This window comes from Pongo pygmaeus, chromosome 11 (assembly GCF_028885625.2).
Source record: "Pongo pygmaeus isolate AG05252 chromosome 11, NHGRI_mPonPyg2-v2.0_pri, whole genome shotgun sequence".
Taxonomy (NCBI): Eukaryota; Metazoa; Chordata; class Mammalia; order Primates; family Hominidae; genus Pongo; species Pongo pygmaeus.
This window is the reverse complement of record NC_072384.2, coordinates 23,865,484-24,009,343: the sequence shown is the minus strand read 5'-3', so window position 1 is coordinate 24,009,343 and position 143,860 is coordinate 23,865,484. Positions and strand designations below refer to the sequence as shown.

General features: G+C 48.8%; 1 protein-coding gene and 1 long non-coding RNA gene across 3 annotated transcripts; both read right to left on the bottom strand.

Moving 5' to 3' along the window:
• Window positions 1-28,767: 28,767 nt before the first annotated feature.
• On the bottom strand, window positions 28,768-37,568 carry LOC129032084 (uncharacterized). The gene is made up of 4 exons (XR_008501191.1): window positions 37,420-37,568; window positions 34,767-34,930; window positions 33,153-33,244; window positions 28,768-29,436 (listed from the first exon to the last, which is right to left on the bottom strand). It is a non-coding gene; the product is annotated as an uncharacterized LOC129032084 (long non-coding RNA).
• Window positions 37,569-67,807: 30,239 nt separating this feature from the next.
• Window positions 67,808-138,830, bottom strand: TFCP2L1 (transcription factor CP2 like 1). 2 transcript variants are annotated; one of them, XM_054478736.2, is made up of 15 exons: window positions 138,700-138,830; window positions 134,759-134,910; window positions 100,933-101,009; window positions 100,334-100,439; window positions 99,516-99,622; window positions 98,175-98,327; window positions 93,690-93,800; window positions 90,893-90,984; window positions 89,134-89,182; window positions 88,955-89,048; window positions 86,566-86,656; window positions 85,437-85,540; window positions 83,191-83,333; window positions 76,761-76,812; window positions 67,808-75,563 (listed from the first exon to the last, which is right to left on the bottom strand). In XM_054478736.2, the coding sequence occupies exons 1-15, from the start codon at window positions 138,759-138,761 to the stop codon at window positions 75,517-75,519; spliced, it is 1,440 nt and encodes a 479-aa protein (XP_054334711.1). In that variant the 5' UTR covers window positions 138,762-138,830; the 3' UTR covers window positions 67,808-75,516. The 2 variants fall into 2 exon arrangements, with proteins under 2 accessions (XP_054334711.1, XP_054334712.1); XM_054478737.2 differs by lacking the exon at window positions 98,175-98,327.
• Between the last annotated feature and the right edge of the window lie 5,030 nt (window positions 138,831-143,860).

The window sequence follows — 143,860 nt, the reverse complement described above, 5'->3', positions numbered from 1 at the left end:
ATACGTGGTGAGTGCTGGAGTGGTCTCAGGAGGTGTCCTGGAGATGGAACAGGAGGGAATGGATGTCTCTGGGGTGGTCCTCTTGGAGGTTTTCTGGGGGAAGCTCGGCTGTGGGGCAATCCTAAAGTCCCATCTAGGCCTGGTGCAGTGGCTTACACTTGTAATCCCAGCACTTAGGGAGGCCGAGGTGGGAGGATCACTTGAACCCAGGAGTTTGAGTTCAGCATGGGCAGCGTAGTGAGACCCCATCTCCACAAAAAATGAACATTAAAAAAAACCCCATCTCCCTTCATCTCTATGGGGACAGCTGCCCAGGCATTGTCCCTACCCTGGCAATGGAGTCAGGGCTCCCAGGTGAGACTGGCAGTGCTATCTATGAGAAGCATGCTGCCTGGGAGTCAGGGCCCTGCTGTGTAGCTCTGGGTAACTCACCGCCCTCTCTAAGCATAGTGAATGCTCACAGGGAAGTGATCGCCAAGGGCCCCTCACCAGAAAGACTGGGCCAATTCCTTGTGAAGATCAGCTCTGGGGTCATTGGACTGTCCGGTTTGTGTCCACTCAAAGGCACAGGGGCATGGGGGCAAAGGGGCGGTGTTGACACAGGTGGCATTGGAGGAGGTCATTGAGGGGGTCCTGGAGGGAGTGGACCTTGAGCTGACTTTTGAAGAATTAGATTGAAAATGCCATGTGGAGAGGAGAAGGTGGGGCCTTCTTACCATAGGGACAGCTTATGTGAACTTAGAGAGGGGACAGAGAAGCACCTCTGCTGTGTGAAGTGGGGGCAACCAAGGCCTGTGTTCCAGGGAGAGGAGCTTGGGCTTCTTTCTGGGGCCAGTGGGCAGCTCTGGAGGGGCCTGGGCGGGTGACACGGTCTGATTCCCCGGCCACCCTGGTTAAACAGCCGCCTCTCCTCCACCCTCTCTGGGCCTTCCTTTGCTTCATCTCCTTGGATCACATTAAACTCATGTACAGCCATATCTCACTCATTCATCATCTTTATCCCTTGCCATCCTTCTTAGAACGGGAGACCCATGAGGGCAGGACTTTTGTCTGCTTTGTTCTCTGCAATAGCCCCTGTGCTCAGAAGGGTGTGTGGCACATAGTAGGTGCTCAGCAAACACTTGCCGAATGAATGAACGAAACACATCAGAAAGCTCACCCTCAGCCTTGTGAAGCCTCAGTGCAGGGTGGCCTAGGAAGCAGAGGGAATCTGAGGGGCAGAATCATCCCCCTTCTCATGGTTATGGAACACTGAGGAGCCCCGACCTGCAAACGACTTCAGTATGGCCACACAGAACTTTCTTTTTAAGCATCATCTCACTTAATTTCTTTAAATTCCTTTAAGAGGATTTGCTCTCAGCTACAAAAACCTCATGCACAAGTTAATCAAATAATGAAATTTAAATTTCAAAAAGGAAATCCTCAGACCTCTCTCCGTGTCCCCAGCCCTGGGCCAGGACCCTAAACAGAGTCCTAGGAGAGTGTACTAGGATCCCGTCAGATGGGGAAGGTGCGGCTCAGAGAAGGGCAGGGCTTGACAGAGGCCACACAGCAAGGAGGGAGGACACCCAGAGTCACAGGCCTGGCCCTGAGCCCACTCTGCCCCTCTCTCTGGGACCTCAGAGGCCGGGTTCCTCTCTCTATCGCCATTGACCCGCTGGGTGGCCATGGCCAGGGCGCCACCTCACCACACATTCCCCTTTATTGGAAAATGACAAGGTGGCACCAGCTCCTTCCCCAGGTTCCTCAAATTCCAAAGTGAAAGCCATCAGCAGGGCTGCCTCCTAGTGCAGAAAATAGGGGAGCTTGGAGGCTGTTGGACTGGGGCTGCCACCTAAGGGTGGGGTAACTTCTCTGACCCTCAATTTCCTCATTTGCTAAAAGGGACAATGAGACCTATTTTGTAGGACCGTTGCCAGAGCTAAATATGATATTGTAGGTAAAATGGTTGGCATGGCAGTAAATGGCAACCTTTGGAATAACAATAGTAATTATTATGTATTTATTTTTACCATTGCAGGTGATGGGGTGGGCAAGGTCAAAGGACAGGAACTGGAAACTTACGGACATTTTTCTTCCAAGGCCACTTCCAGCACTGGGTCCCCCCACACCCCCAGGCCCCTCCCCAGCTGGCTGGGTCCACAGTTCCTAGGGGACGACCCTCCCCAGTACCTCTTGTTTGTGAGCCAAAATAAGCTGTTTTCCAAAAGAAATATCACCCTTTATTGTTCAAATAAACCTGCCTGGGCTTGGAGAGGAGACAGAGGTCAGGGGTGGGAGGCAGAGAAGCAAACTGAGAGCCAGAGCCAGAGCTTGGCCGAAAAAGGCCCCAGAGGAACAGAAAAGGGGCAGAGAGGAAGAAAGGGGCAACATGGGCAGCAGAGAGGGAAGAGAGAGAAAGAAGGGCAGGGAAAGAGACAGATGGGACAGCCAGAGACAGAAGGAAGGGGAAGACAGGACAGAGAAAGCCCAGGACAGAAACGAACCAAGCCCAAGAGGAGGGAGACAGGGCGGGTGTGGCAAGCAAGCAGGTGCCCTGTGCACACAGGACAGCTGGGTCCAGCCAGGCCCCGTCGGCCCCCCTCCCTCTCAGTCCTGGGAGCCTCTGCAGGTGAGTTGAGCATGTTTTCCTAGTGGGAACAAACACCCCTTTCAGGCAGCCTGTTCTCTGAGGGTGGCATGAAGTGGGGATGGAGGGGCAGGTCTGCCCAAGCCATAGGGCGGGGTTCTGTGGAAGCTCTGCCAACCCAGAATGCTCCCTGTGAGAAGGACTGGGTCCCCAGCCAGGTTCAGGGCCCAGAGCAGCCTCTGTCATCAAAGCTGGAGAGGGGCCAGCCTGGGATGGGGTGAAAGATGTGGGCTGGTCCCTGCTGGGTGTGAGCCTCCACCAGGAGCCGGCATGGCCAGGCAGTCAGAGGGACAAAGCCACAGCACCCACTCACCTGCCCAGCACCCAGTGGTGGCCCAGGCCTTTACCTCATTGCCCTGACTTATGTGCTCACATTGGAAGGGCAGGACCATGTCTGTGTTGAATCACTGAAGAAAACATCCTAGTCTGAAAAGAATGTGGGCACTTCTCTCTTGGACAGCAGAAGATACTTTGACAAACAACCCTAAAAACCCCCATTCTGTGCTAGTGGGTTTCCAAGACCCTCCCCAAGTTTTCTGCAACTTCCCAGAAGGTTTGCCTTCTCCAGGTCACCTGTGGCTCCAAACACCTGCTCCCACCATGTCACTACTGTTTTGGGATCACCTTCGTGCATCATGATCATCATCATGTCTCTATGTAGTGCACGAGGACCTGAGGACCCAAATTCAGGCTTGACCCGGCCCAAACTGAATGGGAAAGGCTTCCTTGTACCAAAGAGCCTGTAGGTGGGGAGAAGGGGTGAGCGATGAGGAAACTGTAGTCATGTCACAGAGAATATTGGACAGTCCTGTTTCCAGGAGTCTTCCGGCCCCCTTCCCCACCAAGAGTATCCCATAGCCACTCCCTCCCACTCTGGCCTCAGGCTCACACCCCAGCCCCTTTCATCTCTTCCCCTCTCCATCTGCCCCTCCTAGCCCCTTTCCTCCTGGACTTTTCTGCCTGTCCCCCCAAAACCCACATTAGTCCTGGTCTCTCAGGGAGGTTTCAGCTCCCCTGAGTTCCTCCCTCACCCCCACCATTCCCTGCTTGGCATGTCCTGCCCACTCAGTCCTTAGCCCAGCAGAAGACACCTCCCTTCATCACCATCCACCACTCTTGGAAAGAAGCTGGGGTTTTAAATAGCAAAAATCTCCTTCTCCAGAATTCTGAACACGGCCAGATCTACAGTCTTCACATCCAACTCCATAATAGGGTGGGTAATTCAGAGGCAAGCCCTTAAGGAAGGAGCCAGTTTGCTCATCCCCAGATTCCCAGCCAGGGTGTGCACATCTGCCTGTAAAATGTGTTAAGAAAATGCCTAGGCCAGGCACGGTGGTTCACATCTGTAATTCCAACACTCTGGGGGGCTGAGGCAGGAGGATCACTTGAGGCCAGGAGTTCAAGACCAGCCTGGGTAACACAGCAAGACTCTGTCTCTATAAAACATTTTTTAAAATAAGCCAGGATTGGTGGCACACCCCAGTTCCAGCTACTTGGAAGGCTGAGGTGGGAGGATTGCTTGAGCCTGGGTGGTCTAAATGTGAGGACGTGATATTTGGGAAAGGCCAGGAGCAGAATTATATGGTTTGGCTTTGTGTCCCCACCCAAATCTCATCTTGAATTGTAATTCCCATGTATTGAGGGAGGGACCTGGTGGGAGGTGATTGGATCATGGGGGCAGTTTCCCACATGCTGTTCTCATGATAGTTACTGAGTTCTCATGAGATCTGATGGCTTTATAAGGGGCTTTTCCCCATTTGTTCACTCTCCCTCTCTTCTGGTGCCTCGTGAAAAAGGTACCTGCTTCCCCTTTGCCTTCTGCCATGATTGTAAGTTTCCTGAGGCCTCCTCAGCCATGCAGAACTGTGAGTCAATTAAACCTCTTTCCTTTCTAAATTACCCAGTCTCTGGTATTTCTTTATAGCAGTGTGAGAATGGATTAATACAGGAAATTGGTACCAGGAGTGGGGTTCAAACCCATGCAGACAGATGTCCATTATGGACATGCTTGTCTTTCCCAGTAAATCATGAGCACTGGGCAGATACAGCAAACCGAGAAAAAAAATAACACCAGCCACAGATGGAGTGAGAAAGAGACCAGAAAATGGGACAGTGGGAGTTGAGCCTGGAGCCAGCACTCCAGTGTTGATTCTCTCTTGCTTCCTTTAAGATTTGTTCTTTGCCTTTAGTTTTCAAGAGTTTTCTCATGATGTGTCTTGGTATGAATGAGTTTCTCCTCTTAGGAGTTAACTCAGCTTCCTGAATATGCAGGTTTATGTCTTTTTGCCAAATTTGGGAGAATTTCAACCACTGCTTCTTTGAATATTTTTTCAGCCCCACATTCTTAGTCCTGTCCTTCTGAGACTCTCATGACATGAATGTTGGGTCTTTTGTTGTGTGCTACAGGCCTCAAGCTTCTGTTCTTTTTTTCAGTCTCTTTCTCTTGCTCAGCTTGGGTGATTTCTGTTGCTCTATCTTCAAGTTTCCTGATTATTTTCTCTGTCCTTTCCATTCTACTGTTGAATTCATTCAATGAGTCTTTCAGTTATTTTTAACTTCTAACATTACTATTTGGCTCTTCTTTATATCACTATTTTTTTTTCTAAGGCTTCGTATATTTTCATTTGTTTTCAGTGTGTTCAGAATTGCTCACTGAAGCATTTTCATGACATCTGCTTTAAAGTCCTTGTGGGATAATTCCAATATCTCTGTCCTCTCAGTGTTGGTGGCTGTTGATTGTTTTTTCTTATTTGAGCTGAGAGTCTCCTGGTTTTTGGAATAAAAAGTGATGTTTCCCTGTACCTTTTTCATTTCAGGCATTATGCTATGAGACCCTACTTCTTATTTACATTTTCTGGCCTCCTTCTTCCATAGAGGAATGAAAGTCCCTGCTCCCCCACTCACCTTATTTGATGACACCCCAGCAGGGGACTGCTTCTAGCCTGGATGAAAGTCTCAGCTCCCACTTGGCCTTTGCTGAAGATGTTGGGGGTGGGGGCCACATTTTTTGTGTGTGTTTGACTGGAGTCAGGTGATTATCTTCTAAAAGTTTTCTCTCCCACTAGGCTGCCTCTCTTCTGGTCCTTTGGCTAGAGAGAACAGGCTTTTGTTGGGGCTCTCTTTGGTCTGTGATTCCTGGCTTCTTGGGTTGCTGGCAATGCCAACATCATTCAGGGTATATTAGGCAAACAAACAATCCTGGGACATTCGCCTCTGAGGTCCCTAGCCAGGCTGCTTTCTTCTTCCCACTCCAGGGTCTTCTCAGGTTGTTTTGTGTATAATGCCCAGAATTTCTAGCTGTGCTTGGTGGGAGCACTAGGAAGAAGCAGCTAGCTGGGAATATATTCCATGTGCCACACAACATCTTGCTTGCTGAGTCCCAGCCTTTCTGCATCATTAAATACTTTCCATGCTCCTTTGTCACTCTCCACCTTGACACATTCCCTTGCCTCATCATTCCTTGGAGGAGTTGGCGTTGGGAGGCAGGGAGAGGAAGATATGACTACAGTTTGTTTTTAAGAAGAAAAAATGGTACCAGCCCCCAAACACCTCAGTCTTTCAGAACCTCCAAGTTTCCTGGGAGAAGATGAATCCCAGAACCACATAGGTGGGAGCACCATGACATGCATTTGTTTTTGCTTCAGAATTCACTGGCCAAGGCACTGTGAAAATCCAAAAGTCATTGTCCTGCTCTAAGCCATAGGGTGTGCAGAAACGTCTGATGGTTTCATTAAGTCTTGAAGAAAATAGGCCAATAGAAAGGCCTGTGTTAGCATCCTCAGACGAACCCTTGGCCTAGCCGGCTTTTCACAGGCAGGAGCCTTCGGACCAGCCAGTGCGGAGAAGCGGACGTGGCCATGGACAAGTGTCTCCCAGCTTAGCTTCTGGCCTCTGGCTGGCCCAGCTGGACAGTCCACAGAGCAGGTCCTCAAGGTCTGCCTGAACCCCTCAGTGCCCTAATTCTTGTCTCAGCATGGCTCAGGGTAGGGAGGAGAGGGTTCGGTTTGATTTCAATCTGTCTTGGGTGTAAACCCCTTTGAGGCACTCAATAGCTAATGTGACTTTGGCCACATTCCCTAAACTCTCTAAATATCTGTTACTTCCTCTATAAAATGGGAATGACAGAAACTAATTCATGGGATTGTTGTAAGGAACAGAAACAAGTATGTGAAGTTTCTGGCACGTAATTTCCATTCATTCTGTCAGGCATTATCATCATAGTTAAAGAATTCCAGGGTAAATAAAAGGTCTCCAGTGTAAATATTGCAGACATCATGAGAAGTGTGCATATGTGTGTATGAATGGTTATATTTCTTTAGTTGGGGGCGCTGGAGTTCACTTTGCATGTTAACTCCATGGAGGTCCTACTTACTCTACCCCAGCTACTTATTTCACCCCCAGCTCCTGCCACGAAACCTTGAGCCAGTTTATTGACAAGGTTATCTTGTCCTTATTTTTTCCACATTACATATTTAAGGTGCTTAAAATTTCCTATGCCAAAGGAACATTCTAATCTCACAGCTCATAGCCAACCGCTGAGACATAGGAATGTGTTAAAAGGACTTCTTCAAGCTAGGGGTAAGTTTGTGTAGTGCAGTTCTTAGCTAATCATGGAAGAAAGTGTGAGGTGAGGATTAGCACATAAATAAAAGACTTCTTTGTCTTTATGCTCACTCTAATATCGCACTTTCCATTCACTTTTCTTAGGGGAGCTGTAGGGCTCCTGGACACGACCATTCAGACTACACGGTTAATCTGAGTTTAATTGTTCATAGCTCTTGGATTCCACGTCATTTGGCCCTAAGAGAATTGAAGAATTCAGGCATACCCACAAGTCTAGGGGTGGTAAATAGTCTCATCCCACACGCTCATTCCAATTGATTGGAATGGCTGCCTTGAGTTCACTGAGACAGATTCTGTGGCCCAGTCGAAGCCCAGCTCAGAAAGACAGTTGTGATGGATTAGCCATGTCTGCAAGGAACTAAAATATGGGAGACTGCTATGTGTGCTGGGTATTTGCCTGCTTACCCTGGAGCAGGAGTTGAAAAACTTTTCTATGAAAGGTAAAAATAGTAAAGTGAACATTTTAGGCTTTATGAGCTAAATCCTTTCCCTATCACATCACTTTCTTCCTTCTCCTCCGCCTCTTCTTCCTCTTTTTATAACATAAATATTAGGGAATCAATGTCAGCAAGAAACAGATAAAATCATGGAGCAAGACTAAAAGAAATGTTGCCCTCACACACCAATACCATCCCATTCATGTAAGCCCATTTCTCTGTGTATGTATGTCGTATCTCTCTTCCTTTGATGCAAAAAACAAGCACACACACAAAAAACAACTGCATACTCTTTCAGTCTTCTGGCTTTGGGCCTCCACAGCCGACCCTGGCTGATTTCTGGCTGCAGCTTGACAACTCCTTTGACATCTAACTTGCTTAAAATTTCCTGTGCCAAAGGAACTGCCATGAATGTTTGTGTGCAACAATTTGCTACATAAGACATCATTTGAAAAGCTCCATTTGACTCAAAGATCAAGTTCTTCCAAAGAGAGGCTTGTCTTTCTGTTTTCTTTCCCCACATAATTAACACAGCAAAAAAGACTCTATGGTTTGGGGATAGCTCACAATTTATAATTCTCCATGGCTCTCATTTTTGAATAGCCATAATAAAAATTATATAACTGTGTAATTTATATCTTATGTAAATAATTTCTCAGCTGAGCAAATTACTGAATAGAAAGCAAACCCACTGTTTCCTCTCTGAGCTGCTCCCTATTCACCCTTAACCTTATTTGTGCTCAAACTCTGAGCTACAGAGAGAGATGTCTGGGTGAGTTACGTCCAAGCAGTATGATTTACCCCCCCACCCCCAAAATTTCTGCCACAAGCTGTAGGTGAAACTTTTTTTGCATTTTCATGTTGAAGTATAAATAAGCCTTTCCAGTTTTTTAAAGTGAATTCTGGAAAGTAGAACTGAGCCGTGGAGGTCCTTGTATACTCAGTGAGGAGACTGAACTGTATCTAAGGGCAGTGGGAGCCCACAAGGATTTTTTTAAAAATAGCTTTCTTGAGATGTAATCAATATACAATAATCTTCACATATTTAAAGTGATAATTGTGATAATTAATTCAAGATATAATTATAATTATGTTTTTACTTGTACGTCCTCAGAAAGCATCACCAATCAAGGCACAAACACATCCATCACCCGCAGATGTTGACTTCTGTCCCTTGGTAACCCTTTCTTTTTGCCCCTCCCCTCCCACGGCAACCACCGATCTGCTCCCCATCAATACAAATTAGCTTGCATTTTCTAAAGTTTTTCATGGATGGAATTATACAGTATGTATCCATTTTTTTCTGGCTCCTTTCATTCAGCATAATTACTTTGAGATTTATCTGTGTTGTAGCATGCTATCAGTATTTCATTTTTTATTGCTGGGTAGTATTTCATTATACGAATACATCACAATTTATCTGTCTATTCACCTTTTGCTGGGCTTTTGTTTGCAGTTTTTGGCTTTTACAAATAGGCTGAGCATGGTGGCTCATGCCTGTAATCCCAGTACTTTGGGAGGCTGAGGTGGGTGGATCACTTGAGGTCAGGAGTTCGAGACCAGCCTGTCCAACATGGTGAAATCCCATCTCTACTAAAAATACAAAAATTAGCCAGGAGTGGTGGTGGGCGCTTGCAATCCCAGCTACTCAGGAGGCTGAGGCACAAGAATCACTTGAACCCAGGAGATGGAGGTTGCAGTAAGCTAAGATCACGCCACTGCATTCCAGCATGGGTGATAGAGCAAGACTCAGTCTCCAAAAAAATAAAAAAATAAAAGAACAAAGTAAATCGCCATGAATGTTTGTGTACAAATCTTTGTATGGATATGTTCCCTCTTTTTTTTTTTTTTTTGAGACAGGGTCTCACTCTGTCACCTAGGCTGGAGTACATGGCACAATCTCAGCTCACTGCAGCCTCAACCTCCCAGGTGTAACCAATCCTCCTGCCTCAGCCTCCCAAGTAGCTGAGACTACAGGTGTGCACCACCACACCCAGTTAATTTTTTTGTATTTTTGGTAGAGTAGGAGTTTTGCCATGTTGCCCAGGCTAGTCTTGAACTCCTGAGCTCAAGCTATCCTCCCACCTCGGCCTCCCAAAGTGCTGGGATTACAGGCATGAGCCACTGGGCCCTGCCAGACAAGATCCCTTTCTTTCCTTGGTAAGCACCTAAGGAGTTGAATGGCTGGATCATATGGTAGGTATATGTTTAAGTTTTTAGGCAACTGTCAAACTGTTTTCAAAAGTGGATCTGTGATTTGTTGTTCACCCCCAGATACGTATAAGAATTGCCTTTCCTCCACATCCTCACCAACACTTGGTATGATCAGTCTTTCTAAAGTTCAGTCATTCTAATAGGTGTGAAGTGGTATCTCATTATGGTTTTAATCTCCATTTCCCTAATGACTAATGAGAATCTTTTCATGTGATTTTTCTGCCCTGATATATTTTTTGGAATGAAGTCTCTGTTCAAATCTTTTGCTCATCTTTTAAAATTGGGCTGTTTTCTTATTACTGAGTTTCAACAGTTCTTTATATATTCTGGGTACAAGTTCTTCACAGATATATGTTTTTGCAAAGATTTTCTCCTACTCTGTGTCTTATCTTTTCATGCTCTGAACAGTGTCTTATGAAGAGCAGAACTTCCAGCTGTCAGGGCCCATCTCACCACAGCTTTCAATTTGGGCTGAGTCCAATATATTAATTCGTTTTTTTTTTCAATGAATTATACTTCTGGTGTGATATCAAAAAATATTGTTTAACCCAATGTCACAAAGATTTTTCTCTTGTGGCTTCTTCTAGAACTTCTATAGTTTTAATAGTTTCATGTTTTTGTCTATAATCCATCATGAGTTCCTTTTAAATATGGTTTAGGAATATAACTTATCTTGAGTTAATTTCTTATATAGTGTAAGGTATGGGTCAAAGCTTATTTCTTGACATAAAACTATCTAGTGCCATTTGATGAAAAACTATCCTTCCTGCACTGAATTGCCTTTACATAATTGTCAAAAATCCATTTTCCATATGTAGGTACATTTATGTACCTTCTTTGCTGTTCCATTCATCTATTTGTCTGTCCTGATAGCAGTACCACATTGTCTTGATCAGGGGACTGCAAATGACAGCCCATACACTTGCTGCCAGTTGTGTAAATAAAGTTTTATTGAGCCAGGCATGGTGGCTCATACCTGTAGTCCCAGCACTTTGGGATGCTGAGGTGAAAGGATCGCTTGAGCTCAGGAGTTCAAGACCAGCCTTGGCAACATGGGGAAATCCTGTCTCTACAAAAAATACAAAACTTAGGCATGATGATGCACGCCTGAGGTGGGAGGGTCATTTGAGCTCGGGAAGTTGTGGCTGTGGTGAGTAGTGATTGCACCAGGCTTCACTCTAGCCTGGGCAACAGAGTGAGACCCCATCTCAAAAAAAAAAAGTTTTACTGAACAGAGACACACCTATTCAGTTATATACTGTCTGTGGCTGCTTGTGCACTACAATGGCAGAATCGAGTGGTTGTGACAGAAACCACAGGGCCTGCAATCCTAAGATATTTACTATTTGGCCCTTTCAGAAAATGTGTGCTGATCCCTGGTCTTGATTACTATGGCTTTATAAGTCTTGAAATCTGATAGTGTTAGTACTCTAAATTTATTCTTATTTTCCAAAGTTATTTTGGCTATTCTGGGTCCTTAGCATTTCCATATGAATTTTAGAACCAGTCTGCCAATTTCTACAAAAACAGTCTGCTGGGTTTTTTGTTTTTGTTTTTTACATTAAAAAAGTTTTTTTAGAGGCAAGGTCTCACTCTCATTCAGACTGGAGTGCAGGGTATCATCATAGGTCACTGTAACCTCAATATCCTGGGCTCAAGTGATCCTCCTGCCTCAGCCTCTCAAATAGCTGGGACTACAGGCACATACCTCCTCACCCAGTTAATTTTTTTTTAATAGGTGGGGTCTCACTATGTTGCCCAGGCTGGTCTTTAACTCCTAGCCTCAAGCAATCATCCCACCTCAACCTCCCAAACTATTGAGTTTACAGGTATGAGCTATGGTGCTTGGCCTCTGCTGAGGTTTTGATTGGGACTGCATTGAATTCATAAATCAATTTGCAGGAGGATTGGCATCATAACAATATAGAGCTTTACAATCAATGAATGAGTTATGACGTCATTTATTAAGGTCTTTAATTTCTCTTGGCAATATTTTGTAGTTTTCAGTGCAGAGATTTTTACATATCTTTTCATTTCAGTTTCTGGTTGTTTGTTGCTGACATATAGAAATGCAGTTGATTTGTGTATATTGATCTCGCACTTTTCATAGATTTCATCAGATTTTCTACATAAACAATCATTTCAAGGGCAAATAAAGAAATAGACACTTTTACTTCTTCCTTTCCAAGAGGGATGGCTTTGCTTTGTTTTTGCCTTATTGCACTGGTTAGAACCTGCAGTTGAATAGACATGATGAGAGTAGGTATCACTTTCTTGTTCCTGATTTTAGGGTGAAAGCATCAGCCTTTCATGATGAAGTATGGTGTTAGCTATGAGATTTTTGTAGATGCCTTTTATCAGTTTGAAGAAGTTTTTTGTATTCCTAATTGGCTGAAAAATTTTTATCAGAAAAAAATGGTAGTTTTTTTCAAATACTTTCACTGCATCTGTTTAAATGACCATGTTTTTCTTTTTAAATTTGTTAATATGATGGATTACACTGGTTGATTCTGAATGTTAAATCAACCTTGAATTCCTAGGACAAACCCTACTTGCATTATCTGTTTTATATATTGTTGGATTCACTTTGCTAATATTTTGTTTAAAATTTTTGTATATATACTTATGAAAGATACTGGTCTGTAACTTTCTTTCATTAGGAAAAATAAAATGGGCCAGGTGCAGTGGCTCATGCCTGTAATCTCAGCACTTTGGGAGGCTGGGGCAGGCAAACCACCTGAGGTCAGGAGTTCGAGACCAGCCTGGCCAACATGGTGAAACCCCAGTCTCTACTAAAAGTACAAAATTAGCCGAGGATGGTGGCACATGCCTGTAATCCCAGGTACTTGGGAGGCTGAGGCAGGAGAATCGCTTGAACCCAGGAGGCAGAGGCTGCAGTGAGCCGAGATCATGCCATTGCACTCCAGCCTGGGCAACGAGAGCAAAATTCAGTCTCAAAAAAAAAAAAAGAAAAAGAAAAAAAAGGAATTAACTTTATTTCATTTATTTGGTTTTTTGTTTTTGTTTTTCTTTTCTTTTCTTTATTTATTTTTTGAGACAGGATCTCACTTTGTCACCCAGGCTGGAGTGCAGTGTGGTGCAATCTCAGCTTCCTGCAGCCTCGATCTCCCAGGTTCAAATCAGCCCCCAAGTAGCCGAGACTACAGGCATGTGCCACCACACCCAGCTAATTGTTTTTTTTTAATCAGGATAATGCTGGCCGTGTAGAAAGCATTGGTAGGTATTCCTTCTTCTTCAGTTTTTTGGAGCAGTTTATGAATTGTTATTATTTCTTCCTTAAATATTTGATGGAACTCACCAGTGAAACCACTTGGACCTAATGGGTATTCTGTGGGTAGATTTTTAACCAAATATTCAAATTCTTTTATAGATATAAGGCTATTCTGGTTATCTGTTTCTTCTTGGGTGAGCTGCGGTCATGTGTGTCTTTGAAGGAATTCATCCAGCTCACCTAACTTGTTTAATTTATTGGCATAAAGTTGCTGATAATAAACCCATTTACCTTTTTAATATCTGTGGACACTGCAATGATGGCACCTCACCTCTGTCATTCCTGATATTGGTAATAGGTATCTTCTTTTATTCCTGATCAGTTCAGCTGGAAGTTTATCAATTTTATTGATTTTCTCAACTAACCATCTTTTGGTTTCCTTCATCTGTTTTTTATTTCATTGATTTCTGTTTTGGTCCTTACTATTACCTTTATTTTTCTTTCTCTGGGTTTAATTTGTTAGTCTTTTTCTAGTTTGTTTGTTTGTTTTTTGTTTTGTTTTGTTTTGTTTTGTTTTGAGACGGAGTCTCGCTCTACCGCCCAGGCTGGAGTGCAGTGACGCGATCTCGGCTCACTGCAAGCTCCGTCTCCCAGGTTCACGCCATTCTCCTGCCTCGGCCTCCCGAGTTTTTCTAGCTTTTTAAGACAAGAGCTGAGGTTATTGATTTGGTACCTTTCTTCTTTTCTAACATGAGTGTTTAGTGCCGTAAATTTCCCTCTCCATACTACTTTAGTAGAATCCCACAAACTTTGATATTTTGTTTTCATTTTCATTCAATTAAGAATACTTCCTAAAATTCCTTTTTATTTTTTCTTTGAGCCATTAATTATATTATTTAGTTTCCAAACATTTGAGGATTGTCTATTTGGTTTCTAATTTAATTCTAACATACTCGTATACTATTAGCTTTCTGGGGTTGCTATGACAAATTACCACAAATGCAGTGACTTAAAACAACACAGATGTTTTACCTTACAGTTCTGTAACAGTTCAGCAGTCTGACATGGACGTCACTGGGCTAAAATTGAAGTGTCAGCGAGGCTGTGCTCCTTCTGGAGGATGAGGAGAATCTACACCCTTGCACTTCCTAGCTTCTAGAGGCTGCCTGCATTTCTTGGCTTATGACCCTTTTCCCTGACCCTCAAAACCAGAAATACCGTGTTGAGTTCTTCTCATGCTACATCTCTCTGCCATCCCCTCCTTCCACTTATGAGTGCCCTCGTAATTACATTTGGCCAGGATAATCTCCCCATCTCAAGGTTAGTCGATTAGCCACCGTAATTCTCCTTTTTTATGTAACCTAATATGTTCAAAGTTTCCAGGGATTCAAACATGACATCTTTGGGAGGCCATTGTTCTGCCTACCACACATGACTTGAATCCTTTTAAATTTATTGAGACCAATGGCAAAAAACATGGTCTGTAAATTATATCAAGTTGGTTGTTAGTGTTCATTAGAATTTCATAACCCTACTGATTTTTTGGTCTACTTTTGCTATACATTATTGAGAGAGCAACATGGTGAAATCCCATCTCTACTAAAAATACAAAAATTAGCCGGGCTTGGTGGTGTACGCCTGTAGTCCCAGCTGCTCAGGAGGCTGAAGCAGGAGAATCGCTTGAACCCAGGAGGTGGAGGTTGCAGTGAGCCGAGATCACGCCACTGCACTCCAGCCTGGTGACAGAGCGAGACTCCATCTCAAAAAAAATAAAAAAATAAAAAATAAAAAAACTCTGACAATAATTATGGATTTGTCTATTTCTCCTTGCAGTTTATCAGTTTTTGCTTCATATGTTTTGTTCTCTTACAAGATGCACAAACATTTGGACTGTAATGTCTTCTTGATGAATTGACACCTTCGTCATTATGAAGTGACCTTCTTTACCCACGGCAATGTTCTTTGCTCTGAAATCTATGATCCCTGATATTATAATATAGCCACTCCAGGTTTCTTTAACCTAGTGTTAGTGTGGCATACATTTTTCCATCCTTGTACTTTTAACCTATTTGTGTTTTTAAGTTTAAAATGTTTTTATATGCAACATACATTTGTCTTCCTTTTTCATACAACCTGATCATGTCTGTCTCTTAATTGGAATGTTTAAACCACTTACATTTAATGCTATTATTAATATGTTTTGCTTACATATAACATTTTATTATTTCTATTTGTCTTATAATGTTTTTGTTCCTTTTGATTATTTTTCTGATTCTTTAATGTTAATTATTAATAAAATGATTTCATTTTCTCTCTTTTGTTGGCTTATTAGCAATAATTATCTGTATTTGTTATTTTTGTGATTGTTTCAGGGCTTATAACATGCATTTTTAACTTAAGAAAATCTAGCTTCAAGGGACGTTATACTACTTCACATATAGCATGAGAATCTTATGATAAAGTTTTTTATTTCTCTCCTCCCAGACTTTATGCTATTATTGGCATGTATTTTACTCCTACATATGTTATAAACTCTACAATACGACTGGGCACGGTGGCTCACACCTGTAATCCCAGCACTTTGGGAGGCCGAGGTGGGCAGATCATGAGGTCAGGAGTTCAAGACCAGCCTGGCCAACATGGTGAAACTCTGTCTCTACTAAAAATACAAAAACTAGCTGGCCATGGTGGCGGGCACCGGTAATCCCAGCTACTCAGGAGGCTGAAGCAGGAGAATCACTTGAAACCGGAAGGCGGAGGTTGCAGTGAGCTGAGATCACGTCACTGCACTCCAGCCTGGGCAACAAGAGCAAAACTCTGTCTCAAAAAAACAAAAAAACCTGCAATACATTATCTATCTTCATGTATTAATATGTGTTCATTATTATTTTGTCAGTTCTCTTTTTAAAATATTTAAATAATAAGAAAAAGTCCCTCTCCCTCTCCCTCTCCCTCTCCCTCTCCCTCTCCCTCTCCCTCTCCCTCTCCCTCTCCCTCTCCCTCTCCCTCTCCCTCTCCCTCTCCCTCTCCCTCTCCCTCTCCCTCTCCCTCTCCCTCTCCCTCTCCCTCTCCCTCTCCCTCTCCCTCTCCCTCTCCCTCTCCCTCTCCCTCTCCCTCTCCCTGTCCCTCTCCCCTTTCTTCGGTCTCCCTGGACTGTACTGCCATGATCCGGCTCGCTGCAACCTCCCTGCCTCGGGCTCCGGTGACTCTCCTGCCTCGGCCTGCCGAGTGCCTGGGATTGCAGGCGCACGCCGCCACGCCTGAATGGTTTTTGTATTTTTGGTGGAGACGGGGTTTCGCCGTGTTGACCGGGCTGGTCTCCAGCTCCTGGCCTCGAGTGATCTGCCTGCCTCGGCCTCCCGAGGTGCTGGGATTGCAGACGGAGTCTCGCTAACTCAATGCTCAATGGTGCTCAGGCTGGAGTGCAGTGGTGTGATCTCGGCTCGCTGCAACCTCCACCTACCAGCCTCCTGCCTTGGCCTCTTAAAGTGCTAAGATTACAGCCTCTGCCCCGCCGCCACCCCGTCTAGAAAGTGAGGAGCGTCTCTGCCTGGCCGCCCATCGTCTGGGATGTGAGGAACCCCTCTGCCCGGCCGCCCTATCTGGGAAGTGAGGAGCGCCTCTGCCCGGCCGCCCATCGTCTGGGATGTGAGGAGCGCCTCTGCCCGGCTGCCACCCCGTCTGGGAGGAAGGGAGGAGCGCCTCTGCCCGGCTGCCCCGTCTGGGAGATGAGGAGCACCTCTGCCCGGCCGCCCCGTCTGGGAGGTGAGGAGCGCCTCTGCCTGGCCACCCCTTCTGGGAGGTGAGGAGCGCCTCTGCCCGGCCGCCACCCCCTCTGGGAGGAAGTGAGGAGCGCCTCTGCCCGGCCGCCCCGTCTGGGAGGTGAGGAGTGCCTCTGCCCGGCCGCCACCCCGTCTGGGAGGAAGTGAGGAGCGCCTCTGCCCGGCTGCCCCGTCTGGGAGATGAGGAGCACCTCTGCCCGGCCGCCCCGTCTGGGAGGTGAGGAGCGCCTCTGCCTGGCCGCCACCCCGTCTGGGAGGAAGTGAGGAGCGCCTCTGCCCGGTTGCCCCATCGGGGAGGTGAGGAGCGCCTCTGCCTGGCCGCCACCCTGTCTGGGAAGTGAGGAGCGCCTCTGCCCGGCTGCCACCCCATATGGGAAGTGAGGAGCGCCTCTGCCCAGCCGCCCCGTCTGGGAGGTGAGGAGCGCCTCTGCCCGGCCGCCCCGTCTGGGAGGTGAGGAGCGCCTCTGCCTGGCCGCCACCCCGTCTGGGAGGAAGTGAGGAGCACCTCTGCCCAGCTGCCCCATCTGGGAAGTGAGGAGCGCCTCTGCCTGGCTGCCACTCCCTATGGGAAGTGAGGAGCGCCTCTGCCCGGCCGCCCACTCTGGGAAGTGAGGAGCGCCTCTGCCTGGCCGCCCACTCTGGGAGGTGAGGAGCGCCTCTGCCTGGCCACTCCGTCTGGGAAGGGAGGAGCGCCTCTGCCCGGCCACCCCGTCTGGGAGGTGAGGAGCGCCTCTGCCCGGCCGCCACCCCGTCTGGGAGGAAGTGAGGAGCACCTCTGCCCGGCCGCCCCGTCTGGGAAGTGAGGAGCGCCTCTGCCCGGCCGCCACCCCATCTGGGAGGAAGTGAGGAGCGCCTCTGCCCGGCTGCCCCATCTGGGAAGTGAGGAGCGCCTCTGCCCGGCTGCCACCCCGTATGGGAAGTGAGGAGCGCCTCTGTCCGGCCGCCCCGTCTGGGAGGTGAGGAGTGCCTCTGCCCGGCTGTCACCCCGTCTGGGGGGAAGTGAGGAGCACCTCTGCCCGGCCGCCCCGTCTGGGAGATGAGGAGCACCTCTGCCCGGCCGCCCCATCTGGGAGGTGAGGAGCGCCTCTGCCCAGCCGCCACCCCGTCTGGGAGGAAGTGAGGAGCACCTCTGCCCGGCCGCCCCCTCTGGGAAGTGAGGAGCGCCTCTGCCTGGCCGCCACCCCGTCTGGGGGGAAGTGAGGAGCGCCTCTGCCCGGCTGCCCCATCTGGGAAGTGAGGAGCGCCTCTGCCCGGCTGCCACCCCGTATGGGAAGTGAGGAGCGCCTCTGCCCGGCTGCCCCATCTGGGAAGTGAGGAGCGCCTCTGCCTGGCTGCCCCATCTGGGAAGGGAGGAGCGCCTCTGCCCAGCCGCCACACCGTCTGGGAAGTGAGGAGCGCCTCTGCCTGGCCACCCCGTCTAGGAGGTGAGGAGCGCCTCTGCCCGGCCGCCCAGTCTGGGAAGTGAGGAGCGCCTCTGCTCGGCCGCCCAGTCTGGGAAGTGAGGAGCGCCTCTACCCGGCCGCCCAGTCTGGGAAGTGAGGAGCGCCTCTGCCTGGCCGCCACCCCGTCTGGGAGGAAGTGAGGAGCACCTCTGCCCAGCTGCCCCATCTGGGAAGTGAGGAGCACCTCTGCCCGGCTGCCACCCTGTATGGGAAGTGAGGAGCGCCTCTGTCCGGCCGCCCCATCTGGGAGGTGAGGAGTGCCTCTGCCCGGCCGTCACCCCGTCTGGGGGGAAGTGAGGAGCACCTCTGCCCGGCCGCCCCGTCTGGGAGATGAGGAGCACCTCTGCCCGGCCGCCCCGTCTGGGAGGTGAGGAGTGCCTCTGCCCAGCCACCACCCCGTCTGGGAGGAAGTGAGGAGCACCTCTGCCCGGCCGCCCCCTCTGGGAAGTGAGGAGCGCCTCTGCCTGGCCGCCACCCCGTCTGGGAGGAAGTGAGGAGCGCCTCTGCCTGGCCACCCCGTCTAGGAGGTGAGGAGCGCCTCTGCCCGGCCGCCCAGTCTGGGAAGTGAGGAGCGCCTCTGCCCGGCCGCCCAGTCTGGGAAGTGAGGAGCGCCTCTGCCCGGCCGCCCAGTCTGGGAAGTGAGGAGCGCCTCTGCCCGGCCGCCCTGTCTGGGAGGTGAGGAGCGCCTCTGCCCGGCCGCCACCCCGTCTGGGAGGAAGTGAGGAGCGTCTCTGCCCGGCCGCCCCATCTGGGAAGTGAGGAGCGCCTCTGCCTGGCCGCCCGGTCTGGGAAGTGAGGAGCGCCTCTGCCCGGTCGCCCCCTCTGGGAAGTGAGGAGCGCCTCTGCCCGGCCGCCCCGTCTGGGAGGTGAGGAGCGCCTCTGCCCGGCTGCCACCCGGTCTGGGAGGAAGTGAGGAGCGCCTCTGCCCGGGCGGCCGGGTCTGGGAAGCGAGGAGCGCCTCTGCCTGGGCGGCCCCGTCTGGGAAGCGAGGAGCGCCTCTGCCCGGGCGGCCCCGTCTGGGAAGTGAGGAGCGCCTCTGCCCGGGCGGCCCCGTCTGGGAAGCGAGGAGCGCCTCTGCCCGGCCGCCCTGTCTGGGAGGTGTACCCAACAGCTCCGAAGAGACAGCGACCATCGGGAGCGGGCCATGAGGACGATGGCGGTTTTGTTGAAAGGAAGAGGGGGGGAAGTGTGGGGAAAGGAAGGAGAGATCAGATTGTTGCTGTGTCTGTGTAGAAAGGGGTGGGCATAGGAGATTCCATTTTGTTCTGACTAGGAGAAATTCTTCTGCCTTGGGATGCTGTTGATCTATGGCCTTTCCCCCAGCCCCATGCTCTCTGAAACATATGCTGTGTCAACTCAGGGTTAAATGGATTAAGGGCGGTGCAAGATGTACTTTGTTAAACAGGTGCTTGAAGGCAGCATGCTCTTTAAGAGTCATCACCACTCCCTAATCTCCAGTACCCAGGGGCACAAACACTGCAGAAGGCCGCAGGGTCCTCTGCCTAGGAAAACCAGAGACCTTTGTTCATGTGTTTATCTCCTGACCTTCTCTCCACTATTATCCTATGACCCTCCCATATCCCCCTCTCCGAGAAACACCCAAGAATCATCAATAAATACTTCATAAATTAAAAAAAAAAAAAAAAAAAGAAAAAGTCTTACATATTCATCCATGTGGTTACTATTTCTGATGCTCTTCATTCTTTTGTGTGGATTCATATTTCCAACTGGCATCATTTTCCTTCTCCTGAAGGAGTTTAATACTTCTTGTGCAGGTCTGCTGTTGATACATTCCTTCAGTTGTTGTGTATCTGGAAAATCCTGTATTTCACCTTTGTTTTAAAAAGATTTTTTTTTGCTGGGTATAGAATTATAAGTTGGCTTTTTAATATTTATTTTTTATTTTTTGCTTTTCAGTATTTTAAATCATGTGCTTAAAATGGCCTTTGGGCCCGGCGCAATGGCTCACGCCTGTAATCCCAACACCTTGGGAGGCCAAGGTGGGCGGATCACCTGAAGTCAGGAGTTCAAGACCAGCCTGACCAACATGGTGAAACCCCATCTCTACTAAAAATACAAAAATTAGCCAGGTGTGATGGTGGATGCCTGTAATCCCAGCTACTCGGGAGGCTGAGGCAGGAGAATTGTTTGAACCCAGGAGATGGAGGTTGCAGTGAGCTGAGATCACACCACTGTATTCCAGCTTAGGTGACAGAGTGAGACTCCATCTCAGAAATAAAGTAAAATAAAAATATCCTTTTGTTGGCTTTCTTCTCTTAAGAAATCCGCTGTAGCACTTACCCTTGTTCATATGTAGCATGACTTATTTCCCTAGTCACTTTTAAGATTTTCTTTTTATTAATGGTTTTGAACAATTTGATTATGATGCACTTTAGTGTGGCCTTATTCATATTTCTTGTGTTTGAGGTTCATTGAGATTCTTAGTTTGATGAGTTTATAGCTTTAATCAAAATTTCAAAATCTCTGGCTATTATGTATTCAAATCTGTTTTTCATTCTCTTCTCCCCTCTCAGAAACTTCAGTTACACTTACATTAGACTACTTGAAGTTGTCCCACGAATCACTGATGCTCTTTTCAAATTTTTTTTTTTTTTTTTTTTTTTTTTTTTTTGAGACAGGGTCTCACTCTGTTATCCAGGCTGGAGTGCAGTGGCATGATCTCAGGTCACTGCAACCTCCACCTCCCACATTCAAGCAAGTCTTCCACCTCAACCACCCAAGTAGCTGGGGAGTACAGGTGCGTGCCACCACGCCCAGCTAATTGTTGTATTTTTAGTAGAGACAGGGTTTCACCATGATGGCCAGGTTGGTCTCAAACTTCTGACCTCAAGTGATCCATTTGCCTCGGTCTCCCAAAGTGCTGGGATTACAGGCATGAGCCACTGCACCTAGCCACTCTTTTCAATTTTTTATTCTTTTTTCTCTGTGTTTCATTTTACGTAATTTCTATTGCTATGTCTTCAAGTTCACTAATCCTTTTTTTCTGCAATGTCTGCTCCGTTGCTAATTCTATCCACTGTATTATTTATCTCAGACATTGCAACTTCATTTCTAGAAGCTCAGTTTAGGTCTCTTTATATCTTCCATGTCTCTACTTAGCTTTTCAAACATATTGAAAACAGTTATAATAACTGTTTTTGGGGAGGTGGTGTGGGTTTTTTTTTCTTTTCTTTTTTTTTTTTTTTTTTTTTGAGATAGGGTCTCACTCTGTTGCCCAGGCTGGAGTGCAGTAGCACAATGAGGGCTCACTGCAGCCTCCACCTCCCAGGTCCAAGTGATCCCCTCACTTCAGCCTCCTGAGTAGCTGGGGACCACAGGTGCACACCACCATGCCTGGCTAATTTTTCTATTTTTTGTAGAGATGGGGTTTCGCCATGTTGTCCAGGCTGGGCTCAAACTCTAGGGCTTAAATTATCTGCCCACCTCGGCCTCCCAAAATGTATAATAACTGTTTCAATGTCTTTGACTGCTAATTCTAACATCTGTGTCAGTTTTAGGTTGATTTCAATTGATTAATATTTCCCTTCATTATGAGTTGTATTTTTGGGCTGCTTTGAATGTCTAATAATCTTTGGTTGACTGCTAGACAATGTTAACTTTGCCTTGTTGGGTGCTGGATTTTTAGTATTCCTGTAAATATTCTTGGGATGTATTCTGAGGTGTAGTTTAGCTACTTGGGAACAGTTTGGATCTTTAAGGTCTTGCTTTCATGAGTTTGAGATGGAGTCCTGTCTAATTTAAAAGCTAATTGTTCCCCACTACTGAGGCAAGTCCCTCCTGAGTGTACCCAAAGAGCTGTGAATTATGTTTTCTGACCTGCCTGATAGGTGCACACATGATTCCTGACTTTGCATGCATGCTGGGCACTGTTAGCTCTAACTCTTTTCTACCCTTGGATAGTTTCCTCACTATCATTCATTTCTCTGGTTCATACTCCAGGAAGGCCCTCTGCAGATCTCTGGGGTTCTGTTTCTGTGCAGCTCTCATCTCTCTGACACTCTGTCCTGTGAACTCTAGGGGTCTTAACCTCCCTGTACCCTCAGCCCCATCTCAACTCAGGGAGTCCCAGGGTCTCTCTAGGTCTCCTCTCTGCATCATGGCCTGGAAACTTGTAAGCTGGGCCAGTTGTAGGACTTTATTTGTTTCTCATTTTTCAGAGATCACTAAACTACATTGCTTGATATTCATTGTCTTTAAAACTGTTATTTCAAATACTGCCTTTTTAGATAATTTGGTAAGTCTGGGCCCTGTTACTTTGACTTGGTCAGAAACAGAAGAAACTCCACATTTTCTTGAGCAGAAGAATGGTGTGATAAATACAATCTTTGAAAAATTTTAGCTGGTGACTCTGTGTAGGATACCCAAAAAAGGAGCATAGAATAGAAAGGGAGAGAGGGGAACCTTCAGGATCATAAATTGTTGATGTTTTAAAGTCATTCTGCTCCCACTGGGGTCCTCCCACCTGTGCTTCTGAGGAGTCATGGCACACTTACTAAAAGCAAGTGGTTTCTGTGGTTTCTGTCTGCTCTGACTCTGGGCCCTTCACTTGGGTAAACTCACCATGTATGACAAGGCCATACCCCAAAGAAGGACCCTATTGGTGAACGAAGCCTTAGTCCCTTCTGCCACCTCCCTACTCAGCATGGTCCTGCACCCACATCTTGGCCATATTCATCCTTCATGGTGAGCTCCACTGTCACCTCCACCAGGGAGCCCTTTGTGACCTACAGCTGCATGAGGAGCCCCTCCTCTCTGCCCCCACAGTTCCTGTGTCTCACTTGATCATGGCACTTATCACATATTATTGTATGATCATTATCTGTGGGCACGTCTGCATCACCAACCAGACACAGAACTCTATGATAATGGTAACAGGGCTTCATGGCCTCCACCCCTAGCATGTAGCCAGCCCAGAAAAGGCAGCAGGAAGGATTTACTGGATGGCTTCGTAAAAGAATGGAAGAAGAAATCAACAAGGGAGCTTGGCCTCTGGGTCTCCTTGAAAACTCTTTTGCTCTACCCTCTGGCTCCATCAACTCCCGTAGCTCAGGGTAACTTACCTGTCTGATCTAACCAAGCCCCTGGGACCTGATCCAGCCCCTAAGGTGGAAGGGAAAACCAAACAGTCCCTAATTTCAGGAAGGTGACTGAGTCCTAGCTGACTTTCTCCCTGATAAGATCCTCCTGGAAAAGTTGAGGCAGAAACATCCTGGCTGTCAATTCTCTTCTTTCCCTTCCCCTTCCAAGCCTGAAGTTTCAATAATTACAGAAAAAAGGACATATGATTTGTTCCCATCTGAAACAACAAAAGAGGAATAACTTCTGTGGCCACAGGCTTGTGTCTTCCCAGCCATGTGTTTTGTGGCCAGTGTCTCATTCTGTCCCAGCACTCCAATAAGCAGGTAAGAATAAGAAAACCACAGCTCACAGCAGTCAAGTCACTTGCCAAGGGGCACATGGAAGCTCAGGAAGGGATGTCACTAGAACCCTCCAATCTGCAGCTCCAGGCTCCCGGCCTATGGGCCATGGACCTGGGGATGTAGCAGTGTAGGGTACATACCCAGGCTCTCCTTGTGGCAGGGGAACTGCGACTAATTGCAATTGGCCTATGAATCTGTATTTGCTCCAGCAATTGTCTCTACTCTGAATAAATACCATCACACACATCTACTTGTTGCCATCTTTTTCCAACCAAAGTAGTCGAATGCTACTTAAGTGAAGTACAAATAAATTTAAAAGTATAATTACATACATGCTTTTTAAATTTCATTATAGATTCTATCAAATCACGTGTACAAAGAGCCCAACTGCTGTCATGGCTCTTGACATTTTGTTGATGTTCTTAATGGGGATTTACCTACTTAAATTTGGAATCTTCTGAGCTCCAGACCTGAGTGGTGCTCTGGGATTCGAGGTCTGGTTTTATTTAATCATGTCTGCAGCAGGAGTACAGGAAGTAAGAGGGAGTGCAGTCACTCCTGGGTTTGCCCTCTAGGATGGGGGCAGAGTGAGACACAAGGGCATGGGGTGGGTAAGAAGTGGGGAGCTGCCATCCCTTCCCTGGGGCTCAGACTGACTCTATCCAGGCACCCCCAGGTTGTTCAGCTGCATCCTCAGCCTTGTCCATTCATGCATCAGGAAAACCACAGACTTGAGTCTGTTCCATTTTCTGGTGGTTTGGGTGCCTTGGCTAAGGGCCTGTTCTCCCAGCTCTCTCCGTCTCACCAGGCTGTCATCGAACACCTGGGAAGCTGTCAGGATGCATCACACTTGATACTCTGACTCTTCCTGCAGAAATTCCTGACCCTGTGTCCAGGAGGTGAAGGGTTAAGAATGGATCAAGTCCAGGCCTGAAGAGACCATTCATAGACTGTCCCAGGAACCACATGGAGTCCTGTTGCCACTCCCTTCCTGATCTGGACCCTCTGGGGCACCAGAATCTACACTTAGGCCATAGGATATAGCAGTGGGGGAAGGGTTTGGGGGTCTGATAGAATCCTCACTGTGCTGAGGGGGATGTATCCCTTAACCTCGCTGAACCTGTTTTTGTCATCTGTAAAATGGGGATAACAACATATCTACTTTAATGGGTCACGGTAAGGACTGAAGAAAAGCATGTCAAGTGCCTGGCTCTGCGTCTGCCATGTGACTGCCTCTTATCTGATGTCTGTTCGCTGTGTCTTCCTTTGCAGAATGTATCCTGAACATGTGTTGATGTACTGGGTCCACTCAGCCAATTGTCTGCTAGTGAAGGGAGGGGCATGAAAGGGGAGCAGGGAGATAGCGGTGGCTGCAGAGTGGGAAATGAGGATGACCATGATTGTGTATGCAAGTGTGCATGCATGCACATTGTATGTGTGCACAGAGGAACCAGGCCCACAGGATATGAATCAAAGGGCTCAAGAGACTTTTTGCTTCATTTAATGCCTCAGATTCCACGTTGCTACATAAGCCTCCTAGAACCTAAACACAGCCCTAGAAAAAAAAAATTATCCTAAACTAACTGTGATCCATTACGCCTTTGGTCTCCCAGTGAATCGAGTCTCAAAGTAGAAATCAATGTGAATTATAGAAAATTCAAGTTCTTTTTTTTTTTTTTTTTTTGAGACTGAGTCTCGCTCTGTCACCCAGGCTGGAGTGCAGTGGCGCAATCTCGGCTCACTGCAACCTCCGCCTCCCGGGTTTAAGCGATTCTGCCACCTCAGCCTCCTGAGTAGCTGGGATTACAGGCACGCACCACCATGACTGGCTAATTTTTGTATTTTTAGTAGAGATGAGGTTTTGCCATGTTGGCCGGGCTGGTCACGAACTCCTGACCTCAGGTGATTCACCCGCCTCGGCTTCCCAAAGTGTTGGGATTACAGGCATAAGCCACCACGCCTGGCCAACCTGAAGCTCTATTTTTTACAAATCTGGGATTGAGGATATGAACTCCATGCCTGTCCCATTTTCTTACTCAGCTATGGGCTGTATCTTGCACTTGACCCTAAGTTCTCTAAGTGTGGCAAAGTTGTTCCCTTTATAAGCACTGTATTTCCACCACAAGCACCATGTCTGACACATACTATGCACTCAATAAATATTTTCGGGGGTGGCTACACAAGATGGACGAGCAGCAGTGAGCTCCCCTGACTCACCCACTATAAGCCCACCACCCCAAAAATGGTCTCCTGTCCCTTGGCACAAGTATTCCTTCCTTCAGCACATGAGACAGACATGCCCTAACCCCCACCCGACCCGCTTTCTGGGAAGCCGACACAAGGGCTTGGCCCCGGCCATGGTGCCTGAGGCCTCTGAGAGGCAGGTAATGGCTTGGGCTAAGCTGGTCTCTTTGTTCCCAGCATCAAGGCAGGCTGAGCAGATGCTTGGCAGTTACCACCGCCAGACTGGGCCTGCCAGAACAGGGGGTGAGGCCCAGCCAGGGAATGTGTCAGGAGAGATTCCAGGGCCGGGGGAGCACAAAGAGGGCACTCTCAGGGCTCCTGGGAGCCTGCCCGGGCTCCGGGTCTGCCAGTGTCAGGCTGTGCTGCCCACTGAGGCAAGAGCTCCCACCAAGGGCAGGGAAGTGACAGGAGGAGGCTAAGTTGGCCCCAGTGCAGCCCCAGAAGTGAGCAAAGAGGTCATAAAAGCAGCCAGCACTCGTACAAGGCTGGGTGGTGGACTGGCGAGTGTGAAACTTGAGGCAAATGTCTTCAGCTCTATGAGACTCCATCTCTTTGATGCCAAAACCATGTTGCAAACCACGTTCCTACATTGCCAGCGGGCTCTATATTAGTCTTAGCCAATAGGGGATGCTAACGGGAAGCTCAGTGCTGGGCCTGGAAGACAGGGTTTGGTCCTGCCAGTCTCCTTTCAGCTCAGGTGATTGTAGCCCCAGCAACACTCCTTCCCCTCGGCGGCAGCAGGTCCCTCCCGTAGCAGTGGCTGAATCTAGTCTGCAGTTTCTCAACCTTCACAGAACCAGCCTCATGGTGCTGCATCTCAGAGACACCAGCCCCAGAGCAGAGGAGCAGGAGTGTCTCCTTCTCCTACCCCTAGAGGTCTGAGTTTTGGCTCGAAGGGGGCTTCTCCTCCAAGCTCTTAAATTCTAACAGTTCTAATCTCTTCCCTAGTCCCCCAGCCTTGGGGGGTGGGAGCTGCTTCTAGCAGTTATTACCTCCACAACAACTCAGTTTTCCTTTTCTTTCTTTCTTTTTTTTTTCTTTTTTTGAGATGAAGTGTCGCTCTTGTTCCCCCAGGCTGGAGTGCAATGGCACAACCTTGGCTCACTGCAACCTCCGCCTCCTGGGTTCAAGTGATTCTCCTGCCTCAGCCTCCCGAGCAGCTGGGATTACAGGCATGTGCCACCACACCCAGCTAATTTTTGTATTTTTAGTAGAGACGGGGTTTCATCACATTGGCCAGGCTGGTCTTGAACTCCTGACCTCAGGTGATCCGCCCGCCTCGGCCTCCCAGAGTGCTGGGATTACAGGTGTGAGCCACTGCACCCCGCCAACAACTCAGTTTTCTTTTTGCCTTTTCAGTTACCTAATTACCAACTTTATGCCTGGCTAATCCTTTTTATATTAATGCTCTTTGTAAAAATAATGGGTGTGTTTTCTGTCTCCTGACTGGGTTCTGTCTGATCTTTCAGGCTAACAACATGTGCTTCTTACTGTTTTCTGAGGATGAAATTGTATGGTACCTGGCATGTCCAAAGCCTACAATTTGTGTTAATCCTTTGCCTTCCCTCTGGAACACCCTTAGACTCCTATGGTACCAGCTTTTCCAAAAATCTCACATTTTCCCTACTGAGATGTTTAAGAGCACAGATTTAGAGACAAAGCTGTGTTTGAATCCCAGTTTGGCTACTTACTAGCTGTACAGCCTTGCACAACTTGCTTCACCTCTTGAAGCCTCATCTATCAAGTGGAAATAATAACAGTACCTACCTCCCAGGGTTGCTGCAAGGATTACACGAGATAATATAGACAGACAGCATCTAGCAGCACTCAGAAAATTATAGCTATTAACTCTTATTTGCTTATTATTTCATGGATACATCAGTGAAATCTTATAAAGTAAATCATGACTTATTTGAGACTAAAGTTGTCACTCTTGCCTCAGAAGAAGGAAAAGGAAAAAAAAAGAAAGTGACTGGGAGCAATGGCTCGCGCCTGTAATCCCAGCACTTTGGGAGGCCTAGGTGGGCGGATCACCTGAGGTCAGGAGTTCGAGACCAGCCTGGCCAATGTAGTGAAACCCCATCTCTACTAAAAAATACAAAAATTAGCCGGGCATGGTAGCACATGCCTGTAGTCCCAACTACTTGAGAGGCTGAGGCAGGATAATCTCTGGAATCCGGGAGGCGGAGGTTGTACTGAGCCAAGATCGTGCCACTACACTCCAGCCTGGGCAATGGAGCGAGACTCTGTCTCAAAACAAAAGAAAAGGAAAGAAAGTAAAGTCTGTCATTTAGTTTTCTATAATCCCACAACCAACTTTAAGCCTCAATACCACCTAGTACAATGCTAGGCATCTCTTTCAAGCTTAATAACATTACTGGCTCCAAGGTGGGGAAAGTCCAAAGCTTGTCTTAGAGCTGCAGAGATTTTAGAGGTGATTAGTCTAACCCCACTGCTGTTGTGTCATCCTTAGGGTGTACCCATCAAGCGTATGTACAGCCTCTAAGTGGAAGAAAAGGTTCTTCTTCAAGTCCAATGAATATGTGTCCCCTGGTGGTGTCCACCCATGGTTGAGGCTCTACTCTTTGGGGCCACACAGGCAAGGCTATTTGCTTTTCTTATTATCAAATATTTGAAGGTGATGGTCATTGTCACACGTGTCCATGTGAAGAGACCACCAAACAGGCTTTGTGTGAGCAACAAGACTGTTTATTTCACCTGGGTGTAGGCGGGCTGAATCAGAAAACGGAGTCACCAAACTGTGGTGGGATTATCATTAGTTCTTATAGGTTTGGGATAGGCGTACAAAATACATTCTTAAGGGCAGGGGAGAATATTACAAAGTACCTTCTTAAGGGTGGGGAAGACTATCGTATCAGTTAGGGTGGGGCGGGAACAAATCACAATGGTGGAATGTCATCAAGTGAGGCTATTTTTACTTCTTTTGTGGATCTTCAGTTGCTTCAGGCCATCTGGATGTATACATGCAGGTCACAGGGGATATGATGGCTTAGCTTGGGATCAGAGGCCTGACAGTCATATTGCCCCCTGAGATGTTCCAGTAGTTCCCTAGTAGTTTCGTACTAAAGCAGCAAGATTTCAAAAGGCCTCGACTTCCTAAACACACTTCACAAATGAGTGTCTGTTAAAATCATGGTGCTCAGAGCAGAATGCAGAGCTGTGCAGCACCCAAGTGCTGATGAGAGAAGAGTGGGTAGGATCATCACCTGCCATGGTTTAAATGCGCTGCTGTCTTTGATGTGGGCTGAAATGACAGTCTTGTGACTGCTTTATATGGCAGCCATGACCCCACTCCTTTTGTGATAGTCAATTAAACCTCTGTATCAGTCCAAGTTCTGACTTGTGAGCAGTAGAAAATATCTCTAGCTGAACTATGAAAAAAAAAAAGTAAATGTACATTGGATTTCTGGTAAGATGATGGTGGAGTTTTAAATATTCTCAGATTATCCCATATAAACAAACAGAGTAACTAGGATAGCAAAACTAAAGACCGATGGACAACATCTACCACAAAACTAGGTAATACGGTTTCCCCAAGACTCTCCTAAAAGTGAGTGGGAACAAACCATTGGCAGCTAAAGGACCGCGTGGTCCTACGTCAGTGCAGTCAGAAGGTGCCTGGGCTTCTGACGACTGCAAGTGAAGCGGCTATGGTGTCCGGGGTATATACCCTGGGGTTCTTTGTCTCCTGGCAGGAAAATGTAGGATGCAGACACAAGAGGAGTTTAGGAGTGGAGGTTTAATAGGCAGAAGAGAAGAGAAAGAAAAACAACCCTCTCTCTAGAGAGAGAGGGGTCTTCTGAGCAGAAAAGACCGGCTGATTGTGGATGCCCGGATTTTACAGCCCAGCTTGAGGAGGCAGTGTCTGATTTATGTAGGACTCACAGATTCGTTTGATCAGGTATGACGTTATATAGCGCTGGAAGGCTAGTCACCCACCCTGATCTTATTAGGCAAATGAACTCTTCTTGGCCAGCGCCATGTTGTCTACTTACTGTACACGTGGCTGCCAGAGAAGGGAAGGTGGAGCCGCCATCTTGAACATGTGTAGTCCGGAGTTCCTGCCAGCATTCACCCGTGCAAGCTCCCAGCTTGCTTGTCTATGTCTGCAGCTCGACTTTGCCGGCTGCCCTTTGTTAGAAAATGATTTGGGCTGCTTTTCATTAAAGAGAAAAGCCTTACCGAGGACTCTCATGCCTTTCTATCTGCCTAAGTGATTGCTTCTTAACTCCTACATCACAAGGATAGAACAACCCCACAGTCACCAGTATGAACCAACTGGAATGCACCGTGGGCCAATCTGAGAAGAACAATAAAAACTGGGAAGGTTTTAAAAGATCCAGTACGTGGGTGAATGCAATGGGGCCATGATATGGTGGATCTGATGGTGCTGGAGTGGCGTGGGCCTTATAACCCCATGAAATGAACAAATCAAATCTCTTTCCCCAGACAAAGATCCACATTGAGAAGAAACAGATGGGAACAGAATCCAAACTGAGTAGGACAGGGACAATAGAAGCAATGAGAAAAGAAAGTTTGGATTAAAGTAGAGGAGGGGCGCAAAGTAGGCAGAGCTCAGAAAATATGAGGCCACATTTTAAATTACTTTGTGAAGCCAGGCGCAGTGGCTCACGCCTGTAATCACAGAACTTTGGGAGGCTGAGGCAGATGGATCACCTGAGGTCAGGAGTTGAAGACCAGCCTGATCAACATGGTGAAACCCCGTCCTGAACACTTGAACCCAGAAAGTGGAGGTTGCAGTGAGCCAAAATTGCGCCACTGCACTCCAGCCTGGGCTAGAGAGCGAGACTCAGTCTCAAATAAGTAAGTAAATAAATAAATGTGTTAGAAAAACCTAAGAGGGAGCCTTGGCATGAAGCTTAAAAAGCTATCCTAGCACGCCTTTCCATCCTTAAAACAAAGAAAATTCATTGCACATGCAAAGTGAGCAATAGAAAATAATCACAATCAAATGCCATAGGAAGTTTATCCTGAGGAAATAAAAGAATAGGGAGTACTATAGGAATATATAAGAATAAAACAATAGGCTGGGCACGGTGGCTCACACCTGTAATCCCAGCACTTTAGGAGGCAGAAGTGGGCAGGTCACGTGAGGTCAGGAGTTTGAGGCCAGCCTGGACAACATGGTGAAATCCACTCTCTACTTAAAATACAAAAATTAGCCCAGCGTGATGGCACATGCCTGTAATCCCAGCTACTCGGTAGGCTGAGGCAGGAGAATCACTTGAACCCAGGAGGCAGAGGTTGCAGTGAGCTGAGATTGCACTGCTGCACTGCAGCCTGGGCAACAGAGGGAGACTCCATCTCAAAAAATAAAATAAAATAAGAAGGACAATAAATGTACCCAACATTGAAATACACAAGGCAACGAAACACATAAGAAAGACATGTATGAAAGACATAAAAATTATCTAATTTTAAAAACAAGTAAAAGATATTATGAAAATGACAAAAATTATTAAACAGCAATATAAATTAAAATTTTAAAATCTTATAAATGAGGTGATTGGCAAATAGGAAGACTTGAGATGAACAGAACTCAGGATATAATTAGAAAAAAGAAACTTTTTTAAAAATGAAGATTATATTAGAAGAAAACAAGAAAGAACAAGTACAGTGATGCCTTAAGATAAATAGAACGTAGAGAGGAAAATGTTTTTAAATATTTTAAAAGAGATACAAAGGATTCAAAGAGAGTAATTGATTGGCAATGAAGATTTAACATATGTAATAAGAGGCTTTCAAGAAGAACATAGGGAATGGAAGACAGCAAACACTAAAATCTGTAATTCAAGAAAATGTTTCTGAAATAAAAGATTTTATAACTACAGTGTGAAACAGCGTATCACATACCTAGGAAAAATAAAATATATGGCCAATATCAAGATATATTCTAGTAAAATTATTGGACTTTATGAAAAAATTATTTTAGGCATCTCCACTAAAAGTTCAAATTGCTTAACTTGTCTACAGAGACATAAAGTATAATAGTGGTTACCAGGGACTGGGAGTGGGAAATGGGGAGTGACCACTTAATGGGTACAGAGTTTTTTCTTGTAGTATGATGAAAATGTTCTTGAACATGATGATGGTCGTACATCACTGTGAATGTATTAAATACCACTGAATTGTACACTTTACAGTTAAAATGATGAATTTTGTGTTATGTATATTTTGCCATAAAAAAGCAAGACCCAACTATAGCCTGTTGACCAGAATTGCACTCTAAATATAAAGACACAAATAAGTCAGAAGCAAAAGGATGAAAGAAGATATACCATGCTAACACAATCAAAAGAATACTAGAATGCTCTATGAATATCAGAAAAAAATGGATTTCAAAGCAAATCATATTACTAGGGATGAAGAAGGCCATTATTTAAATGATAAAGGGCCCACTACTTCCAGATTACATTATCATTTTAAATATGCACCTAATAACAGAGCTTGAAAAAAAAACATAAATGAAAAACTGGTAGAACTTAAAGAATAGACAAATTCACAATTATCATTAGATATTTCAATATCTCTCTCTCAATAATTAATAGAACAAGTAGACAGGAAATCTAACTATACAGTGACTTGAACAACACTAGCAACTACACTAATTGAACATTCCACCCAATGACGGCAACAAGAAAATATAATTTTTTCAAGTGCCCAAGAATCATTTACCAAAACAGACAATATTGTAATCATAAAAGAAGTATCAATACATTTAAAAGTTTTCAAATCACACAAGGTATGTTTTCTGATCATAATGATATTAAATTAGGAATCTATAATAGAAAATTTTCTGGAAAATACTCAAACATTTGGAAACCAAACAACACACTTCTAAATAACTCATGGGAAAGGGAGATACCACACATCAAATTAGGAAGTATTTTTAACTGAATGAAAGCATAGAGTATTAAAATTTGTGGGATGCGGCTAAAGTAAATAAAGTATATTCCCTTCACCTTGCCCACAGGGAGACTGAGTGATTTTATCACACATGCTAGTGAAGTTCAGTTATGCTTTGTCTTTTGCGTTTCTTTGCTTGCCAAAATACTTAAAGCCTCACCTGAGAAAGACAAGCTGGCAGAGGAAATTAAGAAGGAATGTCAGAGAATTCCTTCTTAGCTATTTCTCTTTTCTTTTCATCTAGGTATAAACCTGGACATCAGAACAGAAAAATTATCAGAACAAAGACAACGCCATAAATAAGGGGTGAACAAGTAGAACAAATAAATGGATGAATAAGAGAATGAATAAACAATGAGTCTGGGCTGGGCTATAATCCCAACACTTCGGGAGGCCAAGGAGGGAGGATTGCTTGAGGCCAGGAGTTTGAGACTAGGCTGGGCAACACAGCAAAACTGGCTCTACATAAATCTTAACAAATAAAAGAAAAGGAAAAAGGGGGAAAAAATTAGTCTGAACACTGCAAAATTGCCCCTAGGCCAGGTACGTGGTGATGTTGGCTGTATCCTGGCGTAGTGACAATTTCTGTTGCCGTAGACATCCCAGGAAATTTTCTCCTCCTCTGCTCTTCAGGAAGTTTGACCACTCCATGACACATGGGGACATTTCCAATGTCAAAAATTATAACCAACGATAAAAACTTTTTTAATCCAAGCAACAACCATCTCTGTTGTATAAACATGCCAAGAGGGAAAACGACTTTGCCCAGGGACCATGGCTGTAAAACCCAGGGCCACACCCAGCTCTACCCAGTTCTGTTGCCTGCCCCAGCTCCCATGAAGTCCTTCAGCCTCCCCTGCACTAAGGCTTTGCAAGAGTGATTCAGATTCCCATCCTTTGCCTCAAACCATCAGTGCTGAAAGATTGAAGTCCTCACCCTTGAACCCAACTGTGCCAAACTGCAAGAAATTATTTACCTACCCACTGCTAGGGAAATCCAAAAACAGCAGGTTTCCTCACCTGCCATGTGCCACGTGCCGATGCTTTCTTTTTGCCCCAAATAAATGGGTGGAAGTCCAAACATAAGGAACAGCCATATTCTGAATTAAGTAACTCAAGCGCCAAAGGGGTGTCCACCGCTGCAGCTCCATCTGACCCCTACACTGCCTCTGGTCACACCTTACACTCTACAAGGCCTCCTACCTGTCTGTGAGTGCCCCCAAGACGCACAAGGCTTAACAATCCTGGACTCTGGCAGGCACTTATTCCCCAACTCTGCCTTGTTTCTTAAAGATTTATTTCATATCTTCTTTACTTTTGTGGGTGTTTGAACATGTCCATTTAAAAGTGTGGTTTTTTTAAATTTCAGTTTAAGCACCTCCTCTTCCAGGAAGGCTTCCTGGACTTTCCTGGCCAATTCAGGTATTCCCTCCTCTGGGTTTCCTGAACACAGAGTTTGTCTCTATCAAGGTAGCACAAAGCAGTGGTTAGGGCAATGGATTTAGGGGTCAGACGCACCTGGGTTCAAACCTTGGCTCCACTGTTTACTTGCTATTTGAACTTGGGCAGGTCCCTAAGCCTCAAATTCTACTTTTATAAAATCAGGTTGATAATAACACCTACCTTCTAAGAGTGTTGTGACAATTCAATGAGAGAAGACATTTAGAGCACTTGTATGATACCTAGCATGAGGGATAGACTGAACAACAGAGTATATGCATTCCTAAATAATTATTTAAACACAGATGACTCTGTAATGACAGTAAATACCTACCTGTCTCCCCATTGTACCATGGGCTCAATTTTATCCCCAACTCCTGCCAGAGGCTGGGAACATGCAAGGGAACTGAATTTCTACAGAATCTTCCTCCTCTAACAAGCCATCCCGTCAGCAAACATCCTTTTTGGAAAGTCCAGGCAGCATGAAACCTACTGAACCTGCAGAATTAGAATCTAATTAGTAAATATGTATTAAGTAACTGTATTAAGTAACTACAACGTACTAGGTGCTGTGAGGGTACAAAGATGAAAATACAAAGTCTTGTTCCTCAAAGAGCTCATGTTTTGTTTCAGGAGAGGCAATATAAGCCTTTGGAAACTTCCATCAACAACTAAGATTTAAATAGCAAAGATGGCGAAGTGGGAATCTAACAATAAGAAAAATAGAATTAATTACCAGGCACCCTGCCTCTGCCCACCATAGGCCCTCAGACCCCCATCCTGGAGCCTCACCTCTGCCCCCATCCCAGTCCCCATTCCCAGACCAGTCCCAGCATGAGAGCTGGTTTATGAGCAGCCTAAATTCTGTTCTCTCCTCCCCACCAACCCCACCACCATCACAATACTCATGTCTACTTTCTTAAGTCAAGATCCTAGGAAGTAGGTGCCCATTTTACAGATGAGAAAACCAAGGCTCGTGGAGAGTAAATAACTACTCAGAGCCCCAGTTTAGTAAATGATAGAACCTGGATCCTATCGCAGGTGTGTCTGGCAGCTGAGTCCAAGCATCCCTCTCCAGATGGCCTGCACCAGGAGGCACTTACTGGGCGATACACCACAGTGTAAGGCAGCATTTCTGCCTCCAGGGGGTGAAGTCCGATGGGGAAGATTATTTGCTCACCTGGAACAGCTGGTGTTATGCAAAGGCAAATGTGCATGTTGGGTGTGCAAGCAACAGAAAACCAACGCTGGTGACTGAGGCGCTGAGAATTGACGGGAAGGTGGGAGAACGGGCTCAGGAAGTGGGCACAGCCACCAAGGGAGGCCCAAGGGCAAAAGCTTGGCCACGGTCACACCTGGAGGCCTGTGGGGAAGGCCCACCAGAAGCTCATGCTCCCACCACGGACAGACACCAGGGCCACTGCTGCCACCTGTGGATATTGCTGCCACCTGTGGACACTGCCACAGGAAATGGCATCTCATTCTCCCTCCACTTGATGTCACCCACCTAAGTCTGAGTCCCGGATGGAAGTGTCCTTTTAGCCACATCTGGGTCCATTTGCCCAGGAACGAGGTGAGAGAATGCCTGCCCCTTCAGCTTCCACAGTGGGCAGCTTATCTCCTGCCAATACTCACATCATGGGGCCTTATTCTCAAATAAGAAGGGGGCAAACGTGCTGGGCAGCCCCTTCTCCATCCCATAGCAAATGTCCCCTGCCATGATTAAGAGCTAAAAAGAATGGAATAGGTGACATGGGATCTAGAAGCTTGGAGGAGGGGCCACAAGGAGGGCTTGAAGAATTTAAGAGAGGTCCATGGAAGAGGTGGGTGTGCTGACTTTGGCCTTTAAGCACAGAGAGGCTGTGGCCCCGGCTCTGTCCATGATGCTTGGCCTGACCTGGTCAGGCACTTTGCAAGGGGTCTCTGAGCTCGTTCAGTGCCTGGACCATGGCAGCCACATTACAATTCTCATGGCCATGGCACCGTGCTAAGACCCAGGCATGCAGCTGCAACTTTCCCAACAGTCCTGCAGGCTAACTTCTCTGACCCATAGCTGAGGGAGGTGATAGGCCTTGATGGAAAAGGCCAGCGTGTGAGCCCAGGCCTGTCCGACTGGGAAGCCCACACTCCTTGCCCTAAGCTGGATGCCTCCCATTACAATTAGATAAGGAGTTGTAACACTGTGTGTTTTATTCCTGCTGGCTGCTTTTCCCAGGAATCTTTGTATCCTTCAGGCCAACCCTATGAGATAGCGAGAACTGCAGATGTTCACCCCTCTTGAGTAGTTGAGGAACCCAAGGCCAAGGTCACCCAGCTTTCAGGGACTGGAATCCACACAGGCCTGGTGCCTGCTCTTCGCCCAGATCCAGCCAGGCAGCTGTCTTCAACTCATGACCCTGCAGTGGGAGGTTGTGAGGTGGAGCCATTTGAGGAACAGATCCCATTAAGCTGTGTCCATCCACATGATGTAAACCCACACCTAGCCATCCCTTGGAACACAGTGGCCAAAAGTGCAGAGGGAACATTTGTCTAGGAGAACAATGGGTATTGATTCCTCTGGCAGCTGCAGCTGGCAGGCTCTGCAGGCGGTTTGGTCTGGGGTTTGGGGTGGTGTTTATTTAGATGCCGTAGCCTGGTTACTCATCCTTCTTGCTCTCCCTGGGCCCCCTGGGCTGTCTGAGGACTCAGTGGAAACAGCTCAACAGCCCACGGCATGTGCTGTGTCACTGTCCCCTGCTCCTCCTGACAGTGACTGGCACTATGTCCTGGCTTGGGCTGGGCTGTCCTGGGATGGGGGCCTGGACACTCTGGGCTTGGACTGGCAGCCCTGCAGCCAACCTTCTTTATATGGGGCACACATGCTCCTGAGAACTTGCTAGACAGGACCGTGTCCGTGCTCCATTTCCTGGCCACCTGCACATCACTCCAAACACTGTTTCTCCAACACACACACACACACACACATAGGCGGACAGACCGCTGCCTACCTCTCACCACCACAGTCACTTCAGTGGCCTGGGAGGAAGGTGACCTCAAGCAGGTCCTGGTTCAGACAGCAGTGCATGGCCTGTCAGAGCCTCTCAGGCCTCAGTGCCCCCAGCTGCAAGATGCGGCTCCACAGCAAGCCCTCTGTACCTCACCTGCATGCTGCTCCAGGCGCCTCTGTCTGCAGACAGCTCTGTGCGCATGCCTGTGGAGCACGCCCTGCCTGGGCACCACACATCACCACCAGAGAGGCAGGAGGCAGGAGCACGGGGACGAAGTCTCCTCCCACCTCCCCCAGGATGAGTGTGTGCAGCTTCTGGGAACTGGGGCCCAGGGATCTCCACCAGTGCTATCTGCCATCAGTCCTCCTTTCTCCAGCTTCACTCCCCTGTCCATTGCTCCATCCCCCGGGGTCACACGCCCTTAAGTTTCCATACAGAAGCCAAAAGCCTCAGGCTCCCTGAATTTTGGGTGACCCCAGGTGAAGACAATGGATGCGAGAACTTCTCAGGCCTCTATGCTGTAACATACGAAGGTGTGAAGGGCATTTATTTATTTATTTAGAGACAGAGTCTCTGTCACCCAGCCTGGAGTGCAGTGGCGTGATCTCAGCTCACTGCAACCTCCGCCTCCCGGGTTCAAGCAATTCTCCTGCCTCAGCCTCCCAAGTAGCTAGGACTACGGGTGTGTGCCACCACACCAGACTAATTTTTGTATTTTTAGTAGAGAAGTGTTTTCACCATGTTGGCCAGGCTGGTCTCAAACTCCTGGTCTCAAGTGATCTGTCTGCCTCGGCCTCCTAAGGTGCTGGAACCACAAGGGTGAGCCACTGTGCCTGGCAATATGAAGGACATTCTTAAAAAAAAAAAAAAAATTGAAGTCTTGGGCCATATTCATCTCACACCCAGCTGGCATCTCTGCCTCCTTTACTCCTTGGATAACTAACACTTAATTCCCTCCTCTGTAAAATGAGGCTGACCCCTTGAGGAACTTCTCCAAGGATTGAATGGAGTAAATCCATAATGTGCTCTGCACAAGGCCTGGTACCCAGAAGGTGCTCAATAATTTTAACAACCAGCACAGAGGCCTGAATGGGGTGCGGAGGGGCAGTGGCTGGAATCAGAATACCTGGCAGTTTGCAGCTGTCCCTCAGGAGGCGCTGGCATCCTGGCTGGCCATGGCACTGGATGGAGCCACATGCACCCGGAATCTGTCCTCCATGAGCCCCGAGATCCAGCCTTTGCAGGCTGGGTGATGCACACCCTGGGTCCTGAGCCCAGAATTGGGGCCAAGATTCCGGGAGGCGCTCAAGATCAACAAGCTTTGGGTTTCCTGGTTGAGGTCCTGTATGTACAACATGTTCCCTCTTTCCAGAAGGGGCGAGGGTGCAGCCCAGAGGACCACCCTCGAGCTTCTCTGACACCCTGACTGACCCCGACCCCAAGCCCTCTGCCCTCAATTTCCCCCTGAGCTGCCTCATCCCATCCACCTGAACAAACGCATGTGGCTCAGAGGCACTCATCGATGCAGCAGGTTTCACCTTAGCCGGAAGATCTGCGGCGCCTCCGCCCCACGCCCAGGGCTGGCATTTCATTCGGGGTGTCACATGGCCCCCAGGGCCTTTACGACTGCAGGGCCACTTACAGCATCTTCATTCATCTCCAGCTGCTCTGGGGGCCCAGGCAGGGCGGGAATCCATAGTAGGGTGAGAGGCTGGCCACGGCCTGCTCCCCTGCCATGCACTAGCACTGTCCCTGGCCCTCTGGCTGAAGCTGCAGGTTGCCCAACACAACCCTCTAGAGCCATTGACCCATGTGGGTCCCTGAGTCAGCTATAAATTCTGCTCAGCCCACACATGCGGATCCCCAGGATGCCCTCCCCCACCTCCCTCCTTGGCTGCCCAGGACTTCAGAGGCCACACATCTCTGGGGGACTTTGGAGTCAGAGCTGTGTCGATCACGTCCTCAGGGCATGCTTGTCCTGCTGCCTGGCCTCCCACCACAATCCTAGACCCAAGCTCGCCCACCCCTACAAGTTTCCAGGATGATGGGTACGGATCACGACTTGTATCGGGCTGATCCTTTGATCAGATTCCTTCTGTGGTTCCTCAGGCTTTCAGGATGGAGTCCTCCAGCCTCTTGCCTGCCTGGCAGCCCAGTCTCACCAGCCACCTTGCCATCCCCATGCCTGCTCTATCTGTTTCCCAAAGGCTGTCCCACACTCTCGCCATGGGCCTTGGCACATTCTGTTTCTGCTCACTGGGATGCTCTTCTCTTCTTTGATAAATGATCACCTACTCATCTTTCAAGACTCAGCTTCAACCTTAGAAAAACTCGCATGATAAAGATGCCTCCAGGTGAGGCTAGGTGTCTTCCTCTGGGTCCTACAGAACTTGAATGCCTTTCTGTCCTATTATACCCACGATCTGCTTGCTGTTCTGATTCCACCTAGTAATCAAGTTTTTGAAAACAGTCTCATGTCTCTTTCATCCCCTGTGGGTTGGGCAAAGTCTCAGAACATGGTAGATTTCAAAAAATGTTTGAGATGGGTGGAAGGATGGGCAGATGAATGGGTGGATGGATGGATCAATGGGTGGGTGGATGGATCAATGGGTGGGTGGATGGATGGATGGATGGATGAGTGAATGGATAGATGAAGGACAGCTCTCATAAGTAGCAGAAAGGTCCTAAATTTTCTTGCATTCCCCTTAAAATCTTTGAACATAATTAAATTGAATCGAAAAGTCTCGATCAGAGGGAGAGTTTTGTCCTTGGGATGCTGACTTTATTTATGCAGTCAGCACTTATTGTGAGCCTCCCGGAAGCCCAAAGGAGAAAGATAGCCAAGTAAAGGGAAGGCCCTGCCCACAGGAAGTGCTGCAGTCACTCAACAGACTAGACACATCTGGGAGAAACTCACAAGAGCCCACCAGCCCTCCACGGAGCAGTGCAGCAGGTGCTGAGAGAAGGGGATGGGCAGGTCAGAGAGTTGGACAGTGTTGCCCCAGAGCTGCTCTGTGGTGAGCACTCAAGCCCTTTAAAACTGACTCCTTCTCAACCCCATCTTCCTCATCCCACAAGATATACAAGAACATGACCCAAAGCTGGAGCTGACCCTCTAGCACTGACTCTCATGTGGACCTGATTGTAAACCTGAACCAGGCTGCATGCGGTGGCTCACATCTGTAATCCCAGCACTTTGGGAGGCTAAGGCGGGCGGATTGCCTGAGCTCAGGAGTTCGAGACCAGCCTAGGCATCATGGCAAAACCCCATCTCTACTAAAAATCAAAGAATTAGTTGGTGTGGTGGTGCATGCCTGTAGTCCCAGCTACTCAGGAGGCTGAGGCAGGAGAATCACTCAAACTCGGGAGGCAGAGGTTGAAGTGAGCTGAGATCATGTCACTGCACTCCAGCCTGGGTGACAGAACGAGACTCTGTCTCAAAAAAGTAAAAATAAATAAAAATAAAAATAAAAATAAACCTGAACTTTATCTCGAGGGCTAGATCTGATCTTGACCCTAACCTGGACCTAAACCCTAGCTGAGATCAGATCTGAACCCAGACTTTAATCTTTACCTACGAGAGGGCTCCAAAAACAGTTGGATGGCAAGGAGCCAAGCTGAACTCAGAAACTGTCTGACAGGAAGGTTCTGGCAAACACAAAGCAGATTCAAAGAGCGGCTCCATTGTAGAAAACCCACCTATGGCCCCTGCACACAGCCCAAGGTCCTTTGCCCAAGACTCAGATGTCCCAGAGACACGGGCACCTTCAGTGCTTCTGGAAATGGGCTGAGGGTTACCCAGGCCCTGAGGCCAGTCGAGGTGTCTGTGGACAGCAAAGAGGAACAACTGGACTTCTGTTCTCTGGGTGCCCCCCTTACGCCTCACTGCCCAGCCTCCGCCAGTCACTGACCCTCAACCTGCCCTTGAGAGACTTGTGCATGGGCCAGGCCCTGCACCAGGCACTCTGGCTGCAAGGAGTGCAGACATACAGCTCCTACCCTCAAGACCCCAGCTCCAGTTGAGGAGGCAAGGCTGCTCCCTCATTCACTCAGCATTTATTGGCCCACAGGTTTGGGAACCTGATTTGAGACATGCCAGGCAGAACATCATTAGAAAACTAATAACCAGGGCTGGGCACAGTGGCTCATGCCTGTAATCCCAGCACTTTGGGAGGCCGAGGCAGGTAGTTCACTTGAGGTCAGGAGTTCGAGACCAGCCTGGCCGATATGGTGAAATCCCGTCTCTATTCAAAATACAAAAAATTAGCCAGGTGTGGTGGCAGGTGCCTGTTATCCCATCTACTCAGGAGGCTGAGGCAGGAGAATCGCCTGAACCCGGGAGGTGAAGGTTGTAGTGAGCTGAGATCCCGCCATTGCACTCCAGCCTGGGTGACAAGAGTGAGACTCAGTCTCAAAAAATAAAATAAGAAAACTAATAACCATTTGTATAGGTTGCTTAGTGAGCATGGACATGGAGCAAAGAGAGCTGGATCTCAAAATTGCCATGCTGATCAGCAGGGGGATCGCACCTGTGAATAGAATGGCCACTGCACTCCAGCCTGGGTGACATAGTGAGACCATCTCATAAAAAAATTAAAAATAGGCCGGGCACGGTGGCTCATGCCTGTAATCCCAGCACTTTGGGAGGCTAAGGCGGGTGGATCACAAGGTCAGGAGATCGAGACCATCCTGGCTAACACAGTGAAACCCCGTCTCTACTAAAAATACGAAAAATTAGCCAGGCGTGGTGTCAGGCACCTGTAGTCCCAGCTACTCGGGTGGCTGAGGCAGGAGAATGGAGTGAACCCGGGAGGCGGAGCTTGCAGTGAGCCAAGATGGCACCACCACACTCCAGCCTGGGTGACAGAGCAAGACTCCGTCTCAAAAAAAAAAAAAAAAATTAAAAATAAATAAATAAATGAGAGAAAGAAGAGCTGGATAAACCGAGAGCCGTGTTGCCAATGGGTCCAGCGTTCTGACCATGCACTGGCTGGAAAGTCTCTCCCCACGGGCACTGCGGGCGTGGGCACTGCCAGTGTTTGCCTTTGTGACCCTCCCTTTCCGAGTGACAGTAGCAGAGACATTCCTTCATCCAATGTTGCAGCAAGCAGGAAGACATTTGGCTTCAGATACTATGACAGCCTGTTCCCTGATGCTTATTGATGCATGGTAACAAGATGGCTGCTGCCCCTCCAGGACTCACAGACACATTCCAGGCAGGAAATAAGAGGTAAAGGGGCCAAAAAATTTCTTGTCAAAACTTTGCTCTTCCCTGGGGGATTTTGCCTAACTCCTGGTGTCCAGAATTGTGTCAGGTGTCTACTCCTAGCCTCAAGAGAGATTGGGCAATGGAGTCATTTCGTGTTCTGGGTCTGTAGTAGAGAAAGGCAAGGAGAAGTGGCAGTGGGTGGGAGGCTGGGCAAACAACCAGCAGTGTCTGGCACAGATAAGACAAGTGATAACTTTCACCCAGGGTACAGCAGAGCCTTGCTGGGCTGGGAGATGCTGTGTCTTCTCCAAGGGACTTCGTAGTAAGTGGTCAGAAGCTGGGCTGCTTCTGGCATTAAGTCTTTGTTAGGGGTTCCTGTTAGGGAACCTGGAAACTTAAGACCCCTTCTCCATGCAAGTGCCCTGCGTGGTCTGGGAGAGCGTGCTGACCATATGGCAGTCTTCCCTCTCCAAGCCAATCCCAGGGCTCTTCAAGAATGGGTGCTTCTGGGCCGGGCGTGGTGGCTCATGCCTGTATTCCCAGCACCTTAGGAGGCCAAGATGGGTGGATCACGTCAGAAAATCGAGACCAGCCTGGCCAACATGGTGAAACCCTGTCTCTACTAAAAATACAAAAATTAACTGGGCACGTGCCTGTAGTCTCAGCTACTCAAAAGGCTAAGGCAGGAGAATCGCTTAAACCTGGGAGGCGGAGGTTGCAGTGAGCCGAGCGCCACTGCACTCCAACCTGGGTGACAGAGCGAGACTCCATCTCAAAAAAAAAAAAAAAAAGAAAAGAAAAGAAAAAAAAGAATGGGTGCTTCCGGTCCTAGTGCCAGTGTTTGATGTCTCAGCCTGCAGTGCCCTGCTCTCCACTCTGCCTATGCATGGGCCACCCACCCTTCCCACGCACCTAGGCCCACCTTCTCCAGGAAGCCCTCCAGGATGGTTCTACTCTCTAAACTCCCTTCTTGAAACCCCTGAAAACTCTGCCCCTCCTCAAGAGTCAGGCAGCCAGACCTTCCTCTCCCCCACTCCCCTCTGCCCCAAGTCTCACCTTCACAAGCCTTCCTAAATAGAGCATGAGTTGTGAACACAACCCAAGGCCCCACAGCAGAAACTGTCACTGCCCCACATGTCACCTGCCCTGATTAGCTGGTATTTTCTTCAATGCCTACCAAGGCGCAGACTGAACCAGGCCAAGGCTGCCCCTGACCAGCTCCCTGTGCCTGCCCCCATGTAGCCTGTGAGGTCCAAGTCAGCCTGAGTCTTTAGTGCTTTCTCTTCCACTTCCAGTTTGGGGAGGCCCCCTCTAAGATACCCACAGTGCAGGGCCAGCCATCCCTCTGGCCGGATACCCAGAACGAGCCCCTGCTGGGCAGCCCCAGTGGACCAGGAGAAAACCCTGTTTTACAGGCGTGTTAGCCCAGAGCCCACCAGGCAGAGTGGAGAGGCATTCAAAGGGGTCAGAGGGACACCGTGAAGTTGCACGGAGGCCAGAGGTCAGCGTCAGCATGGGGAGCTGGGTCTCAGGAAAGCCGGGGAGGGGTAGCACCCTGTGGTTAACAGGCTTTGTAAAACCTGCTGCAAGTCCCTCTCCTAATGGGTGTTCACACTGCCCTCACGCACCTGCAGAACTCCTGCTGGGCACACCCTGCACACATCATGACATTCTTGATCCAAGGGGCAGCCTCTCCTGCCTCCATGCTCAATCTAATTGCCCCCTGCCTTGCCCCATCCCAAGCAAATCTCTGACATCCCTGATTAAATGACCTGAAACTCAGATTCTCAAATTAAAGCAGCAATTCCCAAAAATGTTTTCCCTGGCACACTGGTGTCCCTGAGTTAATGGAGGGCCAGAGGGAATACATTTGGTAACTGTTGGATAAAATAGGGTGTAATAACCTTTTTCACTGCAGACCTTCTCAGAGCCTTCAATGTGCTCCTGTGTGGAATAACTCTGACAGGAAACTACCATGTACAGCATTTCCAAAACTTATTTGGACGCTGTCTGTGAAATACAAAGAATATCCATAGACCACAGTTTGGGAAACTCTAAAACAGGTAATGCACTTATTCATTCATTCATGTATTCATCCAACAAATATGTGTTTGGCCCTGTGTTGGGCACTGGGGTGGGGCAGTAATCGAAGCAGATGTGGTCCTGCCCTCATGAGCTTACCTTCCAGTGGGGGGACAGACCTAATGCCACTTTCTTTCCTTTTTTGTTGTTTTTTTTGTTTGTTTGTTTTTTCTTTTCTTTTCTTTTTTTTTTGAGACAGAGTCTCACTCTGTTGCCCAGGCTGGACTGCAGTGGCACGATCTTGGCTCACTGCAAGCTCCACCTCCCGGGTTCATGCCATTCTCCTGCCTCAGCCTCCCGAGTGGCTGGGACTACAGGCACCCGCAACCACACCCGGCTAATTTTTTGTTGTTGTTGTATTTTTAGTAGAGATGGGGTTTCACCGTGTTAGCCAGAATGGTCTTGATCTCCTGACCTCGTGATCCACCCATCTCCACCTCCCAAAGTGCTGGGATTATAGCCTGTTTGTTTTTCTTTTTTTCTTTTTTTTTTTTTTTATTATACTTTAAGTTCTAGGGTACATGTACACAACGTGCAGGTTTGTTTCATATGTATACATGTGCCATGTTGGTGTGCTGCACCCATTAACTCGTCATTTACATTAGGTATATCTCCTAATGCTATTCCTCCCCACTCCCCTCACCCCACAACAGGCCCCATGCAGCCATAAAAATTGATGAGTTCATGTCCTTTGTAGGGACGTGGATGAAGCTGGAAACCATCATTCTCAGCAAACTATCGTAAGGACAAAAAAACCAATCACCGCATGTTCTCACTCATAGGTAGGAATTGAACAATGAGAACACTTGGACACAGGAAGGGGAACATCACACATCAGGGCCTGTTTGTTTTTCTTAATGCCACTTTCTTTCATTCATTTACACACTCGATAAACGTTGAGTGTTCCGAAGTTCCCAACCCAGTGCCAGACCCTGGAGACAGAATTGAATCGGCTGTGATTGCTGCCCTCAGGAATTTTTAATTAACTAATCTAAGAGACTGTTTCTCTGGAGTAAAGCATAGGTGGCCTGGTTTTTTGCAAAGGAAGCTCCCTTTGCAAACACAAGCCATCGTTCCCCTTTCATTCCTGGGTTAGCCCATCCCTCACACCATAAACCAGGTTGAACTTGGGGTCAAGTTCAACCCTTTATGTGCTGTGAAGGTATTCCACTGGTCTGGGGACAGTGTGGCGGGGGTCTGGCATCCGGCCCTGGGAGCAGACACAGCAGTGAGGGAGCATTGGCCCGTGTCCTCCCAGAGACCTGATAGCATTTCCTGCTGCACAGCACCCAAGCCTGGCCTACAGGCTCTAGGCATCTCTGTAATCCCTTCCAGCAAGATTCAGATGCCTCCAAGCAAGAACCTGCTGCAGGCTGGGCTCCCTGGAAGCAGACTCTGCTTTAGATTAGCATCCGGGACTGTCATTAGGAAGCACTCTGGGACTCCATGTTGGGGTGGGGGATGAAGGTGGGATTGAGTGGAGGGAGAAGTTGGGTTGTGAAGCAGCCTCAGTGGAGGCCTCAGTTGATTCCACAGGCAGCTCTGGAGCTGGCATTGCCCTGAGTTGTCCCAGGTTGGGGCAAGAGACTGAGCCTTTATATCTGTGCATGAGGCTCTTCCACACAGGCACGGGCATCCTCTGAGGAAGAAGATGGCCCTGGGCAATGAAGCTCCCCTCGACCAAGGCAATTCCTGGAAAAGCTGATGGGCAGCCTCCCAGCAGCTGTGGACTAAGCCCCTCAGTCCTGAAGCAGGACTGGGATGGCTTGTTCCAGCGTCCCCCACAAATGCCGACAGCAAGAGGCAGACTGGCTAGGGGGAAGAGCACCCCTAAAGCTGGTTTTCTCCGGCTTTAGAGCCAAGTCCCAACTCCCCATTCCAGCTTACCCCTGGGCAAGCAGCTCTGCCTCTTAGAGGAGACTCCATTTGCTCAAACCTTGCAGGCTTTAGTGAGGTTAATCATGTCACAGCATTAAGTGGAAGGCTTCCTGGAGGAGGTGACACCTGAGATGACTCGTGAAGGGACGTGAAAGGTAGGTGTTGACCCGACAAAGAGGGGAAAGCTGTCCCAGGCAGAGGAGGGCACCTGTTGGGACCAGAGGCCTGAGCAGGCTCAAAAGAAGCACCAGCGACTCAGTGCAGCTGCTGTGGAGAGGGAGGGGTGGTTAAGAGGCGAGGCAGGATGATGGGCAGGGGCAGACCACAGAGGGCTGGAGGGTCAGGAGAGGGGAGGCTGGCCTCATTCTGCCGTCAGAGGAATCTGCCTTCTATCCTAATGGCTTCCGGCTTCCGTTTGTATGGCGCTCACACAAGTTAGGGATGCTCTCAGTGCCTTACTTGTATAAGCTCATTTAACCTTAACAACACTGTTAGGAGGTATGGACTCTTACCAGTTCTATTTTACAGATGAGAACACTGAGGCACAGAGAGGCTTAGTCAGTTGTCCAAGGTCACACAGCTTGTAAGTGGAGCCCAGGCTGTCTGACACCAGAGCACACACTCCTAACCTCTACATTGTTCATCACAGGGGCACCTTTGGGTGACCCAGGGCTGTGTCCTCTCACCACCCTGATTCTGCTTGACCCAGCCAGGTGGAGCCTTGTGGACGGGACCCGCCAAACCAAAGCCTTCAAACCCTCCAAACCCTCAAACCCTCAAACCCTCAAAGGCAGCTTGTCTTCCAGGGACAATGCCGCTGACGCCAAGCCCCGGGGGCTGGGCTATGGGCCAGGGACATGGTTTGGCTCCAGAACATCATAGAGCAATTTGCAACACCTTCAAAATGCAATTGGAGTAGCCAAGAGAGGCAGGTGAGGTGCAGCCCTTACCTGCACCTCAGGTGTATGGCTGGGTGTCGGGTTACCCCAAGGGCAGAGGAAAAGCCTTGGCAGGAGATGAGGGCTGCAGCCAGACCCCTGTCCCCTGCCCACACACCCACATTCCCTCCCGCCTTACGCATTGCCCAGGCCCCCACACCCAGTGTAGCCCGGCAGTCCTAGCTACGACCTCCTGCAGCCCCAGCTGCAGCTCCTGCCTCTCACCTCAGCCCCAGTAATTCCATGTGCAGGGGTCTCCTTCCCAACTGGTGTACACTCAGGAGGGGAACACCCATCACCTGCGGCACGCTGGGCTCTGGGGCATAACTCTGGATGGCTTAAAGACCTCACATAAGACTACAATGCTTCCCAAGGCTCTGCTGCACGCTAGGTGCTGACTTTTGGGCTTATCTTCCACACAGCCTCGGCAAACATCAACTGAACACACCTGTGTGCCGTTGACCTGGGCAGGAGCATTGAGGTGAATCGGGCCCAGGCCTGCTCTCAAGGCACTCACTGGTAAGCACGGACCTCCTCGCAGCTGGGGGGAAAAGTGCCTGGGAGCCATGGGCCTTACCCACAAAGAGACTTAGGGGCCAGTGAGTGATGGAACCAGGCTTGCATTGGGCCCGCTTTGTGCAAAACACCTGCCATCCCACCTGGAGCTCTTGCTACAACCTACAAGACAGGAGGCAGCCAGACACAGTGGCTCACGCCTATAATCCCAGCACTTTGGGAGGCCGAGGTGGGCGAATCACTTGAGGTCAGGAGTTTCACCATGGCCAACATGCTGAAACCCCGTCTCTACTAAAAATACAAAAATTAGCCAGGCGTGGTGGGGGGCACCTGTGATCCCAGCTATTCGGGAGGCTGCAGGAGGAGAATCGCTTGAACCCTGGAGGCAGAGGTTGCAGTGAGCTGAGATCACGCCACTGCACTCCAGCATGGGTGACAGAGTGAGATTCCATCTCAAAAAAAAAAAGACAGGCGGCTCAGAGAGGATTGCATCTTGCCTGAGCTCACAAGCCAGCCACGGCTGAATTCGAACCGAGCTGTGAATAACTCCGAGTCCACGTGCCCCGGGAACACCAGGCTGAGAAGAGAACGGTGCTGGAACAAGAGACCAGCTCGGGGGTGACACGGAAGGAGCAGGCCTTGGAGAAGAGTGGTGACTCACTGGGACACTTCGTGGTTACAAAATAGGCCAGGCTCCTGCCAGACACTCACACTCGGTTACTTTTGTTTTAATTCCTTCCCTGCCGTTCCACTCCCTGTTCCCTGGGCACAGTAAGTACATTCTGTTCTTCCTGAACTTCTCACTGAACAGGGCAACTCGATTCTTCTCCCATGGACTGAGGGCCCTTGGCCGACTGGAATCACGGGTGCCAGGCCAGAGCATCAGGAAGGACCCAAGAGGGACCAGCCTGTTCTGGCCAGCCTGCTAATCTGCCGGCTCCCCAGTGTTTCGGGGTCAAGTTCAACCCTCAACTAAGTCCCAGGCCTTTGAGATGAGCTTATTCTGCAATCTCGAGTCCCCTACCCTCTCGGGTGCCAGGACGAAGTGCCACCCAACCCTGCATACTCACCGGCCACCCCACACACCCGGCCTGCCCACACCACACCTCACCAGTGTTGACCAGAGGAGTTCCTCAAAATAAAATCCAAATTAGCTAATAGTGTTATAGCAATTTCCTAACATGAATTATGGTACTGAGGTTGTGTTAAAGGGTGTCCACATTTTTAGGAAACACTCACTGAAATATTCAGAGGTAAAAGGGCTTCCTGTCTGCAACTTACTCTAAAATATTTTAGAAAAAAATGTATTAAGAGAATGAGAGAGAGGGCCGGGCACGGTGGCTCATGCCTGTAATCCCAGCACTTTGGGAGGCCAAGGTGGGCGGATCACGAGGTCATGAGATCGAGACCATCCTGGTGAACACAGAGAAACCCTGTCTCTATTAAAAATACTAAAAATTAGTTGGGTGTGGTGGCGGGCGCCTATAGTCCCAGCTACTTGGGAGGCTGAGGCAGGAGAATGGCGTGAACCCGGGAGGTGGAGCTTGCAGTGAGCTGAGATAGCGCCACTGCGCTCTAGCCTGGGCGACAGAGTGAGACTCTGAATAAAAGAAAAAAGAGAGAATGAGAGAGAGATGGGGAGAAAAAGCAACTGTGGTAAAACATGAACATTTTAAGGAGTTCGAGTTGTATCAGAAATAATTTGTGCTATTTTGGTAACTTTTCTGTAAGTTTGAAATTATTTCTAAAATTTACAGCTGGGTGTGGTGGCTCATGCATGTATGCCCCCGCTTTGGAAAGCTGAGGAGGGGGAGATCCCTCGAGCCCAGAAGCTGGAGGTTACAGTGACCTATGACCGCACTCCAGCCTGGGTGACAGAGCGAGACCCTGTCTCTAAAAAATATAAAATTAAAATTAAGTTACAAAAACTTGGGAGGAAAATAAATTTTAAAACCCCACTGACCTCAAGCCTCATCTCCAGGAAGTGCCCCAGACCCCTGAGGCTGGGATGAGGGGTCCTATGGTGTTGTGATAACTATCTTGGTTTTCGCCCACAGTTCCTGGCTCATAACTCCCACAGCCATCGTTACAGGCTTGGGTTATGGTGTTGGGTGTGTAAGGCCTCAGGGGCAGGCCCTTGACCTTCTCCTGCGCTCCCTTCACGCCTGTGTCCCCTGCCTTTCTGACTGTGGGTCTTAAGACCACAGTCTTACCCTGGGGGAAGGAATGCTGATGTCATGAGGCTTCCATAAAAACCCAAGAGGACAGGGTTCAGGGAGCTTCCAGGCAGTTGAACACATAGAGAACGCTGGAGGGTGGTGCCCCAGGGCAGGCATGGAACCCCCCACACCCCTCCCCCATACCCTGCCCTATGCGTCTCTTCACCTGTATCCTTTGCAATATCCTTTATAATAAAACAGTAAACGTGTCTCCCTGAGTTCTGTGAGCCGCTCCAGCAAATTACTCAAACCCAAAGAGGGGGTCATGGGAACCCCAACTTGAAGCCAGTAGGTCAGAAGTTCCAGAGGCCTGGACTTGCGACTGATGGAGGTGGGGGGCGGGGGCAGTCTTGGGGACTGAGCCCTCCACCTGTGGGGTCTCACACTATCTCCAGGTAGGGAGTCAGAATTCGAGGACCCCCAGCTGGAGTCCGCTGCTTGGTGTGTGGAAAACCCTTGCACATCTGATCACAGAAATCTTCTGTGTTGATGATTGTTGAGGAGAGTTTTCGCCACACGGTTCCCTTCCAGACGCGCCCCATCCCCTCGCCACTGCTTGTCCCCATCACACCTTGTCTCCATGTCCTGTTTGCTTGCCACTTTAGGAGTGAGTGCCTGGAGGTTGGGACAGTGTCTCCTTCCGATCTGTGATCTGGGTGATATGACACCTCTAGCTCTGTGCTCAGCGCTCTACAGCAAGACATGGACCCAGGCAGCACTGGGTGCCAGGTGCCACTCTAGGCCTGGAGAATGCAGTGATGGAGATTCACCCAGCCCCCACCTAGTGCAGCTGACCTTCTAGGAGAACTTGGAGCTGCGGACAGGAAGAGGGTCAAAGCTGGGGCTGCAGGACTCCTTCCCATGGTGTCTCTTACACTGCAGTCCAGCCACTTCCCACTCCTTCTGGGACTCCACATAGCTGACGGCTCCACTTGTGGCTTGCTGTCCTCCCCCCCAGCCTCTTGCTTCACACACGCCCTCCGTGACTTCATCCGACACAGACACCCTGACCCGCCTGAGCCCTGGCCTTCCCTCTCAGCATGTTTCCAGCTGCCAGTGGGCCAGGCGACAGGGAAGGGATGGCCTTGAGGCCTCAAGGCTCTGGCCGGTGGGCCTTGGGGTGGGGCAGGGTGTGGCACTCCAGGGAGGCTGGCCAGGATGAGCATTGCGGCTGTGGGCTCCTACAGCTCCTGAGCCGCTGTGTGTTGCTGTAGAGTGCTGAGCTCAGAGCTAGCAGTGCCACCGGGACGCTGCTGTGCAGGCTTATAGTTGCCTTCATTGCTCCAGTGGCTCTGTGTGCGTCTCTGCTCCCTGCCTTTGAAGGACCTTGCAACTTGCCTAAGACAGGGTGCAAAGTGTGAAGAAATGGGGGGCCAGACCGAGTTGTCAAAGAACGCTTCAGCAGAGGAAGACTTCAGCTGAGCTTTGAAGGAGGAGGGAGAGTCAGGCAGACGGCGCAAAAGAGGAGCACATTCCAGGCAGAAGACTTCCCCAATCGATGAAGGATGTCTTGGAGAAATGCTCAGCATGCCCTGGCCACAGTGAGAAGATGATTGACTCGTGGGCTCCAGTATCAACAGAAGATGCTGCTTCAGACCCAAGAGGCTGAGCAGATGGCAGAATGGCAGCCTCCAGCAGGGACACGGGGCCAGGATCTATTCTCAAGTTGCTACCAGAGAGCTGGGGCTGGGGGGCCCTCCCTGCTTCCTTTGAAAGACACCCATGCCCCTGGTCTGGAGGGAAGTTACCTGGGCCCTCTGCCCCCAGTACGATGTGACATTCTAGCTACCCAGTGGCTATGATTAAAGGCCAAGAATGAGCTCAGCCATGGAACTCAGTGGTGGCCCCTGCTACCACCTCCACTCTGCCGGGACTATCTTCCCCCAGTCACACACCTCATCCGCAAAACACAAGATCTCTGGTCTTCCCTGCGGTCATAGCCAAGATCAGCTATAGGCAAGATGCTTTGCTCAGTGCACTTGGGGCCTCCACCCTGCTGGCTGTTGGCAAAAGGCACTTTCAGAGGCTCCTCATGCAAGGATTAGGAGCCAAAGCTGGGAGGAAGGAAGGTGAGTCAGGCAGACCTGTGTTCCAAGTCTGACCCTCCACGATTTTTGACCTTGAGTGAGCCTTAGAATTCAATCACCTCCTTGGCAGAAATGGACATAAAGATATCTGCACTGCAAAGTCATTCGTGAGCATGAGTCCTAACACACCCCAGATGCCCGGCCTGGTGCCTGGCACAGGGAGCCTCCAGACAGATGGCAGCCATTCCTCATTTTCAGAGGATTTGTTGCAGTGTTCCCAGGTTGGTCGTTTTGCATAATTATCTTCACCAGCCAGGAGTCCCTTGAGCCAAGGATGGTGGCTTGCTTGTGCCTGGGCTCCAGGGCTAAGCACTGCTCCTGGTACACGGGAAGTGCTTGGTGTCTGTGCATGAGTGTCCTTACAGGCCGGAGTGTCACCCACCTTCAGATCTGCATTGGGGAAATTTCTAGGGGAGCCTGACTCTGCTGGTCTCTGCCCGATCCTGCCTGGGAACTGGCTGGGAACAGTCTTGGCTTTGCCCTGCCCTGGACCCCTTGCTGGGCCCTGGATCCCTGTGGACGGCCTCGCCAGGCTTCACCCCAGGCTCTGCCTCCCATTCAGCAGGAGCTGAAAAAGAAAAAAGAAAACAATCTATGGGAGTCAGAGCCAGGGTCTCCCTGCTAGATCAGCTTGAACTTTGAGTTCATTTTCTCTTCAATTGGGAAAGAATGAATGAAAGGGACAGACGAAGGAGGAAGGTGGAAGGAAGTGAAGCACAGAACTGGCCTCCCAAGTGCATCCACAATAGAGGGGCAGGGAGAGTCAGCAGAAGGTGCCATCTCTGGAGAGGGGTGAGCACCCCTTCCTGGAAGGTGGCCTGAGTGCTGGGGCAGAGCTGACCAGCCGGGAGGTGTGTATATGGCACCTACATAGACACAGTCTCTGGACAACCTGTAGATCTGCAGCCAGTCCCAAAGCAAGGGAGCAGGGATAGGTGTCGAGGATGGAGTGCGTTCTGCAGGGAGCCCAGCAGCAGGAAGTGGGACCATGCTGGGCGAACCCCTGATAACTTACCTTCCTTCTCCTCTGCTTCCTCATCTGAAAATGAGTGTAATAACACCCACCTTGCAGAGCCATCGTGAGGGTTTTCTGGGAGAATGGATATAAAGCACCTAGCAGGCCAGGCACAGTGGCTCACGTCTGTAATCCCAGCACTTTGGGAGGCCGGGGCAGGTGGATCACCAGAGGTCAGGAGTTTGTGACCAGCCTGGCCAACATGGTGAAACCCCATCTCTACTAAAAATACAAAAAAAAAAAAAAAAAAAATTAGCCAGGTGTGGTGGTGCACGCTTGCAGTCCCAGGGGAGTGTCAAGCACCACTGCTGGGGCAAGCTGGGGGCCATGAGGGACATGAGGGCCAGGGAAGGGTTCATTATCCCACTTGGGCTCGGAGGAGGTCAGCAGCTTACCCTGAGGCAGGAACGAGAGAACTGAAGAATAAAAGCCAGAAGGCAGCACAGTCAAGGTGGCATTGGATGCATCTGGGAGGGATCAAGGAGGGAAGGCAGTCCCAAGCAAGAGAGCCATGTGATCGGGCCTTCCCATGTGAGTGTGGTGCCTTGCGCTGTTTATGAGTCAGTGCACTGAAACCAGGCAACCATCCTGGGGAGGCAGGTATAATTATCCTTACTCAATGGACTCAGAAGTGAGGCCCAAAGAAGTGGTTGTGGTGAGATCCTCCCGAGTCCATCCTTGCACCAGCTGGCCCAGGTGTGAGCTGAAAGGCCTTATGGCTGGGCAGCTGAGTGCTGCCTCCTAAGGCTGGCTCGTAGGGCTGGGCATCAGGTGGCAGGAGGCCAGAAAGGCAAAGGTCCACTTCTGTTCCCACCTATTGTGAGGCCTCCTCATTTTTCTGAGCTCTCAGCCAGAGTGGCTTTGATGGGGAAGGACAATGGAGAGGCCATTCTGACCCCTGCCTGGCGTGACTGCCTGGCTCTGCAGTGGAGTTGGGCTCCCGGGGGAGGACGCTGCATCACCTGCTAATGCTGGCACTAGGAACGGGGACTCACAACTAAGTGTCACCAACACCAGTTTGTTGGTGAACCTGGAAGACAGGCCAGTGGGTAAAGAAAGAAGGCAGAAGGTGCCCTGGATCCACAGGCGCTGCCCGCTCCAGCTGGTGGCACTCCAAGGGCAGGTCCTTCCTCTGAAGGGTGACACACTTCATTTCCTGAGCGTTTCTGCCTCTTTTTTTAAGCCTGTCCTATTGTGAAATGTAATACACATATGGAAAAGGGCACACAACAAGCACACAGCTCAATGACTTATCACAAAGCAAAGCCCCAAGAAGTCACCACCCGGCTCCAGAAATAACACATTTTGGTCTTCCAGAACCACCGCCAGCCTCAACTCCCTCCCATGGCTGGCCTTCCCTCCCCCAGAGCTAACCACTCTGCTGATATTCATGCTAATCGCCTGCTTGCCTTTCCATATGATTACCACCTCGGCATCCTTAGCAGCTGTGGAGGCTGTTCCATCACATTTTGCCTTCTCTCTGGTTCCTTTCCATCACTCTCCTGTCAGATATGCATCCATATTGTGTGGGGCTATCATGCGCTGGTTACTGGAACTTCTTCACTGATGTTTACATCCAGAGTGTTGGTGAGGCTTTTCTGGAGCCCACTGGCTGCCTCTAGTCCCAGCCCTGGCACATCCTCACTGAGGGGCACTGAGCAAGTTCCTGAACCTCCTACCCTTAATGAATGTTGGTCATCAGCTGCTCTCCAGGATCTCCCAGTGTTCCCTGACACAGAGCTCCTAAAACCCTTGCAATTTCCTAAGCACTAGAGGAGCTAGGAGCATCTTTTGTTCCAATAATTGGTCTCTAACCCCATTTCCTGACACAGAGCTCCTAAAGCCCTTGGAATTTCCTGCGTGATGGGAACATCTTTTGTTCCAACAAGGTGACTCTTGGGGGACTTCTGGACGGGGCTGGTCACCAGAAAGACCAAGCCCTCATTAGAAGCTTGGCGTTTTCAGCCCTAGGGCCATCCTCCAGGGAGGAAAGAGGAACTTGAGATTGAGTTAATAATCAACCACACCTACATAATGAAGCCTCCATAAACATCCCTGAGGGCCGGGCATGGTGGCTCACACCTGTAATCCCAGCACTTTGGGAGGCCGAAGTGGGTGCATCACCTGTGGTCAGGAGTTCAAGACCAGCCTGGCCAACATGGTGAAACCCCGTCTCTACTAAAAATACAAAAATTAGCCCAGTGTGGTGGTGCATGCCTGTAATCCCAGCTACTCGGGAGGCTGAGGCAGGAGAATCGCTTGAACCTGGGAGGCAGAGGTTGCCACGAGCTGAGATCGTGCCATTGCACTCCAGCCTGGTGACAGAGTGAGACTCCATCTTGAAAAACAACAAAAACCAAACAAAAAAACACATCCATAAGGCACGAGGGTCGCAGCTTTTGGGTTGGTGAGCACCAACTCCAGGGGGACAGAAGCTCCTGCCCTTGGAACCATTCCGGGCCTTGCTCTGTGTACTTTTTAAGATCTGGCTGTGATCTGTGTCCATTATCATACCCTTTTTATCAGAGGATAAACTAGTAAATCTAAGCTTCTCTGAGTTCTGTGAACCATAATAGCAAATTATTGAACTTGAGGAGGGAATGGTGGGAACCTGCATTTTATGGCCAAGTTACAAAGAACTATGGGTAAGGGCCAGACGCAGTGGCTCGCACCTATAATCCCAGCACTTTGGGAGGCTGAGGTGGGCAGATTACCTTAGTCCAGGAGTTCAAGACCAGCCTGGGCGACATGGTGAAACTCCATCTCTACAAAAAATGCAGAAATGTGCCAGGCATGGTGGTACATGCCTATAGTCCCAGCTACTTGGGCAGCTGAGGCAGAAGAATCACTTGAACCCAGGAGGCAAAGGTTGCAGTGAGCCAAGTCGTGCCATGGCACTGCAGCCTGAGTGACAGAGTGAGACTCTGTCTTCAAATTTTTTTTTTAAAAAAAAGGCTGGGCACGGTAGCTCACGCCTATAATCCCAGCACTTTGGGAGGCCGAGGTGGGGAGATCATGAGGTCAAGAGTTCGAGACCAGCCTGGCCAACATGGTGAAACCCTGTCTCTACTAAAAATACAAAAATTAGCCAGGCATGGTGGCGCGCGCCTATAGTCCCGGCTACTCTGGAGGCTGAGGCAGGAGAATTGCTTGAACCCAGGAGGCAGAGGTTGCAGTGAGCTGAGAGTGTGCCACTGTACTCCAGCCTGGGTGACAGAGTAAGAATCTGTCTTAAAAACAAACAAACAACAAAAAAAAGCGAAGTAAAAGGGTAAGCTGGGACCCACTACTTCCAGATGACATCTGATGGGTTCCTTCTTAGCCTGATGGGCCACCAAGTCACCGGGTGCCCTTAAGCATGTTGGTTCCTTTCTGTGGGCCTCAATTTCCCCAGCAGCTACAGCAGAAGAGGTTACAGCAGTTCTGAGCTTTCCCACTGTGGCCCACGCAGCCCTGGGTCCTCAGCTCCGCCCATGCCAGTCTGGCCCTTCAGAGCAGCTCTTGGTTGTTCTGAATGTGCTGCTACATTCTATTTCCTTCAAAGAAGGTTTGGCATGGCAAGTTTGAAGACCACAGGCCTGGATTTCCAGGGTTCCTTGTGGCCTTGATTCTCCAGGCCTGCGTGACTTGGAGTCTGGTTGGAATTCAGCCAAGATGCCACAGCTATGTCACATAGGAGCCATGCCCTCCCGCCCAATCTCCATCCACTCTGTGCCAGAGACTCAGGACTGAAACTGGAGCCTCAGCCCTGGCTGACAGTGGGCCTCTGTGTGCAGCCCAGCCCCTGGCCACCCCCAGGCCCGGGCTCTGTTTTATATACAAACACCCATGGTGGGTCATAGGAAACCTGCAGGCCAATTTTGTCTTTCCAATAACAATGCACCTTTTTTCTTAAAGGCATCAGTTCACATTCTTAGGTTTGTGAGGCAAATAGAGGCCGTAAGAAGAATCTAGAGGAGGTGGGATACAACAGTCACCCCCTCTTAACTCCTGGGTCACACCCGACAGCTAGGCTTGGGGGAGCCAATCACCCTGCCAATCACCCTGCACCATCGCTCACAGCAGCACCTGGCACACCACAGTGTGAGCTCAGAATGACTACTGGCTTAAAAAAGAAAAAGAGTGAATAAATATGAAGGACCCCTAAAAATCAGCCCACTTTTGACCTTTTCTTTTCCTTCCTTCTTTCCTTCCTCCCTCCCTCCCTCCCTTCCTTCCTTCTCCTAAAAATCAGCCCACTTTGGACCTATTCTTTCTTTAACCTTTCTTTCTTCTCTCTTTTTTTTTTTTTTTTTTTTTTTTTTAAAGAATTGATATGAGGGCTTGCTGTGTTGCCCAGGCTGGTTCGAACTCCTGGCCTTCCAGCAATCCTCTCACCTCAGCCTCCCAAAGTGCTACGATTACAGGAGTGAGCCACAGGGTCTGGCCGGTAGACTCCTTTCTTCAGCAACTTAATGAACCTCTCCTGGTTTAAATTTCCTGCTTCTGAAAGTAGTGCTGATACTGGTGTCTAAACAGGGCTATAGTGAGGATTGGTATCTACAGATAAAGGACAAAGCCTGGCACAGAGGGGACACCATAGGTGTCGGCAATTTCTTTTTTCACTTATTCCACCTGGGTTTTATTTATTTATGTCTTAAATGTCATGGTGGCAGAGAAGGCTGGACCTATAGCTAGACCTCATTTCCCAACCACCCAACCAGGCTGGGTGGGTACCAGGTCTGTTGGGTACAGACCTGTGACTGCGCTGCCCAAGGTCATCTGAGCAGAAGTGAGGGCGCCATTTCCAGGCTGGTCCCCAAAACCTCTCCTCCCAGAGTCCCCCTTGTCCCTTCCTCTGGCAGGAGCAAAGGCTCTAAGGCCCTAGGAAATGGCAGAATGGGCTGGGCGCGGTGGCTCATGCCTTTAATCCCAGCACTTTGGGAGGCCGAGGCAGGCGGATCATGAGGTCAGGAGATCGAGACCGTCCTGGCTAACATGGTGAAACCCCATCTCTACTAAAAACACAAAAAATTAGCCGGGCGTGGTGGCTGGTGCCTGTAGTCCCAGCTACTCGGGAGGCTGAGGCAGGAGAATGGCGTGAACCCGGGAGGCGGAGCTTGTAGTGAGCCGAGATGGCGCCACTGCACTCCAGCCAGGGTGACAGAGCGAGACTCCGTCTCAAAAAAAAAAACAACACGAAAATGGCAGAACCACTAGACGGAAGGAACCTGGGTCCCTGAATGACCATGTGGGAGGCGGCCCTGGGAGCCCTCATGGGCCTGAGATGTGAAGGGGAGATAAACCTTTATTATGTTAAGCCATGGACGTTTGGGGCTTGTTTTTGCAGTGGCCAATATTACTTACCTAATATGGCCAAGATATGAGAATACTGTATTTTAATTCAATCTCCTCAGGATATTTCCAACTTAATATCTGTTTCTAAAAGTGCTTACCTTAGTGGTGTTATTCTATGTTCTTGGGAGTCTTCTTTTTAATGTCATCTTCTTTTGAATACTTTACAGACAGTTTGGTTGGTCTTCAGACCCAGTTCAAACTCTTAAGTCACTAGCAACAAATAAAACAGTACCCAAAACACTACTTAGAACACATGGTCTGCCCAAGGCCCTCATGGCCCCTTCCTAAAGTCAAAGTCAGATTAATTTCAAAACAGAGACACCCCTCCCTTCTGGGGCATGCGGGAGCAGCATGCTTTGAAACAGACAAGTCAGCCAGAGCTGGCGGCTCAAGAGTCAGGCTGAAGCCAAAGGGATGCCGGCAGAACACCTCACAGCAGGGAGGACAGGGTTTGCCTCTACTCCCTCGGTTACTCCTCAGCTGGGAGCTCTTACGGCCCCAAGGAAAAAGCAGAGTTCTCCCTGAAGGTCATTTCCAGGAGTCTAGTCCTGCGGGCAGTGGCTTTCCACAGAATGACAGTAGCCATAAGGGGGACTTGTAGGCCAGAAAAGCTCCAAGCAGCCTGACCAATACACCTTCAATATCTGTTCATTTAGAATATATATATATATTTATTCATCTTCATTCGTCTGAAGTAGGTATGACTAGTCCCCCCTACCTTTTTTTTGTTTTGTTTTGTTTTGAGATGGAGTTCAGCTGTTGTTGCCCAGGCTGGAGTGCAGTGGTGCGATCTTGACTCACCGCAACCTTCGTTTCCCGGGTTCAAGTGATTCTCCTGCCTCAGCCTCCCAAGTAGCTGGGACTACAGGCATGCGCCACCACGCCTGGCTAATTTTGTATTTTTAGTAGAGATGAGGTTTCTCCATGTTGGTCAAGCTGGTCCTAGTCCTCATTTTTTTTAAAAAAGAGACTTTAGGGAGATTAAATGGCAAACAGCCAGCAAGATGCAGTGGCTCACACCTGTAATCCCAGCAACTTGGGAGGCCAAGGCAGGTGGATTGCTTGAGACCAGCCTGGGCAACATGGTGAAACTCTGTCTCTACCAAAAATGCAAAAAAAAAAAAAAAAAAATAGCCAGGTGTGGTGGCACACACCTGTAGTCCCAGCTACTTGAGAGGCTGAGGTAGGAAGATCACCTGAGCCCAGGGAGGTTGAGGCTGCAGTGAGCTGAAATCACATCACTGCATTTTAGCCTGGGTGACAGAGTGAGACCCTGTCTCAAAAAAAAAAAAAGAAAGAAAAAGAAAAAAGAAAACAGCCTATGGGGGTCAGAGCCAGGGTCTCCCTGCTAGATCAGCTGGAACTTTGAGTCCACTTTCTCTTCAAGAGGGAAAGAATGAATGAAAGGGACAGATGAAGGAGGAAGGTGGAAGGAGGTGAAGCACAGAACTGGCCTCCCAAGTCCATCTGCAATAAAGGGGCAGGGACGGTCAGCAGAAGGTGCCATCTCTGGAGAGGGGTGAGCACCTCACCTGAGAGGAGGTGGCCTGAGTGCTGGGGCAGAACCCTGGAGCCCAGCAGCCCACGGCAGCCCAGAGGAAGAGCTGCATCTGCAGGTACCCGGGGACAGGCTTCCTTTCCTGGGGCCCACGTTCCAGAGGGCAGCAGCAGGGCCGGCAGGGGGACAGTTGCAGCTGTGGGGAAGATGCCCATGCAGGGACTGTAAATGAGTTGGGGCTCAGGATCCCCTGGCTGGGGCTGGGCTGTGAGCTGAAGACTTACCAAGCCAGCCTCTGGGCCGCATATCCCACCCCTCCCGGTCCCAGGGAGGCAAGAGGGCACAGCTCTGGGAAGGAGGAGGCGGTTCTAGCTCACCCCTTTCCACAGGCCCCAAGGGCACAGCTGGGTCAGGGCTGAGGTGGAGAGGGGACAAGCATGGTATGTAGCTTGTCTCAAAGGCATGCTTCCCCATGGGCATGAAGAACTGCTGGGAGGGGCATCTCCCAAGCTACCTAGATATCCTGGGATCCTCCTTCCCAGCCAGGAGCAGCACCTTATCCGGATGCATTTGCTCCCCAGCATCAGCCTCCCTGCAGCCACATGGGACGGTGGCACAGTCTTTGGAGCTGAGGGACCCAGGTCAGAAGCCTGGCTTTACCCCCTGACTAGCTGTGTGTCCCTGAGGAAGCTGCCCAGATTCTCTGAGCCTCAGTCTCCTCACAGGCAAAGCAGAGACTTTAACAACTGCCTGAAAATGTGTTGTGAGTGCAGACGAGATAATAGGGAGGAAAAACTTTTCCTTTATCCTCTTATGTTCAGTGACTAGGGGTCTGCGAATTAAACTGACAAAAGATGGATTCACTAGAGAAAACAGATGGATTTTTATTCTCATACCTATGAGGGAGTTTCACAGAAAAATGTGACTCAATTCAAGGCTGCAGCGAGCTATGATCCGCCGCACTACAGCCTGGGTGACAAAGTGAGAAACTGTCTCAAAAAAAAAAAAAAGAAGAAGAAGAAGAAAAAGGAAAAAGAAAAGAGAAAAAAGGAGAAAAGGAAAAAACAAGTATAAATAAAAAGAAAAATGTGGCCAGGCGCAGTGGCTCACACCTGTAATCTCAGCACTTTGGGAGGCCGAGGTGGATGGATCACCTGAGGTCAGGCATTCACAACCATCTTGGCCAATATGACGAAACCCCGTCTCTACTAAAAATACAAAAATTAGCTGGACATGGTGGCAGGCGCCTGTAATCCCAGCTACTTGGGAGGCTGAGGCAGGAGAATTGCTTGAGACGGAGGTTGCAGTGAGCCGAGATGGTGCCACTGCACTCCAGCCTGGGCGACAGAGTGAGACTCTGTCTCAAAAAAGAAAAGAAAAGAAAAATGCGATCAAGGAGGTGGTTATAATTTGGGACTTATATACCATGTTAATAGGGGAAGAGGGAAGAGAAGGACCATTTCACTCTTAGGAAAGATAAATGGCCCCTAGGAGAACAGATGGCAGCTAGGACAGTTTTGCGACTGTGTCTGTTCTGGTGATTTCTTGTCCTGGTGCCAGTGCTGACTTCTTGAATTCTCGTCTTTGGTGATAGGAGTCCATCTCTCTGGTTTTGAAACTTCCAGGGAAAGGATTTCTGGCAGGTGAATTCTTTTGGGAGCCTCTGCTTTTAGGCAGATTAAGAGGAATTAAAAAAAAAAGCAAACAGAAAACCCTCTTCAGTGTGGTACATCCTGGATCCCTTCAGACAAGGCACAGGCAGTACCTGGCTGGGGGAGCCCCTCACAGGCCTCCTCCTGCCGGCCCACTCCACATCCCTGTGCCCATGTTTGTCCTCTCCCCAATCCCTACTGCCCCATCTGAACTCACTGTCCTCTGTCCCCCTTCTCTGTGTGCTAAGGTGACACGTCACCACATGGCAGCTTGCCCCCTGCCGGCACACGCTCCCTTCACCGCTGCTTTCAGGTCCCAGTCCCTCGCTTGCCCAGCACCTCTTGCTATCTCTTACTCATTCAACAAACACTCCTAGCAGGCTTCTCCCCGCCAGGCCCTGGGCTGGATTCCAGAGTGGCAGCGATCAGGCAGACCAAACTCTGTCTCTAGGAGCTCCTCCCAGTGGGAGAGGTGGACAGACAGACGGACAGTTACAGCCTAGGCACAGGAGCCCATGGGAGCTCAGAGGAAGAGCCCAGATGAAGAGTAAGGCCCAGCAAGTTCTGTGACCTGTTGGTGCCAGGAAAGAGCTGGGCCTGCCCCTGATACTCAAAAAGCACATGTGAACAAAGGGAATGGAGGGAGGGGAGGAGAAAGAAGGGATGACAGGAGGAAGGGAGGGAAGTTGGTCGATTTTCCTCCATCCACCTTTCTCCTCTCTGGACTAGTGTTTGGGGCCAGCCCCTCCCCCACTCCAATGTCAACCTCTGGGCTTATCAGATATTTCAATAGCTGCTCTGGCCTGATAAGCCCTCTCCAGATAACCCCTTTCTCTTGTAATTGAGTTTAAATATTGATCCACCCAATCAAGGCAGGTTAATATTCAACCCAACCTAGCTCTGGAAGCCTCCTGGCCACCAGATTCTTCCCTGGGCGAGGCAACCTGGGGCTGAGCAGGGCTGGAGCAAGCAGGGCGTGCAGTCTTCCCCCAAAGCATGTTTATCAGAGGGTTTGGGAATGGGGGGCAGGAGGGGACTGTCTAGACCTGGCTCTGCCCCTGGCGGGTCCAAGGAACACGGTCCAAGCCAAGCCTAAGGGTCTGCGCTTCCTGGCTGGAGGACCAGGGGAAAGCCAGCTTTGTTCCAGCAGAGGCTCAGATGGGAGAACCTGCCCAGACACCCTTCCCTTGAGGATTCTGCTTTGCACCTTAGAGTGTCCTCAGGCTGCCAGGATCCTCCAGAGCCATATGGCTGATTTCCTCCTCTCACCCACAGGAGTGATTCCCTTAGGCTCCTCAGGGTTTGGTCCTCATGAGTCAGCCTCCCAGGGCCTATCCTGTCTGACACACTTCAGGTGGAATCTTCAGCCTGCCCGGTAGAGGCCCAAACAGTGCATGCACCTGCTTCCCACTGGTGACTTTCATGGGTCTTCCATGTGGACAGCCCCAGTCAGCGATGTGGGAGCTGCCACAGACCAGGACTTCCAGAAGCAGGAGAAGTGCTGAGTGCGGGCTACTCCCCTGACCCAGAGCAGAGAGTGGGGTCGAGAGCCAGTGGCATCCACACCTGTACCCAGGAGGCCCCTCTGGTTCCGTGTGTGTGTGTGTGTGTGTGTGTGTGTGTGTGTGTGTGTTGGGGGTTGGGAGGGTCATCAACAGGTTTCACTACTCAAATCATCTTCCCCTACAGGGAGGCGCAGAGGATCCCATAGCTACCAGCCAGCTGTCAGGCTCTGGGTCACCTTTGTGTCAGCGGACCCTAACATTCTGCAGTCCCCCTCTGTCCCACCCCACCCGAGTGAGTCACTATCCCTCTTGGAGGTTCCTCCCCAGAAAGAGAGGGCAGGCGCCTCCAGGCCAGCAGCAACAGCCCCCCGGGGAACCTGTTACGAATGCACATTCTCAGACCCACACCCCACCACTGAATGGCAGACTGGGGGCGGGGAACCCCCGCAGTGCAGTGCAGGTGGCTTTCCCGCCCTCCTGAAGATTCCGATGCACTGGGACACCACCCTGCCACTACAAGCCATGAATAAAAGCCTCCTGCCTCTCACCGCTTTACTACGTGCCGGGGCCATTCCAAGCTCTTGAAGTAAATTCAGCTCATTTACTCGTTATAATCGTCCTGCGAGGCAGGCACGATTATTAGCCCTCGTGGACTAATTTTACGGATGAGGCAAGCAAAACAGAAAAGTTAGGCGCCTTGGGCGAGGTCAAACAGCCAGAGGCTGAATGAGAAGCTAGGCAGTTCTCCGCTACATCAGGGGCTCCCGAAGTGTGGTCCCTGGACAAACGGTGTTAGCATCACCTGGGGACTTCTTAGAAATACAAATTCCCAGGCCCCCGATCAGACCCACTGAGCCCGAAGCTCTTTGCGAGGGCCCAGCCATGTTTAGAACAAGCCCTCCAGTTTGAGAACCACAGTGCTGCACGCCGCTGCCTGAAGAGACATCCCGGGAAATAGCCGGAAAGCCTCACGCCCGCATCATGGCTGGGGAGGTGGTTTGCTGGAAATAGACCACTTTGCAGTGCGGCTGCCGGCTCCTGCCCACCGGGAGGCCGAGGACCGTGACCCGAGCCGCACCTGCGCTAAGGCCTGCCGAGCTCTCGCAGTTTGATGGAAAGGAAGAGGCCTTTGCTGCGGGCCCATGCTGCTCTGGGCCTCGGCTGCTGCGAGGTGCTGCCGAGTTCACACCATCCCGCTCTTGTGTCCTGGCTCACCTCTAGTTTCTCTGCTGGGGCAGAGGCTGTGCAGGCGGATGGGGCAGCCAGCAGCCATACCAGAAGGAAAGGCGGTGGTACAGGGGAACTCTTGGGCCCTGAGCTTGCCAGGCTCCCTAGTTCCACTCTGAGCTCTTGAACCCAATCCCGCTGCTATTGACTGAATGCTTGAATTCCCTCCCCGGCTTCCGATGTTGAAGCCTAACCTCCAAGGTGATGGTACATGCAGGTGGGGCCTTTGGGAGGTATGAGGCCATGAGGGTGGAGCCCGCATGAATGGGGTTAGTGCCCTTGTAAAAGAGGCCCTAGGGAGCTTGTTTGCCCCTTCCTAGGAGGCAGGCCCTCTCCAGCCTCTGGATCTGCCAGCGCCTTGACCTTGGACACCTCACCTTCAGAACGGACAGAAATACCTTTCTGTTGTTTATAAGCCACCTAGTTTACTTATGGCATTCTGTTATAGCAGCTCACATGGCCTAAGACAGCCATCACGTACCCTCTCAGCCTAAGGACCTGCCACGCTGTTTCCTACTGCACTTAGAACACAGACCGAACCCTCCTGCTCTCATATGGTCTGCAAGGCCCTGTGTCAGGAGAGTCAAAGCATAGGGCACAGCCCACCAGGCCAGAAGGTCAGCTCCACAGGTCAAGATCTGCATTCCTCAAGAAAAAATGACATGGAATAGTTCAAGTATTGTTTTGTGAAACTCACTAATATGCACGTGTGTACTGGGAACACTGAAAACTCTGTGGATCATTCCCTTATCTGGCCCGATCCCCTCCTCCTCTGACCTCCCCTGGCATCATCCTCCTTCAGCAACAATGCCCTTCTTCAGGATCCTGGAACACCCAGCCGTTTCCCAGCTCAGAGGCCCTGCCAGTGCTGTTCCACATTTCCCCAGGAGCCTCGTCCTGTGCCCGGCCTTTTGCTCCCTGTCTCGTGTACATGGTCTCATTTCAGCCCCACGAACTTGCAAGGCAGGTGGTATTCCTATTTCACAGATGAGACTAGGAATCAGGGGAGGTTAAGTAGCCTGCTCAAAATCATACGTACCCAGGAATCCAACCTAAGGCCTGAAGGCCCTCCCACTGTGCATACCCTCTGCTCCTCTCACAGGGACGTGCAGGCAACTTGAGAGGAGAGGTGAGCTTTACCAGTGCGGGGTGGGAGGAGCGCCATCCGTGGGGCTTGGAAGCCTGGGGAGAACACGGGCAGCAGGCATGAAGGAGCCACAGCTCTGGGCGCCATGGGCACACATGATCAGAATGGACGCTGGAGACAGAAGAGCTTGGGAAAGTTGTCGTCAGGGTAGCAAGGTTTCAGAGCAGGATAGGGGGCTGAGAGGGAGGGCTGTGGGTGGCTCATGGGCTACAGCCCTGGTCCTGGTAAGAGATAAGAGACTGGGATGGCAGTGCTGCAAACGTGCTGACCAGCATTCAGCCAGCCCACCCACTGATCAAACTTCAAACACCTGAGGCCTCCAGTTACAATGGCTGCTATTAAAAAACAAAGACAAAAAAAAAAAAAAAAAACCCCAGGAAAATAATAGGTGTTGGCAAGGAGTAATTGGAACCTTTGTGCACTGTTGGAGGGAATGTAAAATGGTGCAGCCCCTGTGGAAAATAGGATGGTGGTTCCTCAAAAAATTAAACATGGAATTGACCCAGCAATCCCACTTTTGAGCATTACCCAAAAGAACTGAAAGCAGGGACATGAAGAGCTGTCTGGTCACACTCATGTGCATAGCAGCATCATTCACAATAGCTAAACATGGAAGCAACCAAAATGTCCATTGAAGGATGAGTGGATAAACAAAATGTGGGCTATCCATACAACAGTATTATTCAGCCTTAAAAAGGAAGGAGTCTGGCCGGGGGTGGTGGCTCACGCCTGTAATCCCAACACTTTGACAAGCCGAGGCAGGCAGATAACCTGAGGTCAGGACTTCGAGACCAGCCTGGCCAATATGGCAAAACACAATTTCTACTAAAAATACAAAAGTTAGCCGGGCATGGTGGCAGGCACCTGTAATCCCAGCTACTTGGGAGGCTTGAGGCGGGATAATCGTTTGAATCTGGGAGGTGGAGGTGGCAGTGAGCTGAGATCATGCCATCTCACTCCAGCCTGGGCAACAGAGCAAGACTGTCTCAAAAAAAAAAAAAAAAAAAAAGTAAATTCTGAGACGTGCTACAATATGGATGAACCTTGAGGACACCCCGGTCACAGGCCAAATACTATATGATTCCACTTTTATGATGTCCCTCATAGTCAGAAATGACAAAAGCAGTTGCTAGGGGCTGGGACAAGGGTGATATGGTTTGGATGTGTCCCTTCCAAGTCTCAAGTTGAAATGTGACCTCCAATGTAGTAGGCAGGCCTCGTAGGAGGTGTTTGGGTCACGGGGGCAAATCCCTCATGAATGGCTTAGTGGTGTCCTCATAATGAGTGAGTCCTCTCTGGGTTCACACGAGATCTGATTAAAAGAGCCTAGCGCCTTCTCCCTCTTTCTTGTTCCCTCTCTCACCCTGTGACATGCTGGAGTTTCTCCTTCACCTTCCGCCACGACTGTAAGCTTCCTGAGGCCCTTACCAGAAGCAGATGCTGAGGCCGTGTACAGCCTGCAGAAGCATGAGCCAAATCTCTTTATAAATTACCCAGTATCAGGTATTCCTTGTAGCAATGCAAATGGACTAACACTGGGGGACGGGAAGTTAGTGTTTAATGGATACAAAGGTTCGGTTTTGCAAGATGAAAAGAACTCTGGGCTGGGCGTGGTGGCTCACACCTGTAATCTCAGCATTTATAGGCATCAGCCACCGTGCTTGAGGTGGGCAGACTGCTTGAGGCCAAGAGTTCAATACCAGCCTGGGCAACACGGTGAAACCCCGTCTCTACAAAATACAAACAAATTAGCTGGGTATGGTGGCATGCGCCTGTAGTTCCAGCTACTTGGGAGGTTGAGGTAGGAGAATCACCTGAGCCTGGGGAGGTCGAGGCTGCAGTGAGCAGAGATCATGCCACTGCACTCCAGCCTAGGTGACAGAATAAGACCCTGTCTCAACAAAAAATTAAGAATTCTGGAGATGGATGGTGTGATGGTTGCACAACAATGTGAGTGTACTTAATACCGCTGACATGTACAATTCAAATAGCGAAGATGGTAAATTTTATGTTTTGTATATTTTACCAGAATCTAACAAACAAAAAAGCAAAACAACTCAAGGCCTGAGCCACAGAGGTTTCTTACAAACGTGAGTTTTATTTGCATTCTAACCCAAGCACAGATCCCACATACAGACTTCTCGTCCGCACAATGGTACAGTAACAAGTGCAAAATATGCTTTATTTCAGGTACAAAAACATGGCAGTAGGACAACTTCGAGCTCAACGCCCACCTCCCCAGGACCTCTCACACCCACCTGACCCATCCAAGGGCCATGCCACCCCAACAGATACTCCCACCACCTTTAGAAAAGAGTCACCCAATCTGGAGAAAGGTGCGGAGGTTACATCTTTAGAAAGAAATCACTTTAAATACACGAACATTAGAGGACACAGTAACCGTGCTTCCACCCAGCACGGGGAGGCTGCAGGGAGGCACCCCAAACAGTCCCCTTCTCTTCTGTGGTTAACCAAGCAAGCCCCACAAAGCTTTTCCCAGCAGAGCACACCCAGCCAGCAATGAGGCCTCAAGACAGAGCAAGCACTGTGACAAAAGAACTCGTCCCACCTATCTGAGAGCATGAGATCTGCAAGTGGGATCCGGACTGGACACCAGGAAGCTCAACCTGGCTCGGGCCATCAGTAGCTGTGGGACCCTGGCCCCCATCTAACCTCCCCGTTGACTTCCTGAAAACTGGGCTAGTGGGGGCCTCCCCATCGCTTTAGGGAGGATCAAGTGAGAAGCTGAGCAAACATGCAGAACACAAAGCCTAGCCTGTTAGCCCCAGCTGCTACCACTACTGTTACTCACGGAGAAAGGGACTGCAGTGGCTGCTGTCTGCCCCTGGAGTGAAGACACCAGGGGTGCACAGAGGCTAGACAAGCCACAGGGGGCTGGATGGCCCACAGCTGGACCTCGGACCCATCTCCCGTGGGACTCCTTCCATTTGAGGCTGTCCATCCTCCAATGGCAGATACAGAATTCTCAGGCCCAGGATACCCTTATGGAGGGCCAGGGGCTGCCCCTCAAAACCACCAAGCTGAGGCCACTGTAAGCGGTCCCCTTTGTAGCAAGAAGAGCAGCTGGACACATGGGAAGAGGCATGCAGGCTCCAGAGAAGCCAAGAGGTCCGCAGTCCCCAAGGTACTAGGTGGAGGTGAGATCAGGCTGCCCCTCCCAGGACAAGAGTGTGAGCCGGCCAGGAGGCCACTGCTGCACACCACTGCTCAAAGGCCTCCACGCATCAACCCTGAGGGGCCTGGCCAGGGGATGCAGGCCAAAGGCCCAGCGGGTCTCCAGGAACAGGAAGCGGCAAGAAGGAAAGCAAACGGCTCTGCATTCGCACCACGAGGCGGGGCGGACTCTGCAGGAGCCAGCTGAAGCACCAGAACCTTCCAAGGGGGGCTCGCCAGCCACACAGGACACGAGATGCGTGACAGGCAGGGTTAATGCAGAAACTGCTCATCTGAGTGCTTCCCCTGCTTCCAAGCTCAAACCAAGTCATTTCATTCTTTTAAAAAAGCCCTTACTGTCTGAGACTTTCTTTAAATAATCCAACGGGGATGGAGGTAATGGAGGTCTGGCTCAGTAGTCAGCAGACTTTTTCTGTAACGGGCTAGATGGTAAATATTTTGGGCTTTCAGAGCCAAGAGGCAAAATCAATATTATGTTGGCATAAGAGCAAACAAATTTCCACAATTTTTAAATTGATAAAATCCAAAATACAATAATTGAGTACATATTTTTGGTAAATACATGTCTACTAATAATAAGAATTTTTTTTTTTTTTTGATGGGGGAGAAAACACTTAATTGGGTTCAAAGATAATATTCCCTATCATAAATCCGTGGCATAAACAGCCAGTGGGCCGGGTGGGCCCACTGTGTGCTGGCTGACAACGGCAGTCACACACCGGTAAGTGCTGATACAGGATGATGAGGGGTGCGGAGCTGAGGATATTGTTCTCTTTGATGAAGTCCCGAAAACTTTCCCTGGCCTCTGCTGCCCACCTCAGGGCTCCTCAGGACGAAGGGCATGAGGACAGGTTCCCACTCTGGCCCTTTGCTGGGGGACATGGTTTGGTTGCCCCATCGCCAGGCTGGCCAGCTGGGGCCCAAGCAGTGACCGCCCTTCCCCACCTCATCCCATCAGCTGCCCTGCACAGAGCAGAAAACCCATGCCTCAGAGCTACTTCCTAGGGACACTGCCTCTAGAAGGCCGTAAAGTGGCAGAGCCAGGGATGGCAGGTGCAGCCCTGGCCACTAGCGCAGCAGTTGCCCTCGGATCTGTTAGCTGTGACCCATAGATTGGGGGAGGGAGGAAAGCCAGGAGGAGCTTTTGCAGAAAGGTCTGGAAGCTAAGTGGGGGTTTCAGGAGCTCTCAGGGTGCCCCTGGGCAGGTCCCAAGAAGGAGGCCTGGGGTGCCTGACCAGCACCTCACTGGCCCTCAAGCCCTGTCCCTAAGGGGCAATGGGAAGGAGGTGGCAATCAGAAGAGGGTACAAACATTTCCTACTTGCAACCCTGGACTGGTAACATGACACAGAGCATGCAACCCGAGGACAAGTGCCTGTGTGAAGCCAGTCGTGTGGGAGACCCACTCTAGAGACCTTGCCCTGTTCTTGGGGGCCTCGCCCAGTGCCACTTACACTGTCTAGAAGAGCTAAGGCCACCAGCTTCATCCACTCTCCAGGAGGTCACACAAGATCAAAAGAGAATCATCAAGCTACCGAGGGAGTCTGTTTTCCCCAAATGCGAAGGGAACAGCAGTCATCTCCACACCTTGCCAAGCTGAGGCTGCTTCTGGCTGTGCTCATGGCAAATTCATGAGCGAGGGAAGGAACCCAGGTACACACGTAAACACGCACATGTGCACCAATGATACAGACTGTGCCCACACTGTGTCTGGTCCCTGGCTGGCAAGGAATATCTAGGGGCCCCCATAAGTTTGCGGAGGAAGTAGTCAGCCCAGTTAGGAGCTAGGGCTGATTCCCAAAGACACGATGGACACAGTCTGATCCATGTCAAGAAGCATGCAGCCTTGCACTGCAGGAGCACTGGTGGCACTGTGTACAACCAGGATGGGCACACATAAAGGTCTCCTGCCTGTTGTGCAATTTTCAAAGATTTTTTATTTTCAAAAAGACAGAGATGGAGTCTCACTACGATGCCCAGGCTGGTCTCGAACTCTTGGTGTCAAGTGATTCTCCCACCTCGGCCTCCCAAAATGCTAGGATTAGAGGCATGTGCCACCATGTCCAGCTTTTTGTACGATTTTGATGGAGGGAAAAATGGGAAAACCCCTCAGATTCATTTCATGGCAGGTTGGTGCCATCTGCAGAGATCACCAAGCCTGTATTTGTAAGAGGAGGAGATAGAGACCCAGAGAGGCAAAGAGACTCATACTGAGCAAGGGTCTGGGATCTAGGACCCTGACTCTTGGTTCCCTGTTCCTCCTCCTACACCCCAGGCAGTGCCAACATCTAATCCCCCACCCCCACCCAATCATCCACTGTTTTCCCACTCCCTCTGAGCGCCTAGGGACTTTCTCCCTCTGCTCCACTGACAACAGCCTAAGAGGCTTTTCCGTTTATTTCATCGACTTGTTAATGATTTTCAGATCTTCAGTTACTCAGGCCAGCCCCTGAAGCAACGCTGGACTTGGAAACTTGTGACCCTGGCTGGCTCCAGTCCACTGCTGGTAAAGCCTTCTCTAGGTTAATAGCTCTGTGTAAGGGGCTCTGGGCTGTCTGGGCAAGAGGTCACTAGGGCAACAACTGACCTTTGCTTAGGACCCCAAGTCAAAGCCTTATGTCCCTCCTCCAGCAAACCTATTATTCCTCCATTCAACAGCCTCTGTCCCTTCATCCGGAAGGGACAACCTGGTAAATAGGAAAGGGTTTATCTTAACCTTGCAAACAGATACCCCGCAAAAACCGTGATGACCTAAGAGTAAGGAACTCAGCTTTGGGCTTCCAGTTCAAGATGGTGGCCTGAGCATATGTGTCTGTCTTATTTCCCTCTGGGGTTCACTGTAAAAAGAAGCTGCAGTTCAGAAGCCACAGGTTGGTGGGAGTGCCCTGGGAAGAGCTGTCCTGCTCAACAGGCCAGCACCTCTGGACTCACAGGAAAGACCCTGGACAGATGTGGGAAGGGCTATGGCTTTTCTGTATGTCAATCAAATGAAAAATAAAACCTGGAGCTTTAGCTCATCTGACCCCTGTGGAAGGGATGAGTTGCTAAGTTAGGCAGCTGAGATATTTTGGTACCAAATTACCATGCGTACTTTTTTTGGTATTTATTATTTTCTATTCTTTCATAAGCTATAAGCTTTAACTATAACCACGAGAAGGTAAGAAGAGCAGATGCCAGGGGCATGCCAGAAAAATGGAAGACTCTACTAATAGCACACTTAAGGTAACAGACTTTTATTACATCTTCTTTTGGAACTTAGAAGAAAATATTAGCCTCCCACACTTTTGAGAATTAAAATTTAGCCCACCATCATTTGGCCTTGGTAGTGACATCACTTGGGTACAGTGATGACAGACAGCCTGAGGGGCTGGACCTCAGAAGACTAAAGGTCTAGTCCTGGTCCTTCCACTAATGGGCTGTGTGATCCTGAGCACATTATTCCACTTCTAGGTGATTCAGTTTCCTCATGACTCATAATAGGAAATCATTGGTCTCAACCTTCCTCCAAGGACTAGTGTGTGGAGCCAGAACATGCATCAAGAAAGACTGGGGAACATCGGAGAGAGAAAGGACTCGGTACCGTTGACTCAGGTAAAGAGGGAGACAGCAAGCAACAGAGTAGAAAGGCAGCGTAAAACTGGTGGAACCGAACAGACTAAGTGAAAAAAAAAAAAAAGGTAAGCTTCCTAACAACACCATGTCCCAGGAAAGAAGATCCAGTAAGAAGCAGAGGCCTTTAGCAAGGGTGCCAAAACAATTCCGTGGAGAAAGGATATTATTCTCAATAATCAGCAGTGGGACAAGTGGAGATCCACAAGCAAAAGAATGAAGCTGGACCCCTACTTCACATCATATACAAAAATATACTCGAAATGGATCAAAGACCATTGTGAGAACTAAAACTATACAAGTTCTTAGAAGAAAACACAGGTATTAATCTTCTTGACCTTGGATTAGGCAATGGTTTTCTACATATGGCACCAAAAGCACAAGTGACAATAGAAAAAAAATAGGTATCTTGGAAATCATCAAAATTAAAAAGTTTTGTGCCTCAAAGGACACCATCAAGAAAGTGAAAACAATCCACAGAATGGGAGAACGTTTTTACCAATCATATACCTGATAACAGACTGGCGTCTAGAATATACAAATAGCTCACCCAACTCAATAATAAAAAGAAGGCTCATCCCTGGTAGTCTAGTGGTTAGGAAAATAGAAAACAACAAAAAAAAAGACAACTCAGTTAAAAATAGGCAAAGGATCTGGATAGACCTTTCTCCGAAGAAGAAATATGCATGGCCCGTAAGCACACGAAAAGACACTCAACATCAGTAGCCATCAGGGAAATGCAAATCAAAACCATAAGATAGCACTTCATACTCATTAGGATGCTAAAAGCAAAAAGTCAGATAATAGCAAGTGTTGGCGAGGATGCAGAGAAATTGAAACCTGGATACATTGTTGGTGGGAATGTAAAATGGTACAGCTGCTGTAGAAAACAGTCTGGCAGTTTCTCAAAAAGTTAAAACACGGAGTTACCGTTAAGACCTAGCAATTCCACTCCTATGTATATTCCCAAAAGAAATGAAAACATATGTCCACACAAAATCTTGTAGAAATATGTTCATAGCAGCATCATTCAGAGTAGCCAAAAAGTAAAAACACACAAATGTCCATCAATTGATGAATCAATAAACAAATGTGCTCTAGCTACACAATGAAGTATTATTCAGCAATACAAAGGAATGAAGTACTGATATATCCTCAACTTGGATGGCCCTAGAAAACATTCAGTGGAAGAAGCCAGTCACAAAAGAGGTATCACATGATTCCAGATATATGAAATGTCCAGAGTAGGTCAATCTTACATAGAAAGTAGATTCATGGCTGCCTTGGACTGCAGGAGTTGGGAAAGTAGGGGAGTGACAAAGGGTATGGGGTTTCTACTGGAGGTGATGAAAATGTACCAACGTTGATTGTAATTCTGTGAATTGATGGTGGTCCTGTGAATAGAATTGGACACTAGCAATGGGTAAACTGAATGGCATGTGAAATGACATCTCAATAAAGCTGTTAGTTAACCCACTCCCTGCTTCTCCTCTAAAGAAGGAAGAGGAATCAGGAGCCTGTCCTCACTCTGTTCTGTAGGAATGCCATGTATTACCCAACATAATGACTAACAGAGCCCCTTTTATTCTGAAATGTCCTGGTTTATGTGATAAATTTATATCGCTACCCTATCACTATGTGCTACCACACAGGTGACTTTGCCCCTCTGAGCCTTGGTTTCCTCATCTATAAAACAAGTTCTACCCATTGTAGACCCTGTTTTATTCTGGTAATCCTTCAGTCTAGCACTTCATTCCACAGAAGCTCCATTTAGAAGCTATGACATCCCATTCAGGTGGTCAGAGGGTTCCCCATGAACCTAAATTAACAAAGAGCTGAAGCCCTGGGCCAGTAGAGATCACTGGATCCCAGGAACCAGAGGCAAGACAAAGACGAATTTCTGAGTCTACCACAGTTACCGACACTCAAATTTCCCGATAGTTAGGCCATTAAGAAAGATGATGCACCCATTCTGATGCAGCAAAATACCCTAAACATAGCCTCTACAAACAAACAAAGATAAAACATTTAAGTGAGGGGCACTCAGAGAAAATACACTGTTCCTGTGGCAAGTTTAGCAGCGGTTCACCAAGGTCTTCTCTAACTTTCTGTAAGTCCATCCAAGAGGGCCTGGTATTCTGATGACACCTAGGAATGGAATGCTCATTCCTAATCCTCCTTACCCATGATTGCCAGGAAATAAAATAGTCTTTTTCTATTACCACCCCCCTAACCTCCCCACGAAGGGCCTCAGAACTAATGTCTGTGAGAAAGGCTGTGCACATACATTGTGGCATCTACCACGCCAATGCGCCAGTGCGGAGACAGGAGCACATCTTTGGGTTCCGCAGCAGCAGATCCTTAGAAATAACGTAGAGAAGAAAGAGGTAGAAGGCACAGAATAGCCCCACTCCCATCAATTCATCCAAGAACAGGAAAGGCGGATGCTCACCAGGGTCACTGAGAAGGGAAGCAAACCTGAAACAGGAGAATGAGGGCAAACTGCTCCCATCAAGTCAGCAGTGCTGGCCATGCAGCCAATTCCCAGAGGAGGAGGTAAAGGTACCAGCTTCCAGGGTGAAGCAGAGCTTTCTCTGGAGGCAGGAGTGTGGTCAGAAGGGACCAATACAGGCGGCACCAAGATACCCAATCAGCTTCCAACTAAGGGATGAAGGGTTTCAGAGCAGACGTCTCCACTGTTTGCCCTTTGAGAATGTCGGGGTTGGACCAATAGAAAAGAACAAGGAACCATTCAAAATCTGGAGGCCAAGAGGAAGGGAGAAAGGAGCTACTGGCTTTCTGTACACCGTACTTGGTGTCCACAGGCTTCTGCTGGTTGGTGCTCTGTAGCTTTCACAGACTGGGTAGGGTCCCTCCTGGCCTCAGCTTGCCTGGTGAGGCCACAGCTTACAGTGGGGCAATTTCTACATCCATGGGGATCCACAGGGCTGGGAGCTGGAGATAGGTACGAGGCCCACTGCTGCTCAGAGTCCACATTTCAGGATGATGTGGTAGCCGTCATTGCTCTCAGCTGCAAGAGAGAAACACTGGGTGTATTTCACAGGAAAAAAGGTACAGTGCCACAGTATTGGGGAGTCCCCAAAGGCATGCTGTTAGGGTATCAGCAAAGACCACCAAAATAGGGCTGTATACAGCAAAGCGTGCTGGCAGAAGCAGGGATCTCACATGCCCTGACATCTGCCTCGTTTAGTGTCTTTTTGACAATAGGTCTTTCTACCATAGCCCTAGGCCCAAGGATGAAAACCTATGTTCCAAGGAGGATTTGGACAACTGTGGTTCTCAGGGATATTATGGCCCCCAAGCTCCTAAAGACAGTTGGTGGCAGCTGGGAGCGGTGGCTCACGCTTGTAATCCCAGCACTTTGGGAGGCCAAAGCGGGCGGATCATGAGGTCAGGAGATCAACGACCATCCTGGCTAACACGGTGAAACCCCATCTCTACTAAAAAATACAAACAAATTAGCTGGGCATGGTGGTGGGAGCCTGTAGTCCCAGCTACTCGGGAGGCTGAGGCAGGAGAATGGCGTGAACCCAGGAGGCGGAGCTGCAGTGAGCTGAGATCGCGCCACTGCACTCCAGCCTGGGTGACAGAGCGAGACTCCATCTCAAAAAAAAAAAAAAAAAAAAAAAAAAAAAAAAAGACACTCGGTGGCTAGATCCACGGGACAAGGTGGGAAGTGGCCTCATCATGGTCCAGGGTCTATGAGTCGGTCAGAGGGCTTTTGTTCTGACATATCCTATACATGCACCCCAGCCCTTAGGAAGGCCACAGCAGGTCTTTCTCTACCTTTTATGAGTAAATACATGTTCCTGGCCCACAGGCTCTTCCTCGGCAGAGCACAGGCACACTGTCAGGTGGGCCCCTCGTCCCCCATCCCGACCCACGCTGCCTGCAGACTCAGTGGCCGTATTCCAGGCTTGATCTTCCTGGAGGACCCCAGGAAACCCACAATGCATCTCGCTTCTACTCAACACTGAGTTCATAGAAAACAAGTTGCCTGGTCCAGGATTTCCCTTTCAGAAGTGACCCTGGGGGCCAATCTCACTAGTTCTGCCATTTCTAGGGCTAGCTTTCACAGAGAGTTTGTGCTTTCTTTTTCTCAAAGGCTTTTCCCAGGTCAGCACTCTCTAGAAGGGCCCATCCTGCAGGCAGGCCCCACCCTCTCACCTGCCCCCACAGCTACCCTAGGGGGAGGGGGATGCTTCACCTTTAATTGTGCTGAGGACAAAACAGGATTCATCTTGGAAATTCTGCACCATCTGAGAGACAAAGAGAGAACATGTTCCTTAAACCATGAGTTCATCATTTGGAAAGCCTCGGTGGCAGAGCCTAGCCACGTGCAGCTGCAGAAACACCACTGCCACGGTGCCCACACACACAGGAACACGGTAAACACCATTGCCACGGTGCCTACACACACAGGAACACAGTAAACACCACTGCCACGGTGCCTACACACACAGGAACGCGGTAAACACCACTGCCACGGTGCCTACACACACAGGAACGCGGTAAACACCACTGCCACGGTGCCTACACACACAGGAACGCGGTAAACACCACTGCCACGGTGCCTACACACACAGGAACGCGGTAAACACCACTGCCACGGTGCCTACACACACAGGAACGCGGTAAACACCACTGCCACGGTGCCTACACACACAGGAACGCGGTAAACACCACTGCCACGGTGCCTACACACACAGGAACGCGGTAAACACCACTGCCACGGGGCCTACACACACAGGAACGCGGTAAACACCACTGCCACGGGGCCTACACACACAGGAACGCGGTAAACACCACTGCCACGGGGCCTACACACACAGGAACGCGGTAAACACCACTGCCACGGGGCCTACACACACAGGAACGCGGTAAACACCACTGCCACGGGGCCTACACACACAGGAACGCGGTAAACACCACTGCCACGGTGCCTACACACACAGGAATGTGGTAAACACCACTGCCACGGGGCCTACACACACAGGAACGCAGTAAACACCACTGCCATGGTGCCTACGAATGCAGCAGGAACATGGTTCTGCTACAAAATTCACTGAAAAATAAGGACACAGAATTAAGGTGTGACATGATTGCAATTTAAGTACCAGAAATCTGAACATAACCTCAACCATCTAGTATGAACATGAAGGACGGAAAGAGGCCCAAACGGGAATCAAGATGTTACCATTTAATACTGGACCACTGATTTACGTTTGTCTGCACTATTTTTGCTTTTTCCTAGTTACTGATTCTTCCAGTCTCTATAACGGACACATTATAGGAATGTGTATGTGACTAATGGCAACAGACAAAAACAACTAAATAAAATGTTTTTAAAAATAGAAACCTTGGTACTTGGTAGGATCTGCACATCAGCGTCCTACAAAGACAAAATATAAAGGAGGGTTCCACTACCTGTGTCTATAAATGTGGCAGGAAACTAACGACTCTGCTTGGGAGCCTCCTCTCTGGAGTTCTAATTTTGATGAACTACCCAGTGCCCTTGGACAAGCCAACCTTTTTAACTCCCTGTCTCCGTGACCCTATCTGTAAAATGGGGCTGATTTAATGATAAAAATGTAACCAGAATGTAGAGCACCAGGAACTGGTGTCCACTACTGATGGGAATGTAAATCTCTCTAACGCTGTTCATGGGACCCAGTAAGAATGACCATGCATTTCCAACAAGGACATTTTCCTACATTCTCCTACAAGTCATGAGCCCTGGACAAACTCCTGCATCACAAAGACGGGCATGAGGCTGGTTAGCGCAGCACCGTCTGCAGTAATACAAAACTCCTACCAGCCCCGTCAATCAACAGCAGAAGCATGAACCACATGTGATAGAATCATGCTCCTCAGCAGTGCCAATGAGCACCAGCTGTATACTTCAACATGCATGACCTTCCAAACAAAATGTGAAAGAAATCACAGAAGAACACACTATGATTTCACTCATAGAAAGTTTTTAAATAGTAAAATTAATATATTGAGGAGGAACAAGGGAATGCTTAATAGAAAATTCATACTAGCCAGTTGGCTGTTATGAAATCAGTCCACAAAGGGGCTTCTAATATAACATTCTGGTAACCTGAGTGCAGGTACATGGGTACTTCAATGGTTCTTTAACTGTATAAGTAAGTTTTACAAATTCTTTCCATATTTATACTGCATTTCACAATTTACATTTAAAGAATATTTTAAAAATATATAAACAGGCCGGGCGCAGTGGCTCACGCCTGTAATCCCAGGACTTTGGGAGGCCAAGGCAGGCGATCACCTGAGGTCAGGAGTTCCAGACCAACCTGGCCAACATGGTGAAACCCCATCTCTACTAAAAATACAAAATTAGCCGGGCACGGTGGCAGGTGCCTGTAATCCCAGCTACCCTGGAGGCTAAGGCAGGAGAATCGCTTGAACGCAGGAGGCAGAGGTTGCAGTGAGCTGAGATCACATCACTGCACTTCAGCCTGGGCGACAGAGTGAGACTCTGCCTCCAAATAAAATAAAATAAAATAAAATATATAAACATACAATACACACACACACACACACACACTAGCTAACACAATAGCAAAACCGCTTTTCAAATTGAAAAAATGCCATCCACATTTTATGGCCTGCTCTGGATTACTACCTCGAATCTTGCAAATCCATCCACCTGTCGCCCCCGCCCCTCCCACAGGGCCTAATGATGCGTGAAGTACATTTATTCTATTCTGCTGGCCTGCTCCATCTAGCACTCTTGGCAGCCCAGCCACTTGGGCATGCGAAGCCCTACGCAGAGCCCACATGGGCTTAATCAGTAACTCTCTTGTTTAATGAAGTGCCCTTGCACCCCAGGGGCCGGCTCCGCGGCTGGCCAGGCTGCCTCCAGCACTCTGGGCAATTAAGAACCAAAGGTTTCCAATAGATTTGGGGTTAAGAGGCAAGGAGACTTTGGGGAATGAGAATCGCCTACTTAGGCGAGGTGGCATTTGGGTTCTGCTCTCTGCTTCACTTGCTTCACTGCCTACTCTTGAGCACACAGGGACAAGCTGAGGAAGGAACTGCCTTCAGGGACCCGTGATATTGCAAGCGTTCCCCACATTTTTGGCTTTTGTCTTCACAAAAGGAAATTCATTTTGGAATGCAAAGTGACAAGCCTTCGGTGACACTACAGCTGTCCACTGCTCACAGCACGTCCACCTTCCTGGCTATTCTAAAGTCAGCTCTCAGGTTAGGAACCTCAGGCTTCATTTACCTCCTCTGTAAAATAGGAGTTAAAAAAAAAATAGCTAGGCCGAGCACAGTGGCTCACACCTGTAATCCCAGCACCTTGGGAGGCCAAGGCAGGTGAACTGCTTGAGCCCAGGAGTTCAAGACCAGCCTGGGCAACATGGCAAAATGTTGTCTCTACAAAAAATTAAAAAAAAAAAAAAATTAGCCAGGCATGGTGGAACATGCCTGTGGTCCCAGCTACTCAGAAGGCTGAGGTAGGAGGATCCCCTGAGCCCAGGAGGTCGAGGCTGCAATAAGTCTAGCTGTGACTTGGCCACTGCACTCCAGCCTGAGTTACAGAGTGAAACCGTGTCTCAAAAAAAAAAAAAAAAAAAGCTCGATTAGATTTGAATGTAATAATATAAACGTAATTCTTAACTGGTGAACTGGTGACAAAAATAGCAAGTTGCAGATAAATGTATGGCTGCATGTTTGCTGCATGTTTTAATTTTCTTTATTTTTATTTTTTTGAGATGGAGCCTCACTCTGTTGCCCAGGCTGGAGTGCAGTGGTACAATCTCAGCTCACTGAAACCTCTGCCTCCAGGGTTCAAGCAATTCTCCTGGCTCAGCCTCCCGAATAGCTGGGATTACAGGCACCCACCATGCCTGACTAATTTTTGTGTTTTTAGTAGAGACAGGGTTTCGTCATGTTGGCCAGGCGGGTCTCGAACTCCTGACCTCAGGTGATCCGCCTGCCTCAGCGTCCCAAAGTGCTGGGATTACAGACATGAGCCACCGTGCCCGGCCTGCATGTTTTAAAAACCCACACCTACATACACTAGGGCACACACAGAGACAAGAGCACAAAAAATTGCCTTGCAGAATCACATCAAACTTAACAGAAACTATTCCAGGAGAAAAGAATGGGGGAGGTAAGGGTTTTTCACATTTACCTTCTGCTGTTCTATGTTGCTTAACTTCTTATACTAATTACAAATTACTTTTTAATGTAAAAGACAGGGAAAATCCACCTTGCTGGCCTCCAGGACTGAGAGAAGTGCTCGTGAACATTCAAGGGCTCTGGCAGTTTAATGACAAGTGGCAAGAGGATTATTACTAGTAACGTCAACCTGTGAAATACACAAACCCTGAAAAGCCTGACATTTTTATACATCCCCAAAACTAAAAAGATCTCTCCACCACTAGCTCCCCCAAATAACAAGTGCCCTGCAGAATCACAGTCAATGACACCACCCACCACTTGTTTAGTGTCTCCTGGCACCTGCCACTGTTCTCCCACCTTATCTGTACTACAGTCTGTTTGACAGGTATATGCATCCCTTTTTGCAGATGTGGAAACTGTGGCACAGAGAGGTTCAGTAAATTTCCCCCAAAGTCATTCAGCAACTAGGAGGTAGTTTCGGGTGGGGACACCAGTCCAATTCCAAAGCCTGCCATTTTCTCTACTTTTCCCAGCCACTGTTTCTGTACTCAGTGTCACCAGGTCAGGAACACCTCTTGGCAGCATCACCAGCAAAGGCAAGGACCAGGGATGGGAAGAAACAAATCGGAGTCTTAATCCACAAATACTGGCCTTGTGTCCTACCACTCCTTTGTTGGTCCAGGGTCAGGTGGGGCTCTATAATCCTCTCTACAGAGGCCTTCAGAATTCCCAGAAGTGCTTGGGGTCTGCTGGGGGCTGAACTGGGGACATACGATCCCATCCCGTTCCCACCAGCACAGTCCTATGTTTTTGTTTGTTTGTTTTGTTTTGTTTTTGAGATGGAGTTTCGCTTTTGTTGCCCAGGCTGGAGGGCAATGGCATGATCTCAGCTCACTGCAACCTCCGACTCCCAGGTTCAAGCAATTCTCCTGCCTCAGCCTCCCAAGTAGCTGGGATTACAGGCATGCACCACCATGCCCGGCTAATTTTATATTTTCAGTAGAGACGGGGTTTCTCCATGTTGGCCAGGCTGTCTCAAACTCCTGACCTCAGGTGATCCGCCCACCTCGGCCTCCCAAAGTGCTGGGATTACAGGTGTGAGCCACCGTGCCCAGCCACAGCTCTATGTTTAAAGACCTCACTTCAGCTGGTGCGGGGGCTCATGCCTGTAATCCCAGCACTTTGGAAGGCCAAGGTGGGTGGATCACTTGAGCCCAGGAGTTTGAGACCAGCCTGGGCAACATGGCAAAACCCTGTCTCTACAAAAAATTAGGCAGGCGTGGTGGTGAGTGCCTCTAGTCCCAGCTACTTAGGAGCCTGAGGTGGGAGGATGGCCTGAGCCTGGGAGGTGGAGGTTGCAGTAAGCTGAGATCACACCAGCCTGAGTGATAGAGCAAGACCTTGTCTCACAACAACAACAACAACAGAAACAACAACAACAACAAAAGGCTGGGCATGGTGGCTCACACCTGTAATCTCAGCACTTTGGGAGGCTGAGGCAAGAGGATCGCTTGAGCCCAAGAGTTCAAGACCAGCCTGGGCAATGCAGCGAGACCCTATCTCAATTTTTTTAAATATAAAAATTTTAAAATAAATAAATAAAGGCTTCACTTCAGCAGGGGCTGGGTACCTTGCAGGCTCAGAGCTTGGGCCCTGCAGCTCCAGTCCCTGGGTTCCCACCATAGCTCCACCCCTTACCCACTGTTCAACCTGGGGCAATTACTCAGCCTCTGTGCCTCAGTCCCGCATCTGTGAAATGGGATAATAATAACACCCACATCATATACAGGCAGGCAAGATTAAATAAGTCGCTATGCATACGCTTAAAACAAGTACACACTCCTGTTATTAGGTGGAAGGGGTCCAGGATAGAACAAACTTAAAAGCCTCTGTTCTACATCGTGCAAAGAATGCCTAACCCTTCAGCAGGCATATTCAACACCTCCTTCTTAGCCATGAGGGGGGTCAGATCCCTGGAGACCACAGTACCTGAGCCCTCTGCCAGTAGCTGCTTGTGCTCTACACTGCCCTGTGCCACCCGGGAAGGCTGTGGCACCTTCACCACTTGGCAGAGGCCTCTGTTCTCCTCTCCCACAAGCCACAGCCTCGCCAACACCTGCCCCGGAGTCCATTTCACCTCTCCCTGGGGCCCATCGCCCACCCTGGGGGAACGCCCCTCTCCTGACCTCCACAGCCCTGACTATAAGCACCTTGGGCCAGAGTGGAGTCTGTCCTCCTGGCTCCCACAGGGCACCCAGCCCAGGAGGGGTAAGGAGTGCCTACTTGGCATGGCAGCCATTCGGGCCCAGATGGGGCCTCAGCACTCTCCATCGCAGCCCTAGACAGTCACAGCTGCAGGTGGTGTGCAGATGAACCTGTCTGTCACTCCCAAACCCAAGTGTGTTTCTGGGGCAGGGGTTCTGATGCTCCTCCCGTGCCCCAGAGCCCGTTGTCGGGGCAGGCCGGGCAGCAGCCCTCACCTCGTTGCTCACCACCACATGGATGCCCGTGGGGCCCTGCCGGTAGACTCGGTGGATGTGCTGGGGGGAGATGCTGTACAGGTTGGCGATCTTCTCAATCAGCTCCAAGGTGGTCAGCTCTTCCAGGAAGATGGCGTGGTACACTGGGGGAAGGAGGAGCAAGTGCTGCTTTCCAAGTGGCCATTCTGTCAGCGTGAGACTGCCTATGCCCTCCCACCTGCCCTGAGAAAGCAGTAAGTCCTTTGTCAAAATGCCACGCCTAGGGCGGCAGGGCAGGACCACACTGCCACTCTTTTTGTTTTGTTTTGTTTTGCGATGGAGTCTCGCTCTGTCACCCAAGCTGGAGTGCACTGGCGTGATCTCAGCTCACTGCAACCTCCATCTCCTGGGTTCAAGTGATTCTCCTGCCTCAGCCTTCCCAGTAGCTGGGATTACAGGTGTGCACCACCACACCTGGCTAATTTTTGTATTTTTAGTAGAAATGGGGTTTCACCATGTTGCCCAGGCTGGTCTCGAACTCCTGACCTCAGGTGATCTGCTCGCCTCAGCCTCCCAAAGTGCTGGGATTACAGGGATGAGCCACTGCACCCAGCCAGGCTGCCACTCTTGATTCCTCTCGGTCTCTCTTGGGGTGCTTATGTGAAATGCAGAGATCCCTAGACCCATCCCCAGCCCAGTGACACCCAGCTGGGCTGAAGGGAGTATCAGGCAATTCTGACAGGCAGCCAGATGTGAACCCACGTCAGAAGGAAGGAACAAATTCTGTCCCTTTTCAGCTCTTTTTGCTGTTTAAAAGGTTCTTGGATAGCTGGAGGGCACTGAGTGAAAGTTAAAAGGAACTATTACTTGACAACAGAAAGGAGAAGGCCTGGTCTTTCCCCTCCCCGCAACACAAACCATACTCAGCCTCAACACAGTAACCCTAAGGAGAGAAGAGGGCACCAGGAGGGTACCATGGTGTCAGCAAGTGGGAAGAAAACAGTGACACTGACACAGACACAGCCCGCACCAGCCAGGCAGGAGCAAATGCCACCGGCAACCCAGGGTGGGTTACTCAACTTCAAGGGACCTCAAATTCCTCAAAAGCAAATGCAATTGGATTAAATTCAAGATTCTTAAGCCTTTCCCTCACCTGAGAAACCCTTGGTTCAATAAACCTCATCAGAGGCCCAATATTTTAAAAGCACACACAGGTGGGTGTGGCAGCTCATGCTTATAATCCCAGCACTCTGGGTGGCCAAGGCAGGCAGATTTCTGGAGCCCAGGAGTTTCAGACCAGCCTGGGCAACAGAATGAGACTCCATCTCTACAAAAACATACAAGAATTAGCCAGGTGTTGGGGTGTGCACTTTTCTTTTTTTTTCCTGAGACAGAGTCTCACTTTGTCACCCAGGCTGGAGTGCAGTGGCATGATCTCGGCTCACTGCAACCTCCGCCTCCCTCCGCCTCCCGGGTTCAAATGATTCTCCTGCCTCAGCTGGGATTACAGGCGTGACCGTGCATGGCTAATTTTTCTATGTTTTTTTTAGTAGACATGGGGTTACTCCTGACCTCAAGTGATCTGCCCGCCTCGGCCTCCCAAAGTGCTGGGATTACAGGCATGAGCCACGGCGCCCAACCTACTTTTTCAATATTTAGAGATTGGGTCTTGGTATATTGCCCAGGCTGGCCTTGAACTCCTGGGCACAAGCAATCCTCCCACCTCCCCAGGTGCTGGAATTATAGGTGTGAACCACCACACCCAGCCATAATTTTGCTCCTAAAACAAACCAAGCTGCCAGCAAAAAGAAGTAGCAGGATCCCAGGCTGACGCCTTTCACCATGGCCACTGGGAGTGCTCGGTGGGAGCAGGAAGGCTGACAGCCACGCCTCTGAGGTCCTCGAGAGCCTCCTCTCATCAGGAGCTGCATCGGGAGCAGTTTGAGGAAACAAAAAGCTCCAGGGTGGGCATTCCTGGCTCCAATCCTGACTGCCACTCACTGGAAGCAAGATCTGGGACAATCCCAACACCTTCCCAAGCCTCGGGGTGTGCACTGAGGCGGCACCCACACTGTGGGGCTGCCACAAGGTCAGACCGTGCACCATGCAAGGAGCACGCACTAGGCTGCCCTTTCCACGTGTGGGCATGTGGGAGCCCAGGACTGTCCTGTACATTCACTGGAAGTGAACAGAAGCCAGACTGTGGGCTTGGAAGCCAGGCTGCAGGACCCGATGTGTGGGTCCCAGCTCTGCTCCCCACAACTCACCACACAGGTTGCTGTCACCACTGCCGTCCCGCTTCTGCTGCAGTGGCACTCGATTCTGCTCCAGCTCCTGACAGACATAAATGGTCATCTTTGGCCTCACATTCCTGGCAGGAGAAGAGAAAATAAATAATAGGCGTGGTGGACCAGGCGCAGTTGTTTCAGAATATTCCAGGATGGAAACAATAGTGGGCAGAACTCGGGGAGGAAGAAAGACAGCGGTGGTGACGTGGAGTGCCTGTCATGGGGTGGTGGATGACCCTCCCAGGTCCCGTAGCCTGCCAAGGGGCACTCTGCCCCAGACCATGAAGCTCAACATACAACACGTTTTCAGGCAACAATTAGAGCAAGCACTGTCTGTGGCTTGCTGTGTACCAGGTATTGTTCTCAGAACATGCGTAACTCATTTCATCCTCATACAACTTGCGAGGGAGCTAGGACCATCGCTATCATTCCACAGTTGAGGAAACTGAGGCTCGCAGGGCAAAGGGCTTTCCCTTCACTGCACAGCACCTAAGAGGCAGATGTGGGACTCAAACCAGGCGCTCACTCTAAAACCATGCTGTCCATGTGTAGCTATTAAAACTTAAATTCACTAAAGTTAAATAAAAATTTCGTCCATCACATCAGCCTCAGTCCAAGGGCTCCACAGCCACACGTGGCCAGCACGGCCGCAGAACGTCTCCGCCATGGCAGGAAGGTGTGCAGGACGGTGCTGCTCTGGAGTCTGCCCTGAAACTGCTGCATGACACCATATGACTGTCCCCAGTCCACAGCTCCCCTCAGGGAGGGAGCAGCTCCGAGCCCAGGACCACACAAGCATCTGAGAACATGGGCAAGCGGCTCAGAGGCCGAGATCCAGAGGCCAAGGCTCTCGTCCAACCAAGAAGAGGGAGGGGCCTCCAGGCAGGGTCTGCGGCAGCTGGCCACATCTCCCTCTGCAGTGTCTCACTCCCCTGCTGTGGCCCGTGCCCCTCTTGCCACATTTCCTCCTACACTTGACCCCACACTGCAGGAGTTCTGTCCCCCCGAGCCAGACCACCCGGCATCCAAGAGGCTGAGGTCGGGGTTTCCCACCACATGCCACGGGACATGAGCCTCTGGCTGGCATCACAGAGAAACCAACACCTACCGGCCTTTGATGGCGTTGAAGAGCCGGATCCCATCTGCGGGACCACAGATCTGGACCAAATCATCTCGGGACATCTTCAGCAAGTCAGCACCTAAGCAGAAAAACGGGGATGCCCGTTACATGGAACACAGAGAAAGGGGTCTGTCCCCAAGCACCCGCAGACCCCATAGCATTGGGGGTAGGGGGTGAGGAAGAGCCAGTTGCACCATCTCACAGAGAGAAAATGGCAAAATGCTCAACAACGTCAGAAGATTGCAGCCCAGGAATTGCCAGTGCTCACAACAGTGAGTACAACAGCAGCCAATAGGTCCCCACGGCCTGCCCCGCTTTCTTTCTTTTTTGTTTTTTTTTTTTTAAGAGACGAGGTCTCACTATATTTCCTAGGCTGGATGGTCTTGAACTCCTGGGCTCAAGCAATCCACCTACCTCAGCCTCTCAAAGTACTGGGATTACAGACATGAGTCACTGCATCTGGCCTTTTCTCTTTTTTTGACATATAATCTGTATGCATAGATGTCATCAGCACAGGGCACTGGCCACATGTGCATCTGTCTGTATATGGAAGTATACAGCTCGCTGGATGCTGACAATCTGAATACACCCTGGGACCCAGCACTCAGGGCAAGCAGTGAAACATTACCAGCTTCCTGTAGGCCCCTCGTACCAGCCACCACCCCTACTCCCACCCAGGGGAGCCACTATCCTGACTTGCTACGGCGCAGACATATTTTGCATGTTCTCTGAAGTTTCTGTACATGGAATTGAACGGTAGGCACTCTTCCTGGTCTGGCTTCCCTCCCCCCAAGTCATGTTTCACGGTGCATTTGTGTGGAATGTAGTCATAGAGTGTTCATGCCCGTTATTACCTATTATCATTGTGTGACTACACCACAATTCACATACCCACTTTATGTGGATGGGCGCTGGGGGGGCTTCAGGTCTGGGCTGTTATGAAGGCTCTCTGAACATTCCCATACATGTCTCTGTTCATTACACAGGTGCATGTCTGCCGGGTCTAGCCCCAGAGAGGGCTGCGAGGTCACGGGGTGTGTTTGGCTCTGGCAGATACTGCCAGCAGTTTCCCAGAGTGTTGCATCCATGTATGGTCCCACAAGCAGCATGTGAGGATGGGCCCACAGTTAAAGGAATATAGGAAGGTGACTGTCTCATGGGGACAGAAGTGAGCATAGCGTGAGGGCTGCCCCTTCCTCAAAGCCCAAGGGGTCCCCGAGAGCCGGGTCCCACACACTCTCCAAGGTACTAGTGTATCAGCCTCAGGTGAAAGCCTGCCCGAGGCCACAATTCCCACCCCTCTCCTCTCACCACAGTAAGATACGGTTTTAGGTACAATTCTACAGTCACAATGGCTATACTCGCTATACTCCCTTCCACTGGGAGTAAAAGCCGAAGTCCTTCCACTGTTCTTCCAGGGCCCCCATCCTGTCTGTGTCCCTCGGTGCCTCTCTGACCTCTCCTCCCCGGGCCACTCCACTCCACTCCACCTGGGTCCCCTGCTCTGTGACCACACAAGGGAGGGGCCCACATGGTGGCTGACTGCCCTACTTAAGACACAGCCGGCACTCCTCCCCCACCTCCACCTCCTGCAGCGCAGGGTCCTCTCTGAACCCCCACTCCAATCACAGGTCACACTGCACCGAAATGAGCGGTTTACGCATCTGTACTGACTTACAGCTACAAGCTCCCAAAGACAGGGACCCTCCCCCAACAGGCTCTCAGCAATGCCAAGCTGAGGATGCGCGGGCACCGTTTCTCTTCCACTGCCACAGATGTCTGTGGAATCCGCTCCTCTAGTTGTGGCCAAGCCTTTACTCTGTCACTGTGGATGAACTCTACTTGGTGACAAGGCTCACTGCTCAGTTCACCTTTGCACCCCACAATACCTAGCTTGGGACCTCTGTCTGAGGGCCCATCAGGAAGGGCTCTGAAACTTTTTAAAGAAGGAAGAGCCCCCTTTCTGTCCCAACTGTGACCTCACCTCCAGCTCCCAGGTCGTGGCTCTGGAGCCAATGTGAGGAGCAGTATTTGGGTAGGAAAAGCATAAGGGGCCCTGCATCACCCTGCCAGGCTAAGGGGACTCTTCCTGGGCAGACCAGAGCCCGCCATCTCCCACAGGTGAGGAGATCTTGACCAAGTCACCCAGATGGTCCCCCTAAAGTCGCACTCGCTTGGGACCTTCTGGGGGCAGCATCACCTATGTCCAGCACTTGGCCCAGGGTTGGGGCATGTGAGCGAGTGAACCCACACTATCTCAGGTCTCCCAGCCGAAACGACAGCGCTGCCTGTGTTGAGAGCAAGTCCTGGAAGGTGGCCAGCCTTGAAGTGTTTCCAAGATGCTCGTGGGCTTTAAACACAATTCGGAGATGCTCACCTGAGAAGCTGGCAAAAAGCCGGCAGAACTGCGAGAACCTGTTGCGGTGGAGCCACTGCTGGGCATCCTGGATTGAAGCTGATGGGAGCAGGTGCTGTGGGCAGAGGGGAGAGGCCTTGAGATGGTGGCCCAGGGCCCACGAGGGACCGCCAGCCAGAAAGCCCTGCTCAGACACTTACGTCACTGCCCACGGGCAGGGCCTCCACCGGGTGGGTCGGAGAGGCATTGCTGCAAAGGAAAAGGAACGAGTGATGAGGACGGAGGGGGCTCCCAGGGCCATGGCCAAGGTCCTGGCACCCAGCCTGGCACTTTTACTTCCAGTCAGATGCAGGATTTGTTCTAAGTGAAATGAGTCCTCAAGAATTTCCTGAGTCACAGAAACACAGCAGGAGCCAACGTCCAATCCCTCAAAATCCCTAACTGAGCCTTCGTTGTAGACAGGAAGTTCTGATAGGCTACACTGCCCCAGTCAGTGACACTCCTCTACCCCAAGTCACTGGCAGCACATCCCAGGCCCCTGTTGGCTGACCCCTGCTGGTCTTGAACTTGGAGATTCAAAGCCCCAGCCCCAGGGAAAGGCACGCTGACCAAGGGCACCCAGAGCCTCGGCATCTAGAAGGCTACCGCCAAACTCAAGGGTCCTCCACCAAACCCTTTGCCGGGTGGAGAGGAGAAGGCATAAGAATCCCATGAGGAGTTATTTTTAGTGAACAAGCACCCGCAGCTTGACATCCATCCACGAGGAAAAGCACTGTTCTGTTTTCTCCCGAGAGGGGGTGCACAAGCTTCCTCGGGGGCCAGATTGGGGAGGAGGCACAGACCTGAGCGCTCTCCAGGTGGACGGCAGTGAAGGCTGCACAACAGTGTGAATGTACTTAATGCCACCAGACTGCACACTTAAAAATGGTAAATTTTGTGTTATGTATATTTCTCCATAATGGGAAAAAGAGACCCTCACAGGGCTGATCCCCAGACCGGTCATCAGTGAAGACAGCCGCCACTTCTCACCAAGTCTCTACAGGGTGCAAGCATCATACACTTGTTCCTCCCGACCCTGTGTAGAATTCCTAACCCCCTTTTGTAGTAGAGAAACTGAGGCTCAGGGAGGTTAAGGGAGTTACCCCCAAAAAGGTACAGATTGAAGACTAGGTCTGCCTGAATCTAAACATAACACCGTTTCTGTGTCTAACCCCCACTTCCCCAGGGACTCCCTGGTAAAATCAAGTTCACAGACAATCTCATTTTCTTACTAGAAAAGTTCTGTCTGTCAAGCATGGGCTCTGACGAACCTGCAGGCAGAAAACAGGCAGCTTCCCACCTGGCACTCTCCTGCCTCCACCCCTGCTGCCAGCACAGGGCATGCAGGGCCATCATGGTGACCCGTGGCCCCGTGCCGTGCAGCCCACGACACTCAGGAAACTGACTGTCCCGTCACGGCATCTTCAGGGTCCATGCGGCCTGTGTGTCTGCAGAGCTGTGTGGGATGGCAATGAAGCCAGCTTCTGTGTTGTGAGGCCTGAAACCCAAGGCAGAGAGGACCCTAGCCAGACCCTCTCACCCCCACACTCAGTGACCGTGCTGAATGAAGAACCAGGAAAGGCCCCCCAGACAGCTGCTCCCTAAGGCACCACTGTCAGGAGGGCCATTCTGCCCCAGAGGGCACCAGAGGCTGTCTCGGGTGGCTGACCTCATGCACCCTCAAGCCAGTCCTGGTTTCACCAGGTAAGTTCTGGGCCGCTGCCCCACCCGACAACGTTTACAGGGGTGTTTCTGAGCACTAAAAGTTGTGTAAATGCCGAAGACAGCTGTGACTGCAACACGAGTTAGCTATCCTGAAACCCAAACAGAAAGGAGAGGAGACCCAGAAAGGAAGACTAAGAAAGGAAAGTACACCTGTCTTCATTCCAGGGAACCCAAAGAAAGAAAGGTGGGACGTACCCTTCGCCGAGGCCAAAGCTGTTTGGAGAGCCATTGTAGCTTGGGGACGGGGCGCTGTTCACCTGGTAGGCCACGTCGGGCCACGGAGAGCACTGCAGGAGAGAGCACAGGGCCGAGCTGGGATCTGGAGAGGTGCTGAGCCGTGCTCCCCAGGTCCTCCCAAGCAGGCACGCACTGACACCAATGCATGAGACCCCGACCCGTGAAACGCAGCCTGCGTTTACCCAGTGCCCACAACGAGCCATGGCCAGGCAGGTTATGAGGGCCACATGAAGGAAACCAGCAGAAATGTTCAATAAGTCATCCCTGGAGCAAGTGAAGTACGCAAGGGGTCTCTCTGGGCTTCCTAGCAGTAAAACCAGAGGGGAAACATCACAGTCATGTGATTCTTGGGTCCACGAGAGAGAAAAAACAAAACCAGCCAGTTACTCAGAAACACCTTTTCCTGGGAGAGACAAATTCGTGTAAATGTCTGTTATAGGGAGTACTGGACCACAGGCAACTTCCAAACAAAAAAATAAGCAGTAAGAGTCAGTATTAAAACCTGTGCTATTTGAAAAAAGAACCTGCCGACAGGGGCGGAGGCTCTTGCACAATCACCAAAAGCAGCTCCTCTCAGTGAAATTGGATGGTGTTTATTCCATTTCAGGCATTCTGCTAGGGGCTACGGGAGATCCACAAACATGAAAGATGTGATCCTTGCCCTCAAAAACATTCTACTATGGAAGCCAAAAACAAATGCATGTGGAGTCTCCCAAAGGAAGCAAGGATTTACAGGTTTTGCCTGCTGGAGAAAGTCCATCCAGCTGAAAAAGTTCATCTCTTCCCTTCCCTGCAATGATGCCTCTTCAGAGAGGGCCAATTTAAAGCATTCCTGAAGATTTACTATCACCCACCAAACTATAGTGTTGGTAAATATTTAAGTGTTGTGAGTGTGGACTCGAATTTGTTGGTGCTAAATCCTACAGCCCAAGTAGGAAAGCTGAACAGCTGATAGAAGTGGCAGCCAGTGCCTCCCAGGGTGGGCTTTCAACTACGCTGCACTGTGGCAAGGGCTTGGACAGACCTGGCATGTGGCTCACCAGGACCTCTCTTCCCAGGGGCAGTCAGCAGAGGAGCAGAGAGGTTGAGGCTGTTAGGGAGAGAATGGTATCAGGAGGTGGGGAACACTCTGGGCAGTGGCACCAGCACAGGCATGGACCAGGTATGGGAAGAAACTGGTCTGGCCTCTAATCTATAAATGCAGTGCTTGCATCCTGCCACTCCTTTGCAGGCCGTGGGGGAGGCAGGTGACTGACCTTCAGTCAGATAAAATGCCAGTGCACATCTGTCTGACCACAAAATTAGCTTTTACACTGTCTTCTTGCAAATACCCTTCTGCATGTCCACACACATACAAACATACAGCCGCTCGTCAGCCAAGACCGGGCCACCATTCTCTTAGACGCTCCAAGCCTCACCCCTAACAGCCTTAACCCCACCATGGCCGGCAGGGGCTTACCACATGGAGGGCCTTCTGAGGAAGTCCAATTATTCAATGAACAAACACCACCACCAATTAGTTAGCCTGACTGCAGAACATAGTGGGAAAGAGTTGCACAAAAATTCCCAGTAAAAAAGGAGGCACTAGCTGCAACTCGTAAAGGGAAGAGATTAGGTACAGTGGCTCACGCCTGTAATCCCAGCACTATGGGAGGGCCGAGGTGGGCAGATCACTTGAGGTCAGGAGTTCAAGACCAGCCTGGCCAACATGGTGAAACCCCGTCTCTACTAAAAATACAAAAAAAATGTTCTGGGCATGGTGGCACATGCCTGTAATCCCTGGTACTGGGGGAGGCTGAGGCAGGAGAATCACTTGAACCCAGGAGATGAAGGTTGCAGTGAGCCGAGACTGCACCACTGCACTTCAGCCTAGGCAACAGAGTGGGACTCAGTCTCAAAAAACAAAAAAAAAAAAAAAAGGAAAGAGGAAGAGCGAGTTCCTCAAGAGTTCCCATGGACATATGGAGGGTTGGAGTAGGCTGGCATTGCTGTCAGGGTTAACAGAAAATGCAACCAGACGGCAAAATAACAAGCGCTGACGCCCTCCAACCCCAGAGATCCCACTGAGAATGGAAACCTGCCAATCGCTTCCCATGTGCAGATCCTCACATGCACAGTTATTCACTGCACCACTGTCTGAAACTCCAAGAGCCCAGAAACAACCCCGCATCCACCAACAGGCCATCACACACGATGCCACGCAGCTGGGTAAGGAACTAGAAGGCTGTAGGGATCAGGCACCAAGATAAGCTAATAATGGAAAAAAGCAAGGTGTGTCTATGTACACTGTTGGTGTATAAATGCAGGCCATGGGGCAAACAAGCGTCTACATTGGCGTCACCTGCAGACAAAGTTGGACCAGATACGCAAGGTTTCTGTCCTGGAGGGGAGAAACCATGAGGCTGGGATGGCACTGGGAGGGATATTTTCTGTTGTACACTCTCTTGTACCTTTTGAATTTAAAACCATGTGAATACATTACCTACTCAAAAAAAAAAAAAAAAAAGTAAACTAATTTGGGAAAGCACAAATGCATTCAAAGGGAGTAGAGCTGGAAGTTATTTCTGAAATACCTCCCGGGCCACTGGGTCTTATCAGATGAACACGAGCTCCAGACACTGGAACCCACCACAACAGAATAAGTACTCTCAGAAGTAGTCACCCGAGATGGGCGATTTTCCAAGAATCTAAACCAGCAGCCCTGCTCCTGGTGGAAGGCCCTTGGAGGCTCTGTCCCCGCACCCAGCTGGCTCACCTCTGTGAGGATGGTGGTTTCATAGGACGGCTGGTATTTCTCCTTCTCTTGGGCAGTTCTTTTCTCCATCTTCTCCCGGTCAGTCTTCTGTTTCCGATCGGCTCCCTTCGGCTGCGAGCACAGAGTACAGAGTCCAATTAGCCCAAAACCGACAAAGGCAGCAGCCCCCAAAGCCCTCTCCTGCTTCCCACCTCACCCAGGGCCCCAGGGCGCAGGGAGGAACTCAGGGGCAGGACAGCACCTATCTCCCCTCCCATTCCGCCTGAATGCTTCCCCACCTGAGGAACTCGGAACCTGCCACGGGTCATGCACTCTGCTGTTCAAGGGGAAAAGATTGTTTCCCATGGCCACTCACTTATGAAAAGGAAGCCTGGGGACCCACAAGGAATCCCAGTGCATTCCTTGGGTTACCCAGGAAGAGCAGAGGAAAGTGGAAGAAGTACAGGCTGCTGGTCTGGATTTAGTCTGTGCTTGCAACCTGAGAAATCCTGGCCATAAGCTGAAGGCCTCCTTACCCCCAACTCTCAGGACTCCCGCTAAGCCCCAGCTTACACTCTGTCTGCAGGGGAACGTCTCCATCCAGAGAGAGAGCCTGACAATCGTGGGTGCTTTGCAAACCGGGGCAACTTTCAAAGGGTGTACAGGCCTCATGGTTATTATTATTCCCTTCATTTACAGAGTGGGAAACTGAGGCTCAAGGGGTTCATCAGGATGGGAGAGGATCCAAGTGAGAGCAGCCAGGTGTGCTGCATCGCAGGCTGGCCCCGCAGGTACCACCATGGGGGGACTTCTCCACCTTGCTATGTAGTCTCCTGAGCATTTGCATCTTATGAGCTCATGCCTACTTGGCGAAGTCAGATGTAAAGATTCCAAGCAGCTCTAGAACCGAGCAGTTTTACTACGCACGCAGCAGGCTACATGTGGTGGGCAGGTAATGAAAACAGTAGTTCAAGCTCAATGGCACCTTGAGGGATTTTCATTCCAGGGGGCACCTTTCTCAGGCTACGGCTTTTGGCTGCCAGATCAAGGGTTTTTAGGGTGCATCTCTTACAGCAGTGGTCCTCAACCTCCGGGCCACAGACCGGTACCGGTCCCATGGCCTGTTAGGAACTGGGCCCCAAAACAGAAGGTGAGCAGCAGGTGAGTGAGCTAAGCTTCATCTTACTGTGAAGTAAATACTTCACAGTATTTACAGCTGCTCCCCACTGCTCACATTACCGCCTGAGCTCTGCCTCCCATGTCAGACCGGTGGCGGCATTAGATCCTCATAAGAAGGTAAAACCTTTTGTGAACTGCACATGCAAAGGATCCAGGCTGCGTGAGAATCTAATGCCTGATGATGGGTCACTGTCCCCCCTCACCCCTATATGAGACCATCTAGTTGCAGGAAAACAAGCTCAGGGCTCCCACTGACTCTGCATTATGATGAGTTGTATAATTATTTCATTATATATTACAATATAATAATAACAGAAATAAAGTGCACAGCAAATGTAATGCACCTGAATCTTCCCGAAACCATCCCCCTTCTCTTCTGTGGAAAAACGGTCTTCCACAAAACCAGTCCCTGGTGCCAAAAAGCTTGGGGCCCCGCTGCCTTGGAGTGATGCCTGCCCTGGATGAAGCAGGGTGGGTGATGCCTACCCTGGATGAAACAGGGTGGCAGAGGTCACACAGGGATGTGAGCAACAGATCCAGTGTCCCGGGTGACAGTGCGGCGTGTGGCAGCCATACCCCCACGACCTGGCCTCCCTGCTCCACCTCCAGCTCCTGTATCTCAGGAGACTCCTCCTCCCTGCACAGAGGGTACAGGCAAGGCGGGGTTACAGCCAGACCATGGCCAAGCCTGCATGCGGGGCACGCACTGGGCCTTGATGAGGCCTGGAGGGAGCTGGTTGCTCAGACAGGAGCCCTGCCTTTCCCTTCAGAGACCCTGACACCCCACACAGAGTCCCAGGGAGCGGCTCCAACAAGCCAGGCTCCCCAGTAACTGGGGTGACCGGCAGAGGGAGGGGTGACAGGCAGCTTGGCTCAGCTCAGCCTGGTTTGTGCACATCAGCTGCATCTCTTCTGTGAGTGGGGGCAGGCAGGTGGAAGGACACACCTCAGGCATTCTGAGGAGCCAGTTTTGGGTGACTAGGGGCTCCTGCCACCCCTATTCCCTGCAGGAGACGCCAAGGCCTTCCTCAGGGCACTGAGACCAGGCAGCTTCCGGCCCAACTCCCCAAGCAACGCCTGGCATGGGTTGAGGAGCCTGGTAGACAGAGCCCCCACTCCTAAGCTTCTGACCCAAGGTGTAGAAGGGGTACACAGGGCACCCCATGGGGGTGGAGATGCCTACCTCATTTCTCTCCTACTGCCCAGCACAGCGTCTCCCCCAGGACACACACCTTGAGGGCAGCAGAACTAACCTGACATCCCTGGTAAGGGAGTAAACCGCTGCCTGACGGGGGCCAAGGCTGGCAGAGCAGAGACGCGGTCTATACATGAGGGGAGGTGGTGGCCAGAGCAACAGTGAACTGCAGGCTAGGAAAAGACCACGACACACAGCCATGCAGGTGTCCAGGACCGTCAGATCCCAGAGCAGGCAGAAATACCACAGGGCTGCCACACCCACTGCTTGGTGGACGTGGTCGGCAGAATAATGGTTCCCAAAGACAGCTGTTTGCTAATCCCCAGAACCTGTGAATATGTCACCTAACATGACAAACGGGGAATGGAGGTTTCAGATGGAATTAAGATTGCTATGCAACTGATGCAATAGGAAGACTATCCGGGATTAACTGCTTGGCCCCATGTAATCAAAGTGTCCTTACAAAAGGAAAAGGGAGGTAGACGAGGAGGTTGGGCCCGCCATGTGAGGAGGACTCAGCCTGCTCTTGCTGGCTTTGAAGACAAAGGAAGAACCATGAACCTAGAAATGGCTTTAGAAGCTGGAATAGGCAAGAGCCCCGCCCAGAGCCTCGGGAAAGGAACACAGGCCCGCTGACACCTTTAGCCCAGTGAGGACCATTCCAGACTTCTGACTGCCAGCACTGGAAGATAATAAATGCACAGAGTTTTAAGTCATAAAATTTGTGGTCATTTGTGACAGCAGCAATAGGAAGCAAGCACAGTGGAGGAGCATAGCTCCCCTTGGAGGCCACTGCTCTGTCAGGAAAGACGAACACACATCCCTCCCGCCACTTCTCCCTCCCACTTGGGACCCACATCACTGACTAACCAAGGTGTCCCAAACCACGGAGCTGGGCCAGGGCCTCAGAACCCTGTTCCCACAACTCTCAGGCAGCCCGGCTGTGTGGTCTCCTGAGTGCAGACTCCATCAGCTCATCCTCGGCTTCCTCTACTGCAGCTGTGATGGTACGTCCCCAGATCACTGCCCAGTGCTCACTGTGGGCCAGGCTCTGTGAGAAATGGCACCATCCCTGTCTCCCAGGGTTGCCACCAGGGTTATGGTTCTACCTGTGGGCATTTATTTCCACATCTGTTCCAAGCATGGGTCTTCCACAGGCCCGTGCCTTTGGTCTGGGGGAAGATCAGCACACACCCAGCTTTCTAAAGGGCCCTGTCTAAAGCAACTCCCTCTTGGGTCTCCAGCCCCAGAAGATGGAACTTTCTCAGCAGGCTCCAAATTCACTTGAATGTGAAACAAGAGGAAGATGGAATGAGCACCAAGGCTGGTTACGCAAGGCAATTCCTGCCCAGGAGGTGGGTCCACTCCTTCTCTGCAGACACCTGCTAGAGCGGCCCTGGCAGACAGGGCCTACAGGGGCTGGGGACTGTGGGGCTGAGGACTGCTTGGACATGGATTGCCCTCATGCCCTGACAATGATGGAAGCTCATGCAACCCTCCACATCTCCCTGAGGCCACACAGGACACTGAGCTCTATCGTTGGCTACTATCTTCAGGAAATAATCAGTCCAGATTGAAGAGATGGAAAATAGTGGCAGGCGACTGTAGGGAATGAAGCAAAGGAAGAAAAGGGAGGTGGTCCCCCTGAAAATGTTTCTCTAACAGGAAGCCACTGCAAAGAGAGAAATGGCTTCAAGCCCTAAACAGGACGATCCGAGGCCAGGCCTCCAGCAGGGAGAGACTCTTGCTTTGATTTTTAAGGAGAATCCAGACGTGAGCACCTGTGGGCAACTGTAATGTGCTTGGGAGAAAAAAAAAAGCTAAAATGTGCAAATCCAATCATTCTTATAGAGTAGCGCTGAGGACCGACAGCCAGGACGGACATCCATGCCGATGCTTCTGCCAGAAGCTGAGCGGGTGCCGTAGGTGAAAAGATGCCCCCAGCAGGGCAGCAGCAGCAGCCTGTGGCTTGCAGCTCGTGCGCATTAGGAGTCCAGGTAGAAGCCATGTGCTAAAGGGATGCTGCGTTCCTCGCTGGGCCTCTAAAAGGAATCTCCAGGGTCTCTGTGGGCGCATGTGACCACAGGCCAGGCCAGCAGCAGGGCAGGGCAGAGCCTGCGAAGCCACCCTACCTTGAACACCTTGATCTGGCAGCTGGCTGAGTGCAGGTGCTCCGTGTACTCCCCATTCTCGTTCTGCTTAAACGTGTCAATCTGGACTCGAAAGGGCACTCCCTTCTCGCCCCCATGCTTCCTGGGGGTGAATTCTGTGCTGATGCAGTGTACCTGGGAGGAGAAACGTTGGGCAGGTGGCAAGGTGGCACCAAGCAGAGCCCTGGATCCCCCAAGCGCCCCCTCTATGTGGAGGTGTCCTTCCCCGCTTAGTTAATGCGGGCCTGCCTCGACCGCCCTGCTCTCCCTGACACTCTGTCCACTCCATCAGGCCGGTGGCCTCCCTGCTCCCCTGCCTGCAAAAGACACACACAGCCCCACCTTTGTCTCTTTACTGTGGAGGTCCTGCCTGACCAGCTAAGTCCCCACCACTCCCCAGGCCACTGACCGCAATAACCTCAACCTAACTCCTCACCCAGATTCCTCTCCCTTGGCAAATCCTAGACTGAGGGCAGGGACCACAGCACAGCCCTAACCCCTCTCTAATGTCCTGGTGTCCAGGCTACTCAGGCCAGGCTGGAAGCGTAACCAGAAGGCTGGAACCATTTCTGTACTTCTGGTAGGTTCCTACTACATAAATGGCACTCGATATCAATGTATTGTTATAATACTGCAATAATATTATAAGAATCCATACATAATTGTAATAATAACAATGTAATAATAATTTTTAAATATATTAAGAATATTGTAATTGTAAAAAAAAAAAGAGAGAAAGAAAAGATCGCTTTTATTGAGCGATTCCTAGGGACCAGGCCGTCTAATGGCTCTGTATTCATTATCTGATTTGTAAGATGGGAGGTTAGAAAACTAAGAGGCTCAGAAAGGGGAGGAGACTTGCTTAAGGACACATAGCAAGCAAGAGAGCCGGGACCAAGCCAGAACCACAACCACAACGCCACGGTCACATCCTTCACCACCTTGATCTCACATGGCATATAACACAAGGCTGGATCCACACCAGTGCTTGATAACAAAATAATTCATTCAACAATAGAAACTATAATAGAAAAAATGTTTACTTTCAAATGATTTCTGTTGGGAAATACTCATTTATAAAAAGCTTATATATTCTATGGGTAAAACCCAGATAGAATCCTAAAACCCTCCCCACTCCTTTCCCTAAATAGGGACCAACGAGTTCTGTGACTCTTCGCAACACTCATTCTCCCTCTCCCTGCAGTTTCCTTCCCAGTGACAGGGAGCAGAAGCTCATTCCAGATGGGTTAGTTCTGAGAAACTGCACGCAGGCCACCCCAAAGACTAGGTCTTCCCGTGGAGCGCAAGCTCCCTGTGGCCCACCTGAATGAATGCAGAGGCTCTCTTCGCAGGGTCCCACAAAAACTCGACTGCATTCAGCTGGGTCGGGCTGGCCCTGGGGTCCAAGATACCAACAGACAGTGGAATATCTGCATACACACACACACATACAGAAAGTGCAATCGTCAGCCTCTCCCAAATATTTAGGGAAAGACCCTTGTTACAGGTCCCAATTCCTTCACCCGAATTTGCAACGCCGAAAGCTCTGAAAAAGTTTTGCATAACTTACTGGATGGAAAGCCTGACCTGAACCAGAAGCGCTGTGTCATCTTCACCCCATTTTGTATGAACCGTCATTTTATTTTGCTACAGAAATATGACCATGTTTGGCTGCCTGTTGGAGATGTTCCCCGATGCTCTGGGTACACACACCGTATTGTCATTCTAGCTTCTGAATTCCAAAACCCACCTGACCACAAGGATTATGGGTAAAGGACTGTGGGCCAGTCCCTGAGGCCCCAGAATTCCATTTCCATTGCCGATCTATCTCTGTGATGCTCACAGCTACCTTCAACACTTATCAAAATCCTTTAAAGCACCATCCTTCCGCAAAGCCTTCCCAGAACTCCCTGGGAGCAGGTCTCTCAATTCCACAGACCTTTCTTTTCCACTGAAAAAGGGGACTCCTTGAGGGCAGGACCCAGTGTATGGTCAGCTCTGCAAGCTCCCGCGGGGTTTTACACACAGCAGGAGCGAGCTAAAATGCCTTCTTGGCATAGGTCCCAGTGGCATCCAGGAAGAACCCAATGTGGCCTGGGTGCCTCGAGCCTTGCCTGGCCTCTCCCGGCCAGGAGACTCACCGATGTCCAGGATCCGGTCCCCCGGCCGACTCCACCGCCAGCCCTCCAGCTGCTGGTGCTCCGTGTACTGCAGCCGGCGGTCATGGAAGACCACACGGATGATGCTCTGGGGAGGGAGGCCAGCAGGGGAACAAGTGACCGTGGGGGCCGAGAGGAACCCACCTCTTTTCCCTGAGCCACAGCAAACCCTCCCACCTTTGAGGCCCCTCCCCCTGGAGTTTCCTTTCCCAGTTCTCAAGCTTTGCCCACTACCCCTCCTCAGATCCCAGTAACACTAACAACAGCAACAATAGTGATGACTACCATTCGTCCCAGTATTACTAATTGCTGTACGTTTATGTCTAATTTATTAACCCTTTTGTGCAGATGAGCAAACTGAAGCTCAGAAAAGTTCAACGCTGCCAGCCCATCTAATCCCCACCTGGGCAACAGACTCCAGAGAAACCAAACAGGGGCTGCGTCTCACCGTTGAGGGCTGAGCTGAACCCGGCCTCTCCCTAACCTTCCAGCTACCCGTGCCCAACCCCAGCAAGCCCAGGTGCCCAGACCCTAATCAAGCCCCTCTCCCCGAGGCGATGAGAACAGACTGTGAGGCTTACCTTGACATATTTTGTGTTCAGATCTTGAAAGTCTCCCAGCTTCCGATTCTCCAGTAGTCGGATTTCGTAAGACTGACCTGGATGGAGGTTAATAGGACATTTTCCATTTCTGAGTGTTTCTAAATTTGGGGTTCATCCACCTAGCAGCCTTCTCAACACCCTCAGTGCCCATCCAGGCCTCAAGGCCCTGGGGAGCAAAGCAGAGAAGATAACCCACGACCAGCTCAGCTCACTCTCTGGACTGACATCAGTCTGTCCACCCCGCCTGGTCGGGCCTAGGATACCCCAGACAACACACCGTGTGATGCTACTAGAGATAGCACCTCTACAATGTTCAAATAAACAGAATCCAGGAAAATACAGTTAACATTAAAATCACTGAACACAAACCTATACATCTTTACAAACCCCCCAATACACCAGGATGGAGAACAGAGCTACATCTATAGATGTAGAGCTATATCTATAGATATATATCTATAGATATAGATATAGATATAGACATAGATATAGATATCTATATAGATATATATAGATATCTGTATATATCTCAAATGATGATATCTCAAATGATGCCAATTTTCCCAAAATATATCTCAAATATATATATATATATATACATGTATAACTCAAGTGATGCCAATTTTCCCAAAATTAAATGTTGAACTACAATTTTACAAGACCCTATAGCATATATGGCAATTAATAAAGGGTGTTTTACAAATAATGCAATAAATCATTTAATAATTGGTATTGGTATATCTTTTTTTTTTTTTTTTTTTGAGACTGCCACTCTGTCGCCCGGGCTGGAGTGCAGTGGCATGATCTTAGCCCACTGCAACCTCCACCTCGCGGGTTCAAGCGATTCTCCTGCCTCAGCCTCCTGAGTAGCTGGGATTACAGGCGCCCGCCACCATGCCTGGCTAATTTTTGTATTTTTAGTAGAGACGGGGTTTCACCATGTTGGCCAGGCTGGTCTCAAACTCCTGACCTCGTGATTCGCCCGCCTCGGCCTCCCAAAGTGCTGGGATTACACGCATGAGCCACCGTGCCTGGCCAGTATTGGTATATCTAATTAGCTTTTTAATTTTTTTATTTTTAATAATTATAGACTCTTAAGAAGTTATAAAAATATGGCCAGGTGCAGTGGCTCACACCTGTAATCCCAGCACTCAGCTGAGGCAGGTGGTCACTTGTGGTCAGGAGTTCGAGACGAGCCTGACCAATATGGTGAAACCCCATCTCTACTAAAAATACAAAAATTAGCTGTGGAGGTGTGCAATTGTAGTCCCAGCTACTCAGGAGACTGAGAGGGGAGAATCACTTGAACCCGGGAGGCAGAGGTTGCAGTGAGCCAAGATTGTGAGCCAGACTGCACTCCAGCCTGGGCGAGAGAGTGAGACTTGGTCTCAAAAAAAAAAAAAAAAAAATACATTAAAGTCCTGTGTACCTTGTGCCAGCATCCCCCACGGCGGCATCTGATGGAACCATGGTACATTATCAAAACTACAGACTTTAATTTGATTTCTCTGGGTTTTGCATGTTCCCTCTCTCTTTTTCTGTAGGCTTGTATGTGTATAGATCTATGAAATTTTATCACATTTGGAGACTAGCTATTTCTTTCAGAGTGCAGATCCTCACAGCAAATATCAAAACAAGTTATTGTTGGATTAAAAAGTCAATTTCTTGTGGAGAAATAGGGAAGATGTTGATCAAAGGATACAAATTTCCATTAGACAGGAGGAATAACTTCAAGAGATCTATTGTACAACATGGTAACTATTGTTAATAACAATTCATTGTATTCTAGAAAATTGCTGACAATTTCAAGTGCTCCCACTACAAAAAAATAATAAATGAGGTAATGCCTATGTTACTTAGCTAGATTCAACCAATGTACAACGGATACGTATTTCAAAACATCATGTTGCACATGATAAATACACACAATTCTCATTGGTCAATGTTTTTAAAAGTCAATTTCTTAAGGTTTTATTTTAACATGAATGACTATCAGATACTCAATAAGGAAGAACTTTCTGAACCTAAAACCAATGGAAAGGACATCTGGCTATATAAAATTTAAAATTACTTCTATGTATGAATGTAAAAACATTTAATACAAACTGCAGACTAGGAAGAGCAAACCCAGTGGCTATGGGCATTCTATTCTATTCTATTCTATTCTGTTCTATTCTATTTTTGAGACAGGGTCTTGCTCTGTCACCCAAGCTAGAGTGCAGTGGCACAATCAAGACTCACTGCAGCCTCAACCTCCCAGCTCAAGCTATGTTCCCACCTCAGCCTCCCCAAGTAGCTAAGACTACAGGCACACGCCAGCATGCCTGGCTAATTTTTTATTTTTGTAGAGACCGAGTCTCACTATGTTGCCAAGGCTGGTCTCAAACTCCTGGGCTCAAGTGATCCCCCTGCCTTGGCCTCTCAAAGTACTGAGATTATAGGCACGAGCCACCATGCCCAGACAAGAGCTATTATATAGCTCAAAAAGCAATTGATTAGTACCAAGACACTCCTGTAGTGGGTTGAATGGTGGTCCCCAAAAAGATATGTCACATCCTAATCCCCAGAACCTGGAAATGTGACCTTATATTTGGAATAGTAGTCTTAGCAGATACAATTAAGATTCTGAGATGAGGAAGTCACCCTGTATTATCTGGGTTGGCCCTCAATCCAAGTGTGCTTATGAGAAACACAAGAGACAGAAAAGAGAGGAGGCACCATGTGACCACAGAAGCAGAGACAGCAGTGACGGGGTCACAGGTCAAGGAAGCCTGGGGCCACCAAAGCTCAAAGGTGTGAAGTCTCCCCAAGATCCCCCAGGAGCATAACCCTGCCGAATTTCTGACTGCTAGTCTCCAGAACTGTGAGAGAATCATTTCTTGTTTTAAGTTAATGCATCTATAATTAACACGTTTGTAGCAACTTGTTACAGCAGCCACAGAAAACAAATACACTCCCACCCTCACCAACGAATAATGGGATGGACAAAGAATATGAAATTAAATCATTCATTCCAAATATTTGTTCACGCCTATCATCCCAGTGCTTTGGGAGGCTGAGGAAGGCTGGTCTCCAACTCCAACCTGGGCAACACAGCGAGCCGCCGTCTCTACAAAAATAAAAATAAAAAGTTTGCTGAGCAACAATTTGATGCCAAATGCAGTGGGTGGGAATCCTAGGAACAGGGAGGCCAGCAGAGCCACATGGCGCATGTTCCTGGAGTTTTCACCACAGCTCCCCACTGGCCATGACGCTGGCCGAGCACAGCCGTGCCCACTGGGCCAGACTCCGTCTCAGCCATTACGAAGGTCTCTGGTCACGCGCCAGTGAACACTTCTTGACCGTGCCAAACCCCAGTGCTGCTCATGGTGACATGCTGGGCGCCTTTCCCATCAGAGGGAAGAGGAGCAAACCCCAAACTCTCGTCCTGCCCACTTGCCTGTTCAGGAGATATGACGCCTAAAAAGGTCTTGCTTGCCTATTCAACACGGCTGACTTTCTGAAAAAGCCAGATTGCATACATTTCCAGGCTCCTGAACCAAAACTCCAACACTCCCTTGATATCGACATAAAATATGCCTCACACACCCTAACTGGTTTTTCCAGTGTCCTCTGCCTTCACAGATAAAGAATGCCGACAGCGGCCCTAGCATGAGGCCCAATGTCCAGGTGGTCATTAAGTGACTTTACGGGGCCACAGGGCCCAATTAGCACTGACCCCAGGCTCTGCAGGGCAACCTCAGCTCACGCCAAAGAGCAAGCACCTCCTGTCCTGTAGAGAGCAACTTCCAGGCCTGAACATAAGGGGCAGCCACTTGGAGGGTAAAGCCATTGAGTGAGGCGTTAGGCCCAGGATCACAGCTTCTCCTGGGCCAGGGATCACAGCTGCATGAGCCTTCTCCATCAGCAGCGGGGTTCTGATCCACACACTTCACCACCAAATCCTCCTTTCTAGCCATGCAGATGGACATCCAGCCACCCTCTGCATGCCTACCCCCGTGCCAACACAGTGGGCCCAAGCTGACCTCCCATCCAACTCACACAGCACAACAGCACCATCCCAAAAGCCACGCAGAAGGCCACCACCCACAGTCACACACAGGCTGATGAGCGAGGTCACGCAGGCTGAACTGACCTAGGGCACAAGGGCATTTCTCTGCCTGGCCGACATCACTGCTGGATGTGGGTGGAAGCCAGGACAGTGGGCTATGAGAAAGCGCGGGTCGTGTCTGTTCTGCTCATCACTGCGCTGTTTGCACACAGTAGGTACTCAGCAAATGCATCCATGTGATTTCACCTTCTTTACAGTGCTATAGTGCTGTTCTCTGTTAGAATTACAGGGTTTGCCAAAGTTAAGACACACTTCTGCCCTCAAAGGGTTGACAATCCTCTGGAGTACATCAAACAGTCCTGGAAGAGCCGTACTATAATGTTTAAAATTCTGTAAGAGACAAAGGAGGCCCAAAAGTGAGCAATAGGTATCTAGGACGAGGCGGGCAGTTTGAGACAGGTTCGAACCAGGGGATGAGAAAACATGTGACATGGGCTTTGAAGAGTGGGCAGGATTTCTGTAATTCAGGGGAAGAATGATAAAGAAATCCCAAAGCCAGCCAGGCGTGGTGGCTCACGCCTGTAATCCCAGCAAGGGATTTTTGGCCTTTGGGAGGCCAAGGTAGATGGATTGCCTGAGGTCAGGAGTTCGAGACCAGCATGGCCAACATGGCGAAACCCTACCTCTACTAAAAACACAAAAATTAGCTGGGCGTGGTGGCGCATGCTTGTAATCGCAGCTACTCTACTCAGGAGACTGAGGCAAGAGAGTTGCTTGTATCTGTGAGGCACAGGCTGAAGTGAGCCAAGATCATGCCACCGCACTCCAGCCTGGGTGAGAGAGCGAGACTCTGTCTCAAAAAAAAAAAAAACAAGGAAGAAATCCCCCAAAGCACAGCCAGGCAGAGGGAGGAGGAGTGCCTCTAGGGAATGGCTGCAAACAGCTCCATTCACAGGGTGCTTATCTGTGGCAAAGCCCACTCAAGTAGTCACTCACCTGGCTCTCCAGACAGTGGTAGCGCAGTTAGGATCACCTGCCCTGCTGGATGGGGGAAGCAGAGGCTCAGAGAGGTTACCTGACTGGGGCAAGCTCACACAGCTCCTAAGTGGCAGAGCCCATGGCAGAATCTCAGTCAGTTTCCAGAACTCACCACACTTGCCACATCCCACCCAGTGGGTGTCACCTGCTGGGCACAGGACAGCTGTAGTTGTCCATGATTCTCTCTCAACCCCTCCTTTCTGGAAGGCATCTGCTTCCATTCTGCACACAGATTAAAGTGTGCCGAATGTCGTACAGCGTAACTCCCCAAGTTAAGGTTTTTGTTTGTTTGTTTCCTACGTTCTTAACGATGATCCAGGAGGGAAAACAAATCATTATAGAAGGTGGTGGTAAAGCCTGTTCTAATTTAGGAATTGTAAAATGTGTGTGGGGGGGCGGGGGGGAGCTGGTCTTAGAATCAAGGAAATAGGCTAAAAATAACCAAAACTGAATTGTCACGTAGCCGTGTGCCAGTACACTGCGAGCCCTGTATGTACGTCATTTCACTTAGTCCACTCGATAATCCTATAAGAAAAGTCTATTGTTGCCCTATGTTATAAACGAGGAAATTAAGTTCCAGAGAGGTGAAGTGTCCTGTTAAAGATCAAACCTGGTCTGTCTGATGCGGAAGGTGGAACATGTGGCCGCTGGGTCGCCCCTCCACACCTGCTAGACTACTGCACCCAATGTTTCGTTATTGCAAAGGTCCCATCTGGCTCTAATATTCAAGGAATGTATCCATTACATTTCCCCTGAACTTTTTTTTTTTTGAGATGGAGTCTCGCTCTGTCCCCCAGGCTGGAGTGCAGTGGCGCGATCTTGGCTCACTGCAAGTTCCGCCTCCCGGGTTCACACCATTCTCCTGCCTCAGCCTCCCGAGTAGCTGGGACTGCAGGCGCCCGCCACCTCGCCCGGCTAATTTTTTGTATTTTTAGTAGAGTCCGGGCTAATTTTTTGTATTTTTAGTAGAGATCTCCTGACCTCGTGATTCACCTGCCTCGGCCTCCCAAAGTGCTGGGATTACAGGCGTGAGCCACTGTGCCTGGTCCCCCTGAACTTCTTGATACTCAGTTTATTTCAGGACCTTCTTCTACACATCTAAACCCTCCTGCTTCTCCTAAGGCTCAAATCCCTACTGCCCCATGCCCTCAGCTCTCTGAACCAAGATGGACCTAGAACTCTCATGGATGTGTAACCACGCCATGGCATAAAATTTGATATTTGTTTCCTTGCGATACACTAGTTCCCCTGAAACACATGTTGCCATACTCTGAACATACTGTAAAGTCATGGCAACTAAAGCCATGTTGTTTTGGCACGGGGAGAAACAGAACAATAGGAAAGAACAAGGAGCCTAGATGAGACTTCCTTATTTGGAAACTTGATACACGACACTATAAATGACGATGAGTCCATCTTTTCTCAATAGTGTGGGATAACTGGTTATCCATATGGAAAAATTAATCCTGACCACATAATAGATATAATAAATTCTAGGTGGGCAGGCCGGGTACAGTGGTTCACACCTATAATCCCAGCACTTTGGGAGGCCGAAGTGGGAGGATCAGGAGTTCGAAACCATCCTGGCCAACATGGTGACACCCCGTCTCTACTAAAAATACAAAAATTAGCCGGGCACGGTGGTGGACGCCTGTAGTCTCAGCTACTCAGGAAGCTAAGGCAGGAGAATTGCTTGAACCAGGAGGCGGAGGTTGCAGTGAGGCAAAATGGCGTCATTGCACTCCAGCTGGGGTGACAAGAGCGAAACTCCAACTCAAAAACAAAAACAAACAAAAATACAAAAAATTACCCGGGCGTGGTGGTGGGTGCCTATAATCCCAGCTACTCAGGAGGCCAAGGCAGGAGAATCGCTTGAACCCGGGAGGCAGAGCATAGATTGTTGGAGGGTTGAAGGTGCACCCAGCAGAGACTGGCATACAGGAGGTCCCGCAACGGCCCCAGGAAACCTCTGGGTCCAGTAAGAGCTTCAGCAGGAGGTAGAACCATACCGGGCAGCAGTGCCTGGAAAGGCTTCAAGGCGACTCCCTCCAAAGTCCTGGCCCAACCCTACACTGTCAGGCTGTTAAAGGCCATTTAAAAGCTAGCAGGTAAGGAGCCCCAAGTTACTTTGTGATGAAAACTTGCGAGCAAGTAGCTGCCAGCCCAGCCCAGAGGAGCCAGGGTGACCTTGGGAGTGGCAGGGGCTGGGGAGGCACAGTGACAGGCTCCACCCACCACCCACCCCCACCTCAGGCTGAGCTGAGGCCCCCTCCTACCTCCCCTACAGCTATAGCCTGAGGGTATCCAGGCAGTACCGTCCCTCCTGGGGGAGGGGTGGGGCTCCTCAGCTGGATTTAGGCTGCCACACCCCACCACCCTACAAGAAGGATGGCCTGGTTCCTGCCCAAGGGCCCTGAGCCACACACATGGGTGTGGAAACTTCTTACCCCAATCTTACAGCTGTGCTCAGGCTCCGCCCCCTCGCCCGTCCTGCCCTCCACCCACCTGAAGAGCAGCAGGGAGCAGGGGGGAGGCTAGATAAAATACGTAAGTGCTCAACTCACCTTTGTGCTCTCCCTCTTGCCACCTGCAACCCACATGTCCAACACCTCCAGCCCAAGCATCAGCAAACCTTCCCTGTGAAGGGCTGCGTAGCAAGCATCTTCAGCTTTGTAGGACATAAGACCGCCCACACTACTCAACTCTGCCGCTGCAACCAGGAAGCGGTCACACACCACACAGGAATGAATGGGCAGGGCTGCAATTCAGTCAAACACTGTGATTTTAGACACCGAACTTGGAGTTTTCATATAATTTTTCTTCTTCCTGTTGACTTCCTTCCTTCCTCCCAACTTCTTTTGGTGCTTTGCAACTTTGCCCACCCCTCCTCCTTGAATGAGGGCTAAGTCATAGACCCTCAATGGACAACGGAAAGCTCTGAGAACAGGCCCGCCACCAGTTCACCTGAACCAGGTCACCCCTACCTCCAGCGCCATGGACAATTCTGGTATGTGGTCAGTTTTTAATTAACAGTGGCAGATTTTGGTGTTAAATTCCTTACAGCAAATAACAGAGCTGGAACTTGTCAGCCAAACCCTGAAGAACACGAAAAGATGCTCCACCTCACTCATGTAAAGAAATGCCAAATGAAAACAACGCAGCCAGTGCCTGATCACCTGTCAGATGGCAAAAAACTAACAGACTGCTGGCATCCCACAAGGATAGCGATGTGGGGAAATTGGCCCTCGCCTCACACATGCTGGAGCTGGGAGATAACAAGCCAGAGCCTATGGGGCATTTTGGCAATACCTAACAATATTCATAAGCACCCAGCCTGCGGCCCAGCCATCCCATCACCAGGACTCCAGTCTACAAAACTGCCAGCTTATGTGCTAAAAAAAAAATATGTCCAAGGCTGGCTATTCAAAGCAGCAGTATTGCTACAGCCCCAAACTGGAAATGAACAAAATGCTCAGCAATCACATTACTACTAAACCGTGGAGCCGCCAGAGGAACAGAGGAAGAGGCGCACAGCTTCACCCAGTGGTGCTGTTAGCATGTCCACCTCGTGCATGGACCACTGAGGACACGGCATCACCTACTTCTTGTCCCTGCCCAAAGGGTACCACCTGAATCTCAACATGAGGAAACACAAGCAAACCCAAACAGAGAGACCACCTACAATCTCCTGGCCTGTACCTTCAGAAGCATCAACATCATGAAAGACGAGGGGAGACTGAAGATCTGTCCAGATTCAAGTGGGGTCAGGAGTGGGACAACTAAACACAACGTCCAGTCCTGAACTGGGTCTGGATCAAGGCAAAAACCTGCTATGGGACATCAGAACAATTGGCCCTATTTTAATAGGGATAGATGATAGGTGAGGGTATTATATTGATGTTAAATTCCCCTATTTGATAATGTACTTGTGGTTATATAAAAGAATGTCCTTGTTCTTAGGAAATACATGCTAAAGTATGAATAAAAGATCACATTGTCTGCTCGGGCGCGGTGGCTCACACCTATAATCCCAGCACTTTGGGAGGCCAAGGCAGGTGGATCACTTGAGGTCAGGAGTTTGAGACCAGCCTGACCAAGATGGTGAAACCCTGTCTCCAGTAAAAATACAAAATTAGCCGGACATGGTGGCTAATCCCAGCTATTTGGGAGGCTTGGGAGACTGGGAGTAGGTGGGTAATCCCAGCTACTTGAGAGGCTGAGGCAGGACAATCACTTGAATCCAGGAGGCAGAGGTTGCAGTGAGCTGAGATTGCATCACTGCACTCCAGCCTAGGCAATAAGAGTGAAACTCTGTCTCAAAAAACAACAACAACAAAAAAAAAGATCATGTTGTCTGCAACTAACTCTCAAAATAGGGAGGAAAAAATATATATTATAGAGATATCTGTATCAATAGCTATCCCTATCTATACATCCCTCTATAGAGCTATAGATATATATATACATCTATAGATAGATACACATAAATGCACATAGGTGCACCTATATAGATAAAGCAAGTGTGACAAAACATTAAAAACTGGGGAATCTGGTGGAGGATATACATACTAACCATAATAGCTTTTTAATTCTTCCATAGCTTGAAATTGAAAATTACTTTGAATTAGAAGTTAAAAAATAATTTTAAAATTCAGATTACAAAAAGGCTTAGGCAGACCTAGATCTGTTATAGATTAAAAAGCCATCCACAATACACACACATGAAAAAGCAAGTTGCTGAGTATGTACACAGTGTGACTGCACTTTTGTTTTAAAATAAGTTATACTCAAACCCACATATTTGTAAGTCTAATATATACATCTAACAATGGGCAGAGAAGGACTTTTCCCTGTTAAATTAGATATATCTTCAGTATTGGCTTAAAAAAAAAAAACAACTAGGGATATATTGCATCTGAATTTGAAAAATACAAAACAAAGAAAAGAGGGGAAAGTCCTCCACACTGTTCCAAGTACATAATGGATGCTCACAATACAGCGATTGGTATTTATTTTCCCAGTGTCAGGCTGGTACCCAAAGGCCAATCAGACAGGTGGTATTTGGGGAAGAGAGTCCAGTTCATAGAGCAGGAAACACACGCAGACCATGTAAGACAGGCAGAGGCCCCATCAACCCAGGGTCTCATTGAGAGATCACCCTGAAGAACCCACAATACACTAGGACCGTGCCCATTTCAGAGATGAAAAAACTAAGGCCCAGAAAGGTGCTGACCTACCCAAGGTCACAGTGAAAGTTAATGGCAAAGACTAAGTAGCCTACAGCCTGGCCCAGGAGAAGAGGGGAAAGGGAGCTGGGGTCAGGTCAGATACACCACCGGGGTTGAGTCAGACCCTTGACACTCCAGGACCACAGCTGAGTTCTTAAATCTCTCAGCATTTCACTCTCAACATCTGCAAAATGTTTTTTGCAGAAGTCTTGTGAGGATTAAATGAGATAATGTACTTCCTGCCCACATGTATTAATAGTAAGTACTCAGCAAGGGCCAGCCAAATAACAGGTATTGTATGCGCCCTCCTACAGAGCCCTACCCATGCACAGGTCACTGTATTTTGTGCTGCACACACAAACTGTACTCCAGCCCTCACACAGCTCCACACACCAAGTGACCTACCTGCCAAGGTCACAGAGCCAGGAGAAAGCCCAGCTGGGACACACCCCCAGGCAGGGATAACTCCACCAGGCCATCCACTGTCTTCCAGGGTCTGCTGCTGCCACCACAGCACTGCCCAGAGCAGGCTGCCCCTCTCCCAGTGGGCCTCCCCTGGGTCGTGCCCACCAGGTGCTCCTGCAGAGCAGCATGGAAAGCCAGAGTGGCTGTGCCCCAGTGAGCAGAACCCAGCACGGGGCCTCCTGCCTGGATCACAGTGTTCCCAAGAGCAGGAGGCAATTGCCCGAGCTAGCCAAGATTTACAGGTTGTTTACTTTCCTACAGTTACTGGTTTGGGTAATTAATGCCACATAAAACATAATGGAGGCCATCATTACCACTGAGAAAGGAGGGCTGGATGCCAACAGTCCTGTAATAATGGTAGATGCAGAAAGCGCAATCCTGAACTCATTGTGCCCAGCACACATGGCTTACCTTGTCACTTGCACACGTGCAATATTATGCAAGTGTCTGCTGGCACAGAGCGCTCACACATAAGAAGACAGCATGCTTCAGGGAAAAGGTCTGCCAGCAACAGACCCTAATCCTGAGCCTGATGGACTATCACCTGCATGACCTTGGGCAGGGCATTTGACCTTCTTTTTGCAGCTGCTTATGAATGCCACAGGCTAGGCATCATGTCTGGCATAAGATGCATCCAAGTAAACACTTGCAAGATAGTTACTGGAGGCTCCTTAGAGAAAGGACTGTTTACAGAGCTGGGGCAGGCAGAATACAAGATGAGACTTAAGCATCTGTAGTGCCAAAAGGTGAGGAAATGCTCAAAAAAGAATGAAGCCGTGTCAGAGCAACACCAGCACCAACCCAAAGGAGCTCTCGATGGCCACAGCTGAACAATGTAAACAACACAATAAACAGCAAAATGATTTCATTTTTACCCACAGAATAAAATAACTATCCATGAGTCTATACTGATACAGTAAGTGAATAAATAAGTTAATGGTAGAGAAGGAAAAACCCTTTTATAGTAGCATTCCAATTACAGAAGAAAATCAACAGAAAATCACCATTAGGCAAACATTACAATAATAACTGGTGTGGACACAGTCCGACAACGGATGCTAAAATAAGTGGGCAAAAGATTGAGGGAAAAAGCAAACTGTAAACAGTCTCCAAGTCATATCCTCCACCCCAAGATTATTTATCAATTACAAAGGAGGAAAGATGACTTTACAGTGGAGAAACCTGGCAGACACTAACCTAACTGAATCAGCAAGGTGAATAGCACCAGCAAAGACGTATCAGCACCATGATACTATGTCACTTCAGTAGTAGTCTTGCCAAAAATGTATAAACCCAATCTCATCATTTAAAAAACATCAAGCAGACTCAAATTGAGGAGCATTCTACAAAATCAAGCTTTTGGCCAGGCATGGTGGCTCATGACTGCAATCCCAACACTTTGGAAGGCCACGGCAGGGGGATTGTTTGAGCTCTGGAATTGAGAGCAGCCTGAGCAATACAGAGAGACTTCGTCTCTTATTTATTAAGAATGATAATAATTAAATAATAATAGGCCGGCCACAGTGGCTCTTGCCTGTAATCCCAGCACTTTGGGAGGCCGAAGCAGGTGGATCACGAGGTCAGGAGTTTGAGACCAGCCTAGGCAACATGCTGAAAATCCCATCTCTACTAAAAATACAGAAATTAGCCAGGCGTGGTGGCGGGCACCTGTAATCTCAGCTACTCGGGAGGCTGAGGCAGGAGAATGGCTTGAACCCGGGAGGCGGAGGTTGCAGTGAGCCGAGATCGCGCCACTGCACTCCAGCCTGGGTGACAGCGTGAGAGACTGTCTCAAAAAAATAAAATAAAATAAAATAATAATAAAGCTCTTTAAGTCTGAGGGTCCCAGAAGACAAGGAAAGACAAAAGGACTGTCACAGATTGATGAAGACTCAGGAGACATGACAACTCCCCTGCAGCGTGGGATCCCGGAACAATGGACAGTAGTGGGAGAACTGGTAAAATGCACACAAAGGCTGTAGCAGACAACGGAATTAGAATTATACCAGTGTCGGTTCCTGGTTTCAGTAATTGTACCATTGTTATGTAATAGGTTAACATTATGGGAAACTGAGGACAGGGTACCCAGAAGTCTCACTACTATTTTTGACACCTTTATGTCTAAATTTATTTCCCCCTCCACAAAATACACTGGGTCCCCATATGAACATTGACATGCTCATCAGTACCTGGACACTTAATAACCATTTTTTAAATTGTTTGATTTGCTCTCATACTGGGAATATTATCTCTTTTTTCTATATTTTGTTTGTTTGTTTTGAGACGGAGTTTCACTCTTGTTGCCCAGGCTGGAGTGCAATGGCACAATCTCGGCTCACCGCAACCTCCACCTCCGGGGTTCAAGCAATTCTCCTGCCTCAGCCTCCCCAGTAGCTGGGATTACAGGCATGAGCCACCACGCCCGGCTAATTTTGTATTTTTGGTAGAGACGGGGTTTCTCCATGTTGGTCAGGCTGGTCTCGAACTTCTGACCTCAGGTGATCTGTCTGCCTTGGCCTCCTAAAGTGCTGGGATTACAGGCATAAGCCACCACGCCTGGCCCTTTTGTATTTTATTTTATACTTTGTTATTGCTGGTACATAGGAATTCACCAGTTTTGCTAATTGAATTTGTATCCATAGTAGATGAACAATATGAAACTGTAGATAACTGACTGATTTTGATTTACAAAATGGCAAGTGCATATTGTTTAACCTAATATAACAGTTCTTGAAGACCCATAAGCAAAAAGCCAAAAGAAAATGAGCAATGGATATCAACTGTATGTTTTTGGAAAAAAAAAAAAAAAGGCATACAAACACATGAAGATGCTTCATTTCACTTGTAACAGTTACTAGAAATCAAACAAACGCAAATCAAAATAAGGTGCTGCTATTCTCCATGCATATTAGAAAGGATTCAAAATGTTGACAATGCCAAGTGTGGAGACAGGTGTCCTCCTGCACAAGAGGTAGGGATATAAACAGGTACTACCTCTTTGGAGGGTGATTTGACAAGGCCTACAGAAATCCCAAACACATATATCATTGCCATTTGTGTGTCTGTGTTTACGACAAGGCCAGATAAGCATCTTTGCTTGTTTATGCATGAAAATATACTGGAGCCAGGGATAACATCAGCTGCCTCTGAGGAGGGGCACTGGGTGCCTGAGGCAGAGGTGGGTGACTTACTATAATCCCTTTTACCACTTAAATTTTGAACCAAGTAAATGCATTAACTTGCCAAAAAATAAATTTTGAAAACATGAAGAAAAAAGAAAAAAAACCTGCCCTGTAAGTCAGTAGGATAAAGGACAGTAAAGAGGAGAAAAACCAAATCCCCAAAGATAAGGGCAGAATCATGACTCACTCAGGCACCTCCGCTCCAAGCCCTGCCACCTACATAGGCTTGGGGCTCAGGAGGGGGAACCCGTGTGCCGGGCTGAGAGTTGTAGCATGGCCACATCAATTGACCCCAGGTCTCGAAGGCAGGGCCCAGCCCACCTGGCCACTGGCTTTCCACTTGCTCATATCCAACCCCCACCACCTGCCTGCCCCAGGCAGCCCCATTTTGTGTCCCAGCCTCTGGTGAGAAGGCCTTTCTGGAGCAGTCTCTACTAGGACAACAGAGCCTGCTTCTCTCTCATACCCAGGGTATCTAAGGACCCTCTCTGAGACTGCTCCTCTACTCCCAGCCTCTGGCTGCAGAGTGGAGATGGGGAAGGCAGGCACAGCCAGGGTCAGTTACACCAGGCCCACCTCTTGGGCCACCTTGGTCCAGGTGAGCAGGTGACCAAGCCAGACTCGCAGTCCCCTCCTGGGAGTGTAGAATCAGGAAGGGAATGAGAGCACCTGTCTCTCTAGGCAGCTGAGGCCTTGTGCTCTCAGGAGGCTGAGGCCTTGTGCTCTCTGTCTGCTGTCTGGCCACCAGGGCAGGGATGCTGGTGGGCAGAGCTTGCAGAAGGCAAATGCCCAGAGAGGAACAGACTGAAGAGTCAAAGAATCCTCCCCAACATTTGAGCCCCTGGTTCCCGTGCGCTTCAGGGGCCAAGCTCTGGGACACTCTGCTTTATAAGGCTGGCAGATGGCCACCAGTCTGTTACCCATATCCTCTCCATCATGAAGACAGACACTAAATAATAAATAACAACAAATAACAAGTGCTGGCTGGGGAGAAACTGGATCCCTCCTGTATTGCTGGTAACAATGTAAAATAGTATAGCTGCTTTGGAAAACCATCTGGCAGTTCCAGAGTCACCATTTGACCCAGCAATTCCCCTCCTACAAATATAACCAAGAGAAATGCAAACATAGGTCCACACAAAAATTTTTACACAAAGGCTCACAACAGCATTATTCACAATAGCCAAAAAGTAGAAACAGTCCAAATGTCCATCAACTTTTAATTTAAATAAAATGTGGTACATCCCACAGTGGAATATTATTTAGCAATAAAAAAGGAATGAAATACTGATATATGCTCAGCATGAAGACCCTTAAAAACACGATGGACAGAAAAATGCCGCCACAAAAGACCACCACTTGTGTGATACCATTTATATGAAAAGTCTAGAATAGGCAAGTGTGTAAAGTAGATTACTGGTTGCCTGAGGGCGGGGGAAAGGAGAATGGGGAATGAGTGCTAGGGGTGCAGGATTTCTCTAAGAAGGGACAAAAATGTTCTATAATTAGTTGTGATGGCTAAGTATATTTAGTTGAATAATAAAAAACACTGAATTTTATACAGTAAATGGGTGAATTGTAACAGGGCATGTGAATTATATCACAATAAAGCTTTTTTTTTTTTGGAGACAGGATCTCACTCTGTTACCCAGGCTGGAGTGCAGTGGCATTATCATGGCTCACTGCAGCCTCAACCTTCCAGGCTCAAGTGATCCTCCCACCTCAGCCTCCCGAGTAGCTGGAACTAGAGGCGCATACCACCACAACTGACTAATTTTTGTGTTTTTTGTAGAGATGGGGGCTTGCTATATTGCCCAGGTTGATGTCGAACTACTGGACTCCAGCAATCTGCCTGCCTCAGCCCCCCGAAGTGCTGGAATTACAGGTATGAGCCACCACACCCGGCCGGCTCTTTTTTTTTTTTTTTAAAGAGATGCTGTCTAGCTCTATTGCCCAGGCTGGAATGCAGTGGCTATGCATGGCCCCCTGCAGGCTCAAACTCCTGGGCTCAAGTGATCCTCCTGCCTCAGCCTCCCAAGTAGCTGAGACTACAAGTAAAGCTGTTTTTAAAAAACATGGTAGCTCACACCTGTAATCCTAGCACTTTGGGAGGCCAAGGCAGGAGGATCCCTTGAGCCCAGGAGTTTGAAACCAGCCTTGGCAACATAAGGAGACCCTGTCTTTTCTTTTTTGAAATATATATATTTTTTAAATAAAAATAAAAATGTTTTAAACCAAGCACCACAGCTCTCACCTGTAATCCCAGCTGCTAGGGAAGCTGAGGTAGGAGCCCAGGAGTTCAAGACTAGCAGGCATAGCAAGACCCTGTCTCTACAAAAATTTCTTAAAATTAGCCAGGTATGGGCTGGGCGCAGTGGCTCATGCCTGTAATCCCAGCACTTTGGGAGGCCAAGGTGGGCGGATCACAAGGTCAGGAGATCGAGACCACAGTGAAACCCCGTCTCTACTAAAAATACAAAAAATTAGCTGGGCACAGTGGCGGGTGCCTGTAGTCCCAGCTACTCGGGAGGCTGAGGCAGGAGAATGGCGTGAACCCAAAAGGCGGAGCTTGCAGTGAGCTGATATGGCACCACTGCACTCCAGCCTGGGCGACAGAGCGAGACTCTGTCTCAAAAAAAAAAAAAAAAAAAATTAGCCGGGTATGGTGGCACGCTCCTATAGTCCCAGCAACTCAGGAAGCTGAGGCAGGAGGATCGCTTGAGCCTAGAAATTTGAGGCTACAATGAGCCATGACTGTACCACTGCACTCCAGTCTGGGAGACAGAGCAAGACAACATCTCTTAAAAGAATAATTAAAAAAAAAGTTTCTTTAAAAAAAGAGACCAACTGAAGTACCACCCTATGTTCTTGGACAAGTCACATAGCATCTCTGAGCCTCAATTTATCCACCTATAAAATTGGAGGGTGGTGGGTAGAAAGGCTAGATCAGTGCTTCTCAAACTGTAATATGTTCATAACTGCGGGGCAACCTGCAGATTCTGATTCAGTTGTCCTGCAGCAGGCCTGAGATTCTGCATTTCTAACAAACTTGCAGGCGATGCTGGTCCATGGACATTGGAAGTAGGCTCCCTCCAGCCCTTATACTTTAGGAATCTACTCTTGTCCAGTCTCTGTGAATTCCTAGGACACGTGTGGTTTCTCTGTACCACTCAGGACTCACAAGGTCCTCTAAGCACCCAAATTTAAGTTTCCAGGCAGAGTCACTGGCTGGAGAATGGCAGAGGAAGGTCAAGAATCTCCCAAATCCACCCAAGCACAGAGCACCTGGCTGGGCACAGGAGAGATTCCCAACCTGCAAAGCATAGAGCCAGGGCATTTTCTTTGCACAGTTGTCTTCTTTGCCCATGGTGGCAAGTCACCTGTCACACCCTCAATGCAGTGGCTAACAACCCCTAGTATACCTACAACCCCTAGTATACCTTTGATCACCGTGGTGCTTAGTGAAAACAGACCCCCGCCCCTTCCCAGTTCCAGTGCAGGCTGTATGACCCATAAACATTCCATCTTTACTCTGGGCTTCCTTCCTTCTCTTGTGAAATGATGGGGTTGGAACAATCATGGTAGCTACTTGAGTAGAGTGGCTCCTTTATTTTATTTATTTATTTATTTATTGAGACAGGGTCTCACTCTGTCACCCAGGCTGGAGTGCAGTGGTGCAATCTCGGCTCATCACAACCTCCACCTCCCAGGTTTGAGTGATTCTCCTGCCGCAGCTTCCCAAGTATCTGGGATTACAGGCATGAGCCACCACGCCTGGCTAATTTTTGTATTCTTAGTAGAGTTGGGGTTTCACCATTAGCCAGGCTGGTCTCAAACTCCTGACCTCAGGAGATCCACCCGCCTCGGCCTCCCAAAGTGCTAGGATTACAGGCGTGAGCCACCATGCCTGGCCAAGAGTGGTTCCTTTAAAACAAAACACAAAACACCTTCCTCATTCAGAGAAGACTCTGTACACATTCTTCCAAGTAGTAATCTTTTTTTTTTTCTTTTTGAGACAGGGTCTCACTCTGTGGCCCAGGCTGAAGTGCAGTGATGTAGTCCCGGCTCACTGCAGCCCCGGCCTCCGGGGTTGAAGCGATTTTCCCACCTCAGTCTCCCGAGTAGCGAGGACCACAGATGTGCGCCACCGCACCTGGCTAATTTTTATATTTTTTGTAGAGATGGTGTCTCCTTATGTTGCCCAGGCTGGTCCTGAACTCCTGGGCTCAAGTGATCTGCCCACCTTGGCCTCCCGAAGTGCTGGGATTTAATCTTTTTTTTTTTTTAATAGTTTTTTTTTCCCCCAAGTAGTAATTCTAACCACAGCACAGTGGCCCCTGAAACCCGACTCAGGATCCCATTTCACTAACAGCAAAGTGAGTCTTCCCACCTCTGACCTTCCTTCCCTCTCTCGTCCTCCAAATATCCACAAAAAATTGCCAAAGTTAGTGGCAGAAGGAAAGTAACACTCACCGAGACCCTTTGATGTACCTGGCCTGTTAACGTGATTTTTCCATAAGGTACCATATAAATCATAACTCTATTTCTGCAGTGACCAGAGCAAGGTGAGAGTGTAAAGTTTATTAAACCAGGGTCCTCTCTTCCAGCCCCACTGATGGTCTGTCCTGACTGCCAGGCACCTGCTTGGTTTAGAGGCAGACACCAGCAGGGTTCCAGGCAGGCAGTTGCAGTCTCTTGGGACTAGCAAGGTTTTGATGCTTCAGTGAGTGACTGTGTGTCTGTTTATCCAGATGGGTCATCAAATCATGAAATGAAATTTTAGGGACTTGCTTTAACCCGTTCTCAATCGAGGAAGTCTATCGCATCCCCAGTGAAAGGGTGACCTGCCCTGCTCTGTACTAAGTGCTGCTGAGTGACTCGCCAGGGCTTCCAATGCTTCCATGCTTTATGACACACTTCAACTTGGACAGAAAATCTTTTGGCTGGCTCTTTTTCCTTCAAAGTATTTCCAAAATATAGATGATTTTAATATAATTATTTTTTTCATTATTTATTTATTTTTTAATTTTTTTTGAGATGGAGTCTCACCCTGTTGCCCAGGCTGGAGTGCAGTGGCACGAGCTTGGCTCACTGCAATCTCTGCCTCCCAAGTTCAAGCGATTCTCCTGCCTCAGCCTCCTGAGTAGAGTTTGCTGGGACTACAGGTGCCTGCCATCACGCCCAGCTAATTTTTGTATTTTTAGTAGAGATGGGGTTTCACCATGTTGGCCAGGCTGGTCTCGAACTCCTGGCCTCAATCAATCCACCAGCCTCCACCTCCCAAAGTCCTGGGATTACAGGCATGAGCCACCGCACCCGGCCATATTATTTATTATTTTACAGATATGGTTTTGCAATGTTGCCCAGGCTGCTCTTGAACTCTGAGCTGAAGGGATCCTCCTATCTCAGCCTCCCAAGTAGCTAGTACTATAGGCATGAACCACCACATCCAGCAATGTGATTATTAAGAACATATTATTCTGGAATTAGACTGTCTGGAATTCAATCATGTAAGTATGTTTTAATTAATTGGCCCATTACTACTTAAAACATAATTAAAGTTTGACATGACCATGTAGACACCTATGAAACATTAAAAATCTTTTTTTTTTTTTTTGAGACGGAGTCTCGCTCTGTCACCCAGGCTGGAGTGCAGTGGCGCAATCTCGGCTCACTGCAATCTCCACCTCCCGGGTACAAGCGATTCTCCTGCCTCAGCCTTCCGAGTAGCTGGGACTACAGGCATGTGCCACCATGCCTGGCTGATTTTTTGTATTTTTAGTAGAGATCGTGGATTTTAGTAGAGATCCTGGATTCACCGTGTTAGCCAGGATGGTCTCGAACTCCTGACCTCAAGTGATGCACCTGCCTTGGCCTCCCAAAGTGCTGGGATTACAGACAATGAGCCACCACGCCCAGCCCTAAAAATCATGTCTATGTGCTATAAGCTGTGATAAGCAATCTGTACAGTAACCTCATATTTATTTCAATACATTCTGATTGGTTTTTAAAACAACAAAGAAGTCCAGGCATGGTGGCACACATCTGTAATCCCAGCACTGTGGAAGGCCAAAGCAGGAGTTCAACACCAACCTGGGCAACACAGGGAGACCCCGTCTCTATAAAATATACAAGTTAGCCAGGCTAAAGATTGCTTGAGCCCAGGAATTCAAGACTGCAGTGAGCTGTGATCACAGCACTGTACTCCAGCCTGGGTGACACAGCAAGAGCCTGTCTCTCTAAAACAAACAAACAAAAATAACAAAACACACCCCCTGTTAATTTATTGGTATTTTTATTAGTTTAGCCTGAGATTCACAAATTATGATGAGGTGATATTTTGGAAAGCGTTTGTTCTTTGTTGTTTTTTTCTTTTAAACCTTTGCATGTGGTTTACCACATTCTTTGCTGATTAAACATTTTTATATATATTTATACATTTTTTTAAGTTTTGGCCTATAGTAACTTTCCCATTTATTTCATTATTTATTTAGTAACAGGGTCTCACTGTTACCCAGGCTGGAGTGCAGTGGCATGATCTTGGCTCACTACAGCCTCGACCTCCTGGGCTCAAGCGATCCTCCTGCCTCAGCCTCCAGAGTGGCTGGGACTACAGGCGTGCGCCACCATGCCCAGCTAACATTTCTAAATTTTATATGGCCAAAATAAAGTATCCTTATGTGGCAAAAAAATACAACAAAAAATATCATATCATTCTCCAGGCTATACTGAGGTAAGTGTTATGCCTATTTTATAGAAAATGCAGTTGACGGGTTCAGTAGCTTGGGAAAGAAGAGAAGAACCAGAATTGGGAGCTGGGTACATCCAACTCCAACATTCACCACTTTCAATGTGCCACTCAGTTTCTAGGAAAGGCTAATTAATAGTGTCATTCAGGCTGGCGTTTGAGGGAATGAGGGAAAGGTGTTTACTTTAATAACACATAACAGATACCTTTCATGGCCATACAAAAGGACCTTCTTCATTCTTGTTACGGCTGCATATTATTCCACTATATCAAGGTTCTACATTCAGTCAGTTATTGTGGGACAATGTGATGATGGCCATATGGAAAGTAACAGAGTTGGAGCCCTAATTTATTCCTTATGCACCATAATAAATGTCAAAGTATCAAAGATTAGGGAAAGGCTTTTTTTTAATTAAAAAATGGATATTATTAAAATCTTAAAGTGAAGAAGGCATTTCCTAAATGAGACATGAAATACAAAAATAATTAAGGTGAAGTCCAATAAACCCAATAATAAAAATTTATCTTAAAAACTTTTATGGCTGGGCACGGTGGCTTACACCTGTAATCCTAGCACTTTGGGAGGCTGAGGCGGGGTGGATGGCTTGAGTCCAAGAGTTCGAGACCAGCCTGGGCAACATGGCAGAATCCCAACTCTACAAAAATACAAAAATTAGCCAGGCTTCGTGGCGGCCATTTGTAGTACCAGTTACTAGGGAGGCTAAGGCAGGAGGATCACCTGAGCCGAGGAGGTTGAGGCTGCAGTGAGTTGTAATCGCACCACTGCACTCTAGCCTGGGTGACAGAGGTGACACCCTGTCAAAACAACAACAACAAAAAAACTTTTATTATGGGCCGGGTGCAGTGGCTCATGCCTATAATCCCAGCACTTTGGGAGGCTGGGGCAGGAAGACTGCTTGAGGCCAACAGTTGTCGACCACCCTGGCCAACACAGAGACCCTTTCTCTATAAATTAAAAACAAACAGCAAAAATTACGTAAAAGAAGCTGGCCGTTGTGGCTCATGCCTGTAATCCCAGCACTCTGGGAGGCTGCAGCGGATCACTTGAGTTCAGGAGTTCGAGACCAGCCTGGCCAACATGGCAAAACCCTGACTCTACTAAAAATACAAAAATTAGCCAGGCGTGCTAGTAGACACCTGTAATCCCAGCTACTCAGGAGGTTGAAGCAGGAGAATCACTTGAACCTGAGAGGCAGAGGTTGCAGTGAGCAGAGATGGCACCACTGCACTCCAGCCTGGGCGACAGAGCAAGACTCCATCTCAAAAAATAAAAAAATAAAAAATATATATATATAAAATATATATCTTTTATATATATAATATATATCTTTTATTTATTATATATTTATATATATTTTATATAATATATATCATATAATATATATTATATTATATTTTATATAATATATATCATATAAAATATAATATATAACATGATATATATTATAAATATTTTATATAATATATAATATATTATATATAATATATTTTATATATATTACATATAATGTTATATATTTTATATATAACATATTATATATATTTTATATATTATATATTTTATATATTATATTTTATATATTATATATTTTATATATTATATTTTATATATTATATATTTTATATATTATATTTTATATATTATATATTTTATATATTATATTTTATATATATTATATATTTTATATATATTATAGATAATATATACTTTATATATATTATATATTATATATTATGTATATATATTATATATTTTATATTATATATATTATATAATATATAATATATTATGTATATATATTATATTTTATATAATATATAATATATAAATATATTATATATTTTATATATTATATATTTTATAATATATAATATATATTTTATATATATATGCAAAAGAAATAAACTAATTTAAAAAGGAATGAAATGAATGAAAAAGTGGGAAAATATTTCCAGTGCATATTATAATATCCCAAATATACAAGGAGCTCTTACAAATAAATAAGGATGAAAATCTCACTAGAAAAATGGGTATATCACATGAAAGGCAAAAAGAAAAAAATGAAAAAATATTACACATCACTGAGGAAAGGAGAATTAAAAGAAGACCCTATATTTTCCCCACCAGTTACCAAAGGGTAAACAGTGTTGGCAAAGGCAAAGAAAAACAGACCTTCTTCAGTCATTTAAAGAAGTGATGTATGCTAGACACTGGGCTAGGCCTCGCAGTGAACGAGATGACCAAGTTCTCTGCCCTCAAGTTTGTATTTCATGTGTGGCAGAGACTGGAAAAAGATAAGGGAGGAGAAAATAAACAAGTATTCAGATAGTTATTGTTCACAAAGTACAAACTGGCACAACTTCACTGGAAGGCAATCCGGCAGTATCTACCAAAATGTCGTGCTGGCAATTCTATTTCTAGGTGTGTATCCTACAGCTATTTTCACTCCCGCTTAAACACAAAGATATACATAGATGTTCATGGATTACTAGAGCACCAGGTTATAATTATGAAAACAATGGAAACAAGCCTAATGTTCCTCAACAGAACAAGCTATACAACAGCCATACAATGATCGTAGTGTAACCAGTAAAGATCAGATTTTGCTTATTATATTTTTAATGTACCCATGTGGAAAGACATTGAAGATATTTTGTTTGTGGGGGGGAGAAAAAAAGTAGCAGGACACAGTGGCTCACGCCTATAATTCCAACACTTTAGGAGGCTGAGGAGGGGAAAATTGCTTGAGCCCAAGAGCTCTAGGCTGCAGTGAGCTATGATTGTGTCATTGTACTCCAGCCTGGGCAACAGAGCAAGACTCTATCTCTGAAACACACAATTTTTTTTTTTAAAGCAAGTTGTTGACCGGGCATGGTGGCTCATGCCTGTAATCCCAACAGTTTGGGACGCCAAGACAGGTAGATTACTTGAAGTCAGGAGTTCGAGACCAGCCTGGCCAACGTGGTGAAAGTCCGTCTCTACTAAAAATACAAAAATTGGCTGGGCACAGTTGCAGGTGCCTGTAATCCCAGCTACTCCAGAGGCTGAGGCAGGAGAATCGCTTGAACCCGGGAGGAAAAGACTGCAGTGAGCCGAGATCGCACCATTGCACTCTAGCCTGGGCGACAGGGCAAGATTACATCTCAAAAAAAAAAAAAAAAAAAGCAAGTTGTCAAACAGCAAATATAATTATGATCCCATTTCTCTTAAAAAGCAAAAGGTACACATGGGGAACATAAATAAGGTTATATGCATGTTTGTCTATGGAAGCAGATATATATGGGTTAAGGTATGACTACGAAAAATCTGGAAGGTAGAACTATGGCACATTTTCTAGAGTATATATGGTTTGGCTGTTCTATTTTATAAAAGAATGTACTAATTTATACTCAGGAAAAAATAAGGGGAAAACTTTTTTTAAGTAATACATTTTAAAGTCATTTGGTTTATTCAGTTTATATCCCCAAACTTCAGGCTAAAAATTAATCTGGAAGGAAAACTTCAGCTATGGAAAAAAGATAATAAACAAAATAACTAATCCTTTGCCTCATTCCTTAAATTCAAAGTCACTGATATAATTGGTAAGAAGGAAAAATATAACTGGGTACTTATTGTTTGCCAGACATTTGTTATTCATGTAACCCACAAAGTGAAACCCACAAAGTGAAACTGTCCTGGTTTCATAAATGAGGAAACTCGGGCTCCAAAGGATCAAGTGATTTCCCTGGAGCAGAAGCTGGTCAAAAAGACAGAACTGCAAATCTGTTTGGTTCTAGGAGCAGGGAAGACAGGACTTTCCCCTGAAGCTCTTATCTCCCTCCCTGAGGTTTCTGTGAGTGGAAAACAGGAGGACTGGGGGTAGGGTAGGAGCAACTGATAATGGACGTTTTTTTCCTCTCCAAGGAGGCATTTTCTCCCCACTCCATTCCTTCCCCCCACAAAGCTTCATCCACCCTCCCTCAGAGCTGCATCAGGAGTACCAAGTGGCAGAGCTCCTGCACCGAAGTGCCTAGCCTAGAATCCTGCCTGCAGGAACTCCAAGAAAAGGCAGCCAGAGAAAGAAAGGGTGCTTCCCCTTCCAGAACTCCCTTTATTATTGCAACCCAATTCAATCACTCCCCTGGGTTTCAAACTTATGTGATATAAGAGGGGAGCCTGATTTCACCTCTCAGCTGGTCACCTGTAAGATGGGAACGAAGCATCTTGGGAGAACAACTCAGAAGAGAGTATCAGAAAGTGCTTTCCAAATTCTCAAGTGCTAACAAAGAAGTTACCACCCTAAAGGCTGAGGTTCTCACCTACCAGGTAATACAAACCCTCCTTAACATGACAGTTTACGGCATTTAAGAGTTCAGTGCTTTTTGTGATCTTTATTTCTAAAATGCTATTTCAACACCTTGCATAGGAAATTCTCCTCAGGGTTATGGCCTTCATGTGGTTGTATAGCGAGTGAAGAATGAATGGAAAAGTGAAGCAGGCCTTCCCAAAGCTACCACCGTTTAACTCTAAGAGATGCAGTTCTTAGCTTTAGAGCCAACCCTGTGTTAATCTTTGAATTGGGAAAAGAAAGGATAAAAATCAGCAAAAGTTATCAAAGTCTCAACTCGATGACCTTGTTAACTTCCAAAACAGGATTGGTGAGATGTTTCCTCTTTATTAATAACAATGGCTGACATGTGAGTGCTTGCTATGTGCCTGGCATTTCAGTGTTCTACATGCATTAGCTCATTTTACCCATATGGCAGCACCTACTTTGTAGGGAGTTTACTTCCTCCATCTCACAGGTAAGGAATTGGAGGCAAAGAAAGGTTCAGTGACTTGTCCAGGTGGTTGCCAGATGGTTTAGCCTCAGCAAGGCAGGTGGAGTTCTAGGTCAGATACCTGGTCTACCTCTCCAGCCATATCACTCATATTTCCCCTTGTGTTTGAAACCCTCATCATCCTGAACCGCTTAGGATTCCTGGGATAGACAGTGTGTTCAGCTGCACCCCCACACTTGCCTTTGCATGTGGCTTTTCTTTCTTCTCACCAAGCCACCATCCTCCTCCAACCAATAGGAAATTTTACTCCATGACTGAATGAAAGTAAGCATATTATGAAAATTCATTAATATACTTAAGACTCAAGAGTTGTTTTGTCAGAAAATATCAAAGCATTCCCCACCGCAAGCAAGTCATTCTTGCAATGTTGTTTCTTATCTCAAAGCCAGAAATCCCCACACAGATTGCCTGGGGTTCTCTCTTCTCTGCTCTCCTGGACTCCTCCTCCTCCACATCCCTTCTCATCCCTCCACACCCTCCTCATCCCTTCCCTCAGGCTCCAGCCTTCAGGAAGATATGTCTACAATGACCTTTGGCCACTGACAAAGAGGAAGTTATCTGGAAGTTTGCAAACCTCTATTCAACTCTCTATCCACCCCTTGGAAGGACCTTTTCAGAGGAAGAGAACAGAGTTTGTTTTTCAAATCATTTTCACCATATCTAAAACTAGCCACTGGGCTTGGTGAAAGGACATCCCTATGAAACACACATGTCCAAGCCATATGTCCTCAAGGCATTGGTTTGACACTGCACTGAGAAATGGGCACCCAGTGGTTTAAGTGACTTTTTGATTTATGCCTATAGCATCTTTTCCATGTTTTCAGAGAACTTTAAACACATCATTACAAGGAAGAGGAGAGAACCTGTGATGGCTTCACAACAATAATGCAATAACTACCATAGAGCCTTATAAACACTAAATAGCAGGCTTTTCAATTAACCAAAAATGTCTTGAATGATGTGTCAAAACTACTTTTTAAGAATTGTGGCTGGGCGCGGTGGCTCACGCCTGTAATCCCAGCACTTTGGGAGGCCGAGACGGGCAGATCATGAGGTCAGGAGATCGAGACCATCCTGGCTAACACAGTGAAACCCCGTTTCTACTAAAAATACAAAAAATTAGCCAGGTGTATTGGTGGGCGCCTGTAGTCCCAGCTACTCGGGAGGCTGAGGCAGGAGAATGGTGAGCACCTGGGAGGCGGAGCTTGCAGTGAGCTGAGATCACACCACTGCACTCCAACCTGGGGGACACAGTGAGACTTCATCTCAAAAAAAAAAAAAAAAAAAGAATTGCATCTTGGGAGGCCAAGGCGGGTGGATCACCTGAGGTCAGGAGCTCAAGACCAGCCTGGCCAACATGGCTAAACCCAGTCTCTATTTAAAATACAAAAATTAGCCTGGCGTGGTAGTGGGCACCTGTAATCCCAGCTACGCAGGAGGCTGAGGCAGAAGAATTGCTTGAACCCGGGAGGCGGAAGTTGCAGTGAGCCGAGGTCACACCACTGCACTCCAGCCTGGGTAACAGAGCGAGACTCTGTCTCAAAAAAAAAAAAAAAAAAACCCAATTGTATCAATGCCTTTTGGTCATATGATGAAGAATAGGCTACTTAAATGAGGTACGCTGAAAAAGATATCTAGTGCAGCATTACTGATTGCGGGGGGATAAAATCATGCCTATTTTTAGATTTTCTAAATATTTACAGAGCACCTACTATACTCTCAAGGCACCCAGCTTAATACTGAGGATACAGGTTGAGCATCCCTAATCCAAAAATCCAAAACCTGAAACTTTTTGAGTCCTGATGTGATCCCACATACTGTCCACACGGGTGGCTGAGATCATCTTTTCTGATGACTCAATGTACACAAAGCTTTGTTTTATAAACAAAATTATTTAAAATATTGTATAAAATTACCTTCATCCTATGTGCCTAAGGTGTATATGAAACATAAGTGAATTTCGTGTTTAGATGTGGGTCAGAGCCTCAAAACATCTCATCATGGATATGCAAATATCCGAAAAATTCAAGAAAATCCAAAAACCAAAATACTTCCAATCCCAAGCATTTAGGAAAAGGGGTATTCTTCAGCCTATACTTTAAAATTTTAGGGGCCAGGCGGTGGCTCATGCCTGTAATCCCAACACTTTGGGAGGCCAAGGAGGATTGCTTGAGCTCAGAAGTTTGAGACCAGCCTCGGCAACATAGTGGGATCTTGTCTCTACAAAAAATAGAAAAATTAGCTGGGCGTGGTAGCACATGTTTGTCCCAGCTACTTGAGAGGCTGAGGCAAGAGGACTAATTGTTCTAGAAGGTGGAGGCTGCAGTGAGCCATGATTGTACCACTGCATTCAGCCTGGGTGAAAAAGCAAGACCTCGTTCCCCCAAAAAAAAAAAAAAAAAACTTAATACATGGCTCAGCCCTAGAACTTCCATTCTATTATGGGAGGCAGACACTAAAACAATTACATTGTGTATTTTTTCCAGCAGTTATGACAATATTCTGCCCTAAAGAACAAAAGGAAATAGTGAAATAACATGTAGAGGCCGGGCGCGGTGGCTCACGCCTGTAATCCCAGCACTTTGGGAGGCCAAGGCGGGCAGATCACGAGGTCAGGAAATCGAGACCATCCTGGCTAACATGGTGAAACCCCGTCTCTACTAAAAATACAAACAATTAGCCAGGTGTGGCGGTGGGCGCCTGTAGTCCCAGCTACTCGGGAGGCTGAGGCAGGAGAATGGCGTAAACCCGGGAGGCGAAGCTGGCAGTGAGCCGAGATTGCGCCACTGCACTCCAGCCTGGGCGACAGAGCGAGACTCCGTCTCAAAAAAAAAAAAGAAATATGTAGACATTTTACATGTTTAGGATACTTTTAATAATAACGGAAAATGTTATCACAAGAACAGTATTTAATAAAAGCAAGAAACAACCACATAAAGCATAATCTCATCCATTTGGTATTTGGTTTTTTAAGAAAAAGTATAGAAGGAAGACTTTTCTTTTTTGTTTTGTTTTGTTTTGTTTTTGAGACACAGTCTCGCTGTATCACCCAAGCTAGAGTGCAGTGGCTCAATCTTGGCTCACTGCAGCCTCTGCCTTCTGGGTTCAAGCAATTATCCTGCCTCAGCCTTCCAAGCAGCTGGGATTACAGGTGCCCATCATCACACCCAGCTAATTTTTGTATTTTTAGTAAAGATGAGATTTCACCACATTGGCCAGGCTGGTCTTGAACTCCTGACCTCAGATGATCCACTTGCCTCAGCCTCCCAAAGTACTGGGATTACAGGCATGAGCCACCGCGCCCAGTCGAGAAGGAAGTCTTAATGGTTGTAACCCTCTGTAAGAATAAATTATTGGGAATGGCTAAAAAGAATAATGAAAGGAACCTCTCTGACATAGGAAAACATTTCTAAGCTACAAAAATTAGTTCAATGAGGAATTCAACAAGAACATCAGCAGCACAGGACAAGTCTGTCTGTTGCTTGCAGATAAGGGTCTGTTGCTTGCCTTACAATTTAGGATATGTTTTTTTTTTTAAGTTATACTTAAGTTCTGGGATACCTGTGCAGAACGTGCAGGTATGCAACATAGGTATACATGTGCCATGGTGGTTTGCTGCACCCATCAACCCATAACCTATATTAGGTATTTCTCCTAATGCTATCCCTCCCCTTGACCCCCCCACCCCCCGACAGGCCCCAGTGTGTGATCTCCCCTCCCTGTGCCCATATATTCTCATTGTTCAACTCCCACTTATGAGTGAGAACATGTGGAGTTTAGTTTTCTGTTCCTGTGTTAGTTTGCTGAGAATGATGGGTTTTTAATGTTTCACAAGTGTCCCAGCGCTTTGAGAGGCCGAGGTGGAAGGACTGCTTGAGCCCAGGAGTTCAAGAGCAGCCTGGGAAACATGGCAAAACTCCATCTCTACCAAAATTACAAAAATTAGCCGGGTGTGGTGGCACACAACTGTAGTCCCAGCTACTCAGGAGGCTGAGGCAGGAGGATCCCCTGAGCCCGGGAGGCAGAGGCTGCAGTGAGCTGAGACAGAGCTACTGCACTCCAGTCTGGGTGATGGAGCAAGACCCTGTCTCAAAAAAAAAAAAAAAAAAAAAAAAAGCCACAAAAAATGTTTCAGAATTGACTTTTTAAATTTGTGAGATAAAGGTAGGAAAAGTCAGGCAATAACTAGAAAATAAACAAATTCAGATCTTCATATCACATCATAAATTCCAAATGCATTTCAGTAAGTGTAAAAATTTAGACACCTCTAAATGAAATTCAGAAAACTACTCAGCTAATTGATTTTGGGATGAGCAGCCATTTTCTTTTAAGCATAAAAGAAAAGTTTATTTTCAAAGAATAAAAGATTTGACTATAGACATTTAAAATAGATCTCTACAGAGGAAAAAAATCACAACATATACCTTACACCATAAATATAGTTATCACCCAATGAAAGTTAAATGGCCTGCAACCATCAGAGAAAAATACTTGCAAAAAATGGGAGCTAAAAGGTTGGTATTCTTCATAAATAGTATGCCCTTATCCATAAAACATAAATATCCCAACAAAAATGTGCAAAGGACAGGAATATAATAAACAAATTAAACAGATCAATAAATGTATTTTAAAATATCCAACTGCATTAACAATCACAGAACTGCTCATTTAAGGCCAGGGGTGGTGGTACACACCTATAGTCCCAGCTACTCAGGAAGCTAAGGAGGGAGGATTACTTGAGCTCAGAAATTTGGGTCCAGCCTGGGCAACCCAAGCCAGACCCCAGCTCAAAAAAGAAAAGAAATGTTAGTTTAGGATTAAATTCCATGTTTCACTAATCAGATGACAAAAAACAATAATCAATATTGGAAAAGAGACAATAAAATGTATACTGCTGGCTGGCACGTAAATTGGTACATTCTTCTGAGAAAGCAATTTGGTGATATGCATCAAAAGCCTCAATGTTCAAACCCTTTGATCCAGAAATTCTACTTCTTAGGTATTTATTTTCAACATACATAAATAATCAACATTTCACAGGAAGATTTATATGCAAGGATGCTGTTCATCATAATAGCATTTAATTTCTAACTGGAAACTAAGTGGCCATAATATGAAACAGTTAAAGTCATAGAAATATACAATGTAATACTGCGCAGCCATTACAAAAATGCAAGTCCTCAAATCATTTTCAATGACATGAGACAGCTGACAAATATAGTAAATGAAAAAAAGGATATATGTCTGTAGCATAATCACAGAAATATATATAAACATGTAGAAATAAGGTTAGCAGTGGTTTCTGGTGAAATCGGAGGGGATTTTAATTTTGTTTTAATTGTCTTCCTTTTGCTTTTCTAAATTATTCAAACTTTCTATAAAGTAGATTATTTTAATAACCTACAAAATATAATTTTAAAAATATAAATATACCAAATTAACATGAGATGATGAGACCATAGGGGTAACTCCTTTTTCTCTCTTTTAACTGATCTATGAGAGGATCAACTTTTAAAACTCTTTTTAAAAAAACCTAGTAGGCTGGGCACAGTGGCTCACGCCTGTAATCCCAGCACTTTGGGAGGCTAAGGCAGGTGGATCACCTGAGATCAGGAGTTTGAGACCAGCCTGGCCAACATGGTGAAACCCCGTCTCTACTAAAAATACAAAAATTAGGTGGGCATGGTGGCACATGCCTGTAATCCCAGCTACTTGGGAGGCTGAAGCAGGACAATCGCTTGAACCCAGGAGGCAGAGGTTGCAGTGAGCCAAGGCTGCACCACTGCACTCCAGCCTGGGTGACAGAGCAAGACTCTGTCTCAAAAAGAAGAAAGGAAAAAAAAAACACCTAGAGGGTGGCCAGGCCTGGTGGCTCACACCTGTAATCCCAGCACTTTGGAAACCCAAGCTAGGTGGATCACTTGAGGCCAGGAGTTCAAGACCAGCCTGGCCAACATGGAGAAACCCCGCCTCTACTAAAAATACAAAAATTAGCTGGGTGTGGTAGCACACACCTGAAAAACCAGCTACTTGGGAGGCTGAGGCAGGAGAATTGCTTGAACCCAGGAGGCAGAGGTTGCAGTGAACCGAGATCGTGTCATTGAACTCCAGCCTGGGAGACAAAGCAAGACTCTGCTTCAAAAAAAAAGGAGTTGGAAGGGGTGGAGGAAAGGTAAGGAACTCAGCTAATGGCCTTACCAACTGGAGCAGGGGCCAGGGCAGGGCCAGACACACAATATCTTGGTCTAGGGGCAAGACCTCAGACCTTGGACCCACTCCTCAGCACCACAGGACTTAGCCAACAAGAAGAACCACATCAAAGCTCAATGAATGCTATAAACGTCTCATTTTCCCCTGCTAAATTTAAGCAAAAAAGCAGAGGCCCAAAGAGGAAAGAAAGTGCTCAAAGGCACATAACCAGTTGGTAGCACTTGACCTTCCATGAAAGTGAAAGGCAAATGGCAAAAACCATTCCACACAGCGGCACAGACGCACACGTGGCCACGTCACCCACCAACCATGGCCACCGTCCGCTGCAGATGGTGCACAGGTCTCCGGGCCTGAGCAGGAAGCTTCTAAAGCTGAGGGAGCTCGGCTGAGCAAGAACAACTGAGGCCAGCAGAGCTGCCCTTGGAGATAAAACATCACTTTCCACTGCGGCCCCTCCACAATGAGAGGGGGTTGCTTCTACCCAGAGGGAGGCAGACAGAGCCAGCTACTACTTCTGAGCTAGTTTCTCGGCCCAGAAGCTGGCAAGTTCAGCAGTAAGCAGAGAGCCTGATGACCACATTGGACTTCCACCCTGGCTGGCTCCCCAAATTGAGGAATCAAAGTTCGCGGAGAGGAAGCTACACATGTAAGACAAATTGCTACGACACTGCAGCTCCCCCGCAATTCCCTGTGACCCCACAGAAACCAGCGTTCCTCTGCCTGTCTGCTCTGTCTATTGAAAGTAGAGGGGTATCATACCAGTCGGGGTAGAGCAGACACACAGTCCTTTGCTCATCCTTGCTGGATGCCTGGGTGGGTGGCCAGAACTGTTTCACGTCTGGGGCACACAAACAATAAAAGATAAAGTAGAAGGTGACAAATCCACATGATGCCTGGGTGGTCATGAGATGACCCAGGAATAAAGTGCAAAAAAAGTGCATACTCATAATCATGATAGAACCACAAAAACACCATCCATCAGGACACTTGCCCACGTGTTCTGGAAAAGGGAACCAGCAACTGAACAACCACTATCACACCAGGCACCTCACAGACCTTCATTCTTTTAAACTCCACAAAATTATACTTCTTGTTTTACACATGAAAACACTGAGGCTCAGAGAAAAAAAAAAAAGGCAGCTCCAAGTCACAGAGCTAGGAAGTGCCAGAGTTGGAATTCAAACTCCAAAGCCTGTTTCTCTCAGGACATGGTGAGGGAACTTGTCCCCATCACCACAGAGGGCTTTTGTCTAGCACGGATGGAACCCTGCTCCGGTGCTGCACAGGACACAGGCCAGCCATCCCACCACTGCCAGGTGCAGCTCCAGGACCTGGGATGCTGACGGTACTCAGTGTATGTCTTCAAAGGACACAATCATGGTCACAATAAATAGTCACAATGTGTCCAGGCGCAGTGGCTTAGGCCTATAATCCCAGCACTTTGGGAGGCCCAGGCAGGTGGATCACTTGAGCCCAGGAGTTTGAGACCAGCCTGGGCAACATAGTGAGACCCCCCAGCTCTACAAAAAATTTAAAAATTAGCCGGGCATGGTGGTCTACACCTGTGATCCCAGCTACTCGGGAGGTTAAGGTGGGAGGGTCACTTGGGTTGAGGAGATCAAGGGTGCAGTGAGCCATGATCATGCCACTGCATGCCAGCCTGGGCAACAGAGCAAGACCCCCTCAAAAAAGGAAAAAAAAAGAAAGAAAGAAAGAAGGAAGGGAGGGAGGGAGGGAGGGAGGAAGGGAGGGAGGGAAAAACAGTAATAATGCTAGCATCTGCTCCATGGAGGGGCTATAGGAGGAATGCAGAGTGTTACCCTGTTACCCGCGTAAGGCATCTGATGTTTCCATTTTTCAGATGCAGACATTGAGGCTGGAGGGGGTCACACAGCTGGGAAATGGAATCTGAACCTGCACCTGTTCTTTCCCGAGCCCCATCTCACCCACCGTAACAAAGTCACAAGGCCCAAATGGGCCTTTCATATCAACTCCCCACTGCTTCTGGGTTCTGCCCTGGCCCAGGGCCTCCGGCCACTACCTTGGTTGAGATAGGTCAGCGTCTCTTCATGCAGCTTCACGGCTGGGGACGTGGCAGCACACAACACATATTGCAGGGGTGGCAGGCGGGCCTCGTTCTCGGGGGACAGCTGGGGTTCCTCCTGCTTGAAGATGGGCAGAGCGAGCACATCACTGCAACACACAGGAAGCAGAGGTCAGGAGCAGAGCCCCGGGGGGCTCCTGCACAGAGCCAGGGCGAAGCTGGAGAGACGACGCAGACCACCGGGGCCCAGGGTGACACAGCACACACATTGCAGGATGCTGGCTGCACTCCTGCAACCCTCGCACACTCTAGATGCTTTAAAACAGAGGAAACCGCTCCTTCATGACTCTAGTTTCACTCAATGATGCCCCAAAACACTGATTCAATCAGCCCATCAAGGAGGTAAAAGGGCAAAGTTAGCTAACATCTACAGAAATACTCTCCATGCCAGAGACAGGCTAGCAGCGAAGGGACCTCTAAGACATTTATTTGGTTTCTATCCACAAGCGATCACTCATAAAGTCTCACTTTTAGAATAAAAATCTAAACAAACATTTTTATTTTTTAATCAACAATTCCATTTACCGGCCACATCTCATAGCAATACAACCCTGTCCTCCAGGCTCTGTAAACTATGCAAACGAACAGACCACTTCCTTCCCTCCCTGAGTACCTGGGTTGAGACATTCCTCCATCCCTTCTAAAGAGAGGACAACTGGACACTGTTTTCAGGGTCATTCTAATCTGTCCAAAAGGCAAACAGGAAGGAAGGACCTTGGCTTCAAGTCTGTGTTTGTGTGGTTGTTTTTTTTTTGGGGTGGGGGGGACGGAGTTTCACTCTTGTTGTCCAGGCTGGAGTGCAAGTGGCACGATCTCAGCTCACTGCAACCTCCACCTCCCGAGTTCAAGCAATTCTCATGCCTCAGCCTCCTGAGTAGCTGGGATTACAGGAATAAGCCACCACGCCTGGCTAATTTTTGTATTTTTAGTAGAGACAGGGTTTCACCATGTTGATCAGGCTGGTCACTAACTCCTGACCTCAGGTGATCCACCCACCTCGGCCTCCCAAAGTGCTGGGATTACAGGTGTGAGCCACCACGCCCAGCCCAGTCTATTTTCTTATCCAAGTGGGAAATCTTGAAAAATCCTTGCTCCAAGTTTCTTTTCCTCCACCTCTTAACAAAACTCCCCACATTAAAAAAAAAAAAAAAAAAAAAAAAAAATGAAGTCATCATCCTGCGACTTAGGGAGGAACTTGTTTCTGGACGTATTTTTTAGGCCAGGAACAGTGGCTCATGCCTGAAATCCCAGTACTTTGGGAGGCTGAGGTGAGAAGACTGCTTGAAGCCAGGATTTTGAGACCAGCCTGGGCAACATAGTGAGACCCCACCATCTCTAAAAAAAAAAAAAGGAAAAAGAAAGAAACAAAAAACCCAGCATTTTAAAAATGCCCTTACAAGGGACAAAGAATTCCTTGAGAACATGAATGACCTCCAGGCAGGCAAGGCTTGTGTAAGGCCTCTAAATTATGAGCAGCACATAAACAAGTGCCAAAAAAGTGCCAGTGCCCTTATCTTGATAACCCTCTTCCCTTCGTGGGTCCCTGACTAGGAATCCAATTAGCTGACCCCACTTGTCTGTATAAACAGAGTCACTGGTACAATCTGTTCCTCGCACATCATAAACAAGCGTCTCTACAACACAAACCCGGCACACACCCCATCAACATCTAATCAATTTTCAGAACGAAAAGCCTGGCATTGAGCACACACCTGGAAAACCTGCCCTGTGTGGGCCTCCCCCATCACCATCCACTGCCGAAAAATAAGGGTGCAAGGCCGTCTCAGCTTCCCCCACAGGGCGTCTTCCTTTTGTCAGAGCAGGGCACACTCCCAGCCCGGGTGGTTCTCTAGGAACACTGGGGATTGCATAATTTCATGTTTGCCCAGACCATGTCAAGTTAATAATCCACGGACTGCTGCCTTTAAATTTTTTAAAAAGGGGCGGGTGGGCGGAGGAAGTTAAGAACCATCCCTCAACAGTAACTTGTTTCAAGCCTGGCATCTTTATTTGCCAAGGAATAAAAGTCACGAGAACATCAAACAGAAAGGGGGAAGGGAGTAAAGGCCTCTACCCTGGTGAGGTCAGACAGCTTGCAGAAGTTCTGCCAAGTGAGGAGACGACCAAAAATAAAATACAAAAAACGCAAGGAAAAGGACCAGACCCTCCCTCTAGAGTCAGGTGACCAGGGGCATATGCACAAACCCCCACCTTGGCCCTCACTGAGGGCAAAACTCCCAGCTTCCAAGAAGTGAAATAAAAAAGGGCAAGGACTTCTTCATCCATGGTCCCCCCCGATGACCCCAGAAGCCAATATGGCTTTACAGCACCACCCACTCCCAATGCTCACCCTCCTCCTTTCACCAAATCCTAAAAGGTACCTGAGCTACTCCAGACAAACTTCCATCTCGGTAGCAGATGTCAGAACTGTACCTCCCAGGCAGGGGAGAATTGTTCCCTAACGGGGTGAGGACGTTGTAGGTATCTAGGAAGTTTCAAGTACACTCACCTTCAACTCAGGGTCACCTTCAAACTCATTGTTAAGATATGGCAACATACTTAATGGCAGCAAACTAAAATTTAGGCAAAGCTACAACTAAAACTTCAGTACAGTAAAAATGTATTCAATTGTAGCATTTCTTGCAAGTGAACGGACACTTTATCTGTGGGTGATTAACATCTCCTCCTGGGCTTCCCTCTGGTGACATCACCGTGGTCTGCCGGGTGGCTGTCAGCCTTTAAGGCTCTAGACCTTTGCCATCTCCAACTACTTTGGCCCATGAATAAAAACAGCAGATACATCAGCTAAATTCAATCATTCCCCCGCCTTCAGGAAAAGGGGATGTCTTCAGGGAGGACAAATACCTACCAGCAGCCAGGAATTACAAATAACGTTTTAAGATCTAAGTGGGAACTTCTTGGGGCCAAAACTAGCACTTAAAGGTAGCTCTAGTATGGGGGCTGTCAATGCCTGTGACTCCTTCGGCCTCATAATTCATTTTCCCTGAGCCCATATCAAATGCCCTTTGGGTTAAATTAGGCACATTTCATAAACTGTGACTAGGATGGAAATAAGGACAGGCTAAAGCTGGTTCAGGCGAGTTCACAAACTGAAATAACTGCCCATTAGTCCCGGCCAGCAGCAGAACAGGGAAAAACAATCCTCCGGGAGAGAGCACACGGGGTCCTACTGCTAAGAGGGGCTAGTGGGGAACTGTGCAAAACACGCAGGACTTACTTTCCCCTCTGAAGGGCACATACTCAAATCCCTCCAGAAGAAGAAAGATTTCCACCAAGGGCAATAACCACGCGGGCCTCGGGCGAACACGCGCAAGACCATCGCGGGGAGTGGGGCGGCCTGCCCCTCCGATCCCGCCGCCCCTGGCCGCCGCCCGCCCCTCGTCCGAGGAAGGGCACTGCAGAGGGCGCGAGGCTGGGAGAGGAGCCCCGGCGGAGACGGGCAAAGAGCAGGCGACGAACTTCCCCGGGCCGGGCACCAGGCTGCTGGCAGGAAGTTTCCTCTACTTCTCCGATACGCGGGGCAGAGAAGGGCCGCAGGGGGCGCACGGGCCAGGGAAGGCGGCGGTTCGGCAGGTGCGCGCCCTGCACGCTCTCTGCCGCCTGGGAGGAGCCCTCGCAGGCATAGGGCTCTGCGCGCTCGCCTCCCCAGCGGGCCCCCAACTCTGCACGTCGGGTCCCGCCGGCGTCCATCTGTCAGTCCCTAGGCGGGACGCTGGGCGGGTCTCTCAGTCCCCAGAGGGCGGACAGCGGGGAGGCCAGGGCCCAGCAGGGGCGCCCCCTCTCCGCCCCTGGACGTCCAACGGCGCCCGGCCCGCCAGCCCCGCCCGAGCCCCGCGGGGACGGCGCGCGGCCCTTACCGCAGGTAGCTGCCGGAGTTGTGCTGGTTGTAGTGCTCGGGCTGCGTGTGCCAGAAGAGCATGGCTGGAGCTCCCAGCGCGCCGACCGGGGCGCTGCAGCGAGCGCAGACGCGGGATGCGCGGAGCTCCCACCGGCGGCTTCGCGCTCCGAAACCGCGGTACCGGCCGGCTCGGCGCATTTATCGGCGGTCCAGGGGCGGGACCGCGGCGAGACCCGCCCCCCAGGAAGCGCGGCCCGGAGGGCGGCTCCCCGCGGCCGCCGCACCTGGCTGACTCCCGCGCGTGCCTTTCCGGCGGGCGAGCGAGCGCACCTCTGGGGCGGCCAGACCAGAGGGCTCTGGGGCGGGCGGGGCGCTCTCCCCCAACCACCGATGTGGGGCTCAGGTAACCCTTGCCGCCCCCAAGCCGCTCCACACGGCCCCTCTGCCCTACTGCTCCCCACTCTACGCCCAAGGCCGGTCTCCAGAGCGGCTCCGAGATTTCCAGCCTGGGCCCTCTCTGTCCCCTTTCCTCGCTCTTGTTTTTTCATAGCACTTCAGACGCTCTGAAATCATGGGGTTTTTTTGTTTGTTTGTTTTTTGTTTTTTTTTTTTTGAGACGGGGTCTCGCTCTGCCACCCAGGCTGGAGTGCAGTGGCGCGATCTCGGGGCTCACTGCAACCTCCCCTCCCAGATTCAAGCGATTCTCCTACCTCAGCCTCCCGCGTAGCTGGGATTACAAGCGCCCCCCATCACGCCTGGCTAATTTTTTTATTGTTAGTAGAGATGGGGTTTCGCCATGTTGGCCAGGCTGGTCTCGAACTCCTGACCTCAGGTGATCCGCCCACCTTAGCCTCCCAAAGTGCTGGCATTACAGGCGTGAGCCACCGAGTCGGGCCGACATTTTTTTAGTTTTTATTTTTACTTGTGTACTGATTGTCTTTCCCATTAGACTGTAAGCTCCAAGAGGACAGAGTCTGGTTCTCTTAACACCCCGTTACCTGCACTGCCTAGAACAGTGCATGGGACATAGTTAAGATAAATATTTGTTGAGTAAACATAAAAAAAAAAAAGGAATGCACCAAAAGTAATCAGAGAAGGCTTCCTGGAGGAGGTGACATTGAGCTGAGACCTGATGGATGCAAAGGAAGCATCTCTGTGAACAACACCTAGGGAAAAATAGTTCCAGGCATAGTTCCCCACCCCCTTGGCAACAGTGACTGCCAAAGCCTTGAGGAAGACCTACTTGGCATGGCTGATCCTGGGGAGAGCTTAGGAGATGAGGTGAGGAGGGTGGGGAAGATCAGAGGGCCTGGCAGGCCAGGACAAGGAGCTAGGATTTTATTCTGTGTTTTAAGCAGAGGAGTCACCTGTATGATTTGCCTTTTGGAAAGATCAGTCAGGCAGCAGTGTAGACAGTGGGTCATGGGGTGGAGGGGAGGGCTATTAGGAGGGAGTGGAGTTCCCTGGAGCCCTGACCCATATCCAGGTGCTATCCGGTCCTCCAGTACACGGCACAGCACCTGGCACAGAGGAGATGGGGATTCTGTCCCTAAGTATTAATCCAGTCAAATGACATCCCTTGGGGACCTGGGTCCAGAACTCCCCATCCCCTAGGCATGGATGTGGGTAAAACCCTCCCTCACTCTGCTGTTCCTGCCCCCCTCCCTCCAGCCATAGGTCACAACTGGCGAACCACTTCCTCTGTGCAGCCCTCAAGGACTGCCACCTCCCCACTGTTCTGCCCTGTTAGGAGAATGGGAATATTTCCCCGGCTACAGGTGGTGCTGTGAGCAGACAGTCCCCCAGCCATCGGCTTCTCCAGGAACTGCCCCTGCTCAGAGAGCAGCCTTGCCCTCTGTCATGTCCCTCCTGGGATAGCCCACATCCCAGTGACTATCCCGGCAGAAGTATAAAAGCTTGGCCATCTCTGCCCGACTGGGGACAGTGCTGATGGGGTATTTTAGCCCCAGGACTCCCCATGAAGACAGTCGAAGCTGTCACAAGACCTGTGTCCTGCTCAGGGTCTCCCTCCTGCTTCCTTCCAGCTCCTTACCCAGGGGTTACTCTTAAGGGAACTTCCAAAGAAACATCCTGAACACCGACCCCCACAACCAACCCCACCCCATCAGGGTCCATGACAAACCCATTGTTTAGATGGGAAGCACTCTGGAGTGGTCTGGAAAGAACATGTCCTTTGCTGGACTCGTCCTTGAGTTCTAACAGGAGAGGTCCATGGGTGAGCAGCAGCGACAGTACAGTGTGGTCAGGGATGTAGAGGCTGCCCTGGCAACACAGAGGAGGACTCTGGAGCTCCAAAGAGGCTCCAGCATGAAGTGATATCTCCTGATGGATGGGTGAGTGGAAGTGAAACCAGTCTGTGGAGATGGAGGGAGGTCTCCGGCCCAGTAGACGCTCCTGCAAAGCCCTGGAGGAAGGGCAGTCAATATTATTAGATGGCTCAGACCTGGGTTTACTACTTAGCTCCATCTGAATATATGACCTTGGGTGGAGTAAATTGACCTCATACTGCTTCTCCCATCAAGAGGTGGTGTCTGTTTCCCTCCCCTCCCCCTTCCACCTGGGCTGACCCTGTGACTTACTTTAACCATAGAATGCAGAGGAAGTAATGCTGTTCCCTTCTGGGCTGGCCCCTAGGCAGCTTCTCTTTTTTTTTTTTTTTTGAGAAGAAGTTTCTTGTTGCCCAGGCTGGAGTGCAATGGCAGGATCTCAGCGCATTGCAAGCTCTGCCTCCTGGGTTCAAGCGATATTCCTGCCTCAGCCTCCTGAGTAGCTGGGATTACAGGTGCCTGCCACCACACCCAGCTAATTTTTTATATTTTAATTAGAGATGGGGTTTCACCATGTTGGCCAGGCTGGTCTGGAACTCCTGACCTTCAGGTGATCCACCCACCTCAGCCTCCCAAAGTGCTGGGATTACGAGCATGATAGGCAGCTTCTCTTAACTCTCCCAGAGCTCTAAGCCACCAGGTAGAGTCCAAATGCCCCATTGGAGAGGGAGACCTGGTCAGCCTCCAGTCCCTCCGGCCACCCAGCAGAGCCCATCTAAGATGCCCCAGTGGATTGCCTCCAACCACGCCTCATAGAACTGAGGCAAGCCCTGCCTGCCCAAGCCCTGCCCAAAATGCAGGCTCGTGAGCAAATGGATGGCTTAGTGGCCTTACGCCACTAAGGTGTGGGCTGGTTTGCTTCATACAAATGGAAAAATGATACGCTGGGCCCTGTGGATCTGGGTTTTGCTATTGGGAATAATAAGGGCTCATTTCATGGTTGTGGTGAAGCTTAGGTTCAGGTGAGTTTAGCTTCTCAGGGATGATGGCTCTCATGACCTAAGTATGACTCTCTGTATTTTGGGTCATTGCTTACCTTCTCTCTCTTTGTAGGTTTTTAACTATGGGAGGGTAGAATTCAGCAGTGCCTACAGAGACAGCATTTGAGTCACACTGTGTGAACAAAAATGCATATTTCCACCCGTGACTCTTCGGTGTTACAGGGCACAATTAGGCCTCGTCTGGACCCCTGGGGCTTCCAGCCTGCTGAGGAGTAGGAGACAGATGTGCAGGAGATGGCCTGCCAGTTCCTCTTTTATTTTGTGAATGTTCACAATTCCCACGTGGTGGGAACATTGATTTTTACTGTGCACCAGACCCAGAGCCATGCACTGTCATCTCCCGACACTGAGAAGTAGAAACATCACCTGACCTTCCGATTGAAGAAACAGGCTTGGGAGGCTGACTGCCACAGCTGGGATTTGAGGCCAGGCCTGTAAATTCAACAACCATACCCTGACACTCATCCATTCCTGTCTTAAGGCCCGGCATTCGTTTCTTCACCCCGCACTGGGCAAAGGTGCTGTGACCAGATGTCCTCTGCTCCCAGGATCCGCCCGGGGTCCCTGCAGAGGCAGCAGAAAGGGGCTCGCTGAGTACTCAGGTGTCACGCCCTTAGCAGCTCCACAAGGGATTCCCAGCTGCTCTTGAAACAGATCGTGATGAAGACTGGGGATTCACATCTGAGAAGATGGTTTTGAGGCATGAATAGGAGTTGAAGGATGGCCAAGGTAAAAGGCGGAATTTAGCCAGAGGGAAAGCGTGTGCACACATGTTCGTCACAGTGTTTATCACAGTTTATCTTGGGATCAGCAGCTTTGAACGAGGGAAGCAGTGAGCAGAGGACAGAGTTAATCTGTGAGGCCTCAGTGGATCCTATGTGAGCTCCGGGGCCAGGCTGGCGCTCCAAGTTGTCCAGAATTTGGTCAGGGGTTCAAGCCTTTCTATACCACCTTGACCAGTCATGGACAGATGTGATTGCCCTGGGGAAGGGACATCACTGTGGGCAAAGCAGCTCAGCTGAGTCCTGGAGAGGGACCTGTCAGTGTTATCACCTGCGAAGGCTTCCTGCAGCAGGGGCTTGAGTGCCGCAGCTGGAGAGGGGACACCTTGGCTGGACATGACGGCACCCACCACACTCTCCAAGCTCAGAATCTTTGTTTATGGAATGAAGATGATGATGCCTCCCTGATGGAGCCGTTGGGAGCATTAAGACAGTGACGGAGCATGCAGGGTAGGCTTGCCTGGCTTCTCTAAGGCACTTTGCTTTTCAGCCCTGGGTCAGCAGTCTCGCTTTAATTTCTTCTTGAGTGTCCAACAGCCTGTGGTTCATCAAAAACCCTGTGTGCTGGTAAGGATTACATTCTCTGCAAGTAACAGAAACCCCAAAATGAAGTGGCTTAGAAGAGATAGAGGTTTATTTCTCCCTCAAGTTCCAGAAGTCTAGAGTTCATGTCACCCACTAAGGTACCCACTTGGCACATACGGCTGTTGAGCACTTGAGATCTGGCTGGTCTGCATCGAGGTGTGCTGGAAATGTAAAACCTGTATATAAAAAAAGAATGTAACCTAGCCCCTCAGTAATTCTTATACAGATCATATAATAAATAACAATTTGAATGTATTTGGTTAGATACAATATTATTATGAAAATTAATTTTACATTTATTTTTACTTTTTTTTTGAGACAGAGTCTTGCTCTGTCGCCCAGGCTGGAGTGCAATGGCGCGATCTCGGCTCACTGCAACCTCCGCCTCCTGGGTTCAAGCAATTCTCCCTGCCTTAGCCTCCCAGGTAGCTGGGATTACAGGTGCCCTGCCACCACACCTGGCT

Bases quoted from the DNA above. Each gene is read 5' to 3' on its own strand.
- TFCP2L1 (XM_054478736.2), bottom strand. From the start codon at position 138,761: ATGCTCTTCTGGCACACGCAGCCCGAGCACTACAACCAGCACAACTCC. The intron at 101,010-134,758 runs GTAGTGGCCGGA...ACCTCCATCCAG, and splicing joins GCTGACCTATCTCAACCAAG to GTCAGTCTTACGAAATCCGA. The intron at 99,623-100,333 runs GTGAGTCTCCTG...GTGTGTATGCAG, and splicing joins GGACCGGATCCTGGACATCG to ATATTCCACTGTCTGTTGGT.